General features: G+C 41.9%; 2 protein-coding genes and 2 long non-coding RNA genes across 13 annotated transcripts; 2 read left to right on the plus strand and 2 right to left on the minus strand.

The window, feature by feature from the left end:
- Nucleotides 1–1,610: 1,610 nt before the first annotated feature.
- Nucleotides 1,611–10,427, minus strand: RNF6 (ring finger protein 6). 7 transcript variants are annotated; one of them, XM_065830574.2, is made up of 4 exons: nucleotides 10,312–10,427; nucleotides 6,401–6,613; nucleotides 5,701–5,808; nucleotides 1,611–4,474 (listed from the first exon to the last, which is right to left on the minus strand). In XM_065830574.2, the coding sequence occupies exons 2-4, from the start codon at nucleotides 6,591–6,593 to the stop codon at nucleotides 2,739–2,741; spliced, it is 2,037 nt and encodes a 678-aa protein (XP_065686646.2). In that variant the 5' UTR covers nucleotides 6,594–6,613; nucleotides 10,312–10,427; the 3' UTR covers nucleotides 1,611–2,738. The 7 variants fall into 7 exon arrangements, with proteins under 7 accessions (XP_065686646.2, XP_065686630.2, XP_071660505.1 ...); XM_065830558.2 differs by having other exon boundaries at nucleotides 10,053–10,417; XM_071804404.1 differs by having other exon boundaries at nucleotides 10,229–10,317.
- Nucleotides 10,038–15,348, plus strand: LOC139827198 (uncharacterized). The gene is made up of 2 exons (XR_011737515.1): nucleotides 10,038–10,925; nucleotides 11,218–15,348. It is a non-coding gene; the product is annotated as an uncharacterized lncRNA (long non-coding RNA).
- A 601-nt stretch (nucleotides 15,349–15,949) lies between these two features.
- Nucleotides 15,950–17,328, minus strand: LOC139827197 (uncharacterized). The gene is made up of 2 exons (XR_011737514.1): nucleotides 17,008–17,328; nucleotides 15,950–16,327 (listed from the first exon to the last, which is right to left on the minus strand). It is a non-coding gene; the product is annotated as an uncharacterized lncRNA (long non-coding RNA).
- A 277-nt stretch (nucleotides 17,329–17,605) lies between these two features.
- CDK8 (cyclin dependent kinase 8) lies at nucleotides 17,606–98,321 on the plus strand. Of its 4 annotated transcripts, none has more exons than XM_065830479.2 (13): nucleotides 17,606–18,035; nucleotides 40,920–40,995; nucleotides 52,490–52,600; nucleotides 55,568–55,708; nucleotides 75,083–75,140; nucleotides 77,895–78,026; nucleotides 80,092–80,235; nucleotides 82,243–82,312; nucleotides 83,347–83,419; nucleotides 89,754–89,851; nucleotides 91,184–91,262; nucleotides 91,385–91,540; nucleotides 97,028–98,321. In XM_065830479.2, exons 1-13 carry the CDS (start codon nucleotides 17,908–17,910, stop codon nucleotides 97,151–97,153), a joined length of 1,392 nt encoding a protein of 463 aa, XP_065686551.1. In that variant the 5' UTR covers nucleotides 17,606–17,907; the 3' UTR covers nucleotides 97,154–98,321. The 4 variants fall into 4 exon arrangements, with proteins under 4 accessions (XP_065686551.1, XP_071660544.1, XP_065686544.1 ...); XM_071804443.1 differs by lacking the exon at nucleotides 75,083–75,140 and adding an exon at nucleotides 76,648–76,678 and having other exon boundaries at nucleotides 91,382–91,540; XM_065830472.2 differs by having other exon boundaries at nucleotides 17,608–18,035; nucleotides 91,382–91,540.
- Nucleotides 98,322–121,938: the final 23,617 nt, after the last annotated feature.

Consider the following 121,938-nt stretch of genomic DNA (forward strand, 5'->3'; position numbering starts at 1 on the left):
CCTCAATTATTAAAAAAATAAAAAAAGAGATGGGCTAAGACACTAGCAAATTGAATGCAAAGGCGTTAGCTATGGTGATGTTCCTTCTTACAGTACAAGAACCAGGGATCTTAAGATACTAAAAGGCAAGTATAAAACAAGTACTGCTCACAAAATATAAACTGTCTAACTCTGCAATGGGCAGCTGCAGAGGTCCAGAACACAGACAGGTTTGATAAATTATAGGAAATGCATGGAGAATAAATTGAAGCTCTTAAACACAGATATGATTGCCAGATCATGAAACCCCCCAAGCCGCAGACAAGGTAAAATAATACTTGGGACGTGTGTGGAGAACTGAAGGAACATCACAGGAATGCAGGTAGCAGAAGCCAATGCCAAAGCGAGCCACTGAGATTTAATTGGTCCTATCAGCACAATTTGCTGGGAAAGTTGAACAAATGACATAGACTTCAAATGAGGTCAAAAGTAGACACTTGACAGCTCACATGCAGCAGGACAGGAATATAGCACATGAGACTTCATGTTTCCTCTCCAGTAGCCTAGAATTTCTATAGGAAGCTCTTACCATGCTTTTGGATATTCCCCCACAGCAGCTCAGTTCTAAGTACCTTGTCATATGGGACCTTGTACGATTTTTTCCTCTTATGGTTATACAGCAAAATCCTGTCTGAATGAATAGCAGCAAAAGGAGTCTCTCTTTACCTCTAGTACCTTAGTGTAGCAGTTGAGCACGACTCCAGTTAGACCCCTGTAATAAGGGTTTAAGTTGAAACTGACCTTGAAACAACCATTAGGCAATGGTGAGCTAAAGGCAGGTTTCTACAAATGTGGCACTTGAGTCATGCAGTTTTCAAATATAAGGAGACAGGGAAGCAGCAGAAGGCATCCATGTATTTAGGTACTCTCAACATCAAGAGCGAACAGAAAAAAGTAAAAGATAAGCTAGTTCTGGTAATCGTGTTCAGATCTCCTCCCTTTTGGACATGGCTAAGGAGGCAACAAGTGTTTGCAACAATTAGCAGTCCAGATCACATCAGAAGAGATCTTAATCATATTCTTAAACTTACCTAAATCTCATAAGAAACTACTCTTCGGGAATAAAAAGAAGCACTTCTGTGGAACTTCTGATGCAAGTTTTTCATTTGCAAAACTGAGGTAGATATCAAATGACTTAAAATGTGGTTTTATAGGTTCCCTTCATGGATACCATGAGCAAATGTTTTAACTGAAGCACCGGGCACACAAGTGTAGTTATCAAGGCCATCTGTAGGTAGAGAAAGTCAGCAGGACTTCTTCACTTCAAGTATTCTTTCTACCACTCAGAATTACTCAGGTAAGAGTATTTTGCCTTCCTCTAAGGACTGAGATACACACTGCTCAGATGATGAGCCTTCTAACATTCAGCTTGCTCGCAGAAGCCCCAGGAGTGCTTTGCCTTGCATTTTCACCTACCACAACAGCTCACACACATATTGTGGAAACACACGTACACGCTGGGGAAAACCACGGAAAGAATAAAGTGAAAACTGAGACTGAATATCAAGAATGATAAATCTTAATACCAATCTATACAATATATCTCAACAGTAATTCACACAAAGCCTCAATTATTTACTTTGCAATTTTATTTCTTTATAAGTTATTGGTATAAAGTTTAATAACTAATTATACAGTAATCTGGGGACTTCAAAGGAAGCTTATTTTGCCCTTTTTAGTGTCTTTTGCCATTTGGTCCTCAGACATGTTTTAAGAGGACTAATATGTGTACCTTAAATTTCCGTACAAAAGCACTTCAAGGCTCTGGTTTGTTTTTCTAAGTAGGATGCACAAATCATGCATATTGTAGACAATATAATGGCCAAGGAAATATTTCCCCCTTTAAACTAAGGCAGTTAAAAACCCATGAATATCAATTGAGTAATTTGGAAGAGTAAAAAGGCTTCCTCAGTGCTCATTTATTCTTTGAGCAAATACCATGTTCAGTAAGACACGCCCTCTTGGAATTAGAATTGATGTGATTGCTGCCTGCATTGAAAAGACAGCGATTGTCAAAGACAGCATTTAATTATGTACATTTTATAATGTCACTAACCCAGCCACTTTTGAATATGAACTCATCAGCCTTAAGCATTGTGTGAAACCACATGCAAAAACTGCCATACATTTTTTTAAAATAGAACCAAATTGGCAAGTTCTTGGAAAGGATATTTCAATGTTAAAAAAAATATACTGTCTATTAAATGAGCACTTCAAGTAACTTAAATATCTTCAGCAAATATGTCCAGCAAGAAATTCTTTGTAAAAGAAATTGTTCTTAGAACAAAAACCTAATGAATGGCTATTTAGACACTAATTTTTCAACACAGTGGTGGGTCTGTGTGAAACAATTAGTAATCTAAATAAAGTGAGTCCATTACACCATTAAAAAAACCATACATTAAGCAGGACTGGTTAACTATTGCATTTCTGTATTTACAAAAGTGCTTAGCATAACAAAATTACCTAAAAAAATATAAACTTTACCAGTATCATTTGGTTCTATGTGTACTCCTAGATCTGCACTTGGAGAAAAATAGTATTTACATTGCTAGATTTAGACAAGTTTCCTTTTATTTTTAAAGAAATTTAACAAAACTGCCCCACAAACAGACCCCTATGTAAGTAAATTAATTCCATCTGGCTTATCATAAATAGAGCAGAAGCAAATCCTTGAGGACTGAAGAGCCGAAATAATTCTAGCCATTGTCTGTGGCATTAGACCCCAATACAGGCTGCCGACAAATTGGGCAAGTGGAGTTTTCAGAAAGCCAGCGATCAATACAATGGATATGAAACTCATGCATACAAGGTAACTGCCTTAGCTTATTCCCTGTTACGTACTCGTTAATGCAAACACTACAGGTTTTACTTATTTCATTTTCAGTGTGAATATCCCCATAGTTCCGGGTAGAAAGATTGTCAATCTGCTCTTTGGTTAAACCTCTTAAACGATCATCATCATCATCTTCACTCAGCAAGAAGAAGTGGGCAAGTCGAAGTATGGGCAGTGTTCCATTCTCCACTAGGTTGTTAGCGTCTTGAGACTGCCTGTTATCTTGGTTGTCATTACTGCGACTGTAGTGTTGAATATCATCACTCTGCCCACGTGTTTCCCTGCTGCCTTCTGCCACATGCACATTTCTAGATGCAACCTCACTTGGATCAGTGCTGTTGTGTGCTGAACTTGAGCTGTTCTGCTCTGACTGTACATCTGTTAAGTGATGACCGCCTCTTTGCACTTCTGAGTTAGATTCCGTTTCCATTAAAGAATTCAGTTCTCCAAAGCCTGTCATAATCTGTCTAAGGATTGATCGAAGAGCCACTGATGAAGGTTCACCAAGCCCAGTTTCTGAAATCCGACGAAGAGGTATCCGTATAGTGCTAACATAGGTTCGAATACCTGCACGTTCCGATCGTGATATTGTACGCCGAAATCCTCCGCTGTCACTTTCGAAGGTAACTGTGTTTTCTGCCATTCCTACTCTAGAACGAGTTCTACTGGCAATACTGTCCCGATCTCTGTTTTCTCCAGGACGAATTCTTCTCACCTGAAGATCTAATGTAATTGTTGGATGCCTTCTAACAGCAGCTACTGGCCTACTAGATTCCTCCTCTTCCAAAGTTATTCCCAAGGATGGAGCTACACTGGAAAGCTGGGGTGTCTGAGGGTTAACTCTTGCTTGTTCTTCAGCAGGCTGGGGAGAAGGCTGAGCTGTTTGTCTCCTACTTCTGTTGACTTGCTGTGCATTTCTATCCTGTCTCTGCCCACGTTCCTCAGAATGAGCAGTGCCACCTTGCCTTTGCAGCGGAGAGCGGCTTCGACTACTTAAAGTAGACCTCAGCCGCAGAATTTCTAGTCTTTGGTTTGTATTCATCTGAGCATTAGTTCTAGCTCTACCTCTTGTGACTCCTGTTGAAATACCTCTTTCTGGCATTTCTCTTTGTTCACGAGAAGATGCTGAATTATTACGTGTAGTATTTGTTTGGGAACGGCCTGTCAACTCCCTTGTTCTACTCCTGAGCCTCCCTGAGACTGGATGAGTGGCTGCTTCAGAGCTTTGTGCCACGGTACTTCTTAAAGACCTGGTCCTTGCAGTGCTTGAAGCCTCATTGTTTGCCTCTCTTGCGGTCCTGCTTCTTGTTCTTGGGGGTACCGGACTGACAGCTCTTTGATGTCTCCTTTCTAAACGTGTTCTGTTACTATCTATACCCACATACTCCTCACCAGCAGTTTCAAAACTGTTATGCTCATGGTTTATGTTGATTTCAAGACTAAATCGGAACTCCCCACTGTTCGGATTTGTTCGACTCACAGCTCTCCAGGTTTGGTTCCCACTCTGTCCACTGCGAGTGGTATTTCCTGTGCGACGAAATGTGTTCAGCATTTCAAGCAGAGAGTCACCATTTGAGTTTTCTCCAAGAACATCAGAATCTGAGAGAAACAAAGAATGGCAAACATTCATCCAACTGCACGCTCAGCGTACTACAATGCACTCCAAATCTTCTATGTGGCTGGGCCACTTCAGAAACGTTACAGTAGCAGGACAGCTACCTTGCTGTGCAAAAGTAATTCTGCTGAAAATATCCTTTATGTAAAAACATCTGCAAAACTCATCAGTTCTGCCTAGAATTTTTGCCTCACCAGCAGATACACCAAGAAACTAATATGGCCAGATGGCCTCTTCTGAGAAAGTGTTCAGATTTAGGCAGTCCGAAGTTAGTTGTATTTGTCCAATATCTGTCCCTCACTTAAGCTATCAATTTGAGGGTATCCTAAATCAACTAATTTTGACAAAGCAAGGAAAAATAAGAGAGATTTTGACTTCTTTTGGAAAACATCTTAAAAATTTGTTTTCTATATGCAGACGAATAAATGATGCATGGTTTAAACAGATTTGCTCCTTTTGTGAAAGTATACTCTTTTCCTACTACAATACCTACAATTCCATTCCCAAATCTCCTCCAAGTCCAAGCTCAAGACAACTGTTGAGGTTAGTGCTAACTATGTGTATAAAGAAAGCCAGTGGCCATGATCACAGTGAAGGTCTTCCCTTGAAGGGATCAGGTTAAGCTCTCTGTACTCCATCACCTCCCTACTTTCATGAAACCTGCAAGAACTTGAGTATCTCTGTTTCCAAGTTGTCTATTCTGCTTCTAAATCTGACTAGAATTGGCCAAATGATTAAGCCAATATTGCTGAGGAAGCGAAGGCAGATTGTACACATAATGGAAGCCTCACTCCATTGAAATAAATGGAAATGAAAAAACAAAACCAAACAACAGTGGAGCAGTTAACTGTTTCTCAATTAACTTATTTCCCGCTCCAATTTCCCTAAAACATGATAAAACATTTTAAGAATTACAGGAATATAATTTTTTTCTGTGCTACCAAGCATAATAGCAAAGGGAAACCAGGAAAAAAGGAGAAATTAATTTATGGATTACATAAATCAGTTTTCATTAAGTACTTCAAGTTTATTTTCATATCATTAGGAAACTTCTCTTACTTTGAAAACATTCCACAGGGGCACAATGGAAGAACAGGACTCGAAATGGCTGGTACTGAAATCCAACAGCATTTCTCTCAAGTATCTGTACAGAACATATTTATGCACCACGTACTATGTGTATATATACATATGAATGAAAAATGTTTACCTCCAACAGTTCTGCCTTCACCTTCTCTGTTATCCAGATCAGTCTGTGATGCCAGACGCTCCTTAGCCCCCTCCAAGCGTTGCTGCAACTCTTCTGCTGTTATTTCCCCTGAAATAATTTATGTTTTGATAATACTGTTAAATAAGACGTTATTATTGCCTCAATACAGACATGCAGAAATAACACTATTTCCTATCTTGAAGCAAAATCTCCAGAAATAAGGTACAATCAATTAAACTGAAAAGAAAACAGCACTACTGTGAGATTCTAATGCAGGTACACAGATAACAGAGGAAGTAGGTACTAGCACAGGGGCTAAAAAGATGCCGAATGTGCGTCAAGAGCATGCCAGCTTCCAGCAAAGACTCAGAGCTACGTGCACCAACAACTCAGAGGCCCCTAAAATTGCCACATACCAAGAGATATACTTTAGTGTACCAGATGTGAAATACCTGGGTTTGGATATCACCTGTACATGAAAACGTTACATTTGAAGGAGTTATATTTTTAGTCTAGCTTTAGTACCTATTTAAGTTGTTAATTTTTACTGAATATCATTGACAGGAAATGGAGGTTTTGCTCCTTTCTACAAAGCCACAGACACCATCAGGCTACCTGAGTCAGACAACCACATGTGATGTCTGACAGCGGGAGTGTTACTTCACATTACATCTTTTCTACTGAAGGTACTACATCTTACCAGGGGTGCCAAGCAGGTTGCGGTCTCTCATTAACCTGTAGTCTTCTTCATTGAGTTCATTAATGAACTGGTAATAGGCCTCCTCCCTACTGAGGCGCTCCATCTGTCGTTGTCTCTCATTTTCACCACGACTATGCTCTCGTGAAGATGCCTGCTCATTGCCATTCCCTGCACGGTGCCGAGAGCGATCCATAATGATAATGCCAGGATGTCCTGAACAAAAGCAGAAGGTTAGACTGCACACCAATTACATTAAGAATTTACCTCATTTACAGTAACAAGTTCCCAGCATTTTCAATGAAATTAGTTTAGTAGTAGCTAAAGATGATTAAGATGAACCAAGCTCCACGTTCCTTGCCAAATCAACACTGTAGTTTATTATGCAAGTATTTTGCTTCTAGCTTGCTCAAAAATAGCCAGAAGTCCTTCTTGCTCACTGAAAGGACAAACCAGTTGGTAGAGCAGCTTTAAAATAAAAGACCAATGACAGATTTTAATTTTTTTAGCTAAATAAGGGTATTCTAGAAATTTAAAAGAACAATATAAAATCTATTTCCCTTCTCCCAAGTAAAACACAGCAGCAGCATGAAGCATTTTAAAAGTTAAAATGTCACTGAACACGTTGTTCTCTAATTATTGGACTGTAATTACCTAGTGTAGACTTCTGGCAACCATAGCTACTGCTTTAGAGAAGACAATCTTCCACTTGAAACTTCTAGTGATAAGCAGGTAAGACTACATTAGCATATCCATCGGTACCATCCCTGACATAACAAAAAAACTACAGACACATTTTTGCCAGAACTGACTTCTGATGTTCTGACATTACTGGTATATTTTCCTTGTGATCTCTAAACCAATGATTAGCTAACAAAAGGATATTCCTCTCCAGGAAACTCGTGTAAAAGAGAAAGGGCTATACTTTACCCACAGTTCTTCAATACTTCCCAAATATTTAACCAGTGTGACCACACTACCAGAAGGCATGAATAACCTTACAGTATCAGAAAGAGGCATCACCTCCTGTGTTGATTCCTGTGTCATTATCAGCTCGCTCTGGTTAGGACTCAGTCCTGGACCAATCAGTTCTTGAACCACACCCCAACTTTTCTATTTCCTAAAGAAAACCTGTTCTTCAACATTAAATTTGAAAGAAGAGAAAATGAAGTGTCACCCTTTCAATGGGGCTTCCCATTCAGCAAAAGCCGTCTGCAACACCTGCTGAGGCAGACACTTGACAGAAGGGATCACTTCTCTACAGGAGATCATCAGGCCAAAAAAACCCAACCATACAGCACCGTTCTGTTTACATGTGAAAATAAAGGGGTTTTTTTTGTCAATTCACCAACATATCAAAGTCACTTCAAGTATTAATTATAGGGAAAATATAAAACACCATTCTCAGCACACTCCCAATCAATAATTAGTCTTAACAGGAAAGGCGATGAGACAACAAATAGACCAAATCAAATATTAGACATACATTCAATAAAGAGTAAATATTTATCAATGCTGCCACGAGATATGAAGAATCAGAAAATGTATTTGCCAACAGCAGAAGCTGGCATACATTTAATATACCTTTCTTATGTTCTTTGTGGGATCCATTCTGATGCATCTTTGGTCTCCTCATTTTCCACCCCATATCCTACTTCTCCCCTCCATATGGAACTGCACTTCTAAACAGCCCTTCCCAATCTTTCCACTCATTTACCTCCTGTGGCCAATATTGCATTTCAATGCTCTTTTAACTCACTTGACTGAAAATAAATTGAACCTGAATATCTCCTCTTCAACACATATTATTTGAGGGGCTTTTAAATTTACTATCGCCCTCTTGGCTCAGCCTGGCAAGCTGTAGGGAATCACCAACTTCCAGGTCGCACAGAGACTATGTTTAAATCAGGTCACTTCTCATATCACATTTCTAAACACAAGTTTTTCAGCCAGCTCTTTGTTTTACTGTCCTGGTTTCCTCAAAACAAATGCAATTCCTGACCCTACCTCGTTTCAGTTAGCACTACTATTAACCTGATGACACCCATCACTTGACTGTTACAATAAAAATGGACAATATTAAGAGTGCTTCTGTCCCAGGTGGCTTACAACTTGACACAGGTAAAGCAGGGAGGAGAAAAAGGCCAGTTAAAATTCATTTAGTTTCAGGTAAGGTTGCTATTTAGATGCAAGCCTTAAGACAATTAACATATTACTTTTTGCCTGACAATGACCACAGTAAGTTCACCAGCTTTCTGGTTATCTCACCATATTGCTGCACATAAAAAAAAAACCTATAAATTCTTAAGATGAAAAGTCGATCACATGTAGTCCCCCTCAATCTAAATTTAAACCGTTGTTAGAAAGTGAGATTCTTTACTTTCCTCATCCACAGAAAAATATCAAAATCTCCTCTTCAGATTTTGTGGGTGGTAGAAAAGAATTACTGTTTTGTTGACAACTGTATGGTAGGATGATTAGTCACACTCTTTAAATGACTCATTTAAAAACCGTAAGAAGTGTGAAGTGTTCGGCTGTCCCATCTGTTTAACATAACTGCACAGATGACAACTACTATCTGTATTTATCAAACCCCATCAAAACTAAGTACTTTTGCACTTAAAATGTTTTAGGGTAGTAAAAGTTGAAGGGTATTAACTGCATCAAAATGAAGTACTTTGGCATGTAAAATATGTCAGAGTATTGAAAATTGGAAGGGTATTAACTACAAAGATGTAAAAAACTGAAACTAAAATCCAGTTATGACTCAGAATTACTCTCTTTGTGAAGAAACAGGTGCCACATGCCAACAATTTATCTAAATTTTCTAGAATTTTCAGCCTAACTCCTTTAGTTCTTAATTGATAGCTACTCTGGTCCATTGTCAGAGATTCATATTCTTTTTTTCTAAGCAATATATACCTTGTGCTTTTAAGTTTTGGCCTCTTTCCAGGTATTACTACCCCCAATTCCATTAGGTATTCATCTTCTGAAAGACTATCACCTGATTGCAAGTGAGACGACTATGGAGTTTAGATGAGGAAGCCTCCCCGAGCAACAGGGCTATTTAGTATTACTGTCACATTGCAGCCTCCAGGCAAGATGATCTCACCGAGTTTAAAAAAAAAAAAAAAATAAAACAAGCAAAAAAACCCACAACGAAACTCAGGAAACCCCACAGAGCCTGGGGAAGGCGAAGGGAGGATAGGAAAGACAAAGGAAGAATCAGAAGGTAATGAAACAGGCCGTAGGACACCCAAAGCGATCCAAGCCCCGGGACCGGGGCCACCCGCCTTCCCCCAGCCCCAGGCCGGCAGCAGGGCCTGGGATCCAGCCCCACGCCGGGCTCACGCTCTCCAGCCCTTCCCTAAGGAAGGCCACTGGCCAGGTTCCGCGCCCACGGGGCGGGGGGACACCCGACGGGAGCGCGGAGCCGGCGGGAGCGTGAAGCCCCCGGCCCAGCCGACCCTGCCGCCCTAGACAGCGCCTGTTGCCAGATGCCTGGGGGAGGGGAAGACGAGGAGAGTGAGTGACACGGCTCGCACCCAATCAACTGGCCAGCTCTCGGCCACCAACCAACCACAACAGGGCAGAGCAGCCCGTGTCCTCCCGCTTCTCTCCTCCCCAGACTCCCCGCTCGGGCCCCGCCACTAACCGCCACCGCTCCCATCGGCTCCCGCCGCCGCCGTTGCTGCGCGCGACCCCGTTTCCCCTGCCCGCCGGGAGGCGGCATCACCCGCCGCGACAAACCGGGGAGGCGTCCATGCCGCCGCCTGCCCCGGGGGAGCCTGCCGAGAGAGCAGCCGGGGAGACCCAAGATCCCGTCCCTGCCTGCTGGCCGCGGCGCCGACCGGGGAGGCCTGGCTCAGCCCCGCTCCGCGTCCCTCCCGGCGGCAGGAGCAACAGCCACCTACTCCGGAACGACACCGGCCCCTGGGTGTTCGAGCGCGGCGCTCCAGCCCCGATTGCAGTCCGGGCGGCTGCCGGCAGCCGCCAGCGCAGGTTCCGAGCGCGTGAGGGTGGCCCCCGCGGCAAGCACCGCCCCTCCTGCGCATGCGCGCGACTGCCGCGCGGGCGGCCGTTGGGAAGTGCGCGTGCCGCGGGGTAAACGGCGGTGGCGCCCGGGGCACGTTCTCGCCGCTCCGCGCTGAGGCGGCCTTCGGCTTCCGGGATCTGTCACCGGCCCGGCCTGCGGGCCTCAGTCCCTGCTCGGCACACGCTGCTCTCCTGCCTAGCGGCCCCGGGCACTCGCGGGTTGCTGTCCACGCCTCTGAGGCGGTTGTACGTTTACGAGCGCCAACAACGTGAGGAAAACAGCTCCGGCTTTTACCCGGGCCGTCCGCGCCTCGAGCTGCCTGTCAGGCTGACCCTGCCCGGCGGACGGCCCGGTCTGCGGCTGGTCCTGCCGCCGTCTCTCGGCATCTCGCAGGGTCCCCGCCCGGAGCTGCACGGATTCTCCTTCTTTTCTCAGCAACTCACCAGTCTCTACACTTGTTTCCCTTTAAGCACGTAAAGGAAGTCGCTTCAGGTACGGTATTTCATGAGCAAACACACTGTTGGTCAAAACTCGCAGGGTTTATCTCCGCCCTGGTGGGTGTGAACTTGAACTGTAAAGACAAATAAACTTACTCAGAGGATTTCACAATACATTGCTTCTCAACTGTAGAACAACCTCAACATCTTTAACCTCATAATATCAGTGACCGTTATTCTGTTTTACCAAATCAGCATAAGACTGCCACTTCAGTTACTTGTTTGGTACTTCATATTAAGTTACATAAGGAATAAGATTATTATAACTTTTTTCCTTCCTTTCTCAGGCCCGCATTTTTAGATGGGACGCTTCTTTCATTTTCCATGACTCTCTACTTCCTACTTACCCTTCCTTCTGCAGTAACCTCCCTTCGCCTCAGTTCTCTAAAAGGAAATGATCAGTTGCTCAGTGCCCTCACAGAAACTTGTGTCTCAAGCTGTGATTTTCAGTAATTTTGATCTGCGGAGCCTCAGAAGTTTTTCACATAAGATGCGAACCGTTTTACAGATTTCACATATGCTAATTGCTCATATAGCATCCACAAACTTTCTTTTCCAAGTTGGTTCTGCAGATTGTTTCAACATACGGTGGAAGCTGGCAGGCTGTGACAGAGGAGCACCTTTCACATCTTACATAAACTATTTGAATCAGCAAAATGAGATTTCACAAGAAGGATGCTTTAACTATGTAAAAGCACTTCATCCCTAGAATATCCAAACTGCTCATACTTCTGTTCAAACTTGCTTGCAGAAATAAAGTTTGAGTATTTTTTTATGCAACTGGTCTCAATGCAAAGGCAAACCCTTGCTAATGAGTGAGGTGATAAGAAAGGCCTGGGCTGGTGGCCAGGAAGATACCTCCACTCCCCACTTCATCTTACGGACCCCAGAATGTCTTTATTCTATCTGGGAAAAATAATTTACACAAGCATTTTGTGTTTTACACATTTAGGTTTTGTGTTAGTTTATGCTCCTTTTGTGCCAGTACGTGGTTTCCACGAGACAAATTGACAGTGGGGATGCAGCACTGAGGCCATGCTGGGGGCTACTCCTTCCTGCTTGCTCTATGTTATTAGTACAGTATTATTAGTACTGTATTATTATTTCCTTTGTCTGGAGCAATTACAGTATGTCCTTCCTGAAGATCAATTTTACTTTCTTTATGTAAGTCAGAGTATCTGCCATATATATAAAGTAGTGTCTGTATCCCTTGAAAAGTCAGTTTCTTCCTTCAATTGTTTTTTTGTCCTATTTTTGGAATATTTTTCTTTCATAGTCTGTTTTTAGTAATCACTATTCCATCATCAAACACAACATCTTCTCTGGTACCAAGCCCATGTATGGGCTGCTCATCCAGAAAGCAGTTATGTTTTAGAGAGATAACTAAACGTGTGTCTGTACTGAAACCTTATACTGAATTAATTTTGCACTGACTTGTCCTCCAATGCAGAATTTTGTATTCATGTCCTGTTGATACTGATGTTTCATAGCAGCACACTATAACTAAGTACAGTATTTATTTACAGTATTTTATGCTGTGTTGTAAACACAAAATAACAACAGTAGATCTTTCCTGCAATATTATTATTGCAGTGAAGCAATGCTTTCCAGAGTAAAACATCATCTTTGGAACTATAATAACAATAACCTATGGAGGGCAGCAAACCTCAGGCAATTACTAAGTTTTCTAATAACAGAAAATCTGTAACCCTGTTTTTTATTTGATTGTTCAGCTGTTTAAGTTCTTTAGAAAGTAACTTTATTGTATTTTGTTACTCAGATAAGTAAGGCTCATGGAGTTAAATGGGGACAAATGCAAAGTCCTCCACCTAGGAGTGACCAGCCCTCTGGAACAATACTGAATGGGAGGGGGGAAGCTTACTGACTGTCCCTGCTGGACTGGATTGGGGGACGCGGTGGTCAATAGCGGAACAGGAGCCAAGGGAACACCTGTCAGCGGTGAGGGCTCATGGCATCCCAGGGGGTATCAAGAAGAACACAGAGTGGATTATTGGGAAGGGATTGGGTATGTGGCTCTTGTTTGCCTGCATATGGAATATGATGCCTGGTTTGGGACTCTCCAGTAGCACAATCTTGATATGGAAAATTATCGACAAACTGCAGTGAGTTCAGCTGAGAACACCAAGATGGTCACAGGCTGGAGCACTTGCTATGTGAGAGGGGCTGTGGGCACCACTTCAGCTGCGAGAAGGGGCAGCCTGCTGGTATTGACAAGGAGCTTACTGAGAAGACAGAACCAGGAGTTTTCCCAATAGAAAAAAATTCGCCTTAAGGACAGTCATGCTGAGGGAAGCTGTGGAATCTCCCTCTGTAGAGGTTTTTGAGACCTGGTGGACAAAGCCTCAAGCAACCTGAATTTAATAGCCTTGCTTTGCGCAGGATATTAAACTAGATAACCCCCAGAGGCCCCTTCCAACCTAGATATTTCTATGATTCTGTTGACTGAAATAATATAAAATACTAAAATAATGTTCACTCTTAGGATTTATTTCCCCTCAAGAAGGGCTCTTTTCAATAACAAAAGTAACCAGGAGTTCATAGGCTGAATTTTCAGGGTCTGTAGAGATTCTTGAGAACTAATTCTCTGGCTTATTTGGGAGCATAAAACAATTGGGCTGACAGTTACTGTAGGTGGTCCTGCGTCTGGAAAACAGATGTTTCACTGAATGCAGGCATGACTCCTACACAGCACCCAGATCCAAAGAACTGATTTATGTTTGTTAATAAATCGCACTCCTGCTAGAATCTAGGAGGCCTTGTTAGATCAAGCACATCAGTAGTCTTATCAACTTTATAGGAGTTCATCAACTTTACTATAAAGTGTAGTTAAGTGCAAAATAAAATAATGATTTTAAAAAAATCAAGCACATTGCTTTACATACAAAGCTACGTGTAGAACAAGCACTTTACTCACCTGCTTTAAGTAAATTGCATTCTTAAACATCAGAAATGACACAAACTGGGAAGAGCAGGATATTATAAAGCGAGCCATAAATGTTAGAGGAAAAAAAAAAGAGAAAGAAGAAGGCTCCAAAGGGCCAAATTCAGCAGGACATGTGTCGCAAGGGAGTAATTTAGGGTTCTGCTTACTGCAGAACAATGTTTGGATTTCTCTAAGAGAAGTGCGACTTAAAAGAGTTCGGGGGCAGGTTCACACTATTATTTACTGCATGGGGGAAATATGCCAAACCGAATGCTGCTTACCTTCTCTCGAGGTGCCTGTACCTGTTCGTGAATGCAAACTTTCAGGCGTTCCCTCCCTGACAACCATTCGCTCTGGAGTCTATATTTAGAACTCCAGAGGCAAACGTCCAGGCAAGTCCTGATAACTGTATGCAGAGCAGACTTTCAGGAAACAAAATTCTCAGGAAAAAAAAAATAATGGAGTAGAATAGCAGGAGGGTTGGCTCAAGCTGGGCACCTGTGCAGAGGTACAACCTGACCACAGACAACCAAAGACTTTATCTCTACAAACCATTCATACCATGATGCAGTCCAACAGCAATATTTCACTTTGGGGTCTTCTTGCTTCTCATTGGATCCTTTTTACTGATCTCACATGTGCCTTTGTTTTGTTTAGCTGTAGACAGTGTTTATAGTCTATAGCCTTGTGGGTGCTGTTTTGTCTGAATAAATTTTTTTTTCTCAGCGAAGTGCAAAACAGGCTAATCTTGCAAGTGTCCAGTGTAGTTTGTAGTTGCTTTTGGTAAATATGAGCAGAACTTTACAGCTTAAGATTTCAGCAAATGCAGCTTACTAAGTAACATGAAGCAGAGAGTACATTAAAAATCATACAACCTTATACTTCTAGATGATTCATTATATTTAGTATGCATTTACTTAAGCTAAATGATTGACATGAAACTTAAATTGAGCTCATCCACTGACCTGTGAGTAGTAAAACTGTCACCATGCAGCCAGCTTATTTGGCAGAGAGAGCTCAAAGTGGGCTCACTCAGGCTGTCACATTTATAGAATGAAGTGGTTGACTCTTAGTCAAACTGCATACAGTAAGAAAGGTCTGCACGAGACTCCCAGTGCCCACAATGTTTCAGTGCTCAATGCGCCACTCTGCTTCCTTGTGACTTTCCCAAAAGGAGTTCTTGGCCTGGCTACAGCTTAAGCCTTTACCTGCTCTGAAGCCTGAACCAAACTACTGCTGTTTTGGCTCGTGGGAGGGTTGGATGCATCTGCCACAACACGTTAAACATCAATTTTGAAATTGAATTCTGAGACAGCATGGAAGGAAGAATACAAAACAAGCAGTAAGAGATAAGAAATCCTGTCAGTTAAAAGGGCCACTGTGGAGACCGGAGAGTCAAGAATAGCAGATCAAGACTTGGTTGTGTATTTCTTTTTAAGAATGAACCCCAAATTAAAACTTTTTATTGAAATTACATTATAGTGTGACAGATTCTTAAAATAAAGCACAAAAGTATGCAGCTTTCCATGAAACAGTATTAAAAGTTGACCTTGCAATGTCAATATTCATTTCTCATCATTAAAAGAATCAAGATGTGCTTTCTCTTTCAAATCTCTCATGATTTGGGGACCATCCATCTGGATTGATGAAACTGAATGTTGCCCACAATACAAGTATGTGAAGTGAGAACAGAGTGAAGAAGCAGGCAATGTACAGCTATGCTCAATCTGGAAGGCATATAATCCAAATGTTATGAGAAACTAATGAAAGAAACGTGCAGAAAAGCAGACTTCTAAACATTCTTACGAAAGGACCAAAATCTGAAAGAGAAGACAAGTTATTTCTATTGTGTTTTTGACTTCAGAGTTTACTTGTCAAAGTATGGAATTCTTTCCAAGAGGTTTATGCAAACGTAAAACACAGCAGAGGTCCTCACAAAGCTAGTCTGCATTCTGTGTTCTTGTCTTTATTCATGCTCTCTTTTCTTGCTAAGCAGACCTTGTTCTTCCTCCACACCCTGCCTTGTAGGTCAGGACAGACTAAACTCACCCATTAGTTACCATGCAACAATTGGATCTGTGTAGACGACTTCTGATATTTATTGCCTCCATGGAAGAGTGATTAATAAATAGAAAGAAAAGTACAAAGTTACAGAAGAGTGATTATTTCTACTTCCCCCCTCCTGGCTAACAGGACTGAGGGTTGTGGGCTGGGAGGAGGTGCTGAACATGGTGGGTTTGGCTGTGAAAGCTTGGTCCCTGCTGTCCCTAGAAGCCAGGTGTCCAAGGGCAGGGCTGCGCTGCTCTGCTCTGGGCTGAGGTGGAGGAACGTCACAAGGTGGACGACATCTTCCAGACCGTTTGATCTTTACGGGCTGCTGGGCTGCCCTCAGCTGTTTCTGGTTGACTGGAGTAGCAAGTCACTGGGCAATATTCTTGTACAGTTTAGTTGGCCTGTTGGGTAAATAAAATCTAGTTTTGCTGCTTCTGCCGATTGCATGTATTTTCCATAATACCTGCCTAATTGCTTCATCTAATATACATTATATCTCACAACTGCATAGCAACATACCATAGCAAGGTCAAACTGTGGGCAGCTGACATCAGTCTGAGTGATGCCAGTTCAGGAGGCTAACACACCCCTGTCCCAAATTTTTAGGACTCAACCTTGATGTGTAAATGAAAATGGAGAAGTGTAAATTGAGAGGATTTCAGAATGTTTCAGAAAATGCTGTTTCTTCTTCCAGAGGTCCTCACACCGTATTTTGTCTCCAAGTTAGGGATTTGAGTGCCCTCTTATGTACCCACATTGCATTATAGAGATGAAATGTGAAGTATATGTGCACAATTATTGAAAATGCCAAAAGCTGGGCCGTAATTAGGAATATTGCTGTAGCTTTAGTTTTGTAAAATGACCAGCTGGCTTTGTGTTGTGTTGGTAACTACGGCTCTGTCAGCCAAGGAGAGGAACTGGAAAGTGCCTGGTACCGGTCACATTCAAGGGTCTCGGTAAACTAACATTTTTGGATTAAATACCAGACACTGCAATCCCGATTTTTTTCTGCAGCTACACAGAGAAGGTTTGTCAGTGCTGTAGGATCTGTCCGGGTCTATGCCCAAAGCTGCGGAATTACCTTAATTACGATGATGTTAACAGGTGGCCTGGCAGGAAGAGCAGGCAAGGACCAGCTGTGTCTGCCCTCACCACTCTGGAGCAAGCTGTGGACCTCAATATTCACGGTCACCAGCCTCTGTAACAACACAGCCATTGCTGGTGGTGACTGCCGACCATGTCCCAGCTCCACCTGCTCAGCTCGGGGGGCTGATCCGGGGCAGCCCGCGGGTTGCATCCTGTGCTACACCAGTTCCGGCAGCCCAGCAAAGGGAGCCTGGTCCCGGGAATAGCCACACGCACGGCCCCTGCCAGCCCCGCAGCGCCAGGCCTGGCCCTCAGCCCTGCCGCGCTGCGCAGCGCAGGAACTACAGCTCCCGGCGGGCAGCGCGCCACTCGCAAGCTGAACCGCGCCTCTAGCGCGCCTCCCGCGGGCAGGACTACAGCTCCCGGCATGCACCGCGGGCGCCGCGCACCAGGTCCCGTCCCGCCCGTACCACAGCTCCCGGCGTGCCGCGGCGCCCGCAAGGCTCGCCGGGACGGGCGGGGCGGGGCTCCGGCGGGGGTCGCAGCTGCCGCCTTCCACGTGGTGCGCTGCCCGCCACGCCGGGGGCCGGGGAGGTGCCCGCGGTTTGCGACGTTTCTTTGCGGCAGTGCGGCCAGGCGCGGCCGCCGTATTCCGCCCGGGAGACCGGCTGTTGTGCCGCTATCTGGCGGGGCGGGGAGGCGGCAGCCGCGGGACGGGGCTCGGGAGGGAAGGGAGCAGCCCCGCCGCCGCCCGCCCGCCCCTGGATGGTCCGCGGGGCGGCTCGGGGGTCTCCTCCTCCTGCTGCTGCTGCCGCCGCCGGGTCGCGTTGGGGCGGGGCGCGGCGGGGTGCGCGGCGGGCGGGGGCGGCTCGGGGCGGCGCGGCGGGCGCCCAAGATGGACTATGACTTCAAGGTGAAGCTGACCGGGGAGCGCGAGCGGGTGGAGGACCTGTTCGAGTACGAGGGCTGCAAGGTGGGCAGGGGCACCTACGGGCACGTCTACAAAGCCAAGCGCAAGGACGGGTGAGTGAGGAGTGGGGCTGCGCCGGCCCCGCCGCCGCCTCCGCGCCCCCGGCCCCGCCGCGCCCTCCTGCCCCCGGCCCCTCCCGGCCCGCCGGCCACCCCGTGTGCCCCCCTGGCCCCCGCGCTGTTGCCGCCCGGCCCCGGTCCTGCCGGGTCCCCTCCCGGGGATACCCGCGCTTCGCTGCCCGGACCGCGCCCGCCGGTCACTCAGCGGAGCGTTCCTGTCCCTTCGCCCGACGCCGGGTCCTGTGTCGATACCGGGAGGTGTGGGAGAAAAACGATGTAGTTGAGGAAAATTCTTAACTGAAGGGATTTTATTGTGAATAAACGAGTCGCCCATTAAGACATTCAGCCTCAGCCTCGTAGAACGGGGTGGTTTTGTTGGTTTTTTTTTAATAATGCTTTTTTGTCTGATTTATTACTTGTAGTCACCATTTTGGGTGTTCTTGCTGGCTGCTTCAGGAACCGAAGAGTCCTGGTCCTTTCGGGGCTTCAGAATGCCCTAAAAGAACTTTACGTGCAACCAGCTCTCGGTACAGACCTGAGCAAACTATTTTGTTTTGCATAAATGTTTTAAAGAAAGATCTAGCAAACTGTCATTTAGATTTCCCTCATCCATGACATGGCACCACTGGCAGAACAGCAGAACAATAGGAAGTGGGAGCACAAGAAGCAGGAGAGGTGCAGACTGTTCTTGTAACACGTCCTAAATTTTAAATTGTGTCCCTTCTTTCTGTTGCAGTCTCATCACTCTGGTGCTCTGTATGCTGTCATTCAAATAAGGTGTATTTTACAAGTCTGGTTATTATCTTTGCGTTTGATGAATAACTTTTAAAGCAGGCTGTGGTCAGTTATGGCTGAAAACACCAACCCATTCTGTTTGCATAAGCTTTAATTCTAGAAATGCTTTAGATATTACCTACTGAATGGTTGTAACGGGACTGGTTGCACCGTATCTTGTCTGTGTCTTAAGCGTGCCGATATTAATTGCGGCGCGGTTACTTCAGCTTGAATTATGTTTGCTGATATGAGTTAACTGACTACTTTTTTCTCAAATTTCCCATTTGGATCCTTCAATCTGTTTATAGGAGAAATTCTTAACTTGCCTGAATTCTATTTTTTTTTTTTTTTTTTTTAAATTTTCTGGGAGGGTAAGGGGAATAAACTGTGTGATAAGCTGTTGCCTCAAGTCTCCTTACATGCAACTACTAACTTTGCTGGTACAGCCAGCCCTGGTTTCAATGCTGATAAAGAGACCTGTAATACGAATCATAGATTGAGCTACTGAACGATATGGCTGTGTTTCTGATGTTCGTGTCAGGCTCTTTGCGGCTGTTCGGCATGTTGGACTGCAGCAGCCTGCAGGGAATTCAGCGTGTGATACTGCTGAAGCACATATTCAAACGTATTTTTGGTGAAATCATCAGTCTGCTTGATGTTTTTTGGGAGGGTGCATTTAGAGTTGCTGGTGGTAATGTAATTTTGAGAAATTTCAGAAAAATGGAATTGTGTGTTTTAAACGTGGTTAGTTACTCAAAGGTGACATTACAGTAGAATTTCTTCTTGGTTCTTGAGCATGTATGATTTTAAATCTGTTATTTTCTTGAAAAGGGGGGAAATCAAAAGCACGGTATTAGTTTGAAAAGAAAAAAAGGGTGAACAATGTGTGTGTGTATATATATATATGTTTAGTTACCTTATTGTTCGTTTAGTGCCTCCTTTCTTTTCCTTTTCCCTAGTACTTCCCATTTCCCCTCCAGGTTTCTGAAAACTTTCTCTTTTCAATATGCTGCCTAATTGCCCTCGGACAGTCACTAAAACGTGTAAAATAGGAACATCCGTAGATGCTTTTGTAGCTTATACTTACATACATGTGATTTTACATTATATGGATGGAATTAAGATTGAAGTTCAAGGTTCTGTTTACATCCCTTTATTCAAAGGATCTGATTAAATTGCAAAAACAAATGTGTAACAACATTTTGTTTTCATGAAGCTACGGTAATGTATGGATGGATGTTATATCTTGCAGTAGGGAGTGTATGAAACAGATTTCAGTGTTTGTATATTGTTATATGCAAATATTGAAAAAATATTCTTGCATTGTTTCACTATTCCCCAAATGGTACAATGCTGATGGATGAGTAACCTGCTTTTTGAATTGTTTTGTAGCATTTGTACAGCTCAAACATTCTTTACATATGAAGTTGGTTGCTATCTTAGTTAATTTTAATAATTTTTTCCCTTGAAATTTAAAGCAAACTTTGTTACATGATTCTAATTCTTGTCTTAAATAGCACAAATCATTCAAGTCTAATAGACATCGTGATTTTTAGAGTAATTTGAAGAATGGGCTGCAGGACTGCAAATATTTTGTTAAGAATATTGGGGCAGCTTTTTCTTAAATGACATCTTCTACATACAGATTTCTAATGAATAGAAGAAACACAGAATAGAACTTAAATAATTCAGTGTGTGCAAATGTATGTTCAAAAGCCCTCGGTGATGATAATCCAGTTTAAGAGTAGCTCGTGTCTTTAGTACGGCTGCAGTCTTCACGTTTTTTTTTTTTTGATTGCTCTTACAGCTGTCTCTCAGGTGCAGTATGGCAATCCAAAACTAGATAGCAGCTGCGTGTCCTAATTGTAGGAATTTAATTGTATGCCATTAAAACTACGTGGGAGCGCTTTGGAGGACAGTCTTACAGGACTCTTGATAGAGTGAGAATCCTTGTAGTACACAAAAGAGATGTTGGGTGGTACATGCTTTAGTCACCTGGATTTCATGTCCTGCACCAACAACAAAGCCAGCCCAGCCCTGCAGTCCCTTTGCCGCAGGGTGAGCCCTGGGGTCTCCGCTGCTCTGTCTCAGAGGATCACCAGGTATAGCTCCATGCAGGGTTTTTTGCATATTCACTGCCAGACTCAGCACAGCTGAACATCAAATCAGCTGAGTAACAGTGTCAAGCCTTAAAGCTGAGCTCTACCTGCTGCATTGCCTGCAGCAAAATTGCGTTCTGTTTTCAAATATTTATTTTTATCACTCTTATTTTGAGTTTGTGGTCTCTGTGGTTGAAAAGAATCTTCCTGGCTTTTTATTGACTGGTGCTGTCTCTTTTTTCATCAGTGTAGTACCTGCAGTGGGCTCTAACTCTAACCTGGTTAGAACAAAGTCTGTGTGAATTGACAGGGTTTATTTTTATAGCAGAAAGGTGTACAAGAAGGCAAGTGGCTCTAACGGTGGACACCAGCAAGAGAGTGCAGGCATGGTGTGTTGAACATCAGTCTTCAGATAAGGAAACTGTTGCCCATCTCTGGTGGTAGTGGGATAGTTTGCTTCTCTCTCGTTTTTATTTTTATTTTTTTTCTTTTTTCCTTTCTTCCCCAGAAAATGTCAGTTATTTCCTGCATAAAAGCCTCTTGACATGCTATTTGGGTGCTCCCTCAGGAACTTTGCTCAACCTAGACATTAAACCTACCTATTTGACTTATGCCAGACTTGGAAAATATGCTGGCAGTTTTTCAGTTGTTGAATTTACATACAGATTTGATTTTTTTTTTTAATTTAAATTGAGTGGATCAGACTTCTTCAAAGCTCATTAGGAGCCGAGTGCCCGGGACAGACAGAGCGAGGTGGCAGGATGGGGGTGCTGCCTGTGCAAGCCCGACTGGTGCAGCACTGCAGGTGCCTGCTCTCCTGGAGCTGGCAGTGTGTACTGGTTCTGTGCTAATGCCTGAGGGGCACCCAGTTCTAACCGGATCAATCTCTCACTGCTTTTTTGTTCACTTTTCTTTCCTTCTGTTTTTATCATACAGCTACAGTGGGAAATTTGAGAGAAGCCTATTTTGTGGAGCAAGGCTGCCTGTTTCAGTGGCAGTTTGGAGTGTTTCCAAATACTCATTTTTCCTTTTTATTGGATATGGTTTGGATGAGAATAAGAAGCTACTGAATGTCACTGTTAGGCAGTATCTAACTTTTTAATTACAACAGCAAAGGATAATAGCATTGGAGATCTCAAACCGTGGTAACATCCCCTAGTGTTTTCTTGGAAGCTTTTAATCTCTTGGAAAGAGACTTGTGTGGTGAGAGACTGTTGATGGGGAAATAACAGTGAGCAAGCTGGTGCTCTTCTAGTCATTAGCAGAAACTGTGAGAAGAGACATAGGTCCCAAACCCAAATGCTGCTGGAGAGCTTTTAAATTCAGTTTCAGCTATTACGGTTCTATGTTGGAAGTATTGCTATAGGTGGAGGGACAGATTATTTCATTTGCACATACATGTTTAAATTGAAACTATGAGACTACATTTATGTGCTCAAATTTTCCTTGTACCCTGCGAACAATCAAATCTATATCTGCTTTAGCTCTGTGACAGTATGAGTTGTGTAAGAAGCAGAATGGTAGAAAACTAGTAGACTGTTTTGCTTGATGTCTAATACAGTATGTTGTAGTTTCTACTTACTGGTAAAAGGATATTGCAAGAATGACGATGAATCTATCTCAAAAACTTTTGTATAAAGAGAAACTGAGATATTGGGAGTATTTCCCTTGGAAAAAAGAGAAGACAGAACATGTTTAAGTTAAATAAAATAATGAATGGCTTGGGTGATGTAAAAGATGCTTGTGCTATTCTTGTTTCACAGTATTTGAAGTGGGGGACATGGAATTTTTTTTATCAACAATATGGAAATATTTTAATGCAATGTAGATAAAGTGCACAACCTGTTGTCAAAGAAAAAAAGTAAGTCAAGAGCTTAGTGCCTGGTCTGTAATGTTATCAAAACCAGTCACTTCTGACTAACTGTTGTAACAAGTCAAATGCTCTCTTGCTCTTGAAGTTAGGCTGCTCTGTTAGAGATCAGACCAAGCTCTGCAGTGCCTGCAGAAGAACCCATCTTTTTTTACTTTAGAAATTTTGGGGTTTGCTTTTTTATTTTTATTTTTTTTTTTTATTTTTTTTTAGACACTTGGCTCTTAGTTAAGGTTGATACCAGGTAAGTACCAGTTTGTGCTTTTGGCTGTGTATTTATTTAGGTGAGATCACTTATTTTGTGAGTGTTTATATCAGATTGATTTTTAGTGAGAAGTAGATTGAGTTTGGGAGTGCCACAAATAGAGGGAATGAGTCCAGAGACAAATTTTACTTGGCAAGAAGTTCAACAACGAATCAGGGCTTGCAGCTTCTTGGTTTATTCTGTACTGAGCCTTTACAGGACTTGCACCATGAAGTTCATGCTGTTTTTGCTGTAAACTTCCAAAGGACTCTTGTCTTCTCTCAGTCTTACAGACATGAGGCGTGATTTTTGTATTTTTTTCTTCTTTTTGGCTGAATGTTCATGTGTGTTGATTTTAACTCTTTTGAACTGAAGCGGGTGGTGCAGATGACAGGCAGGCAGTGAGAGCTGTGGAGTCGTGCAAGCCTTTGACTTGTGACTCTGCTGAACAATAGCGTTGAATTTCTAAATGCCATAGACTTTATGTGTACAATATGTGATACTATCTTCTTAAAATATATGCCTCAAGTCTCTTTTGGATCCATTAACATAGTAGTTAGAAAGTTCCCAATTAAACTATATCTACATAATGAGGTATGCATGAAGTATTGTACTCTTTAATTTTTCTGGTAAACCACTCATGTAATTGCTCTTCCCATCTGCTTCCTTCCCTTCTCACCTGGTTAGGTGGCTCCAAGCTTTGTAGGTTTTCAAGGTTATGCAGTTTGGTGAGTCTTTCTGTGGCCCTTGGACTTTATTTGGTGTGATCTTTTGTGTTGATTTATTTTCATAGCCAGCAGCAAAGGTGGAGCTGGCACAGCCATGTGTTAGTGTTTTTGTTCCTACCTGGAGCCTTTGACAAGTGCATAGAGGAGGGTGTGAGAATAGTGTTGCAAAACACCAAAGATCTGTATCTGCTTTTATTCTTCATTTATAAATTTGCATAATATATGTAAATAATGGAGGCATGTACTGCTGTGCTCAGTTTTCATGAGGGAAAAGGGGATCTTTTTGAGGGTGCTGAATACAGAGAAGGTGCACATCATAAGAGAATGCTGCTTTCAGCCAAATGACAGTGAAGCAGTGTGTTCACTGTAGCTCTTGGGTATTCTTTGATTCTTCTGTTTTAAAATCTTTTAGAAGTTTTTTCTTTTTTTAAACCACAAAACAACAGAGATGGTCTTTATTACCATTGCGATCTGAAGAGCTGTAATTTGCAGACTGCTTTAGCATGAACTGTGAAAAATCTCTTGTTTCTTAAGAAGAGATTCTTTTAGTTATGCTGAAATTTGGAAACTACAGGTGAAACATAATGAAGGTACAGTGGATGGGGTTTATGTCTGAGGTTGTACTCCAGCCCTGTGCAGCAACAGCCAACACATGATGTGCACCTCAGAAGACCAAGTTACACCTTGGAAGAGTATTAAAAGGTGATTGCTGTGCTGACAAAATGAGAGCTCTCTTCAGCCTTTAATTTTTGTCTGGTATGCTGTTTTTTCATCTTAAAATAAAATGTTCGCCTTGTCTATATTTTTGCTGTACAGCCTGTCTTTCAAGCTTGGCTCTAGTTCTTAATTCCGGAGATAATTCTTCATCTCAAAGTATGTTGTTAATCTGAATTTTCCTGAAGAGTCTGTAACATGAGTGATAGGAGGACTTCTCTGGCTTCCTTTCGTGGCTGCCTTGGAAGCAGCGGAAGTGTCAGAGTTACTTGTCACAGTGGGGCTCGTACAGAGCCTGCTGGTCTGTGATGGGCAGAGGGAAGGTCACAAATAACTGAATGGTCTGATGGGGTCTTCTGGTTGGAGAGTGAAAAAATGGTTCAGATTTTTAAAACACAAGCGACATTGGGTACAGACAGAATTGAAGTTTCCCAAATAGTCCTTTTCCCTCTAGACTCCTACATACATAAGAAAACTGCTAATTTCCAGTGTTAAGCCTAATGCTATCCTAGTTTTTACACACATTAAGGTAATAAGTAACTGAACAAATAAAATGGAAGTGGCTTGTAAACATGAGTGACTGCAGGATGTCAAGACTGAAAGGAAACTGTAGGGGAGAGAGCTGGTACTTGTGGTTGTTTTGATTTAATTGTCCTCTCTTCTATGTACTAAAGCTGAGCTCTCATGCATGTACTTTTCAGTAAGCCAGAGCTTTTTTGATGGATGACTGCAATATGCTGGGAACTATTGTGCTGAATTTTTCAGTGACCTTGGAGAATGATTCTTGTGGGGTTTTGTGTCCTGTTTATGTCCACAAACTTCTGAAAAATTCAGAGGGAATTTCAGAGCAGAAGGGACTGTGCCATTTTCTTGCTCACCACCATGAAGGCTGCATGTGGGGCACATCTGCAGTGACCAAAAGAGTGGCCTTGGGGATGGTGTTCTGCACTAGAAGTGAGTTATGGAGGTGAAAAACAAACATGAACCATTCATAGATACCAAGGTGTCTTGTGGTGTGCTAGAAACAATGTATTGTGCTGTGTGTTTCTGGGATGGCACTGTGGAATATGTGTGGTGAAAAAACGGTGGATGCTATGGGTCTTGTGTTGGTAACAATGAGGAGATGAACCTGGACCTAAATTGTTCTTCAGGGGAAGGTGAGAGACGGGGTAGAGGTGGCTGGAAGGGTCTGCAGGATTCAGGAGCTCAGAGCTCGGGCACAGCATCTGTATGGGAAAGCACTTGTTGGTACAGCTAGGCCAGCTGGGAACTGTGATGGTGGATTCTTTTGTGTTGACAGTCAGGAGACAGGGAGGAAAATGACAGAGTTGGAAACTTTCCTGGGGCTGAAATCACTGATGGGTGTAGAGTAGCATCAGGTTTGTATCTCAGGGGAGGAGCAGGGAGGGAGAGGTGAGTCACAATCTGGGTCCTGGGAGTCTCCTGGACCAGGAGGACAGATCTTGGAGCTCTTGTTGAGTTTTGAGAATCCTGACAGGAACTCTGGAAAAAAATAAACAAACAAAAAAACAACCACCAAAGCCAGGCCTTGAAGGAGCCCCTCACATCTGAGAGCAGGAATAAAACATTAATAATAGCATTCAAGGATGAATCTAATTTTCAATAAAAGTACTTGGAGAACGAAAGTTCAGGTAGGTAAGCAAATAAATGTTAAGTACACACAGTGCAGATAATTTGCACTGCAGTAACAGTTCTTCAGTGAACAGATAGAAAGCAAATTTTGAGAAAGTGTTTCCTTATGCCTGATAAAGTGTGTGGTGGTTTGTTTTTGTTTTTTCTTTTTTGGGGGGGGGTTGGTGGTTTGTTTTTTACAAAGAAGTGGTGGTGGTGTCTCCCTTCCTTTGAAGGGTGAGTGTGACGAGGCTCTAACAACTTCCATGCTTCTGCAGAACCTGTGCTAGGAAGTGTGGATTCTAAAAGCATAACCTGTAGTGAATGAATATCTGGATGTATTACTTAACATTTGTGCTGATATTAAACAATATTGTTTGTGGTCTCTGCATGTGATAACTGTTCTGTGGAAAATACCGCTTTCAAATATTTCTGCAAAAACATTGGAAATGTCTTAACCGTAAGAAAAAAGAAAAGAAAATATTAATTTTATAGCCACACATACTGATATCCTCTCTATTTCTGCAACGGTTACAATCCAAAGAATTTTGTGGCCATACAGAGTCCTTGTGTAAAGAGATCTGAGGTTCTAGCTGCTTTAGAGATACTGGAATCTTGAAGATGGACTTGCAGCCTTGGTCTCTTGAAGTCACAAAGACTGCGCTGGTTCTGTTTGCAAGTTTTTGTAGCTTGCACAGTAGTCGTGTGAGTAATAGCATTTATGAACCTGATTTTTTTTTTTTTCCTCACCCCAAGGCTCTTTGCTTTATTGCGGAATTATCCACTGTCTAAATGCAAATTCAAACTGAAAGTATACTTGCAGCTAGGACTGTCTTCTAGGATGACGTAAATAACGTGTCGTGCAAAAGATATAATCTGCATGTCTTCTGCCAGTCTGCTGCCATGAAGAGACTTAGATTTGATCAGCTGAAATGATTTGAGGTAAAGATGTGCTTTCTGAACATGTGTTGGGGCCAGACAAACTGCCAGATCTTAAACATTTGAAACATGATTAAAGGGCCAATGCGAAAGGGAAGTCCAATCTCATTCAAAAGTCTCATTTTAAAACTGAGTAAGCCTACGAAGGTTATGTTTAATTAATGTGTAATTGGCTCTCTCTTTGCTTGTTTAAAGTATCAACAAAGTAAGTGAGTAGTTTTTGTGATATTATAAAATACTCGGAGTTGTGGATTCTGACTTTAGGTAGGTGATGGTAATCAGTTCACCCATGTCTGTTAATTTAAGTCTTGGAAATGTTCTTTTAGGTTCAATACAGCCAAAATTTATCTAAGTCTGTTCAAGTAAGGTAAACTGAGGCAGGAGCATCAAGATGATACTTCCCTTTGCTGCTAATAGAAGGCTTGCTTGCTTTCTGGTATCCTTCCACTGCAAAGCAGTCTTGACTTTAGAGTAGAGAAGCCCATCTTGGGTGAGTGGATGGGAATAAGGTTTCAGTTTCAGGCTTCATCCCACCAATGCTTGAGCTCTCGTGCTCCTCTCCCCCCGCCGTCCCCTGTCTTGTGTCTCCGAGCTTGGCGAGCGATGCTGCGCGTTAGGGCTACGTGCGGCTGGTAACAACCGTGCCGGAGGGTTTTGTGTCCCAGCCGCCTGCCCTGCTGTTCCTCCTTGTCTCCTCCAAGGCTCGACAAATGGTTTCTGAGACCTTGTCAAGTCCCCATAATAGCACATTTGGGATTACAGCACAGCTTTATTCATAGCTACAGTTTTTTTGTTAAGTACAAGGCCGCTTGTTAACTAGTTGGCAACTTTTGTGTATTGTATGCTTCCTGTCTGAGAAATAGCTATTTTAATAAATATATTAGGTTTTGTACAGAAGCGTATGAGGTCTTTAGTAGCTTGTATAGGAAAGATACTAGACAGACAATTTGATATTCTGCTTTTTTACAGACAATTCCACTGATGTTACCCTATTGCCTATGTTTTGCATATCCTGTTGAGAAATTGACTTAAACATAGTCAGGATGCCAGGGAGTCCCTGTAAAATTATGTACAATACTTGTGCAAAAATATACTGCTGTTTACACAACAGTTTCTATCCAACTGTGTTTTAACTATCTTGAGTGTTAAGTGGTAGTTCAGCAAAACTTATTGTACAGTCAGTTTAGAATTTGCAGGAAGAGAGCCAGAGCTGCAAATATTTTATTTAAAGGACAAAGTGTTCAAGAGAACATAGTGATTTTTCTCAACTACAGATAATAACCTAAACTTCTGAAATTAAAATTAGTCTTGAAAAAAAGCACGTTTTGTGAACAGGGTACAGCACAACTAAAGGTCACTGAAACAATCCGCCTGTTTTTCTGGGAATGCTCCATGCTGTGTGCTTGTAACACCTTGCATACAAGATGTTGACATTTGAATAAAGGACACTTGAGAGTTGCACCGAAAAAGAAGAATCAATTCATTACTGTCTCTGTGAATAATATGTGTGGCTGAGAACTTAGAATACAAAAGGATCTGAATTGCAGCAAACCCCTGGTTCCTTCTTGTGTTTCTGGCCAATATGTGTTTTCTGGGAGCAGAATAGCATTACCCTGTGAGGGGGAGATGAGCTGCAGGTGGACTTTCAATTACAGTTTGCATTCAGACACTGGATAATCCCACAACGAGGCCTTGGAAAGTCAGGTTTCATCTACTCTGCTGTTCTCACGGAACTGCTGTGCAAGGGATGGAGCAGAACAAAAGCATGGGGAGCAAGCTCTGCCTGGGTGGACTTCAAGGCAGCAAATTTGTCCTCCAGTGTAATTGGAATCTTATCTAACTTTTTGTACTTGAACTGCTTGGTGTTCCAACTCTCCCTTTTCTTTTTGGGTGAACGTGGATTCTGTTTAAGCAGGGTTGAACAAAATAACCCCTCTCAAGTAAATGTGCTAACAGTGCCATTCACTGTTATGCTAATTCAATTTTATAAAGGCTCAACTGGAAGCTTGTATGACTCTGCCAGATGAGTGTCAGATACCAAAAGATTCAAAAAAGAGTAGCTATTGCCACACTGAAAGCTCTATGGGTAGAATTCCAGGCATATATAAGGGAGGAAAATAGCATTAGGGCTGCGTTTCCATCTGCCTGCCTAGTTTGCCTGTGCTGTGTGAGATCAGAGAGGCTACAAAGTAGAAAATACAGCAATGAACGGCTCGTTAGCCCCATTTCATTTAGGTGGATGCTCTGTCAGAGAGAGGTGCCAGGACAAACTTGAGGACAATGAGCAGCTACTCACTGAAGCAGCTGGTCAGGGCACCCATCACAGGAGAATCCACTCAGAACTTGGCCTGTAGGATGAAAGAGTAGATTCAAGCTGTTACTGCTGAGGGGTGTCTGTGACCAACACTGTTTGTTCTTTGCTCCTGGAGGGATGCTGAATCTATGCTTCTGCTTGAAGTACAATGTCAATTTTTAGAGCAGGGGGAGGTGGAGATGATAGCAGGAGATGACTTCTTAAAAGCTAAAAGAAAGCCTAAAGGTGAAATGTTGCAAGTTGCTTGGAAACCATTTTGGAAGCTTTGCTGGTCTCTCAGTGAGTGTGTATCACTCAAGACATACTGTAAGCCATCAGTTCAAAAATGTAACATGGCGAAATAGTAGAATAAAGGAAGCCCTTGAGAGTGAGACTATGTTTTTTTAAAAATTCAGTATTCTGTGTGTCATGAATATGGAAATAGAAGGTAAGTAATGGTGGGCTAAGTTGAAAACATGCACCATGAGAGCCCCTCCTGGCAACCTCCCTCTATATAAGCCCTCAAAAGCACACACAAGCCATGTGTCCTACCCTTCCCTTGAGAAACTACTTGAGAAGGGCATGAAATTAATCTTTCCCCCACCTCCTCTTTCTGACGCATCAGTAGCACAATGCTGTGTGTAGGACCAGGGCACCACTGGCCTATGAAAGCAGTGTTTAGAGAAGATGAATGATGGCGAGAGAAAAACTTTGGTTTTGTCTGTGTGTTGTGAAAGAATGTAAAGAATTGCAGGCGAAGGAATGTACTGGGGGGTCCTGTCTCAAATTGCAATGTTTGGGGAAGGGGCTGTTGGAACAAGCTGAGGCGAAGAGCAGTCAGTTGTCAAGATGACACGTGGCTGTACATGCGAAGGAGTTCGAGAATGAAATAAGCTAATTACTAACCAGAAAGTATAACCCAGTGCTTTAAATTCATAGTCATAGAAGACTGGAAAGGGGCAGTGGTGAAATCAGTTTTTTAGAAGGACTTTTTGAAAGGTTGAAACTACTAACTAGTAAGCTGAATCAAGAGTAAAGATAGCAGACACATGGTGCTGAGGTAAAGAGACAACAGCCCTATAAAACACAGTCAGCACCTCCCAAGACTAGTAAAATCCTTTGACAGAGTCAACATATAGGTTAAGGCAGCATAGTTCATGTAATCTGTCTAGATCTCCAAAAAGCATTGTGTGAATTCTACCAAAGATGTAAGCTGAAGGTAGAAATGATCCATCTCTGGTTAGAGAAGCTATTTAGAGATGTGAATTACAGTGAGAGGTCATTAGTGGTGTCTCTTGAGAAACTGTGCTGCTCAAAAGGATTGTTTGGAAATCACTTGTCATAAAGTAGTTGGGAAACAGCTTTGCTGATGGGTGAGTGTTACTTGGGATGGTGAAGGCAATGACTGATTGTGAAGGCTTGGCCTGCAACATCACAGAGCCCTTCTCCAATAATATATCATCCTCATTGATGTGAAGTGGTGCGTATAGGAGAATGGTCCTTTCTTTACTCACACAATGGTAGCCTCTGAATTTAGTATTATTTAAGAAAAAGATTTTGGAGTTTATAATGACAGTTTTGTGAGAGTGCCAGCTCAGTGCAAGTAATTGTTAAAAAGCAGAGAGAATCACAGGACTTACTAGCAATGGAGTGGAGCATAAAACACAGTGTCATTGTTGCTGTAAATCCTATTTTCAGTACTGTAGCACTTCTAATCCCTTCATCCTTGGCAGGGTATAATAGACCAAAGGAGGACTAACAAGGATGCTCAGAAATGTGGAGCGATGTCTGTATGAAAACTTCAGTCGTTCCATAGACAAGGACTCTTCTGTATCTGCGAGGGCCAGGGAGAGGCTCTAAAATCCTGAGTGTCATCAAGAAGGCAGGAGACATTTGTTCAGTGACTGGGTAAATTTATGGAAGCTAAATCTGTTAAGGATTGTTAAATAAAATATCATCTGTGAACCTGTAGCTGCTACAGTAGTATGTTTGTAACTGCTAGAACATTTATGACATGAAAAAAGGCTTCTGATCATAGACCTTTTTTGAAGTGGCAAATGTGTTATTTCTTCCATGTAAACTGAAGAGTTTCATAGATTTGTCTACTGAAGAAAAATATACCAAAAATACATGTTATTGGAATTATGGCTTCCTGAAATTTAGACCAATACTTTAATCCTGCTTTTTGTTTGCTTTTGAGAACAGATTCTTTGAAACCTTGTGCTGTCTTTATGCAAATCCAAGTTTCTGAAGTGAGGTGGCTTAGGAGCAACCTGAGGGAAGAAGGAAAGTGCAAATGAAACATAACAATATATTCCTTTGTAGAGAATTTGTATAGGTAGCTTGTGTATTGCTTTACATAGAATACTGGTAAGACTTCTGTGTGCCTTAATAAAGTAGCACAGAGCTTTGAGTCTGGTGAGGTACTGCTGCCCATCAGTGTAGAATTTCTTAAAGCACTGCTGTTGGTAACTGCTCATCTCATAGCAATGAGCTTCATAATTTACGGTTTTCAAATTTTGTTTCTAGGCTGGCTGTCAAATGATCATTTTGTGGGAGAAGAGAGGGGAACAAACTTAACCAAATCCCAGGGATTCTCTTGCTCTGTGGAATTTCTCTGCTGGAGCTCATTGCAGGGCTAGCTGGGTGAGGAGTTGTGGTTGTGTGGTTGTTTTTGCTTTTGTTTTGGTTTTTCATAGCCAACTCTACTCCCTGTGGTTTCATCCCCACCAGAAGGTGGGGAGTGAAGTGAGGGGCATCTTGCTTTTCTTCTACGTCCATTCCTTGTCGTTTGCTCTTACCACATGCTTTGGTGCTGGTTTTGATATTCATTCGTCCTCGCTGTAGACCAACAGAATTTTTAAACCCAGGAATCAAGAAGTGGATAGGTTTTTGCGGAACATTGGATGCGAGTCATGTCGTGAGGAGCGTGGCACAAAGCAGAGCTGGTGTAAGGGGAGGGATTTTCTGGCTTGGAACAGCAAGGCAGAGATGTCAAGAAAAGGCTTTTCTTTTGACAGCAGCATAGTCTTAGATCAGAATAACCACATGTACAGTGTATCATTGAACTCAGTTGCTTACTTTGAACTTCTTGCCAAACTACATGTTGTGGCGAAAAGTGTTAATTAAAAAAAAAAATCAAAGAACAATAGGAATAAAGTGAATCAGTAATTGGCATTCACCACCTAGTATCAGCTGTCTCAGAAGCCCTAGTGTTTATTGGCTTGCTGTTGATGGTTTTTCCTCCAGCTGTGGGAAATGACCTTTTCTTTACCCGTGAAAAGGTCTATTACTGAAGGATTTGTTTTGAAGTGTAAAATATTCTCAGCATAAGCCTTGCTATCTGATAAGAATAATGATGCTGTTCTGGCACAACAGTCTTGCCATGTCCTATAAGTATGTTGGGGATGGAAAAGGTATGAATGTCTGAGTTAGACCCTCAATAAATTCAGTTCTGCTAATGTATCTTCCTCTGAAATAATTTCCTTGTGTTAGCATTTTGGTGAGTAATATGGCTTTTTATTTTCATGTGGTGTCTTGTGAATTCAGATCTGAGTCCATGAAACGTGCCGTTACTTGTATTCTTCCATCCTCTTGTCATTTTGTCAAGGTTTTTGTGTTTTTTTTTTTTAAAGTCCTAAAGCACACTGTATCTAAAAGTTGCATCAATGTTTATAAATATCTCAAAGGTGGATGTCAAGAGGATGGGACCAGACTCCTTTCAGTGGTGCCCAACAATAGCATGAGAGGCAATGGGCACAGACTGAAGCACAGGAGGTTCCATCTGAACATGAGGAAAAACCTCTTTACTTTGAGGGTGCCAGAGCACTGGAACAGACTGCCCAGAGAGGTTGTGGAGTCTTTCTCTGGAGACATTCAGAACAGGCCTGGACACATTCCTGTGCAATCTACTGTAGGTGTTCCTGCTTTAGCAGGTGGGTTGGACTAGATGATCTCCTTTGGACTAGATGAAGTCTCTTCCAACCCCAGCCATACAGTGATTCTGTCATAATTACATATGGGTATCATTTGAGAGCTTCTGCACATCAGCATCACCAAGGGATGTGAAGATGTGCCTGGAAATGCACCTATTAGAGAAGACAGTGGATCCTCAGGGGTTGCTCAGCTCTCGTATGGGTCTGGGCCAGCACAGATCTCTGGTGGTGGCAGAGGGCTGCTGGCTGCTCCCTCTTCCCGGCCGCTGTCTCGGGTCACTGGGCAGCCTTGGGGCCAGGGCAGCTCTGCTCCCGGTCCTGTGCTGGGTCTGGTACCACAGCCCGGCCCCATCGTCTGCAGGCAGGTGACCCAGCACTGATAATAGACAGTCGTGCACACGTGCTTTTTTAAACATGCTTCCACGCGTTTTTTGATTCGTGCTTTTTCTTATGTATCTCATGTTTGAAGGTGGAGAAGTAGACTAGAAATATGGAAACAATCTGAAATTTCCCCTTTGGCAGCAAGCGCTGTCACGGAAGTGCGTGAAACTGTAAAACGTACTGATGCCAGCAGCTGCGTTAGAACGGGTGCAAGGCTCTGGTTGTGGTGGCAAATAGATAAGAAGTCACACTACTTCATGAACTATATTTATCTCTGTCTGCGGATTAAGTAGTACCAAATACTCTTTATTCTCTTTATCTGTTCCTGGAAAGTCTTCACGGGAAACTTTGTGGCGGAGAGAACAGTTGTGAGCTATTCCTTTGAGCTGAAATCCTCAACAAAGCAGCTCAGACTTCCAGCTTTTCTGAGTGGGCTGCACTGTTCATGACCCTTTCTCATTTATTAATAAATAAGAGGCTTTCATGATAGAATCTGGGGTTTTATCTGATTTTTGGCAGATTTCTTCTATGGAAGGAACAAGCTAGAATCTATGATGGGATAAACTCTAAGCTGGTTGTAAATACATTTAAATACTCTGGGCTTGGGTAAAGCTGAGATTTTAAAAATAGTCATGCTTTGGTTGCGTAGCAGACAGTTTATAATATAGAAGATCATGTTAACCTATCTTCTGTAGGTTTCATGCATGCTATAGATTACCACATTTTTCAAAACTATTTTAAATTCAGTCAAATGAAGAAGCAGTAATTTGAATTAATGTTTATCATCTGGTCCTGGTTCATCCAAGTTGTTTTAGCTAATATAACGGAAAAGCGTTTTTTGTTTGCTCTCAACCGAACAAAAAGCGTCCAATATCAAGTGGCCCTTGGAAAGTTATTTTTAGCATAGTCTCATTTTGGAAATGGTTTACTGATGCTCTGTGCATTATGTATATATAAATTATCCTCAAACAGCTATAAGTGAACGACATAATTCTAGTTTATGTTGTTTCTATATTTTGAAAAAGTCTACTGTTTCAGCAATGGTGAGCTTTTTTAGTGAACAGGATTATTTTTGCAGTGGTTGTAGCACATGTCTGCAGCTTTCTGGCAAAGGTGGGTGTACAGCTTCAAGATGACGTGGGAAGTACTAGTTATAAAATTAACTTCATCCTGAACGTGGGCAGGAACCAGCATGTCCCTGCGGTGTCTGCTCTCTGCCTTTAGACAGCTCCAGTGCTCGTCCGAGCATTCAGCAGGCCGCTTCTACTCGCTCATGTGGCAGCGTACCAAACAGAAAATGGAAAATACTACTTCTGTTCTCTGAATAAGCTCATCGCCATCTGAAAACAAGTGCCTGGGCTCTAGCACAAAGGGACAGGAGGTGTAGGGGTGAAGATGGAGTTCTTTCAGCAGAACACCATGGACTTAAAACAAGCTTCTCTGCAAAACTTCACTGTTAGTTTTCATTTCTTTTTATTAACATCCTTGTAAAACATTTAAATGTATGAAACCCATCAGATTTTGAGAAAAAGTTGAAGTGGTTATCACCGCATCATAGTTAGCTCAGAATGTTTTTAGAGATGATATGTAAGATTTTGCTCTTTATTTTAGGTTTATCTGAGAGTACCGGGTCAGTGATCAGATTGTGTGTACTAATCAGTCTGACAAAAGTTTTGACCTAAAATGTGCTTTCTGGGAAGCTGAGTGCTTATAATGCAATTTCTCAGCCTTTGTATCAAGTTGTCTGTACTAATTTTTTTCCTATACCATTTATTTTCTGCTGATGTGTATACTCTTTGCTGTTTGGCTGTTAACCTCTGTCCTTGCAGAACTGTTATATACCACCCTGCACAGATACACCTGTCTGGCTTTATGTTTAAAGGTATGCAGTGATAAGCACGGGATTTCATACATTTAAATGTTTTACAATGGAAACCTTTTTCAGTCTCTGCCAGTTGGACTGTGACTGTAAGCCTGAGTAAAAGCCATATTTTGGTGCATTCCGTGCTTATCAAGGCTGTGTATTTTGGATCTCCAGACCAGCAGGGCTCCACAGGGTGGTTATTGGGAAGACAAACGCCATCACTCTGAATGCCCACCCTTCTTCCTTTTACCTGCAGCTTTTATTGCTGAGTGTGACTTCATATGGTGTGGAATATCCCTCTGGTCAATTGGGGTCAGCTGTCCCAGCTGTGTCCCCTCCCAGCTGCTTGTGCATCCCCAGCCCACTCACTGATGCAGTGGTGTGAGGAACAGAAAAGACCTTCACACTGTGTAAGCACCGCTCAGCAGTGACTGGAACATCTTTGTGTTATCAACAGTGTTTTCAGCCCAAATCCTAAGCAGAGCCCCACAGGAGCTACTGTGAAGACAGTTAACTCCATCCCAGGCAAAACCAGTACTGTGCTGTACTAAGTCCACTTCTGGAATATTCTGATCTTGTCAGGGTGCGGTGGTCTGTGGGCATGAAAGGGTTTTGTTACCTCTCTGTGTGTAAGCTCAGAGCACATGGGTAAGTTTGTGGAATCTGTGTGAAAGCTGTTGAAATTCAGTGGGTAGAAATTCTTGATTAGGGTGGTATTCATGCAAATCATTTGCAGGCTATTTCAAGATTTGGAGATTCACATACTACTATTTATACTAATAAGTACAAATGTCATTCTAAAGGATTATTCTGTTTCACAAAACAAATCAACCTTTGGGTTCCTTCTTTAGCATGTTTACAAGTAACGACATATTTGCATTGCTTTAGTTTCACACAAGCCATAGAATGACTTCCCTTTTTAAGAGGGAATTGCCATTGCCCATGTTGTAAACACTAGAACAAACTCTAAATATTGAATAAAGATAGATTACTGTTCCACAAAGCGGTCAAATTCAAAGCTGTGTCCTCACAATAGTATTAATTATATTAAAAAGGTGAAAAGTTTTAAATCTCTCTATAGTAAAACACAAAGCTATTCTTAAATTGTGACCAGTTAATTTTGAATTTGAGTTCTTTTTAACAGTAATGTAAATTATGACAACTGATTTTAAGGTTTATTCTGCCATTTTTATTACTCAATTGAATTTTAAACTGATCTAGTGATCTGAATAAAGGTTATATTGTAATGTTGTGCCAATACATTTCTACGAAACAAATACACGAGACGAAATATCAGTAGAATATATATATATATATTTTAATTGCTTGTTATGTAATAAGCCAGGTTTTTCTTATTATGCAGGATATTTTCTCCCACTTGCTAAACATATTTATGGTTAAAGTATCCTTCTAAATAAAGGGTAGAAATACCAGGCATTTAAATACTTAAAGCTTTGCAATGTGCTCACATTCAGCAGGCATCTGTTCCTTTTTTTATAGATAGACTAAATGTTTGTGATGGTGCTGTTGCACTTCCGAATTCAGTAGAACTTAAAAAAAAATTTGGAAACAGCATTATAATAATAGCTTAATTCTCTTAAAGACGGCATTTTTGGGTTTAGTTTATTCAAGCTGTAAGAAGAAAACTATATAGTTATGCTCTTTTATGGTAATTTTGTAGGTCTATTTATTCTTGTCATCAAAGTCCATGGAAACTGATGTTGTAGCTAGCTGCATATTTTTTTTCAGGTTTATACCTCTGATGTTAGTGTTGTCCCTCTGAGGAAATGACATTTTTACACAAGGTTGTGTAGTTTGTGTGGGACTATATATAATCACAGCTATTTCCAGCAGCTGTGTACGAAGTGAGTTTTCTTATTGTTACTGCTCTCACACCTGCCTATTACTAGCAGAGAGTATTACTCTGTTGAAGATGCCAGCCTGCAAGTGCAGGAAAGAATCGGTACAGTAGTGTAAAAGTAAGTTTGCAGATTAACCAGTTTTTCGAAGCCTGCTGGTGGGTGGGGGATCTGCCGCAGTTACTTAACATCCAGTTCTCAGGCAGCAGAGATAGGGCAGGTTTTCCCAACAGAACCTCTCTGTTGGAAGGATAAATTTAATTGAATTATGCTGTGAGTCTCACTGTACCTTGAAAATGCAAGCTGCTGAGTGGCCAATGCTGTTGCTTAATTAGCTGTGGAAGATGTTTATAGGCATATTTCTGTTTCATTTTGGTTTGTTGTGAGTGTGTATGTGTGGTGTGTGTTTATTTTTTTTTCTTATTTTTTCGCTTCTCCTGTCTTTACTTTTGAAGAAGGAAATTTCCCATATTGAAACCACACAAAGGCCCTTTGGCATGTGTTATGATATAAACAGACTATGGAGTAAATCTTTTTGGAAGTTGTGTAAAAATAAGCTCGGTCACTCAGTTTGGTCTTTCCTTTGGCTTCATAACACTTTTGCAAATTCTTATCACTTCATTTAAAAACTATTCCCCCAGTTCCTCTGGCTCCCATGGAACTGCAGTAAGTTGTATAAAGAAAATCTCGCTTGGCTCAAAGGTAGAGCTAGGATTTTCCAACTTCTGTTGATGGAGAAGCTGGTACTAATGGTGTGATGGGTAACCATGATGTGTTACCAACCTTGGTGCAGAACAGGTGCTAGAAAGGGTTAGGAATTGGGGTTTTTTTGTGCATCAGCTGTGCCCGCACAATTCAGAGAGTTTAAGTCTTGGAAGTCTTTGGGCTTTTTTTCAGGTTCTGGAGGAGAGTGTAGTGTGGTGCTAAAAAATGTGCTCTATCCCTAAGTTGTAATTTATTTTCCTCCTTTTTAGCATGCTTGTATTTCTTGTACGCTGCTTGGGCAGGTTGAGGGCCGGGTGGCAGAGGCTACTTGCTCTTGGTTCCTGTAAGCGAGTGGTTGATTCACCACAGCCCTGGGCTGCTGTGGGGGCAGAGAAAGGTTGGGTTGTGTCTTGGGATCTGCCCTTTAGCTGCCTTTGGGTGGGAGAAGATTAATTTTCAGAGACTTCTTATTTCATCTGTTGTTTCGAGTAGACCAAATGGTATGTTCTTAAGCTCAGCTGTTGAATTGCAGTATTAAAGCAACGGTTGTAAAAGTTAAAATGCACAACTGAAAGTGTGTTCTTCCAGTTTCATTCTAGGAAACAGCTTAAGTATTTTTTCTAAAATTTTCCAGATAATGTCTGCCATCTGGTATGGAAGACTTTAATCCAGACTTAATTTGGCAAAAGTTTGATCAATTAAAAATAGTTGTGCAATCTTAAGTGTTCGGCAGGCTACAGTGTAGACAGCGTTACCAGAAATGCTTGTAATAATAGTAGTTCTGTGGTAGCACTTCTTATTGTGCAGAGTTCTTCAAACACTTTGAATTCTAAGCAGATAGGCAACAGGGCAATGAGAACAACCTGTAGTCTGACCTATTTAGCTCTATATTCTGTCCATGGTAATGCTTGTAATGGTAGCAGTTGTGTGGTAGGACTTCTCATGAAAAAAAGCATCACTTCAAGCACCTTGAAAACTAAGTAGGTGAGCACATACGGCAATGAGAGTGACCTCTGGTCCAATCCATTTTGCTTTCTATTTGTGTCCAGTAGCATCCACGAGCCGTTGCTAGCTAATGTAGATAGAGGGTAAAATGATTTTTAGCTGAGAAGATTTCCCTGTATGTTTTTCTATCAGCAGGATAAGAAATCTCTGTGCTGGAAAGTAGATTGGGGTTATGTTCAGTACCTGCCCATGGAGTGGTCCGTAACTCCCCTGTCCACTATAAATTTGTATAATTTGATTTGAAATCCATTTATACTGTAGATCCCTATAATATTCTGTCATCATGAGTTGCACAGTTTAATGATGTGCTTAATACTATAATAGTTTCTTGGTTTTGGGCTTCATGTACCTTGTTTTCCTCTAAGGTGAGACAGAGGAGATTGTTGTTCCCTATTTCCACCTTGTTTTTTCTGTGTATTAATTTGTGCTCAGCACTGGCTCTTTGTCTTCCAGACAAGGAGGTTTTAGGTTTTTATAATACAGAAGCTTTTTAATCCCTTCTGTCACTGTCCTACCTACTCTTTTTTTTCTGTTTGTGTCAGATCATGTATCTCTTCCCCTCTTTTCTCTTGCTGAATCCGCGTATTTGCCTTCTTACTGAAATCTGCTCTCGCCCACTTGCTGTTTCATTCTTCCTCCTCATTAACTGTGTTCAGATTTTGTCCATTAATCTCCCACTTTTCCTCTCTTCTCTGTTTTGAAAGGTTATTGCTAACAGTGGGTTGTCTTTGAACCCCATGAAAAATCTCTTGGACAGGAGGGATTAAATAGGTAATGATGAATAGGAGAAATTGTGTTTCAGGTAGGAATACAGCAATTCAAAGCCTTGCAAATACTCAGTGAGAGCTGGAGGAACCGAGTGCATATGTTTTAAATGCTTAACTCCAGTTCTGTTTTATCTGCCTTCAGGATGTTTGCGTTGCATTTTTTCAGGGTGGCTCTTCACAGCTGTGAAAACTGGATTCATTAAAAATGAATACGAATTCTTACGTAACCTGGGGATTTGGGGCTGTATGAATGCTCGAGATGTTGCTGGCAATACTGTTAAGTGCTGTGTCTCCCAGGAGCGCAGTGGGTGCCAGGCCGTGGGTGGGAAGGACAAGTTCTCTATATCTTAGTAGTCTGAGCAATTTGAGGCTGAGGATGGACAAGAGTTCAGTGTCTTCTTTGCTGCGGTGTATCTCTTCAATTAGCTTTTGGTAGCTGGGACTACTAATGAGATTGCATTTTAAATAAATTATTATAAGGTTGGTGTAAGTACAGGGTGGCAGTGGTGTTTTTAAGTGTTATACATTTTTAAAGTTGAACAAATATTTCTCTGGGTTCTTCAGGTTGCACAGATACCTTGTGTGTGTTTGGGTTTTTTTTCAATTAATCTTGGTAATCTTTGTTAATTCGGTAGGAACAAAATTTTAGGGCACTTTTTGTCACCTGAAGGAAAGAAAATATGTTGCTGTCATCCAGAGTAATATATTTATGGGAGATGTAGCCCTGGCTAGTCTTATTTATAGTATGTACTAAATGTTTGCTTTGTTTCCTTCTTAATAAAAGAGGAAGGAATGCAAGAGATTTTGATCATTGCATTTAAAAAAAAAGTTTTCTTTTTAAAAATCTCTGTTTATGTAGTAAGAAAAAATTTATATCTCAGCTTTATCAAGATGGTGTGGTTGGTTTATGGCTTAGCTGGGTATCCAGACATTAAACGAGTAAAGAATCAAAAGCAAATAAGATGGAGAATTTGTATGAATGAGAAACTGTCCTCTGAATGGTGGTAAAGAGCTCACTTTGAATTCATGGTGCAATTTTTTTAAAAAAACTTCTTCTCTTCTTTCACAGGAAAGATGATAAAGATTATGCTTTAAAGCAAATAGAAGGTACTGGAATTTCTATGTCTGCATGCAGAGAAATAGCAGTAAGTAACATTAGTTCTTTCTACTAGCAAAAAGACTTATTAAAAGTATTGATTTGAGTGTATGCTGGTTTTTGTTTGCTGAATCGTGTTATTCAACTTTGGGTGCTGTATTTTTTATTGTAGAGGTATAAAATAAGTACAAATGTCATGGACGATTTTTGTGTACCTGTTATGTTTGCTGTCCAAAAATGGCAGTGTTTTTAAGTCACAGTTTACTGCTTGCCTCAGGATAGATTAACTTGAAATGCAGCAGTTTAAAAACATTATTAGATTCAGTGGATTAAGTTACATATTTGATTTGACTTTTTCATTAGTGCTTCAGTTATTTTCCAGAAGAGATTAATTCTTATTGACTCATAATGATTAAAACATGTTAGTTTCTGCTTAAGTGAAAACTAAACTGGTGTTGGTGTTGCCTTGGAGGCTGTCATACACCTGTGAATATTATTCAAACATTTTCTTACATTATTCAGGTTCATATTTGTGTATTCCATGTTGTTAGAAACTGGTGAATAATGTGGTCTAGTTATGGTTGGTGATAAACTTGAAAAGAAATCCTGGTAAAACCAGTATTTTGAAGTTTAACTGTTGTATGTTCTTATGTTATACTGCTGCTTAAGTTGATTTTTCTTGAAATGTTTCAACTGAGATTACTTATTGAAAGGAAATGCACGTAACTTATGTGTGTGGGGGGGAAACAAATAGTTTCTTTTCAGTCCATATTTCTTAAGAGTGTAAATCTATACCTACCCTAATTTCATTTTTATTGATTGAAGTGAGTATCAGGCTTTCCTGTTATGTTTAATTCCAGTTGGCTTTGGGATTTTGAACATGTTAGTCCTTGAACTCAGTGAAAAAATGAAGTGCAAAGAATATTCTTCAGGAGAAGCTCTTCTGTCCATTGATGAAAGCTGAGCCTCCTGCTGTTGTAGACATCCACACTGAACTAAAGGAGTTGAAGACAGGGTCTTAAATTTTGCTTATGTCAACAATTTTGACAGAAATTTTCCAAATACGGTGACTCCTTCAAGCTGAATGCTTTTGAGAAGTGTCAGCTACCCTTTCAATGGAATTTGAGAGTATCTTTTGTTTCTCTTTTTGCAATGCTTTACCTAAGGAGTTTTGAAGAGTTTGTTCAGCTTGCATTTGGCAGGAGCAACTTGGCTGGTGTTAGGGAGGTGCCTCTGCTCTGGAGATGACCCTGACTCAATTTCTGTCTATTAAAGGAGAATCACTAACTTGGTTGGCAGCCGGAAGGGTTTGGCCTCATTGTGTGGCTTGAGGAGCGTTGTGTGGTCGTTCCTCTCGGCAGCAGGAGCATCAAGAACCAGGGAAGTTGTTTTCTTGCTGGGAGGTGCTCCAGCATGTGCCCTTGGAGAGGACAGCAGTACAAAGCGGGACCCACGTGGGAGAGGGTTGGTGGGGGAAGGAGGGGAATGTGCTAAAGCCACCAAAGATGCCAAGAAAGTAGGTGTCGAGCAGAGCGGGGAGTGGAGCCCAAAAGCAGGTTTAGAAAGGGTAGAAAGAGTAACCTCAAACAGTATTTTGTGAGCTGTTGATGACTTTGCTTCGAGTTGTGCTTCCAGGCTTGCAACTGCTGATACTGTAGTTGAATTTTCCTGCAGTGGAATTAATAATTCACTGTGGACTTAGAGGGTTTAAATCCTTTTCCTCACTGTTCTTTTGACCTTGCTTTTTGGAGTTAACAGGATATTTTTTTCCCTCAAAATGTGTTGTTATTTATTAAAAAAAAAAAAAAAGTTAGAATGGGAGAGGAGCTTCCATTTATCAATTAATATTATAAAAGGAAAAAAGGAACCTCATATGCAGGTGGATCAGATTGAGGATAATAGCCATACTGTTTATATTGGCCATGTGAATGTGGAATGTATATATGAAAATGCTACTGATTTAATCAGCACTGTTGTATCCTAAAATGTCAGCTGTACATCTAATGAATGATTTGTTGTCATATTTAAAAGTCAAGGCTGAATGCCAGACTTTGTAACACTGTGTTCTGGACTACCCCAATTAATGCATTTTACGAGCACAGTGGTATTAAGAGGAACTAGGATGACTTGGTTTGCATATGAGCTGTATTCATTACAAGCTTCACCTCTCCAGAGAAGCTGAATATTATATTCTGTGATACTGGGAAGAGCGCAGTTTAATATAAATGGCAGTGAAACTCTCTTGTTTTTACAGCTCAACAATGGCTTTTTTGACAGCTAGCTTCAGTTTGGGACTATTGAGTAAGTTATGTGTTTAAAAATGCCTGTAGCCTACTCTTCTAAGGCATCTATTTGATGTGGACACCTGAGCTGAAGAACAGTGTTAGATCTTCAGAAAAATAAAATAATTATTGAATAACATCAGTTACAGCAACAGGATTGAACTAGATCAGAGACAATTGACTCAGTTATTGGGAGCTCATCCTATATATATATATACACATATATATATATGTATACAAAAGACTTTCTGCATTTCAGTACTTATTGCAGCGTGAAAACTTAGACCTAATGTTCAAGAACCTAGCTAGTCTCTTACTCTGAAACAAAAGGTATTTTTTCAATGATTTTATGTAAACCATTTGCTTAACTAGTAGAATTAACAGTTACTGTGGTAATTAGGCTAATTGAATGAATATCTTTAATATCAAGACATTTGTAGTATTTTATTCTTCCTTATCTTTCTTCCATTCATCTACCATGGTGAGCATTTGTGAATCCTGCTTCTTCCAGACCCTTAACTGAATTTTGGCTGCTCATTTCTGCAGATGTCTGTACTGCAGAGATGGGTTTCCAGGTATCTCTCTTTTGTGATCTGCACTTTCACTCGTGAGGATTTCAGCAGGCACTACAAACTGCACACTCATCACACCGAGAGGTGGATTTGTATTAGATGGGAGAGCAGGGGGACGGAATGGTGATACGATTTGTATAAAAATATAGAAAACATACAAGCCCAAACACTTAATTCCTTGTCCTCTGATTTAATCACAAGGAAGAAAGTCATAAAAGCCTGTTTGCCTGCGCTAGTGTGGCAAGTGCTGTTTCACAGCTCACAAAGTAGGATAGATAATTCTTTGAGACTGGAGGAAGCTGAAGTAGTTCACCAGGCTTCAATAAAACTTCAGGTTTTTGGGTTGGGCAGTTTCTTATACGGGAGTCTCAGGTTTTAAAGTAGTCAAATTACATTCTGATGTTTTTATTATGGAGGTTGGTGCACACTGGGATAAAAAAATCATTACTAAGATATTCAGTGGACTCTGTGCTCTCCAGGTCCATGACTGTTCTCAGTGCAGTGCATTCCAGCCTTTCATATTTGCTTTTTATTCCCTGTTGATGAGCATTATTTAATTGTTGTAGCAGGTTTGCAAGTATTTCAGTTGCATGTGCTTCTTTTGGCTAGTGAGAGGGTGGTTTGTGCACGACTTCCACATAGTTTTGCTTTTTGGTGCCTGATTTGGTTGTCAGAAAAATTCCTGAAAAGTTTGCATGTGTGTAAACCCAGCATATAGTATTTTTATATGATAGTATTAGTTTGTGAATCAGCTCTGGAGAGGATCTGCTAGATATGGTGGCAGATGCTCTCAGCGATGGAAATGCTGAATGGGACAAGGCAGAGCTGAGGTGCCAGACAATTCTGTACTCTTGTTTCCTGTCTGTCTGGTGTCCTTCAAGCACCATAGCCAGTTTTTAAAAGTTAGAACAGCCTTGAGTCTGCTGAGCTGGGACAGAAAGCTACGGAACGATAACTAGCTGGCTTTTCTGATCGTTTCTGCTCTTTAGGTTTGTCTTGGAGGCATTTGGGCATTCCTAGGGTTTTGTGGTTTCTTATGGTAACTAATGCAGGCTGTTGTCACCAAAGGTGATGTCCTCTGTGGTGGATCTAGCAATAGCATGACCATAGGATGAGAAAGTTCATCTTCACTGAAGGCACAATGAGCAGTTCAGTCAGTTTTCTGTTGTGGGAACAAGCTGGTTTGAACCATGCTTTGGTTGCACTGTTACTTGACATGGCTCATTGGAAGTGGCAGGAACCTGCAGGGGTCGTTTGGGTGAAATGCAGACTTGTACTCTGATGTTCACATGCCTGTGTGTTGACAAAAGGGAGTACTAATTTTTTGTCTCCCAGGCAGAAGGCTACGGGCCTGGTACAGCTCTCCCAGCCAGGCTCCTGATGGAAGGTCTGCAGGGAGGAGGCATGTGGCACCCAGGCAGCGTGAGAATAAGCAGTGATAGCTGGCTGATGACTGCTGCTCTTACCCAAAGGGAAAATAGTGGTTAGTAGGTCGACAGAGGTTCTTCTTTCCCTCTACTCTGCCCTGGTGAGGCCACACCTGGAATATTGTGTCCAATTCTGAACCCCTCAGTTCAAGACAGGGAACTGCTGGAGAGAGTCCAGCACAGGGCAACAAAGATGATTAAGAGAGTGGAGCATCTCCCTTAGGAGGAAAGGCTGAGGGAGCTGGGTCTCTTTAGCTTGGAGAAGAGGAGACTGAGGGGTGACCTTATTAATGTTTACACATATATAAAAGGTGAGTGTCACAAGAATGGAGCCAGGCTCTTCTCAGTGACAACCAATGATAGGACAAGGGGCAATGGATACAAACTGGAACACAGGAGGTTCCACTTAAATATGAAAAGAAACTTCTTCTCAGTGAGAGTAACAGAGCACTGGAACAGGCTGCCCAGGGGGGTTGTGGAGTCTCCTGTTCTGGAGACATTCAAAACCCACCTGGACACATTCCTGTGTAACCTCATCTGGGCGTTCCTGCTCCAGCAGGGGGATTGGACTAGATGACCTTTTGAGGTCCCTTCCAATCCCTAACATGCAGTGATTCTGTGAAAGCCTCTGCAGCAGTCCTGCTCACCTCTGCAATAGCTCCTTCACCCCAGCTGTCGGCGTCTGGGCTGGAAGGTGGCAGAGCTGGAGCTGCCAGCCCTGTGCCCCTGGGTGGCCAAGAAGGGAGGTGCCGTGAACTAGTGGTCTTCGCCAGGTTGACCTTGGTGGAGGAGGCTGCTGCAGAGGTGAACTGGTCTTCAGAGGCTGGGGCCCTTTCAGAGCCAGTCTGAGGGTCACCAAGGACTCTGAGGCAGCATGCAACAGCTGGAGGGACCCCAGGAGGCAGAATCATAGAATGTCCTGAGTTGGAAGGGACCCACAAGGATCATTGAGTCCAACCCCACAGTTCGCACCATATGTCTGAGGGTGTTGTCCAGTCTCTTCTTGAACACTGTCAGGCCTGGGGAACCTGTTCCAGTGCTCCACCACCCGCTGGGGGAAGAACCTCTTCCTAATGTCCAACCTAAACCTCCCCTGGCACATCTTCCTGCCAGAAGCTGAAACCAGCTGACTCCAGGATTCACGCTCTTCTATATCTTCCTCTGGTAAGGAACAAATGACTGTCCCAGTGAGCTTGCTGAAGAGATCCTGTACCAGCTATGCGATCAGGAACAATATTTGGGTGCAGGTCACTCAGGTTATGAGAGCTGTCGTGTCCCTGCCACACGAACAGCGAAAGCAGTTTCCTGTAAGACCAAACACAGAAATCATTTAGATGAGTACAGTCCTTATGTCAGAAGGCAAGTCATGGTTTCTTAGCAGTCCTTCCATGTAGTGAAAGGTGGCAAGGTGTTGCAGAAGGCTAATGTTTGCTTTGACCCTCTTTGGCAAGTCTAATGACTCTCAAATGCTTTAATTTAATACTAGTAAGGTATGTAAAATGCAAGTTGTGACTGATGAGTATCTTATTGAGCTGTGTCACAGGGCTACAAGCAGTATTCTTGAGAGATTTTGTATAAAGGGAGGGTAGTATTATTTTTAGTTCTGTGAAAGTGGGACAAAGATACTGATTAAATGTTAGAAATTGGAATCCTTAGGAATCATTGTTTTCAGTGAACAGAAGAATTTGACCAAGTCTGACATCCAGTGTCTGTCTCATCTGGATTCTTCATCCACCGCTTACTTCGAGAGAGTGTTTAATAACACATCTTCTAATACTTTAAAGTAGTTTGAACATAGGAGGTGCTAATAACTATTGACTAGTATGTGTGATCACGTAAGACTCATTTGTTTTGGAAACCACACAAGTTATAACTGGAAATGTGCATTTTTTTTTCTCTTGATGTTTTGTGTTGTCAGGCTTCTTTTTTTGCACATTTAGAACTTTTGAATAAAAACAAAAGAATTAAATAAAGCAGCAGTTACTGTCTGAAGAACTGTAGCTTCAAAAATGTATTGTCAGCTTCATAATAAATTCATAGAGTGAGCAGTATTAAAACTTTTTTCTGCTACATTGCCTTTAAGCTTTCATTTGAACACTTTTGAAAGGAAGACAGCATGTACTTTCAGCAGGTATTTTGTTCTTTTTTAATTCTGTGGAATATCTGACTCATGAAAATATAAAACTGTATTTACATTGAAACAAACATCTTTAGTCTAGTGGATAGCAGCTAAGTCAACTTGGGATTTAAGTATTTGTGTGATAATTTGGGTTTTGGTTTAATTAACAAGTTTAAAGTACTTGAGTAGAGCTCAAATTTTTGATAGGAAACTAAGACTAGGGATTTGAATTTTTATTTTTTAGGGATGTGTGTTATGAATATGGAATTGGATGTCACCTCTGGAGTCATAATATTCTGCTCCTACTCTTGCAGCCAAAGTGCACCTTCACAAATTTAGTGAACTGCAAGTTAAACTTGTAAGGAAAAGAAAAATCTCTGAAGGCAGTTCCTGAGTCTCATTCTAGTAATGACTCTATAAACATTATTCCTGCTTTAAGCCAAAATTCATCATGAGTAGTTCATACGCATTTCTACTTAAGATAATATTGTCAGTTGGAATAGCTCTTCTCTCCTGCTTTTGTTTTGAAGAGAGACTTCCTTTCCCTGGCTCTGGTTGACAGGCTGTAAGGGTTTGGTCTTGGCTTGCGGGTTTCTCATTGTGCACTGGGCTCTACCCCTGGGTGCAGGCCTGGCCTTTCTTTGCCCTATTGTGGTTGGAATTAATCATTCCTGAATTGGCCAGAGTTGTGTATAGCATTCCAGGTAGTGTCTCACTGCTGCCTTTACTCATCTGCTGCAGCAGTAGTTCCACTGGTATCTTATCTGTTGCAGGATGACTAAATCTTTGTCAGTCATCTTCTGGTCTGAAAATCACCTTTTTCTCCGTCAACCACAATGTGCTTTCTGTTCAAAGATCATATTTGTCCATTTTCCATCTTAAGGCTGTGGCGTGACTATTAATATGTGATCTGTTTGTAGCCAGATCACTGGGTGTAACTGATGTGAGCCTTTTTGAAACATGAGAGGATGATTAGAATTTCAATTTACACCATCAAACTAGCAAGATGACACAATTTTGCGAATTCTTCCCCCGCGGCCCTTCCCCAGTGAATGTTTTGCTTGGTGTTGCCTGTGGCTTTGTGTGTAGCCAGCTTTCTGACTGTCCCAGGCTTTGGGAGAACCATGTTGCATAGCTCTCATAGGAAGGTGGTGAGAGCAAGGAGTAGCTCATGTCCTGAGAGAGGACATAGGAGAAACTCCTCCTGGGCCACCTGGCCAATTGCTCTAGCAAGTGAGTCAGCATGGTAGTATTGCAATGCTTAGCAGGTTCCGTTCCCTACCAACCATGGGTAGTAGCAGGTATTGAGAGCAGGGGTAGAATGACATTTGCAGTAAAGCTGGAAATCCTCACTTAGGCGAAAAGTGCAGAATATTGAATGTGCTTGTTCAGTGCGGTGTCTTGGCTCCTGAGAAGTGCCTGTAGTGATGGAGAGCTGTACGGGAAATGTGGGAATATCACCGGAGGAAGGAGATCATGTTCATGGAAACTTGTGCTGAGTTCAGCTCATATTTGATGTGAAAGCTAATTATTGTTAGTGTCCCTCTGCAAGAAAAGATTTGCTTTAGTCATGTGGTGCTTTGCCAGGCTGCCTTAATGCTGCTGTTGATTACTTAATAATGTCCTGCCTTACCCCACTTCGGCTTTGTTTGTGAAGCAATTTAACAATTTTATACACCATTAGGACACTTTCAGAAATGTACTGTCCCTCAGTAGCCCTGTGGCTGTGGAATGAGTATTTCTGCATTTGAAGAGAGAGACAGAGGAACCTTAGTGTGAGCCCAGGACTTGCACACAGGAATGCTGTTTGCAAGGGCAAGAACAGACTGGGGCAACACTCAAGTCAAACTAGATGTATCAGCATCTTCATCAGTTGCTGATTTGTATTTCTTTGAAGGTGAATTGGGTCTCCCTTCCTTTTAAGGGGCATCGAGACAAGCTAATTTAAGGGAAACCTTTCTGGCTGTGGAAATGCTCTTGAATCGTCGTGCAATGTGCAGATGAAAAGGGCAGTAACTTACTGAGAGCCAAATGCATGGGTTTTGTCTACTTTCTCTTTGTGTTCTATAGAGCTGAACTACAGTGGAGGAAAAAAAATATCAGAGTCACTGGGGCAAAAAGTCATCTTTATCGAGCAGTCATCGAACTAGTGGTTGTGCTGTGTTTCTTGTGATCTGCTTTGTCTCCAGTGAGCTCTGTCAGCTGCTGGACACGAGGCGAGTTGTCTGGCAGGAAAGGCATGTGGCATATGGGCTGCAGAGGCCTGGTTCGTGGAGAGTGAGGTTGCTGAAAGTGCTGTTCACAGCCGTGTGATGCGTTATCATCTACAGGAGCTCTTTCTGTCCTTCAGACAGTGCGTTTGTTGTTCTGCATTATTGGTGTTCTGGAGCATTTCAGCCATTCCAAGGCAGTGATTCAGGGATCATGTCACCACTGCAGCAATCATTTCCTTATTCTGATGGTTTTGCTGATGTATAATAGCCATCCTTCTCACTGGAGTGCTCGTGGCTGTCTAGGTTTGACCAAACATAATTTTGTTTAGGCAGACTGAAAGAATATGTAGTTAATGGCTATTCAGCGTATAAGGCAAAAACAAAAGACATCAAGAATGATAAACTGAGCACACAGATGCACAAACTGTAACAGCTGCTATCAGTGACAGTAACAAAGGCTAAAACTCTTGAAACCTTGGTGATGGGCCACAAAAAGAAGCTCTCGGGTGTGTCCTTGAAGACAGTCAACCAGGGCTTTGTAACAGATGAGAAGGAAAGCTGTGGATCTTGGAGGAGGATGCACGTTTTATTGGGTGTTTGAGAGAGCTGCTGAGACTCTAACATTTCCGTGGGGTGTTTAGAGGAAGGATAAAAGGCAGAAAAGGGAGTGATCAAAGTGGACTAGGGAGGAAAAAGCACGGGAGGATGAAGAGGCAATAAGGGGCAGGTTTCACACGAGCAGGCTACTGGGCAGCTTGTCTGGCTAAGCCCTGTACATGGTCACCACGGTCCATCCTGTGTCTGTCCCTGACTGTTCTCTGTGTGAGTGGGCTCTGTGTCCAGCCTGGCCATCTGTGACCTGCCACCAACTTCCAGTTGGGCTGGGTGGTGTCTTCTCAGTCCTCTGGCTCCCTGCTCTGTCTCAGACTTGAGGTAAAAGCTCTGTGGGCTCCGTCTTCTTGCTCGAGAGGTGCCACACTGAAGACTCCGGTCAGTGAGCAGGGGTGGGAGTCTGTTTCAAATGAAATACAAAAGTAGGAAACAAACACATGCAGATAGCCACTCCTGTTTTACTGTCTCAGTAGCAGCTAGATTGTTACCACATGTGATAAAGGTATTAGTAGAAAGGAATTGTTTCCTTATTATGTAGTAGGAAAATTACATTTTATTGAACATAGATTCAATCTATATATTCAAATAGTAGTCTAAATTGTCCCTGGCTTAAAAAACCCGCAAGCCCCTAGCCATTCCTTTTATTAAAAATGTCATCATTTTTGGCAGAATGAGCTGGCAAGGTTTAATCTGGTCTTGGTAGCCATGCTTGACAATAATTTGCTTAGATGAAGGTTTTTTTTTTCCTTTCTTCGCTATTGTGTGGGTACCATATAATTGTAACATGACCAGCAGAGCTCAAATAGACTGATACTGCCTGCATTGAGGTTTTGTGCTGTATCTCAGCAATGTTTTCCTTTTGGTGGTGTTTAAAGCTATAGTTACTAAAGCGGCTGAGCTGGTTTAATGGCTTGCTGCGGCAGAAAGAAGTTCTTGTCCGTAGCTGTGTCCCTTTGCTAGTGCTGGGTTTGCTGTTAGTGCTGTGAGTCAGCTCAGGAGCTCAGCAGAAAATTAATGCTTTTTTGTGTCTGGGTTAGTTTTCTCTTGACCTGGGAGCTGTTTCGTGGGTGGCTTCTGTGAGTGCGGTAACTGGTGTAATACATGTTGTGGGAGGGAGCTGGACCTTCTGTAGGTGGTGGTGACCTTGCAGATCAGCTGACTCCGTCTTACAAACCACATCTTCGTTTAGCCTTTAAATGAGTCATCCCATTCAGCCTTGGATGGCCGCAACCAAAATGCAGGGTTTTCAGATAATTGGGGGTGTCTTGGTTTTGTTAAAAAACAAGTTTTTCTTTTAGTGAATTTTTGCCTGTCAGCTAAAGCCTTCATGTTAGCTGCATTTTCCTGGAGAACCCGACACATGTTTTGGTTAAACCTAGCAATGGAATGCAAACTTATTGATAAGCACGGATGGACATCTCACGAGAGGGGCAACGAGAAACTGGTGATCGAGAGACTGACCAACGGTGTATAACATTCCATTCACGTGAATACTTCATATAAAAGTGGGAGATCACGAGGATCTCGTCCCTTTGCACTTTTTCCCTTTTTTTTTCCTCATGGCTGACATCAGGAGAGGACCTTGCTGGTCGTCCCTGCGAACTGAGGCCTAGTGAGAGACTGAATCCAGCTCCGGTTGGCTACAGAGTCTAATCCAGGACTTTGGGTGCTGGCTCTGCAGTTGCTGAGACTTACAAGATTGGTTTTGTATATTTTGTAGTATTTTCTCTATTCTTATTAGTAGCATTAGTAAAACTTCTTTAGCTTTTCCAACTCCCTTCTCTCTGTCCTTCTTTCCCTCCCGATCGCCTGTCCTGAGTGGGAAGGGGGGAGAGGGAGGGGCAAAAGGGGGAAGTGGGGAGGAGAGGAGGTTAACAATACATCTGCCAGGGTTTGGTTGTCACCCCGCAAACTTAACCCTCGACAGGGGGTCAGGAGAAAATTGGATGTCCCAAATGGCTGTATCAAAGATTACAGCCTATGGGAAAAGGCAGATGCCACAGCTGGCTGTTCATGGAATCTTCTTGATCCTGGATAATAGTGAGGTTTACATAAACTTCAGCTTGTAGGAAATGAATAGGGAGTGAATGCCTGAAGAGCGTTATGACCTGCTTTCAGCTTGGGTTTCAAACTAATGATTGGGGGTTTTTTATTAAAAAAAAAAAAAAATGTGCTGTTTTCTGTGACTTGCAGATTTCAACTTTTCTTGTTTGTGTTAAAGAATATGTAGCAAAAACTATTGAAGTATTCATCTTTCCAGCCCTCTCACAGCCTTGGATGTGCGGATATAACCGTTGTGGACTTTCTTTTTTTTGCAGTTACTGCGGGAGCTCAAGCATCCAAATGTCATTTCTCTGCAAAAGGTGTTTCTTTCTCATGCTGACAGGAAAGTGTGGCTTCTGTTTGACTACGCCGAGCATGACCTCTGGGTAAGGTGAATTGCTTGTAGGTACCAGGCTTCAAGTTTTAGTTGCAGGAAAGGGACAAGGTCAGGGAAGATGCCTCTGTTTAAAAACAGAATAGCCTTTTGCCCCATGCTTGTTGGAAACATTTTCAGTACTAAAGGAAGAGCAATGGAAAATGTTGGGTAAGCGTGATACACAGTTAATCCGTGACCTCTTTAAGAAGATAAAAATCTGCATTCAGTTCTCAGTAGCTAGAAATCTAGTTAAATAAATGCAGATATAACCCTCCATTACGGCTAAAGTAGGGTGCAAGAAAATGGAATAGATTATGCAGATGGATTCCCTTTGAAAAATGACAAACATTTTAGAGTTTTAGTTACTGTGTATGTCATCCGTGAATACACAAACTGAGACCGCTGCATATAACTGAAATTTAATTCATATGTTTCAGTGGGAAGAGCTTTTTACACAGCTCATCTGCTGAAATTTCATGTATTTGAGAGGAAAGCTGTTTATTCCTAATTACAAGATCAGCTTTAAAATATAAACATGTTGAAGGCAAAATAAATCTGATACACATTTTGAATGGTGCTCTCAATGGAACAAGTATTGTAATACTAACCTGAAAAGATATGAAGAAAATTTGTGTCAAGGGGTACAACAGAGACAATTTGGAATGAGATGGAAGTTTTGATAAATGTGCTCATGTAAGACTTGTGTAAAATGAATCATTAGTTGATTTTTCCTCTGCATGTAGTTTAGATGAACAGCTAAGCTGTACAAACCAAATGAAAATTAATTTCTTTTGAAAATGGTGTTCCTTGTAGTTGTGAATAATCCAGTAGTATTTGCCTCAGAACTCATTCAGCTAAGCTGAATTGACGATATTTTCTCCTAGTTCAATGTCTTGAAAGTTCTGATAGTTGGTCTTGAGATTTCGTTGACAAAATAAAATCAAGGCAAAAAGATTACCAAACAACTGAACTGTTGAGATATTTTTAAGGCTTATATACAAAACAAACAAAACATTGAGGAAATGAAGTAAAGCCTTTTTTCTCACGTGGAAAAAAAAAAGGACATGGTTTTTTTTTGCTGCTCCTCATATTTATGATATGCTAAGCTGCAGAAGTTTCGGAATGTGTGAGGTTTTTTTGTTTCAAAATGTGCTGTAAAGCTTTTTATTTGTTTGGAGGACTGTGAGTAATAGTGACCTGTCCTTGTTTGTGTTTATACATTTCTGCATTGCCTCATACTTAACCAAAATCACTGCAGAACCACCTCTGTTAACAAAAAGCTGTTTTGAATTTCAATAACTTAGGAGTGACCCTCAGCTTTGACCTTGATGTTTAGGTGCACATAGCTGTATAAACTCCAGAACTCCCCAGCTGTACCAGCTCCTGGTTGTTTGCTGTATTTGGACAGCAGAGCTGCAGGGACTGGGCTGGTCTGTGGCCCCGGGAGCAGCTGTGGGCTGAGTCCTCCAGTGCTGAGCGTATCTAGCACAACAACTCTCAAACAAGGCTGGGAAAAGGGCACAGAGTCTATTAGAGCAGGAGCAAAAAGGTCCAGGAGAGCCTAGACAGTCTTTTTGGCTGTCTCTGAAGATTCGCTTCTCTCTGGCCACTGCCTGAAAAATAACATTTGCTTTGTGGAAGTGGGAGGTGAGAGGAGGCAAAACCTGTGTCACACACAGACTGAGGGACGCTTGTGTGTGCAGTGCTTGGCTGAGAGGGCAGGGACTGTCACCTTGTCATCAATGTTTCTCTCTTCTGTGCAGCCCCATTTTTTACCTTTGGCAGAGCAGGGATTGCCTTTTCCTCCTAGGAAAGCCAAGTTCGATGCCTAAAGCAAAGGAGGGCAACCTGTATGGAGCTGCGTTGCAGGAAGAGAGAAAAGGCAATTTCCCAAAGGGGTTTGATTAGCTGAGTACCTAATTGGCACCTGGAGTATGAAAGCTCAGGAGCGTAAGAACAACACATGATAGAAGTTTGGTGCCAGGTTTTAGATAGGCAAGATCAGGGCTGTTTTGATGATTGCACAGGTGTGAGCCATTACAGAAAAAAAGTATGAATGCATGAGAAAGTTTGTTCTAGAAGCTGCCTCTCTCAAAAGGAAACACAGAAATGGTTGCCATGACTGTGGCACACCTTATGCTATTGAAGTTAGTGGCACCTGGCACTCAGGTGCTAAGACAAAATGTCCTTTTGGACTCCTCATTGTTTCTAGACTTCATTGCCTGTGTGTGTACTCACTTAAAATTGTTGAAGGTTTTTTCTGTGTCTGGCTTGGTAGCTGGCTTTCAGATGGATAGACTTGTAGCTTTGCTCTGTCAACAGCTTCTGTTTTGAGTGTACTGTGCTTTAAGGAAATAATAAATAAAGAAGGAATAAATTGGGGCTTCTAATTTAAATGTTTAAAACTCCCAATACAATTTGCAAGAATTTCTGTTTGGCATTAGGTGTTGAGTATTACAGTGTCATTGCTACTGTAGGAAAAAACCTAAAAGTAAAATAATACAGGAGATAAGTGATGGACCTTTAATTCTGTACTGTGATATACAAGATGTCAGCCTATCTTATCAAAAAGAACCCCCAAGCAAAAATGCCCCTAAAACCTCCAAACTTTTACAGATATGCAAGGGAACTTTCTCTGACAGTTGTATTGGTTTTGTATTCCTCATCCCACTGTGAGAGAATGAGTGAGCGGCTGTGTGGGCCTTAGCTGCCTGCCAGGGTAAAACCACAGCAACAACTGGTTCCATTTTTGAGATAATTCCTTGGGACAGTGATCACTTTGCCCTGTATAGTATTAATTTTCTAGTACTTAAGGTACATGTTTCTAGTTTTGAAAATGAATGTTGAAAGCTCAAAAAAAAAAAACAACCAACAAAACCCTAAGAAGTATGCATAAGGAATTGCTAGCAGTTTTTGTGTAATGCTGTAGATTAAAACATTACACTTTTTAATTTTTATTTCTTTTTCCCCTTTACAGCATATAATCAAGTTTCACAGGGCTTCTAAAGCAAACAAGAAACCAGTTCAGTTACCTCGGGGAATGGTGAAGTCTCTATTATATCAGATCCTAGATGGTATTCACTACCTGCATGCTAACTGGGTGTTACACAGGGATTTGGTAAGTGAATCCGCAATGGGTTTTAGCACTGGGATGATGATTGAGGGCAAGGACTGTTTTTTATACAAATTGCTGGGAAACAAAAACCTTTGTGCTAAGGGCATGTGCTAATAAATATTTTTATGCTGCAGTCAGACAACCTTGATTAGTAGAATGAGTTTTAAAGGCCATCTATGATCTGATATGCTTATGACAGCAAAGTATATCAGATGGCTGTTTTCCTTTTTTGATTTTTTTAAATAAACTATTTTGAAAAGTGTTCATTTAAACAACAGGCATGTTGAGGTACAGAAAATGCCTCTGGTAGTATTACTGCAGGCGAGATAAATAACTAAATATGGCATGTGTGTAGGTGGGGGAGAGGATGATTGGCTGTAAGCACTGCTGAAAAAATAAGAACTCCCAAAAATTATCCGTTTTACTTGTGAAGGTAACTTTTGAAGGCCATGATCTTCTCCTAATATTTATAATCTATCAGCCATGCCAGCTTTTGAAGATTTCTGCAAATAAACTGTTTATCCAAACTACAGTATTAGCAAAACATTTTGAACTTCAGTTAATGTTTCTTAACCACCAAATTATTTTAAATGTTTTACATTGGTGAATCTCAGCAATTCTTATATATTTGCCTTTGAAATACGCCCATAGCTGGCTCGACTGGTTCTGTCTGTTGTCTTAAAATTGGGTAGTTTTCCTGACCCAGCTGTCTGTAGCTCTTATTCTTAGAAATAAATTGAAACAAATGCTATCGAAGTATAATACTGTCTATATATGATCCTTCTAATTGCTGAAGTTTCATTAGTGCATGAGAGTATTGTTAGTTTGACGTTTCATTCCCATGAGTCAGGATTACCAGTGCTATTCTATACTTGGTGCAGTAAGTCTGGCTTCCTTATTATTCTTCCAGAGTCACTTTTTGTCTTTGAAATAGCTTTAATGGTGTTTCTGGAAATGTAGGCAGTGACTAGTTATTTGTCTTCTATTTTCATGCCAGATAAATGCTTTTACAGAGTGCCAGTCTCTGTTTAAACTGATGGGAAAAGATTTGTCTTTGATAAATAACGTTTTCATAAATAAAAGGAAGCTTTGGTTTATTAAAATAATTGTATGGATATTGTTTCTGATTTGCTCTTAGTTTTAGAAATGGAACAAAAGCCACAGCACTAAGGGAAGAAGTCAAAAGATTGTGTTGGCTTTGTCATGACTCATAAAATAGTGGAGCATAACACAGTGTAGAAATATATAGTGCATGTTACTACTTAGACACACTGTTTTAAACAAAAATGTAATGTCTTACTCTAATGTTCTGCCTGCAGTAGTAGTCTTCAGTGTACTTTTAAGAGGCATACAGAAAACAAATGGCCTGTCATCAAGAATCTAAATTTTTCTGGAGTTTTGGTTTCTACGGTTTCAGAAAACTTATGAACTTAAGTGTAATTGAGTTTAAAAAGAAAAGTGTGCGTGTTGTTAACTGGATGGCTCAGGAGATTGGTAACTTACTACAGAGCCTTTCACATTTAGGTCTGTAGCTGAAATACAGTTGAGGTTGGCAACTGTGAAAAACTATTACCATCTCATTTTCTGACCTATGTGAAATGAGTTGGTGGTCTCAGTCCAGCATGAAGTTTTCTTCCAGCAGAAAAACCACCATCACAATTGGCTATCTTTTGGTAGTCTGAGGAAGAGACACAGTCTGAGAGGTCTTCCCCCTGGAACCTTGTCGAGCAAGCCGTGTTGGTGAGAATCCTATAAAAGCTGTTACCCTAGCTTTAGATGTGTACACGTAGAGTTGTTTAAGTAACATGCTTGCTTTCATTTCATATACTAGCTACTACAAGAGTTGATGGTGCCTGGGAGTGCTAGGAAGCTAAAGAGTATAGAACTTAGGCAGAAGAATCTGTTCTTTGTTATGTTTTTCTCATAGGATAAGGATTTTTTCAAGGGTAAGAAAGCTCATTTATTGGGAAAGTAATTATACTGCATATAAGTGCACTTTTCTGGGTTTGGGATTTTCTTAACATGTCTTAATGAAGTTGGCTTTTAGGTAGGTAATGTTTTGGCGTTTTTTGACATCTTGACTTTTGTAATCAGAAACAAAATATGACATACAGTAACTCCTTTCTTGCTGGCATCCACAAACCAGGCAGTAAAACTTAATGGCTGTTAAAACCCCATAAATTTAGACTGAAATTTGTCTCCATAACGGTGGAACTGAGGAATCTTAATTCATGTAAGGTTTGTATAAAGGGAGTATATTCTATATGAAACAGTAAAAACTGTAGGAAGATACTGATTGTCTTGTACAGTGTTTTTTCTAGTCCTAGTTTGCCTTTTACAAAGGAAATGCGTACAAATCTTAGCAATAATTTATCTATTTAAATAGTTAACTCTCTTTGCTGTTCTTTTTCTTTCACTGGTTACATGAAAGCCAATTCACCATTTCCATCAGAGCAAGAGAGGTGTTGATTACGTTTTTTTTATCTCTGAGTAGTGCTGTGCTTGAGTAGTTAGCTTTTCCATAAGTCTTTGAAACATACCAGTGAAAATTTTCAACAAATAAATGTCAGTCCTTTGAGAATTTCATTTTTGACTTGCATATTCTTCAGCTTTTTGTAATTTAATGACTGAGAGCAATTGAAGGCAGATTGTTTATTCATGCGCTGACTGCAGCAGGAAGGAAATAACACTTCATGTAATTACCACAAAGTACATCAATTACAATTTTAATAATATTTTGAATTTAGTTATCAAGTGTGCTTGAAACATACTGCATTTTGCTGACTTCTTTTCCTCATATTTTTTCCACTTTATGATATCCAGCTCTTGGGCTTCTTCCTGTACTCAAAGTACTTATTCCACACTAAAAATAAGCATAAGCAGAAGACTGGCCGTATAGCTCTTTTCATCTCTCTGCTTCCTCAGTAGCTTAGCTGTGTGCTTGGAAGATTTCAAGTAATGGGCTCCAAATAGAGATCCCTTTGCATGGTATGGTAATTTATATGCCATACCTGTTAACATTTAAAAGTCCATCGCTACTTGATATTAGTGTATAGTAGGCTTGTCCACGCAGTCAGAATCCAGTCCCAGGTAGGAGATGAGTACCCCTTCACTCGTTTTGTGTGGTGAGAGTAAGATTGGTCTGCAGTTTAAATTACTAATATATTAACAAATTATTAAATCAATAATAGATTATGCACCAAACCTACCATTTGAAGTGCTCAGGTGGTGCAGCAACACCTAAAAACATACCACCACCTCCCAAACCCACTCCCAAACAAAAAAGAACCCAGAGAGCTCACAGCTCTTGTAGTACTGCAGCTGAGACACTATGGTGAAGCATTTTTTTTGTTCCCAAATTTTCAGACTAAATTCCCTGGCCTGTTTCTTTGTGCATGGTGCGAGTGGGTGCTGAGCAGATGAATTACTGCTGGGCAAGCCAGGTCTGGCAGGGGTGACACAGCACTGGGCTCCTGCTTCCCATTCCCCTCCTGCCAAAGCCATGACAGGCTCTTAGCCTTTCTCAATAACATCTGTGAATTAGTTAGTTGTTCTGGGGTTGTGTTGCTGTGGACGTGACCATTTGCAACTAGCACAGGATACTGCGGCCTATTTAGTGTGTTCGTAGTGTGCATCTCAGCTAAACTGCTGCTGTGGGATGAACACTGTTTTTTGTTTTAATAAGCTTTGAGGCAGACAAGCTTTAATGCAGTTGGGATGTAGCTTCCTGGGGCCTGGACTCTTCCCAAGGGTACCTGCTGCCAGGTTTGGGATTAGTGGGAACATTAAAGATGTTCTTTTGACAATAAATGAGGAGAAGCCACTGCCAGGGCGTTGGAGTTTTTTGTAGACAACATCTTAGTCACTGCCCAGGCTCTGGCTTTGAATCACTGAAGTATGTGCTTTAGGCAGGGTTAAATATATGGAACTTTTACTCAGCCTATTTACCGTTTTCCACATTAGAGCTTTTGAATCCAAGAATGTCTCCCTCATCAGTATTCAAGGATTACTTCAGAAGTACAGGAATGCCCTTTGGTCCTGATCTAGTGCTTACAAAACTGTGGTCATTTGAAAGAATGAACCTCAGTGCTTAAGAACGAACCGTAGGAAAAGCTGTGCACGTGACTCAAAATAAGTTAGTGGCTTTTAAATGCAGGGTGGTCTTCTACCCTGCTGAAGTATATAAACAGATAATAGGCAATATGCCCCAAAAGGCATTGTAATGACTTATTGGTGATTTACTTTCAAAGAAGAAGAAAAAACAAACAAAAAACAGCAAAAAAGCCCCAAACAACCAAAAACCCAAGCAGACAACCCGAACCCCATCACTGTTGGCTGTCAGCTGTTGCATTTCCCAAGATTTTTGTTTCTAAGGTGTTTTTCATTATGTGTGTGCTTTCATGAGATCAGAAAAGGAAGACGTCTGGCATAACCTTGTTTTCTTGCATAGGCTGTAATAACATGCTTTTAAGTGAGTTGTGATTTACTGTAATTTTAAATATTCTACAGTTAAAATAGCATTCTTTAGGGTTTCTTAATGCTGCTATTTGCAGGGAACATGACTATTCCCTTGCCTGCCTTTTTTGAGCATGTTTTGGATTAAACTTTCAAACCTGTAACTAATCGAAGTGTAGAAATGATCAGAAGAGCCTACAAAACTAAGTATTTGATTCTCATACCAGTGACTTAAAAAAACTAAAAGGCAAAAAAACCCAGACACACACACAACCCCACAAAAATACAGAGTATATTGCTACAGTACCGTGAGCCTTCCAGTCAGAAGTGGAAGGCATACTGCATAGAGCTCTTTGAATTCACCATGCAGAAGGCAGTAGAGCTATATAAAATCATTTGCTTCATATAAGCTAATCATGATGAGGCCACTGCTCTCTCTGAAAGGTCATAGCCATCAGGGGAGGTTCCTGAGGGGAAAAAAACAAATGTCACTCCAATCTTCAAGAAGGGCAAGAAGGAAGATCTGGGAAATTACATGCCAGTCACTCTCTCCTTGATCACTGGGAAGGTGATGGAGAGCAGTCAGCATGGATTTATGAAGGGGAAATCATGCTTAGCCAGCCTGAAACCTTCAGTGCCTGCCTCCATGGATGTGGGAAGACCTTTAGTAAGGCTTTCAGCGTTGCATCCCGTAAGATCTTTGTGGACAAACTAACGACGTACAGACTAGGTAAGTGCACAGCTAAGTGAAGTGGATTCAAAACTGGCTGAGCTGATGGGCTTAGAGGGTTGTGATCAGTGACACAAATTTGAGCTGGACACCAGTCCCTGGTGGAATGTCCCGAGGGCTGATACTGGGTTCAGTGCTGGTCAGTATTGTCATTAATGACCTGGACAATGGGACAGAGTACACCCTGCACAAGTTGTCACATGATTTCCAGAGATAACTTCCAACCTCAGACTTCCGTGAATGTGTTATATCTTCACTGTTTGATCTTTCTTGAAAAATTCAGTTACTGCTTTTTCAAAATCTAAAATCTAACTGATGACAAATCAATAGAAGAGAAGCTGTGGTGAGGGAATGGGAGCAGGTGTGAGTAAGAAGAGTATCAAAGATCAAATAGCTCTTGTAGAAAAGGAACAACATGAAGAAAACAGTGAAATACAAAACCTTTTCGGTGAAAGAGGGTGTTTTTGTGATGTACCTTGACTGCGTCATGATGAGAAGGAGAATGTAGTGCCATTTGCTTTTCTTGAAGAAAAAAAGATGCTGTATCTTTACAAGGTTTTTGGAAGCTGTGTGGTCATAAAATGAAAGATACATTACTACTGGATCATCAAATTGTAACCAACATTGGGTATGAAACTCATCTGGAACCACAATGTTGTAGAAAGAGATACTCAAGTCTTGAGCGATTAAAAAATTCATCCATTCTGTAGGATTCAAGTGTTACAGAGATTAGTATTTTTAGACCTGTCTTGGATTTGCCCTACGTCTTTTATTCTTAGCTGAAGTAATATTCCTGTTGTGCTAAAGGCACGCTGAAATCACATGGAAAAGGTAAATGAAAATACAATATTCAGTCTACTTCTCCAGTTGTATTTGGGTCTTCATTCCAAGACTTCCTGGTGATTCCATAAATTGACCATCTTTACAGATAGTAAGCAGGTTTTTAAAATTTGTATGCCATGTCCAATCGAGTAATTATTGAATATGAATGTAATCTTTCATAGCTTTTTATAGGTTGATCATCTTTAACTTCAGATCTCATAAGAAAGTGCAGGGTGATTTAACAAGTTTTAAGGAAGAATCGTGAAAGGATAGAGTAAAACTCCAAGGTTTTTGAAAATGTGTGATATGAACAGATAGACCTGAAAATATTTTTTTTATCCATGCAACCAGTGTTTAGCAAAAAAAGGAAACCAGTGCTTTAAGTTCTTGATAATCTTTGGCCACATGATGCTGTTAAATTCCTGTTTATAGTAAGATGAAGTGCTGAATAGAGGAACTTTTGGTAGATGCTTTTCTAATTGCAAGTATAAAGATGGTTTATAAATTTGATTCATATGAAAGCAGGGGTTCAAGGAGAGGTCAGAAAGCTCGCAGTTTCAAGAACATTTTCCTTATCCACCTATTAGACAGCTGGTTTTATTCTAAGCCCCATTTGCTTGATGGTCAAGTCCAACCTTATTAGAGTATAATAAAGATGAGTAATTTTTTCGCCTTTTGTTATCTTCTGCAGGTGTTTCCAAAGGGTCTGACTATATTGGTTTGTGTACTGAATTCTGTTTTGTTTGTTGAAACCTACATGTAGTTTATAAAAAACTTTTGTGCTTCTTAGCTCAGCATTTGTTTTCCATAACTACTTCTCAAAATAATGAATCCTTTGCAAAGATAAAAGCTAAGTCCCTCTACAACTGATGGTGATACTGGCAACACTTTTGGTGCCCTATTTATTAACACACCTTGTTTGAAACTGCAGTAAATACAGTCTTTGTCTGAACTGTGAATGGAAGGTCATCGTGGAGCAATGTATACATTGTTGGAAGAGCTTTGCTAATTTAGCTTGCCAGTAATGTGAGCAAACCTAGGCAGACTTAGTCTCAGACTGTTAGTGGCTAGAGGAGATGCAGCTGAAGTTTCTGAACTTGGAGTTCTGTTGTCCGTGAAAATTTCTACATCAAAGAAGCACAAAGTCTAAAAAAGAAACGGAAAAAGACCACTTATTTATCCACCAGGTATTTTGGGGACAAACGAGTACAACACAGTATTTGGAGACATTAAGGTACATTACACGTTTATTGATGTTTTAGTGAGATGTTTTTCACTTACCTGCTGCAGAACTATCAGACACAAGAAGCAGTGGAAGCAGAGTACCTTTTTTCCTGATGTTTCAACATCATCGTGAATAAAATAATTTTTAATCTGTAATCTTGGACCAGTTAACAGGTAGTGAAGAACTGTTGCAAAACGGCAACTGCAAATTGAGGCTGAAAGTAGCTTGTAGTTTTTTCTTCATATGGCTGTAAATGCCGTTGTGAAAAGTACTGCTTTTGTTTCCTCTTTCCTCCTTCCCCTAGAGCCCTTCAGTGCTAGGTGGAATGTTTCAGGACTGGTCTTTATAACCATTTACATCTTTACAGGGTATCAAATCAAGGCAGGGCTTTTCAGTGCCTTTCATCATAACTGATGTCACTGTAGTGGCTTTTGAGAAGTTTGTCCTTGTTTGGTGGAACATACATATAATAACAGCACCAGAAACATGTCTGTCCGCATATTGCATGCTGACTTCTAAACTGGAAACAAGGTGGTGCTTTGGAGTTTTAGGTAGGGGAAATGATAGCCTTGCTGCTACAGTCTCTAGGAAAAATAGCTGAAAAAAATGCAAATGGTGTTGCATGTTCCACAGTAAAAAACCTTTATGTTGGTCTGCTGATTCTGTGTGGTTACTCAAGGAGACAAGGCTTACCCGGGCATGCCTTTTTTTGCTGGTTCCCCCAAGTGACTTTTGTGTCTGTTAGCAAATTTTTTAATCTGTTAACAAATTTCAGATCCATTTGATAAAATGATATGGTATCCAAATGTTCAGATTCTTTCAAATTTAATGACAAGCAGATGTAAAATAGGGGAGGATGTGGGAGAAATACATGGAGAGTTGCACCAGGGCTGTTTCAGGTTGGCTGGACTGCGCTCTGAGGGTCACTGGTGACTCTGCACACTTGGCCATGGCCACCAATGGCAGGTGGCAAAGGAGCTCAAGGGTTCTGTCTGGGGGAGCAGCAGGTGTAGGAACAGCTGGAAGGTGCGCAGTGGGAAATGCAGGAGGAACATCTAGGGCTGAGGTGCTGAGGACCTGGGCTTCAGGATCTGCACCTATCAGAGAACACCTTGTCTTGTTCAGAAGCTCCAGACTGAAAGATTTCATGGTGAAAAAGAGAACAGGTGAATTAATAATACATAAAGTACATAAAAGATTATTTTTTAAAAATACTCTTTTTTTTGTGTTAAATCTTTTAACAAACATTTAATATCTTTGTTTTTTATTGGAGTTATTGAAACCTCACAAGTGTCCTTTACCCCTTCCCCAAGAGAATAAGGGCTGATCAGACTGAAACATTGTAATGCCTATAAAATTAACTCAGCCAAACTTACAACTCCTGTTAGTTACGAAGAATGTTCAAAAAGGCACTGCGAATTTAAAATTATATATAATGTATCTGTTCTGCAGGGTGTCTGAATGAAAGTATGGAGAATCCTATAGCAGACTGATTTAATGGAGGGCGGGGGGGAACATGTAGCAAAGCAGCAAGTCGAATAATTGAAAAATTTTTGGTAGGAAAATTACACAGGTAAGATAAAGCATTTTGAGAAAATAGTAGGTGTTACCCAAGCAGTATTAAATTTAACCTGAGAATGTCAAGGATTTTTTTGAATATTGTTTTAATATAGAATTGAGGAAAGGTGTGGGTTTTATTTTTTTAAGATGGAAAAGTGTTGGGGGGGGGATATTTTTGTTCCTCATATTGCTCATAAAAGCAATACCACTTATATTTCATGATAGCATATATGGCACTTTGTTTTTTCTGACTATGTGAGGAAGATTGGACTATTAAGAGATTTTGAAAGGTTTATTATATTACTTGTGAAGTTATAGCAGCTCCTTGTGACAATTGCCTTCATTGTTTAGCTGTCCAAAAGGCTTGAGATTTCTATTACTGGTTGTTTATTAAGCAGCTTTCACAAGGAAGTGTTTAAAAATGTGGTGTTATGAAAATCTTTAAGCTACCCAAAATTGTCTGACAGCTGAGGGATCACATCACTTCACATGTGCCAAACTTGGCATTTTCAGTCATAGATTCATTTAGTAGTTGTTACTGCAACACTCTCGGAGTCCATTTATATTGCCCTCGCAAAGGCTTCGGAAGGGAAAACAAGTTGTTTGCCAAAGGAATATGCATTAAAACCTGTGTGAACTTTGTGGTACAGAATGGGCGAGGAGGGGGAGATGCAGCAGCGGGATGCAGCTGTGTGGATGTACTGAAGGATGGTCAGATCACTGCAGTCATCTTTTTGCATCTCCAGTTCATTTTCCCAAGCACTTAAGCACAACAAAGATTTGGAATTTTTCTGTATTTCACAACTGTTTTTTATTGCCATATTAGGAAATATTCTGCTTGCTTCTAATTTCAGTAGCAGAGGATTTTTCAATACTGCAAAGCGAGTTTTCTTCCTACTAAGTGTAGTTACTCTATTGTTCTGTCTTGCATTTCTGCCCTTTTCAGAAAACAAGATGCCCACATACAGAACCCAGGATTCTTTATTTAAGGAGGCCTCATTACTTGATATGCTGTTTTATCAAATTTGGATTTGTTAAAATGCTTTTGCTGTTGTTTTGTCTCAGACTTTAAAATATTTTCACTTTTCTAAATTCTGGGGCATTTAAGTAGGTTGATAACTGAAATATAATGATGGAATGAGAACTGTATGTGTGTAATATAAGTTATATCTTGAGTATCAGACATATGGATATGTGATATATAGAAAGTGTTTAGATCTATCTGTGTGTGTATATATATATATGATAATTCTTTTAAAGTCCTTTGAATGTGTTTTTTGTATTTTTAATAACAAAAGTCATGCCCTAGTTAGGTGAAAATTTGGGGATGCAAATACATTAACTGATGGGCAGACTATACTAGATTTTTTTCTTTCTCTGTAGCTTTTAACTTATTCTTTTGTTATTAGCCTATTTTTTAATGTGCTAGATTTCCAGGATGGCCAGATATGTGATTATGGTGCTGGGAAGAGAGTCATGTAAGTAATCCTTCACTGTTTGAAGGCTCTGTCAGTCATGTCAGTGTGTTGCCATGCAGTAGTGGTAGGTAAACTGGCTGAAATAACTCTCATATCCAGATATATAAATACAAATAGAGATAAGACTTTTACAGAGGAAAGACATTCTCGAAACCTCAGATCTAATTCCTCTTGTAAAGGTAACGAGCTGTACTAGCCAGGCGGAAAAAGCAGAGAGCTATGGAGGACCAGAAGCTCTTTGATCACAAATTTACCTTTGAAGTAAGCTTAGTCAATAAAAGCCCTGCAGTAGGATTTAGTAAAAACCCTAGAGTATGATTTTAGAAACACCTAGATGCAGTTTGCAGTTTAGATTTGTTGTTTTTTAGTACTGAATACCTTGCTAAGGTTGTGGCAAAGTTATAGCACTACGTAAAATGCTGTGGAAAATAGAAATATAAATTGTTCAAAGTACAGGAAATACCCATAATAATGGTTTTTTTTGCATTCTGCTGTAGAAAGAAAATGCAGTCATCTATATGAAAGATCCATACTCGTAGAAGAAAAGTTGAAAAGATGATAAGAAAACAGCCCTTTGATTAGATCTGAGCAGTTTCAAACTAGCCTGTTAAAAAATCACCTTGTAAATAGGGCACACTTATCCCATCTAAAAGCTTGCCCTGCATGAACTCCCAGCTTTATCCGACTTGCTCTCAACATGAGTGACTCAAAACTTAATCTTTGGGGCATTGTTTCAAATATTCTGTTTGTTCTGCACGCAAAGGTGCTTTAACAAGTAAGCATCAAAAAGCCCAGACAGCCACTAGAAAGTGTGCAATAATAAATTATGTAGGCTTTTACCTTTTTAATTTTTTCTTTAGCCAGAACAGGAGTTCTGTATTGGCCAATGCAGGTAGGGTGATACGAAAGTGATGAGGGTACTATTTAAATGAAAACCAAAAATAAAATAGGACTTTTAAGGAAAATGGCATGGGCTACCACAGCTGCATGCAAACCAGGGAGTAAATAAGGCAGTTTTCTTCCTTTGTGTGAAAGTATTAGAAAGTATGAGATTACAATAACACTGAAGGCCTGTCAACCTACAGAAGCCCCTCCAATAAAATGAGTGAGTAAAAATGGTCCTCGGGCATTTTATTACCCATTGTAAACCCTCACTTGTGAAGCAGAACTGTAAATTGAAAAAAGAGGCGGAATTGTCTCCAGAATAATATAGTACCTAAAAACCAGTTTTGGTGCCTGCTCTCTTCTGGTGTTTGATCCTGCTGTGAGGTGTCCACAGCATCCAGGGTCACCCTGATCTTTGGAGATGGTAGTAGCACGTGTAGCAAAACTCGCAGAAATATATTTCTGCAAGACTCTTTTAATTTATTGTTATTACACTTCTGAGTTAATGATATTTGACATGATAGCAGCGTTTTACTCTGAAGTTGCAATAATGATGTTTTTGCCTATGATATCCACCTTTGCCTCCTTGAATTTCGTACAGGAAGTCAGGCCCCACAGCCTGTCCTGATGTACTGATGTACATTTTTAGGGAGCAGGAGAGTTGGCCTAAACAGCATAACTAGATTTTTTCCTTTCAACTCTAATTCAGTTCCAATGAAAGTGATAGAAAGGCCTATGTATTAGCCTGCACACAGGCTTCAGTAAGTCATGTTGCCCCGAGCTGGTAGTACCTAAGTGATAGCAACTGAAAGACATTCTTGGAATGTGTTCAGAGCATCAAATGTAGTAGTGAGGCCAAGAGCTTTCATCAGGCTGAAATAGAGATAAAATGTGCTGGTGGTAACTAGCAGAAGGCTTCCTGGCATGGATACGGCATCCCTCTATCCTCTATCCTATCCAAATACTTTCTGTACTTTGAAAAATTGTGAGCATGTGTGCTTTGATAGTTTAGGGTTTTGTTTTTGTTTGGCTGTTATTGGTAATTTTAACGGTTCCTGATTTTAATGAGAACTTATTTAGATGCTTGATTTATTTTTTTAAACAGCTCCGAGATGGTTGTTATAAGAAGATAATTAACAGGAAGTATTAAGAGATTACTTTTAAAATTTTTCCAGTGCTTTTCACAATTGATGTATTTTAATATTAATTAAAATTTTAATGAATTACAGAATTAATTTTAAAAGAAGACTTTAATGTTTAGGTTTTATAAATGTTGGATTCTATGGAGCCATTGTTTTCACCAGTGTTTGTGGTTGTCTTTTGATGATAATTTATTTTCAAATCTGTTAATAGATGTGACTGAAATTAATTATTTTAATTGTGATTGCACATTGTTGAAATCAAGGAAATAAATCAACTGCAGAAAGGTGCTGATACTATCATTTCAGTAGGGTTGTATTGGCATTTAAATTGTGCTAAAGTACTATTTAGTATTGAAGTGGTCAGTTAAAGTGGAAAGAGAATTGAATATTTTCTTTAACTATAAAATGATTAAAACAAACAAAACCCAGTTCCAATCCCTAAGAATGCACCTTGATAATAAGAAAATGTTTTGATGAATGTATATACAATTACCTGAAGATCAACAGGTTGTTTAGACAAATTTACCTTAGAAGCACAAGTGTTCTGTGGGTCACAGACCCTGAGTTCGGGTGTGAGTTTTGCAAGGCTGGCTGAACCCTAGGAGGTTTTTGCTGCAGTTTTACTCGCCCTAGGACCTAACTGGCAAGTGATAAACCGCATACAGATTTTTAGATTTAAATGACACCGAAGTGTTCTTTCAAGTAAGCTACAACTTAGTTACCCCTGGCAACTGTCCTTTTAAACCTTGGAGTGTTTTTCCTGGTGTGGTGTGGTGTGTGTGTGTTTGTGGTTTTTTTCTTCAATATAACTGAATTGCAAACATCACAGCAAGACATAGTAAACTTATTTGTGTTTCATGCCTGTCAGGCTCACATACAGCTGAAGAAGTTGGATTTTTTTTTTGTATGATTGTGGGGTTGTTCATTTGAATCTCTTCCTGTATTCTATAAGACTTGAAAGTTTAAAATTTTGAAAAATCATTAATTATAAATCTTAATAGTATCGTTGTTGAGGCCATGATTGCAAAAGCAAAAATTTAGGAAAAAAGTACCTGCCTTAGTATTGTTCTTCTTAAGTTAAACTACTTTGTAAAAATGAAAGCTAATTTTATCCTTTTTTCAGTTACCTTGGCTTATCACATGTAGAAATGGGTGGAGGCTGGTCAGTTCTGAAAACTGGTCGCACAGCCATTAATGGTGACAGATATTAGTGGTTAACGGAAGTCGTCGTGACTCACCCCATCAATGTGAACCCGCTAATGAGTAATGTTTTAGTAGCCATACTCTTAAGTATGGGATTGTCCAAATCCAAGTTGATTAGCATGATGCTAAAACCTTATAAAAAGGTGCATTAAAATGGAGATATAAAGAGAGTGAGCCTTTTCATAAATATACATGGAACTGCTGCAAACGGTTAATAAGTGGAGGGGAAAAAGGTAGCATCTACATTATACTACCATAGATAATTCAAAGGAATTTTGACTACTCATTGATAGGTATGCTTAAAATCAACCTTTGAAAACTAATGAGTTCAGAAACAGCCTAGTAGCAAAAAATATGTAGAGTAATACTTCTTACAGACTGTCAAGGTTTAAGGCAAGGTGGCAATAAACCGTGGCAGATGCTCCCTGTTATCCCCTCATTTCCTGCCACCCCTTCCTTTAGATTGGAAAGATGATAAGAAAGGTAAGGGGGAAGGAAGAGAGACTTAGACTTCAAGTTGGAGAGTTTTAAAGGGTTTTACTAATACTACTCATAAATAGAGAATATATACAGAATATACAAAACCAATCTTGAGTGCTCGATGTGGAGCTGGCGTCACTCCAGCAGCAGAGCTGGGTGTGCGGAGCTGGCGGCTCCAGCAGGTGCAGCTCAGGTCCCCGGAAGTCATGGGCGGGACTTCACCGCAAACCGGAACCTGGTGGCAGGGATGCGGAGCCTGGTGCCTGTAGATCACAGGCAGACAGACAGGGTCCTCTCTGGATGCCGGCCATGGTCGAAGAGAGAGTGACCCTCGTGATCACCCTCTTATATAGGGGGTATGATGATTATGGGCTGGAATACTTCTCTTGGTCAGTTCTAGTCACCTGTTCCATCCAACCCTCTAACAATGGAACGTGAGAAAACTTATCAGTCTTTCTTAGCTACCATAATCATAAATCTAAACACAAGCTTCTTCAGCATTCCATTGGTCTCTTATCAGCACTGAGTACAGCATCCTAGGAAAAATATGCAGACTAAAACTCAGAAAAGTACAGACACCTAGAAGAACTTAGCTGAAAGAAAAATCACTACAAGAGAACCGGTCTTGTTTTTAACAAAACCAGGACACAGACCTGGTTTGATGCTAAAAGTACTGAGTATGAAAGATCGCAATGGCTAAGCTGTCTAAAAACGCCAGGTTTTTTCTTCACTGCTTCGATGAGTACAACTTGGTGGAAGAAGCACTCAAGAGCAGAAGGCCTTTCCTGGAGTGTGAGAAAACATCCTGTGATTTCCAGACATCTAGCATGCCAATATAGAATAAATAATCATCTCCTGCTTGTAGTAACTTGCTGTGAGCAACAGAAATGCTGTCTTTTCTTTTTTTTTTTTTTTTATGATCACATCTTATAAATTCATAGATTTGGATAATTTTCATGTTTGCATTCTTTGTCTTCAAGATAGAAACCAAATAACTCTGAAGTCTGAGTTTCCCCTTGGAATGAATACAAACATTTTCAGTGTATGTTAAGAGGCAGCATGTGACTGCAGTGTTTGTTCAAATGGAACAATAGTTTAAAAGAAAGTAAAAAGAAAAAAAATAAGTAGCAGTCCTGTAAAAAAGATGTGAAGAAAATGCATGGCTCATAACCTTTGAGTGAGTCAATAGTGAGGCAAAACCACGTAGCATCCTGGGATTGTATAAAGTGGCAGGTGCTGTGCAAGGCATGTAGAATGGTCTCTCTGCTGTATTTGGTGTTAGCGAAGCCTCAGCAGCAGCAGGGTGTAATTTGGAGCACTCAAGTTCAAGCACGTAGGTGGCCCCAGGCAGAACAGCCAGGGGGAAGCAACAAGAAGAATCATGTATCTAGGAAAAATAACCCCCTGGGAGGCACTGAGCAGCAGGGAGTTCTTCTAATCCAGGTGACAGAACTGCAGAGAGATGCACATCTTCAGAAGTTTAAGATGAGGTGCTTAGGGACATGCTTTAGTGATGGATGTGGCAGTGTTAGGTTAGTGGTTGGACTTAATGATCAGAAAGGTCTTTTCCAACCAAAATGATCCTATGATTCTACATTTGGTAGTTTCCATCCTTTGGTATAAATGAGTCTAATAAGTCCTTGCAGGAGAGGAATGGTTGTTTGCTCTTTCTGCTGATGCGTAAGAGAAGAGGCAGTAGAAGCAACCTTATTTGTTGTGTTAGAAGCAAAGAACGAACTCTGCCATAGAGAAGGGAGGAAGGGGAAGGATTGCTTGGGAATTGTGCAGCCATCATCATCAGACTCTAGGATCAGGGTGAAAAGAGAGCAATATCATCTGTCACATCAGGCAGGTGAAAGAGGGTGATAGCCTGAAGTTCTTCATAGGTCTACGAACCTTTTGGTATAACCTGTGATTTTTTTAGCTCCTTTGTTTGAAACTAGCCTGCTGCTTAGGATTTCTGTTTGTGCTTTGCAAATAATGATTAAATTAGAAGAGCTTAAAAATACTTCAGCAAGGATCTTCAGTTTCTCTTCAGTAGCAATAGTGATTAAATGCGCAAGATTAGGTTTTGCATAGAAATCACACAAGGAGTCCTACAAAGCCAGATCTAGGACAAGATAAGATTTGGTGCTGTGTCATGGTCATAAGGCCATTGTTCCATGAGGATGAATTATTCCCCTTCTGGCTGAGGTGGGGTGTTGTGGGGAGAAGGGTGATTTTTCTTAACTTTTGTTCTGTGGGATTGTCAGAAACTTGTTTTGTTGGTCTCTGAAGTACTCGCTGCATGGCTCTTCACATTTGGTTTAGGATCATAACAGCTTTCTCATTTGCATTTGTCTGGTGTGAGCAGATTGTTTTACTTGGAGCAAATGTGCCTCTATTAGAACAGAAATGGGTGACTTTAAAGAGTTGGTACTTTTCAGTTATAAAAAAATAACTGTTTTGAAGTAATGTGTTTTCAGAACACAATATAAAAATTGCTGAAAGATTTTTTCTTCACTTGCTCAGCCCAAGTGATTGGAATAAGCACTTTTATCTTCTCTGTATAACTAAAAATAAACTGAAATTTAACAAATTTAACTGAAGTTTGTCCAGATTTCTCCATTCTGTTTCTAGTGACTTCTTATTTTTTCTTTGCTAATAAATTTCTGATACATAATAAGTTACCCAAAGAGACAAATCTGGGAAATCTTTTTTTTCTGCACATGGTGAACTTCAGTCAAAGGTATCCGACAAGAATCTCTGACCCACTGTTTAACTTTCGTTAGTGGACTCAAATGTTTTTCACGGAGTCCTCAAAATGCTTATGTTTTAGGAACACCAATACTGTCCCTTAACTGCTTTCTGGTAGATATTCCTCTGTTGAATTTAAATACAGATCAATGGTCTCGTTTGGAAAATTCTTTAACAATGTTGTTCCAGGATACTAATGCAATGATTTTAGAATACGAATCTTCAGAATAAGACCTCTGTTTTTAAATTTAATTTTATAATCTTTAACTGTGATTTGTATCTCTTTACAGTGCTGTGACTATATCAGTGTTTTTGTCTGTAGTAAGAATCTTCTGTTTCAGTGAAGGGCCTTTGACACTAGAAAGAGGTGAACTGCTGTCAATGGTTATTCTGGAGCTACTTGAGGTTTTGCCGTTGTGTTGTATTTTGTGGCTTTAGAAGACTCCTACATGGATTTCTAAATTGTCTGCATTTTAAAATGTTTTCTGTAAATCCTGAGAGAAAAAAAAAATCTGAGTGTGAATTGAATTGTAGCTGTGTATTTTGCTAACCAGTACTGCGTCTTCTCTTTGTGTTTCTCTTATCTGTATCTATCTTGAACTTGGAGTAGAAGATCTTTGGAACAGGAATTGTTTCCCAGTGCTGTGCTGATTAATCGAGTGACATAATAGAGTCTTCATGTGAATATGGTTCTATGGCTCTTTCTCCCTATAAAAACCCAAATAGTAAAATATTTTAAGGTAAAAACATCAAGAGGATGTTACAAGCATTATTGTAGGGTATTATCAACCTGTGAAAATGCAGCATCAGAAATTGCACTTTCAGTCGATTTATTTTTTATCTGAAAAATTTTAGTGCCTGAGTAATATGTTGTTAACTCTAAAAATCTTAGGCATGTAGCTCATTAACATTACAGATATATTGAAGCAGCTTTTGTAAAAGATGTGCATATACTCTTTGAGTCACAGTGTAGCGTGTTTTCTTACTTAGCAGTCTGAATTGCTTTAAATTTCGACATTAACTCTGAATTTGAAGATTTATGCTGCTTGTTTATTTCTAGGACTTTTCTAGAAGCAATCAAAATTGAATGCTGCGTGCCCATATACCGCATTTTTTATGTTGAAGCAATACTTACCTGGAGTGTATACCTTGGTTAAAGAAAACAAAAAGGGGTAGTGGTGTGGGGTACAAGTTTTTCTGCATCTCACTGAGCTAATGCAGCACAAGTTGCATCTACTATTAGTATTATTGGTGTAGGAAAGATAAAGGGATATATTTTGCATATTTCATCACAGTCAAGCTATGACGTTTTCTTCTGCCTTTAACCTGATCAACATGCAACACCTCAAATTCCTTTTATGTATTTTGTACGTGGATTGTACAGTTTCAGAAATCCAAGTTGAAGCCTTTCATAAGCAGTAGTAATTAAGTTTATCAAGGAATTTTCTTGCTGTATTATTTTTTGCACCTTATTTTACACAGTGTGAATTGCTACTAGATCGATAGCAAATTGTGGCCTTTTGTCTCTTTGAATGTATTTACACCAGAGCCTTATAGATTCAGGAAGACCTGACAGTTTCCCAGCATATGTGTTTACTGAATTACAGTAAGATATTAGGATTTATTATATCAAATTTTAGGTAGCCTAAACTGTCTTTTTGGGGTATATTTTTCTCCAGATCAATGTAAACTGAGAAATCAGAGCAAGAGCTCAGCCTTATTGTAATTCTTACAGTTCACAATTATTTAGGAGCCCCTGTTTTGTCCAGGATGTACAGTATGAGTGGGTATCTATATCACTCCATTTCAAAACAATTCTAGAATAAGTTTTCAGCTTTAGTTGTGAATTTCCTGATTATTTTCCCTCAAAATAAGCACTGCAGGTTTGATTTATATAAACATGTTAGCATTTGAGCAATCTTCTGACTGCAGATACCAGGACTGGATTGTGAGAAGCAGGACAGCAGAAAATGTAGGATTTAAGAAGTGAGTGGTTATGTTTCTAACCGGTTGAATTCTAGCTCAATTACTTAACTTGCCTCCATAGTAAAAGAAAGAAAGGGAAGATGGAGAGAAAAAGAATGTGAAGACAATGCTTTCCGGTTTTGCAGCTGTCTGAACTGATACACACTTTTAAATAAAAGTAATTTAGATGATTTTGCTCTCCAATGTGAAGTGATATGGTAATGTTTAATCTGCATCTCATTCAGGTTTGGGGTTTTTTTAATGTCAAATATATCTGCAAACGTGCCTGATGACCCTGTGCCAAGCATGTTGCAGAGCTGGCTCCCTGTCCCCGTGCTGGGGCGCGGGGTGGGGGCAGCAAGGGGCCTGCCTCCCGCCGGAAGCATCTAGGGCAATTTTGGTAGAAATCTTGGTGGCTCGGCGACTGCCAGCTCAGGCGGGTTGAGGACAGAGCCCAGGGTGTCCATGAAGGAGCGTGGATGGTGCCGGAGCACCGAAAAGAACATGAGGAAGATGCAGTCAGGGAAAGCCTGTGTCTGGGTCCTTGCACAGTTTTACTGTGGCAGAGAAACTTGTCATTTTTCTCAAAACAAATTTGGTTTAAAACTGGCAAAACAAAGCTTAACTAACTTTTCAGAGACTAATGTTTAGGTTTGTCGTGGTATATGTATTGTATATTTATTTTTTTTTCCACAGAAACCTGCTAATATTTTAGTTATGGGTGAAGGTCCTGAGCGAGGAAGAGTAAAAATTGGTATGTTTATATCTTTGATAAGTCCCAGTGTAGCATTTAAGTTAGAATGTTCTGAAGGTGCAGCTGTACCGCCTGAAGTAGTCACTAGTATGTGCCTGGGCACTTTGCCTAAATGCTGTTTTCTGAGTGACTCGCTTCTTGATGTTAGCCCCATGCACCAGTTCTGATGAAATGCTGTAGCCTCATCAATGAAAAGTGGAAAATGTCATATTTTGTTTAAGTGGGTGTTTGTGTGGGCTGGGGGATTTTGATATGGGGCTTAAAGATGAGAGCTAGCTGGGGGAAAGAAGGAGACAGAAATGGGATTTTAAAATTTCCTCCATTTACCCCTGTAATGCCATGACATTATCTTGCTGCTGTTTATAAAATCTAAATAGGGAACTACTCATTACTACAAACATTACATTTTATAATGGATTCAGAGGTGGCATTTAGCCTACAAAATTTTCTTGAAAGGATAGCCAGGTCCCTTGGAGATAAACACAAGGGATCCTAAAATCCGGAAAACACAGTAATTCAGCCAAAATGCTTAGTGAGAACTACTGCTAAATGCACAAACTGGGGCATACCAGGGTAGGAAGGACCCAACACTTTCCCCACTATTGTAATGTTTTCTGGTGGGAGTGTTTACAGTGGGAGGATAATTAGTAGAACTTGAGTTGTTTTAAATTAAATAAATAAATATAAAATAACTGTAGTCTAACAGTAATAAGCTCTACAGGCTGTGCATTAGGGTGGCAGTGCTTTGATAGCAGACTGCTGATGGCACAGCACACTTACGTTTGTTACAGTAATGCAGCCCTGTTTGGAAGGGTTTTCTTAAAGCTAGTTCATCTCTTTCACTTCCCTCTGGCTTTCTTTATGAGACTATTCTTCTGCATTGTTGCTCTGTACTCTTATTGTTTTGTTTATCTCAACTATATTGTTAATCACTAGTATAATGATTCAGGGTAGGATTTTCTTGGAGCATTCAGTGCTGCTCTAGTCTTCCCTTGCCCTTTGAAATCCAAGGAGCCAATGGACCAGGGCTGAATGCTGCTAAAGACCCTACCCTGAAAGTTTTTAATGCCCTTCCGAGGTTTGAGATTGACAGTAGAGACTGAGGTCTTCTTCATACAAAACTGGTACAGCACGGACAGCGGAAGGAAAATTTCTTTTTATTACCTTATTCTTCACAGAGCAGTTGCTTCCAAAATTGAGAATGTAGGTCATCCTCTGGGCATGTTCATGTTCAACTGTGGTGGTGATATTTGCTGTACACAACTACTTGCTTGTAATTGCACATAGACCACCCATTTATTTCTTAATTGACAGTGTTGAATCCATTTAGGAATACATTAGAGCACAACTAAATTTAGTCAGACTCTGCTAATGGACAGGTGAAAGATTCTGTATTGGACCACCAGTCCTCTGAGCCATCCATTCCCAGTGGGGGAAGAGGGAGGGGGACCCTGGATTTCTAAGTGTGTTATCAAAATGTAGATTTTTTCTTTCTTATTTTCTTAAGATATTACGACAACAGGAAAAGAATGCAGAAGGTATACCCATACCAAGGGCTTCCACTTTTCCAGTGTAACTAATTTTTTCTAAAAAATACATAACTGGTATTTAACTTAAAATCATTTTTATAGGCTTTTTGTGTCATTTTGAGTCATAAATTCTCTTTCTGCCAACAATTCTCCTTATTTTTCATAGTTACTAGTGACTTGAGTAACCAATATTTTAATGTAGAAAACTGTAAAATGTTTGTATTTTTAAATGCATTTAAACAATCATAAATAGGAATGCCTATGAAAAAAAAATTGAGGATTGTGTAGTCAAGTTAGCAACCCATATTTACACTGCAGTTTTGCCTCAACCAGTGAGCTGTAGTGTGTAGGTCCTTTTCCTTCCGAATGGCTCCTCATTTCATTTCATTCGAGTCTTTCTCAGCATGTGTACATCCCTGCACCACACGGTCCCTCCTTCTCGGGATTTGGGGAGTGGTAGATCAGGAAAGACATTTGGTGGGAGAAAGGTGTGTTTTGTGGTCTCTGCCCATTTTTCCCCAGATCACTTATACTTGGTAGTTCAGGCAGCTTTTGAGGCAGTTGTATACCAGCAGTTCTAAAAAGCAGTTTTTAATTATATAATGCCCCCAAACAGAATTTTGAAATCATAGCCTAAATGGTATTTAGTACTGATCTCTTGAGACTGAAAATACATCTTGACCGAAAATGAGCAGGGAGGCAGGTGCTGTAGGCTTAGTTGCTTTGTTGTGTGAAGGAAATCTTGCTACAGCTAACTTCATGAGGAGGAAGCTTTTGTGATGTGCATGTATGTATTATAAATCATTCTAACCTTTGCAGAACTTGCATTTTGCTCAGATTTAAAAAGCTGCTTCTTGAAAGACCATCCTGTAATAAAGGAATATTTTACTGGAGAATATCAGGTAAAATGAGTCAGGATTTACCAGTGTCCTGAGAGAAGTGAGTTGAAGCACCTTTTCAGAACAATGGTTAATTCTTTGTTCTAAATGGCTCGTGTTAGTAATGATTTATAATTATATACTTTAGAGGTGATGACATCCAGTAACTTCTACAAAAGCTGTAATAAAATTTACTCACAGAATTCTTATCTGCTACAGTGTGCGTTTGTGTCTTTATTTAGCACAGTGATGGTAGCGCTAACAAGTAAACTCAATCAGTTCGTTTAAAAAAAATACAATCGGTAGTTTTCTGAAAATTTTAAAGCATCTCTCTTTGAATTTTGCAGCTGACATGGGCTTTGCCCGGTTATTTAATTCACCTCTGAAGCCTTTAGCAGACTTGGATCCAGTAGTTGTAACGTTCTGGTATCGAGCTCCAGAGTTGCTTCTTGGAGCAAGGCATTATACCAAAGCTATTGGTAAGTAAATTGGATAAAAATGTACTGGTTTGTTTTTTATGCAAAATGTACCCAAATATCAAACCATTAATAAATAGTACAAAGGACAGTGGCTGAGTTAAAGGTACGTTACTGATTCTTGAGGAAATACTGAACTTTGGCAAACTGTTTAGTTTGCTATTGTCCGTGGCTAGAGAAAGGAACAGACTATTTCTGGGCTCCGTATGACCTACGATGCAATCTAACTTTAATTGGCTTTCACACAAGATTTTCATAAATGCTGTTAGAGGTTATACAAAATATGGATGCACCTTCAGACTGTTAGTGGAAATCGTATGATGCTGAGGTACAGTGCGTTAATTTAATTGCAGAGGTTTTTATCTTGTGTAATAAATACATGAAATAAGGAATGCACAGAATGGAGCATATATTGACTGCACTGAAATGAAACTGTAAGAACAAGCTGCGTTTTAGCCTTTCTCTGTGTCTTCTTTCAAAGCGTGAGTGTGAACAGGAATTTGCCTGAAGTAGCAAGATGTGATCAGGGTCACGCACCAGGCATATCCAGCAAACTCGCAACCTCACAGAATGCAGACTCTGTGAGGTTGGTGTTGGTTACATCAGCTTAATGCTCCATCCTCCTCACTGCTTAATTCTTTCTTATCGGCCTGAATTTTAGCAGCTTTGGTTGACTTGGCTCTGCCGGTCTCTGCTGTTGCTGCTGGGTGCGGTGGCTGTGGGATGGGAGCAGCCCAGCAGCAGCCTGGGGACAGGGGCACCTCCAGTGGGACGGAACAGCTTCCTGTGGAAGGGAGAGAGACTGTAGGAAAGATGACTGGGAAGTTTTTATCTTGCTGGTTTAAAAGATAACGTTAAAACCTGGCAAGCGTTTTGGGGGAAATAACTTCCCTTGCAATGCTCCACTTACTTTGCACAAACGTGGAGGTTGTATGTCAGCATGTATGGTGTTGCTGTAACCCGAGATTCTTTCCTCAGACCTTCACCAGTAGATTTTTGATATTATGTCGGTGTTTTTGTCAGAAATTCTAACATTTATTACTTAAATGTATTTTCGTTTAGTTTCCTGTTAATGCTGTATTTCTTTTATAGATTAAATACATTTCCTTATGTTTCTTTCAAGTGCTTTGTTTGCTCAATTTTTGTTGTGTGTTCCTTCACTTTATTGGCATTTTCTTCTGCTTGCAGCATGTGAAACTGCATGGATAGCCACAGCCTTTAGTACATGAGTTTTTTCAGCATAGATAAAAACTGACTGCATACAAACACTGAGGAATGGGGTTATGCTCTCTGCATCATTTGCTTTTGTCCTTGTTCCTGACCTTTTCTTGTTCATTCAAGGTTCAGTGTAGCATTACTTCATGTAACTTAAAAATCGTGTTTGTATGTACTGGGAAAAAATCGGGCAAAAATAACTGGGAAAATTCAAGCTGTCTGCTTTTGCAAATTGGGACACAACAGTTAAAACAGGTTGGGATTTTTTTAAAATGAATGTTATTCAAAAAAGGGGTGAGGTACAGGGCACAGAGCGATTTTGCTGCTTATTCTCTTTCCACGAGGTTTTATAGATAAACCTTTGGCTTATTCTAATATCATTGCTTTTTGACTTGTGTTTTTGGGTCATTTAACACTTATTAAACCCGATGGCTGATCAGAGAGGGTACGTTTTTTGGCAGGGACAGTATGGTAGTGAATGGGCAAATTGTTGGTTGGTTTTTCTTCATTTCCGTTATGATGTGTGGAGAGTTACCCGAATAATTTAGTCAGGTGTTTTTCGTAATCAAATTAATTTTTTTACAGCAGTAAATGGTAACTACACTTAAACAAGCAAACAAAACCCGAAGAAAATCCGAAGTTGTCTGATACTCTTAGCTCCTGTGTAGTGGTTGAATTGTGTCCCTCTGTCTGTAGCTTGAAGTCGAGGAAGTGTTGCACTTTTGCAACAGAAACTTGAAATTTTCAGTGTAGGTCCCTTATCTCTGATAAGCTAAAAACTAACATTCTACCTCAGCAAGATGCTTTTGGAAGGATTAATTTGATTTTTTTTTTCTGTTTTCCTTTTTTAAAGATATTTGGGCCATAGGGTGTATATTTGCAGAGCTGCTAACATCAGAGCCAATATTCCATTGTCGACAAGAAGATATCAAAACTAGTAATCCTTATCACCATGACCAGCTGGACAGAATATTCAATGTAATGGGATTTCCTGCAGGTACATGCTGTATGTTTGTTTTCACTGCTGTTCAAAGAAAGATCTCTGTGTTGCTTTCTTTGCATATGAAGGTGGCAGCTGATCAAAGCAACAAAGCTGTTCAAACACAGTTTTTATTTCATGAGTTATAAATCTAGAATCTAATGGTCATATTAGAGATTTTTCCTATTATTAGTGATAATATTATCTTTGCATATACGTGTGTCGGAGTTTTATAATTTTAAAAGATCATGCTTCATGATAGGTGATTAAAAATCAGAAGGAGTATTTCTGTGTTTTTTCAGTGCTGATTATAGATTTGGGAAGTGACTGATTGTATGAGACCAGACAAAAATCTATACATTTAGTGAATGTTATGCAGGTATTTAACTTACGCTAAATTAAACACAGCATTTGATAGCAGGGGAAGGGATTTCATTTTTTGCCCTGGTAGAAAGCTTGTGATATGGAGGAGATTTATTTCTTTCCAAACTGGAACAAAAAACTGGTTGCGTGCACCAAAACAAATACATGTGGCTCTCAGTTGTTGCATTCTCCCCTCAGTTTTTCTACAGGCTGTCTTGCATCTTTTCAGTTAATGCTTTGTCTTCTGGTGTTCACATGATTGCAGATGGCAGAATAACAGGGGCCTTGTTTTTCTTTTTGTTTGTATTTCTCCTCACTGATCGTGTTCTCTGCTTTTGTCCATTTACTATTAATAATCTTTTTCTTTACTGTTCTGGTGGACTTTCTTCATCCTATCACATCCTTATGTTTGTGTGGTTCTAGAATTTTGATATTCAATTTCCTCTTGTTTTCCCCTTTGACTTTTTTTGGTGTTGTATGTACTTCATTGCTTCTATACCGCTATGAGATACCTGCCAGTGTTGCCTTTGCATATTAAATACTTTTATTTTCTTGAAAATCCCCCATGATTTTCCTTCTTTAAGCAATACTGTCCTTTTCTGCTTTTCACCTAGGAAATTTTATCCTTTTCTTATGCTTTTGAGTTTTATGTTGGCTTTGTGTAGCTTGCAGAAGTAGACCACACTCTCATTATTGTTTTCTGGCTGGTTCAAATAATCCTGTCTAGTGGTCTGAACTTGCTTTTCTAAGGTCTTTGGTTCATACCAAGAAATATTATTTCTCGTGGAATTGCAGCAAACTTCTACTTTTTAATTGACACTTGCTATATTTGAAACAGTTTTACATGTCTTTGGGATAGGGAAGAGGATAATATTTTATTTAAACAAATAATTAAATAATTCATGTCTGATTTATTTATTCACTTGATATTTTTAAGCTCCTAGTGTTTTGCAATAAGAGTTAGTAAAGATTTGATTTGAATCAAACTACTTGCCCCATAGAGCCGTTTCAGGAGTTAGGGAGTGTAATACATGTGAGGCTAGGGGCTGGGAGTAATTGTCTTGTTTTATTTTTAAATCCGTTTCAAGCTTTGTCTACTCAGAGAAGCTGAGATGAAATATTCTTTGAGTGTGCAAATGTAACTTTTTCTTAACCTTTTGTTGGCTAACAGTGCTTCTTTTAGGTTGAGACAACAGAAATTTGCACAGTACCCCCAGGCATTTTCCTGTCACTAAACACAGTGCTGTCAGAATGGAAAATCTCGTAGAAGGAGACAGCGTGTGTGAGAGTCTCATGTGCTTCCATCCTGAGATCGCAACTGTCCCTCAATAAATCAAATAACAGTCCTGAAGAGTGCAGGCACAGTGCCTGACATGTTTTTCCTCTGTGTTGTCTTTTGGGCATCTTCACTGTAGCTGGCAGCTGTGGTTTGTTTTTAAAATTCTTGAGTTAATCAGCACACAACTGGATCTTTTTACATATTGGTATTGTGAAGATTTATTGTGAAGAGGTGATGAAGGAATCTAAGCCAAAGAGTAGAAAGAAATAAGTTACTGTGAGGTTAAGAAGCAGACAAAAAAAATATCTCAGGGCTATGGCCATACTTGGAAAGCCTTGGGGGGAGAAAGAAAAAAGAATTATTAATATATTTTGATTTTGCAGATAAAGATTGGGAAGATATAAAAAAGATGCCCGAACATTCAACTTTAATGAAAGATTTCCGGAGAAACACGTAAGTCTGCTTCGATTTGAGCTTTCTTAGGAAAGCATATTTTATTCTCCCTCCTACCCTAAATTTCTTGTAACTCAGGCTGTTTTCTGTGTAGACGCCAAACAAGGACTATGAAATGGTTATAAGTTAGACTGAAAAAAATGAAAAATAAACTTGTTTTGTAGTGGTGAACTTGGCCCGTTGAGGTGGTGTGAATCGGGAGAGCAGCCAGAGCCAGTGTGTGGGTGGGCAGGTGTCGGGTGTGCAACCAGCGCTGCCCGGGATGCCCCACACAGCTGGGACCATGGCTGAGCACAGCTGGCCACAGCTGCTTCCACACCGGTTGCACTGGGAGCAATTTGTCTGTGAGAGCTGCATAAGTGACCTTATGCTGTTTCCAGCAAACAGTGGGTGTAATTGTCAGGTTTGGTGTCCAGGGGAGCTCACGAAGGCTGGAGAAAATAACACCTTTGAGTTTGGCGGTCATGTTACCAGTCTAATACCTGTGCTTAGACCCTGCCCTGTTGCTTGTTTCCAGGCTGAGCGATTTGGGGCTGTTCTCTTATATATGTGTCTTGTATCTGCCATACTATCGCAACCAGTTAGAAATCTTGTTTCTGAGCTCCTCTTCAAATAAGTGAATTCATGGATGTTCTTGTAGCAACCTGTACATTGCAAGAGAGAGTATTAAACTGGGCTTAGCATTTATCCCCATGTTTACTGGCATTAGAAATACACAGAATGAAACCGTAAGAGTAGTAAAATTGCTAAATGGCAGTTTAATTCCAAGCGATAGTTTGATGCCTGCATGTGGGTTGGAAATGTGTTTTTATGTGGATGTGATGTGTTTTTACAAGTATATGAGTGAAACAGATGCATTTCTGTAGTGTCTGAATGATTTTTAATCTCTCTGGTGTTGGTAGTTGTGACACTTTTGCTGTTTAGTGGATTAGCAATGGAGACTAAAATATTCTTACCAATGTTTCATGGCTATTGGTGAGTTTTGCTGTATCAAATTTGCATATTAGAAGTGTCACATTTTTTTCCTTCTCTAGGTATACCAACTGCAGTCTTATCAAATATATGGAAAAACATAAAGTTAAACCAGATAGTAAGGCATTTCACTTGGTAAGTTCTTGCATGCTTAAGCATAATCAAAACCCTCATATAAGTTACAGGTGTTCAAGTTGAGAGTTGAACTGGTGTCAAGTATTCTGTGACTAACTTTATTTTATAAAATATTGTATTATATTGTTTTATAAATGACGTTAGGGATAACTGGTACCCTGCAATCTGAAAATTGCAAACCTTCAACTTCTCACATGGATAAAATGAATCTGTGAGTCATTAATTGGTTTAGTTTCTGTATCAAGTAATCAGAAATTTTCAGGTTTTAAGTCATGTTAAACTTGTAGTTAAATTTGTAATGTTGTCGCAACTCTTACCCATTTTGCTGTTTTGCAAACTTGTAACAGCCTATTTTTTATGAAAAAAAAATCCTCAGTGCATGTTTTTTTACATATTCGTTATTAAGTCTTATCCTGGTGCGTTAATCCTTTGTAGCTTCCTTATGAAAACTTGCTACTGCTCTTACAGCAATTGGTTTCTCTTTGGAACATCTAACTTTTTTTAAAATTAAGATTCCAGTTAGAATGGTACACTTGGTACACCTGCTTAGCCCTAGAAGTGCCTGTGGTACATTGTTTCAGATGTTGCCCTTTTCTTCTGTGTTTTAAAGAGCACTCAAGTTTTTAAAAATAAACTTCATATATGGATGAGAGAGAATTTAAGTCTTTAAATGGACAATCCCCTTATCTTGAAGTTTCCAACTTGGATTAAATGTTTTAGGCTAGAATAGAATGCATATTCAAAGTTCAATTTAAAAACATAAGTATTACCAGCTGAATCAAGTACCCGTGGCAGGAAATTACCTGGTGGCTGTACCATTATGCATCATTTACTGTGAAGTGTCTCTGCTTTCTGAAGTGAAAAACCGGTGAAATATTAGAGAAGTTTCCATAAGCAAGGAAACTAGTCCTCTCTGATACAGATTTTCTTTTTTTGATGGTTCCTTATATCAAAGTCTGTCTATTTGTGTGTAATGCATAAAGAGTTTATGTTGGTATGTGAAGAACTGGAGTGCCTGTTATGCACAGGCAAAACTGTCCATCCCATTTTGCACGTAATTAATGCAGCTTTTAGTATGTAGCTATTTATAACAGAGCTGTGTAAATGCATTTTTAGTATTTACTAGATGTTATGTTTCAGTATGGGAATACAGACTCTAAAAAAAATACACTTGACACAGCAAGTAGATAATATTTCGTATTCTTATCAAAGCCTAAATACTATTTCTGAAAATTAAGTCATTCAAAAAGCAAAAATGTGAACTATCTGTTGAATATGATGTTTAGCATAGAATGGGTTTTGGAAATAATAATGAATCCTTCGACTCATAAGTTATGCAAATTGAGTGAACTTGCTGATCTGTCTCATCAGCCACTCTAGGCTGATGTTCTATAAAATTATTCAACTGCATGCATCAGTACTTACCTTTCAAACTCCACCTTCCTTGAGAACCATCATGCTGCTTGTCACCTACAAATTTGACTTGTTATGCATTGGAGTCTAAGGCTCTCAAAATTAAGCTAATATTGCTGTACCAAAATCTGAAAGTGGCTAATTATCACTGGTGGTGAATAGCTGAGCAAACTCAGTCAATTCTGCTTATTAAAATCAGACTCACTAGATTTTCATATAATATGAAGGAAGTCTCAGATAAAAAGCTCTTCTGTGCAACAACCTGTATAACATGACCAGTGACTTCATCAAGTAATGCAAGTGCTTTTCCCCTTCCTCGATTCCTCAACTATTTCTTTCTCAGCATTCTCTGGTCTGCTGGTCTAACACAAAGCTCAGGTACAAGCGAGTAGTTCAGGCTTTGTTGTACAACTTCATGGTCCATAAAAAGACTTTCTCTGAATGAACTGGCTTCTCTTGGGAACTGTGAGTGCTCTGGCCAAACCGACCTGAAATTTCTCACCTGCTCTCCCAGTCTCGCAATTGTTTTCAGTAGAACAACAAAACTAGACATGAGATAATTATACAAGAATAGCTTAAAATACTTATTACAGCGTTTTCTCTTCTCCCTGCGGTATTACAACAGGATGATAACTGTTTGAATGCGTTCAGCGTTTTTGTTAAGCACATTTGTGTTTTATACCAAAAAGCAGTGGTAAGTTAAAATGCAAAATCAAGGAATGGTGTCCTTCACCAGGCTGCTGCCACCCTTCCCTCCCTGGTCAGAGCTGTTAGCACTGAGCAGGAGGACCAGGAGGGCAGCTGGAGCAGACCCCTGGCTGAACACACTGTCAAACTGCTGTCTGACCCCCTTGTTCTGCTTTGGTTCTCTACCCGCCTTCGCTCCACAAACCGATAGCAAGAGAGCAAGCTTCGTGCGACTTGAGTGGTGTCTGCTAGGGTCACGCAAGCTGAAAGGCAGGGAATTAAGTAGGGTGGAGGTAGCCTCCTTCTGTTCCTCCCATAGAAACAGATTGTGAGAGAAGTACTGTGAAGTTCATAGTTAATTAGCTCTAATAGAGCCTTCTCAGTTTTCTGCTAACTGCTGTCTGTCAGAGCAGCTCACTGAAAATCAGACCCCTTTTAAATACCCTGATCTTTCCAAAGTAACATCTTAAAACACTGTTCAGGCGCTGTCAAGATCAGAAAGTGCCATAGGTTTCCACTCTTCTTTAGACTTGGCTAATGGGCCTCTCCACCAGAGCCTGAACAAGTTCAGCCAGCCTCTTGGTACCAGTTCTTCCAGAGGTAGCCCAAGATCTTACTGTTCCGCAAGCTGTCTCACAGCCCTTCGTACTGTCTGCTTCAGAACAGATTTTTAAAAACTTGTTTACATCTACTATTGTAAAGTATGCCAGAACTAATAATTTCAGGACTAGTAAATCCAGAGATGGTTGTCATTGCCAAAAATAAACTGTTTTGGTTTCCCAACTTGAGTTAACCAGATTTTTTTCCTCTTTACTGGCATTCGTACACATAGTCGCCTTTCACATGCAGAACTGATGTGTTAATGTGAGACAACTTTGGCTCCTTCCTGCTTTTGCAGCTTACATATTTTGCCACTTTCACTTTCCTGATTTTTTTTCTTCTACTTATTCGTTTACGCCTTAGAAAATAGATACACTGGAGCTGTTACCACTGCTTAATTGAGTGATGCTTCATCTTCTATTTAGCTTCTTTGGTCCATTGTCCCATTCATTGCTGACATGTAAAGTTCACTGCATTTTTATTATGTTATTCAGCCAGGTGATCTTTTCATTGAACAGTTTTTAAAACCGCAAATATTTGTAATAATAAGTGGAAGATTCACTTCTATGTTAGCATGTGAACAAAGGGGCACAGTAGGAGTTTTGTTCCCCTGTGTGATAATGGTTGCGCAATCATTTAACTTTTCTTGTGGTTTCTGTCTTCTGTTGCTGATTATGACAGTTTGCTCACATCTTGTCAGCATATGATGGACAGCCTAATAACCTAATTGCCAGAAATGATGCCAGAATTTTGCAATATTTTTTTGATTGTGATGTTTTTCAGCATGTTGGCAATTCTTTCTCATTTTTTGCCTTCCCCTTTTCTGGCTCCTGGGATTGCTTTTTGAGCTGTTTGAGAGAACAAGAATTTTTCTATTCAAACTGATATTCTACAAAGACTACATGCAGACTCAGACAGCTGAAATAGCTTATTGTGAATCCTTATTGATGTGAAAAACAAAACTGGATTGATGGTGGTAATACATATTTATTATATTCTTAACCATGCTGTTAAAACCGAAGGCTGAGGAGAGAAAATGTACTTTTCCTAACCTTAGCTACCTGCAGTGTGGAGGTCAGCACTGTGGTTGTGTGTGCTCCTTTAATAGCTGGTGAAAGGAGGTGGCCAGTTCAGACATAGATCATGACACTGCATCTTTATTAAAAGGTGAATTTAGTCTCATGACAAGTATTAATAGCAAGTGTAAAGTGAATATTATTTGCGTGTGTCATTTCTGCGTATTTTGTTAGATCCATGATAAAAACAAACAAAACAACCACCTGCTATAGGTTGACAGTGTAGCGTCTTTTTTTTCGGAAGATCTGTGGTCATTGTCTTTGACAAGCATCGTGGTGTAGTTTTGTCTTGGACACTGTATTTATTCTATGGTGAAACATGAAGACGCACTGTTTTCCTTTTTCTGCGTAGTATCTGAAGGTTATCTCGTTCTGCCTGTATATGTTGCTTGTTGAACACAGCCATGTTCCACAAAACTGCTGGGTGGATGGGGAAAATATATGTACATACACCATACCTTTTGAATAAGGGGCACTTACTTTTGGAATGCATCACTGCAATTCAGTGCTAGACTTAAAATCACTCCTAAAATGGGGAAAAATCTTCACACCCATGGAGACAGCATGATGTTTCTAATGTGTTTTTTATTGAAAATCACTGTTGAGATGCTGCAGTGCCAAGTCTATAAATTCCAGACAGCGTCTGAAATGTTTACATAGGTAGAAAATGAAAGTGGAGGAGGAAAAACAGTACAAACAGTGAAAATGTTTTTCAGAATTACCTTTCAGTCTTTAACATTGTGCTGAATTTAGACTGTTATTGTGTGTTACTGGCATTTGAAGTTACTCAAGAGGAGTTCCTGACTACGTATCCTAAGCATTTCTCATAGCATATCCATCCAATTAGCAATGTTTATAGCTCTTTTTATAAAAATCTTTCACTTTGCTTTGGTTAGCTCAGTTTTATTTTATTAAATTTTCATTTGTTTATTACCTCAGGATTTTTGCCCTCCTACCTGTTACTGAAACATCTTGTATGCCCTTTTTTAAAGCTGGGCATCAGACAGCAAATACCTAGTGCACTACTTAGCCCTCTGTTAATGCTTGCCAATGGTGGTTTGGGTTTTGTTGTTGTTTTTCTCTGGGGGTGGGGGGAAGTATTTTGAAGTCTTACGCTGATATTGCAACAGCAATGGAGGAGGCAGCTTATTATACTTCTCTAGAGTATTTTACATCATGTCATGCAAAAAAAACCCCAAACAACTAAAATTCAAGATTTTGCACAATTGCTCTTCTGAGCAGCATGGATCACTCAGATATGTCTGAGAGTCCATGTTTATCAGAATAAACAAGCACACACTGGAGTGGGTGACAAACAGTTATCTGGCCAGGTGGATTTTTTGAACATGTTGATTACTACTTTCTTTTACAACATGAAGATTTTCGAAGGAGTGGCTTAATGTAACATCTTTAAAATACTGTGGATGACAACGGAGTTGTTACTAATATAACAATACTAAACAATGATCAATCATGCACATGGAATCACTTTTGTTTAATTGCTAAGAATTATTTGAATTTAGACAGGTGTGATGTTGCTTCCTGTTAACTGCAGTCTAGTTGAAGAAATCAGGCTAAATATGTGCATGTTACATATTCTTGTGGGAAGTTAACAGACCATTAAAGAGAGCAGGACTTGGGGGAACTGGTGGATGAAAGACTGGACATGAGCTGGCGATGTGCCCTTGCAGCCCAGATGGCCAGTTGTACTTTGGGCTGCATCAAAAGGAGTGCGGCCAGCAGGTGAGGGGAGGTGATTCTGCCCCTCTGGTGAGACCCCACCTGGAGTCCTGTGTCCAGCTCTGGAGCCTCAGTACAGGACAGACGTGGACCTGTTGGAGAGGGACCAGAGGAACCACAGAAATTATCAGAGGGCTGGAACAGTTCTACTGGGAGGACAGGCTGAGAGAGTTGGGGTTGTTCAGCCTGGAGGAGAGAAGGCTCCAGGGAGACCTTATTGTGGCCTTTTGGTACTTGAAAGGAGCCTATAAGAAAGATGGGGACAGACTTTTTAGAAGGTCCTGTTATGACAGGGCAAGGGGTAATGGTTTTAAACTAAAGGAGGGGAGATCCAGGCGAGACGTAAGAGTTTTTTTGACAATGAGGGTGGTGAAGCACTGGCACAGGCTGCCCGAGAGGTGGTAGATGCCCCATCCCTGGAGACATTCAAGGCCAGGCTGGACGGGGCTCTGAGCAACCTGATCTAGTTGATGATGTCCCTGCTCATGGCAGGGGGGTTGGACTGGATGAACTTTGAAGGTCCCTTCCAACCCAAAGTAGTCTATGATTAAAGCTGCTGGTACACCATGGAAGCTCTTTCAATGTTTCTGTTAAAACGTTTGTGACTGGAACTGCGTGTCCTGGGCTTTGGAAGTAGAATAGTGTTCTTTAGAAAACAAAGTTACTATTTTAATGAGAGAGGAGAGTGTGGTTATGCCATTTATGGTTAGAGTTTTGAGTTCAGACACATTCGTAGCAGCTCATCTTTCAGGAATAATACAGTGAAGTTTCTCCAAACAGTTTTGGTATTGCAGATCTTTTTGTTTTGTTTTTGACAGCTTCAGAAATTGCTCACTATGGATCCAATAAAGAGAATTACCTCAGAACAGGCTATGCAGGATCCCTATTTCTTAGAAGATCCTCTTCCCACATCTGAGTAAGTGGTCAGTTTATTAATCTATCAGTCAGCCCAGAGATGCTTTAGAAATGTGTGCTTTCTCCCTGCTATAAATATGTTTGTGGTTATTGAGCTAAATACTTACTGTCTAACAATGGAAGAAAGCTATAACCACTAAAATGCCATTTGCGGTTTTTAAAATTAAGTAGCGTTCCTATTAATCTCTTGCTTTATGGAACTTTGATCCTATTAGTCGCAGCGCTAATCTTGTTATTCGCTGGCAGGTTGATTATGCATGCTGCAGATCTTTGTAGACAACTGCTAAGTGCCTGCAGGTCCACTTCTCTGCTCCAGAATGCCAGATGACACTCTCTAATTAGTTTACATTTTTCTGTCTTAGCCTTTGTTGTAAATTCAGTGGGTGGGGGAAGTCAACTGTGCATCTCTGTGCTGTCATCCTTAACAACTTAAATCCATTTTCTGGAGACGCTCCTCTCCTTTGTTTGCGCAGGGAGATTTACCGAAGGAAGAAAATTTAGGGACAATGAATGATTTCATTAAAAATTGAGCTCCCCTCCCAAAAGACTAGCCAGAGAGCATGATTGTACACCTTTTTAGGAAAGCTATTAGTACGTCCTGTGTATGATTCTCTACCATTATCTAGGGAAGAATTTATCAAATATGGTATGTATATTTATAAGCAATTAATTAAAAATTAAATTATTTCACGAAAGCCTACTGGATTATTTATAACAGCTCCTGACCTGTCTCTGTGATTTAATGTTGTGATATGAATGATTCACTTTTGCAGAAACCGCTTTTAGGACAGTGTTTGGTTTTTTTCTTAACTTTAGAGCTTTAAATTGGCATTTTAATGTGAATACACATACGTTCTACTGATTAAGGGCAGGTAAATATTAGTTTATGCTTGCGGTAGCGAATTAATGTAGACCATGAGATATGAATTGACAGATGAAATGTCTAGTTATTTTAAAACTTTTTTTCCAGGTTGTTTTATTAATAGTCAGTGGAGTTTCCAGGGGTATTTTTAGTTGGTCCTGAGATGGTGAATTACATGATAGCTGGATAAAGGTAGCTCTTTATGCCCTTGCAGATATCTGACAGGTGGTCTGCCTTTTCAGCCACCAGTTTGGTCACCAGTTACCAGAAACCGTGAAAACTATTAGGAGTTTAAATGAGTATGTAAGAGCCAACTGAAGATCAATGAGTTTAGAATATGATGGAAGTTAGACAGGGCAAACTTCTCCATTAGTTACAGGCAACTTGAAACTAGCATAGGTGAAGTATAAATCTTACAGGTCTAACCCTTCTGTTCTAATACAGTGATAAATAGACTTTTTTGGGGGGCAGTGTTTTTGCAGGTTGTCAAATCCCTTACCCAAAACGAGAATTTTTAACAGAAGAAGAACCAGATGATAAAGGAGACAAAGTAAGTACTGGAAGAACAGTATCATGATGCTTCACTGGCTTTCACACTATTTCCTGTTTTCATGTTATTTCTTGTACTGCTTTTGAGTTGAAATTTTTCTTTGTGTTTAAACAATTGAGAAGAACCAGCAGCAGCAGCAGGGCAATAACCACACTAATGGAACTGGTCATCCAGGGAACCAAGACAACAGTCACACACAGGGACCCCCACTGAAAAAAGTGAGAGTTGTTCCTCCTACCACTACCTCAGGTGGACTCATCATGACCTCAGACTATCAGGTAATTGTTTTATTCATATATTGTGTGTTTGGTGCTCATGTTTACAGCACTGTTTTTTTAAGCTAAAAAAGTAATTTTGTAAACATCAGTGTATTAACTGTTATTTTTTAGCATCTTTCAGATGTATTTAGTTGATGGTTTGCCTGTAAATTGATATGCTCTTTAGGTTAGGGGTAAGGAAATTAAGACCAGAGATTATTACAGTTACTAATTCATTACCTTTATATTAGGGAATGCTGATTTTGGACCAGGAGCCTGTTGTGCTGCGTTCTGTATCACCTAATACCATTCTTTATTTGAAAAAACCCGCAATGGTAGGAGGTGAAGGATACTGCAGTAAACAAGCTATCAAATAAGAATCGGAGCAGGAGTTTTAGTTGGGCAAATAGGTGGGAAAGCTGCATTTTGGATAATGAAACAGAGAGACTTGATATGATGCTGTCTTAATCTCTGAAGACCAAGGGAAGTTCCAGGTTAAGTAAGCCCAGACAGGTGAGGTGGTGGCAATCAATGAGTGAGGAAGATGAGGAGTGTAGGAAAAAAGCTTTAGGAAATCTTGAAAATGGTGTTCTAGCCTTCCTGCATTTGAGCTTGTGCTCAGACGTTAGGAAATGGAGGAGTCTGGAGCAGAAGACTGAGAGTCATGCCAGGGCATGATGCCTGATTTTGTAGGTCTGGATGAGGTTATGCCTGGAGACTGGGGAGAAGAGAGTTAAGGACAGAACCTTTAGGTAGTGCAAGCTGAGAAACTACAAAAGAGGAGCAAGGAAGACTTCAAATGATGTGCACAGGAGCAGGTAGAGAGGTGGCAGATTTTGAAAGCCTAGGGAAGAGCAGATTTCAAGAGGAGGCATGCTGGTGGCAGTGTTTGCCTACAGGAACTATTACATTCTGGTTCACGTGGAGTGCATAGTACACAAGGACAACTGGAGCAAAGTCTGGGGTGAAATCAAAAGATGGGGAAGTCAGAAATTACTGGTGGTGTTTTCAGTTAATTTAAAGCTTAATATATAAATCTGAGACCCTAATATTGGAACCTCACTTAGCTTATGCTTATATTCTGTAGCAGAACTTAGAGACAGTTGAAGAATGGTGTCAGTAAAACTGCTGCTGTCAACTTACTTTTTCAGTTTGATTCTGTTTCTCCATAAACATCAATTGGCTTTGAAATCTTGCATTTCAGAGTTTGTTCCTGAGAGTATCACATATCCTCCAAGGCTGCCTGGGGGCATTATCCTCATGTTTACATAAATCTGTATATTTCCAGCATTGACCAAAACTTGAAAGTACTACAGAATGTAAAATGAGGTCATTTTCAGGAGCTTTATTGTGAAACCCTTCATATAGTTCCCAAGTGGCTTTGTTTCCAGGACATCAATAGCAGATCAGTTTTCAGATCATTCTCCTTGAACAATGTAAATTTTTAGTCATTTGAAACAGTGGTCAACCTTAACTACAGTGCTGCAGTGTGGGGTGCCTCGAAGTATAAACATAATCTTTTTTTAGTTGGATTAGATACCACAGAGCAGCCTCTTACAGGAGCCTCATCCCTCTCAATTTGGCAAGCTGCAGTCGAACGCTGCTTTGGCCTTTTAGCTGCCTCTTCCACCACTTCTGTGTGTGAATTTTTAAGAAGGCAAATGCAGCTGCAGCTCTTCACCTTCCCCTCAAGTTGAATCATATCTGAGGGGATTGATGGTGGGTTTGCTTGTGTTGTGTCAGGGAGCCCCCATTTACATGCCCTGTTTACCTGCGGCCAGTCACTAGCGGGTTCCACAGGGATCGATCTTAGGGCCAGCGCTCTTCCACGTCTTTATAAATGACTTAGACTCAGGATGTCAGGGATTGCTTAGTAAGTTTGCCGATGACACAAACTGGGGGGAGCTGTCAACACTTTTGAGAGCAGAGAGGCCCCGCAGAGAGAACTGGACAAATTGGAGAACTGGGCAATCACCAACCACATGAAGTTCAACAAGGGCAAGTGCTGGATTTTGTTCCTGGGACCTGGCAACCCTGGCTGTACGTACAGACTGGGGGACGAGATGCTGGAAAGCAGCGCTGGTTCTGGTCGACGGCAAGTTGAACATGAGCCAACAGTGCACTGTGGCAACCAAGAGGGCAACTGTGTCTTGGGTGCATCCAGCACAGCATTGCCATCCGGGCTCTGCTCTGCACTGGTGCGACCTCACCTGGAGCACTGTGTGCAGGTCTGGGTGACACAGAATAAAAAGGATATAAAGCTACTGGAGAGTGTCCAGAAGAGGGACATGAACTTGGTGAAGGGTTTGGAGAGGAAGCTGTATGAGGAGCAGCTGAAGCCACTTGATTTGTTCAGCCTGGAGGAGACTGAGGGGAGACCTCATGATGGCTAGAGCTTCCTCATGAGGGGAGGAGGATGGGCAGGCACCGAACTCTTCCCCCTGATGACCAATGATGGAACCGGAGGGAATGGCAGGAAGATGTGCCAGGGGATGATTAGGTTGGACATTAGGAAAAGGTTCTTCACCCAGAGGGTGCTGGAGCATTGAAAGAGGCTCTCCAGGGAGGTGTCACAGCCCCAAGCCTGACAGTGTTCAAGAGGAGACTGGACAACACCCTCAGACACATGGTGTGAACTGTGGGGTTGTCATGTGCAGGAACAGGAGTTGGACTCAATGATCCTTTGGGTCCCTTCCACCTCAGGATGTTCTATGATTCTACCTGCCCTTCACCCTGTTTTGCTGCTGCAGCATTTTGAACAGATTTCAGCTTCCACTTCTGTGAGCAAGAGCTGAGGTTTGCTAGTTGAGAAGTCAGAAGACTCAAATTGCCTTGGCAGGAGTTGACGTTGCTTTGTTTTCAACTCATGCTCATCAAAACTTTTATACTCTCAGATAATCCATCTCAGGATGATAGCTGGGGGCAGCCCTTGTCAACAAACATAATATCAGAATACTTTTGCCTTGAGATAGTGACAGCTGCTACCTTGCTGTCCCAGGAGCTCTTACTGGTAGTTTGGCTGCTCACGACTAATCTTTTTGCTGTCTCTCTAGGAGGCAAAACACCTGCTTTTCGAAAAAATACATCTCCCCCCAAGCCTTGCAAGAAGGCGATGGGTAGAATTATTCTGATTAAGGTATCTGGAAAACATGGTCATTAAAGGGAGGAGATCTGAACTTGCTGGCAGTAGAACAAAAGCAGTTAAATGCTGCCTATTGGTGATTTCAGGTCTCCCTGAAAGAACTTCCTCACGTTTTTTTTTTTCCTTCTGATCCTGTGACTTGAGGATACAGCAGACAAATATTACAATACAGCCCTCTGCTTTAATCAAGCACCTGTTCCTTTGTTCTTCATTTAATTTGCTCAAGTTCCCTATATAAAGCTTGTGAAGAAGGATTGCCATCTCCTGGGCAAGGCAAACTAAGACAGTTTCTCCATCCATTCAGAAGTGGAATTGCTCTCTGCAGAGCAAATTGACCCTATATCCTTTTCTACCATGCATAAAAATAGTAGACACATGGCACGCAGGCTTCCTTGCCCTCTCATTTAAATCTGCAACGTGACACTTCGAAAGGCAACGTGACTAAACAGGCTGGAGCAATTCCACTACTCTGAGCTTCTGCTTGTGATAACCCTCTGGGTGCCTAATGGTATTTAGGAAGGATTGGTTATTTACATTTGTTCTTAAACAAAAGCCATTTGTTGGTGTAATGAAAGAATCTAATTTTTAATTGCTTCTGTCTTAAAATCTGTTTTAGGAGTCAGGATGTGGAAAGTGTTTACAACTGACGTGAGTGGTCAGTTTTTCAATGGTTAAACTTGTGATAGTTTCCTACATACAGGAGCTGCACTGAAAGAATATTCAGGGATTTTTGCTCTCTGGAGTGCATCGTGTATTTGTTACATGGAGAAGGGTGACCCAGAGCTGTGACACTTCTGTTGAGGAGTGACTTAGTCCCTCTCCTAAGACTGAAAGCAAGTATCACAGAAGTGCAGTCTCTGTGCAGCTCAGCAGTGCTGGTTTGTTCCTGCTGACATTAGTGCTGGTCCAGCCATTACTTCCCCTTTACACTACACATCCTCAGAGAATCCCCTCAGTCCTGTGAGCACATGTTAACAGGTAGAGTTTGCCTTTTCATTTCTGCCATCATCTCAGCATCCTGATTTATAGGTTCTGTTCTAAATGCTGAATGGCAAGAAAAAAATGGAGTAGTTGTTCAGTGTTGTATGTCGCAGCTTGTAAAATCTGCAAAGCTATTTCAATATTTTACTTTTTCAAGATGGTGGTTGACGGTAGTTTTGCATATTCAGGTCTAAGTAGCAATATCCTAGTCCTGGAATAGTCACCTCTGAAAGTTTTCAGACCTTTCCTAGAAACAGCTTTCTCTAAGAATCCTAATACATCTTGCGATATTGAGGGTTCAGAAGTTACCCAGCAGTTTCTGAATGCTGCAAAATTTGTGTGTGTAAACCTTAACATAAATGTAAAACAGCACAGTAATGTACTGAAATTGTGTTAATGTTACTAAGTGGTAATACACTTAGATTGAAAATCTCACACGCGGTCCTTCTTTTCCTTGACACCTCATGATGTGGAAATAGAATTGAAGCAGGCAGTTGCTGGTTTACGCAGAGCGTCTTGCAGTGATGACTGCTCTACTCAATAAATAATTGCAGAAATGCTGCTTGAAAGGAGCCTCGAGTGACTGTGTGGCCCAGTCTCTCCCTTGCAGCAGGACTGTGGCTAATGCTCCATCAGGTCAGACATGGCTTTGTCTAGATGAGTTGTAAAAACCTGCCTAGATGGAGACTTTGCAGCCTCCAGTACTATACTGGTCTCTTAGAGATTTCTTTCTCCCCCCACTCCCCCTAATGTCCAACCTGAGTGTCCCAAGCCACAACCTATGGCCATTTCCCCCTGAAATATCTGGTTCCATTGAGAAGCCTGTGGCTGTGGTCTTTAACTCTCCTTCAAGTATTGGTAAGGCTGCTGCTAGGTGATACCTTAGCCTAAATTATCACAGCGCTCTCAGCCTTTACTCCGGGGTTACACAAGAGTGGCAGACTTATCCTTTGTGTAGGAAAGTCTCTGGAGTAATGCAGAGTGGCTCATCAGCAGTAAGATGCATTGTTTGGACCTCACCCCAGCACCTTCTTGTCAGGGGAAGGGAGCAAGCGGCAAAGACCCCTGCCAGGAGCAGTGGTGGCCTGGTGCCACGTTCAAGGGTACCCGAGCCAGCTGGATGGCTGGCTGGAGGTTTGACTGTGGGGGGTGGACGTTCGCAGGAGGTGATTTGGGTGGATAACTGAAGGGTGGTAACTGTCACTTTCTAATCTGGTATTCCTGATGTTCATACCTGCACCTGCTGTAATCAGACTAAGTGCAGTGGAGCCTGGAGGTGCAGCTGCTTTGAGACTGTGTGTGAATAAATAAATGAATAAGCGAAGGTGTTTTGTGCTGTCGCTGTTCTGAAGAATTGTGTTTCCTCTGCTTGTACCCCCCTGCAGCGTTCCAACCCCCATGCTGCCTACCCCAACCCCGGACCAAGCACATCGCAGCCACAGAGCAGCATGGGGTATTCAGCTACCTCCCAGCAGCCACCCCAGTACTCCCATCAGACGCACCGGTACTGAGCTGCATCCCAGGAACGCCCGTGCACTGTCGCTGATGCTGCGGGACCGGCCGCGCAGCTGCCCGCCTGGAGCCCGGCGTGGGCCACGAGAATGTACTGTACAACCACACCTCCCACCTGTCCGGCCGCCACCACACACCCCCTTCCACAGCGCCGGGTGGCGGCTCCCGAATCGTACCTGGTTTTTGGGGTTAGACTTGAAGAGAAAGTGCTAGCACAGTTTGTGTTGTGGATATGCTACTTCCATAATTTACTTGACATGGTTCAGACTGACCGATGCTTTTTTCTTTTAATTTTTTTCAGTGACAGTCTGTAGCAGTTGAAGCTGTGAAATGTGCTAGGGGCAAGCATTTCTGTTGTCGTATGTGGTGAATTCTCTTGATGTAACAACCTTATCTGACCAATAGTACGCAACATCTTTGGTACTTGAAGCATACAGTTTATGTTACCATGGCAAAAAAGCAAACTAACCATGACTCCGATTGAGACGATTTTGATAGACGTTTATTTTTAGTGACTTTTGTGGGTTGGTTCGTTTTCCACCTAGATCAGTGTTTTATGACCGACACAATTGCTATGATGAGATTTTTTTTTAAGAACATGAAAACATTTGCATTTTTTCCAGCAATTATGAATGTCCCAAAGATTAATTTCCGACATAAGTTTTTGGTTTTGTTTTTAACTCTATGACTTGACTGGTATTAAAGCTGCTATTTGATAGTAAAATAAGTATGTTGTCATTGATATAAACATGTTTGGTTCAGCAAACAAACTAAAATGATTGTCATAGACAGTGTTTTATTTTTTTTCCTGTTGGTGTTAATGGTTTGTGAGCATGCTTTGAGATTAAAGAAGCATGAATGATATTTCTTAAAAAGGTGCGGCATCCATTCAGATATTTTGTCATGATTTTTGAGAACCAGCTTGGTGTAGTGCATTTTAAATTTTGTTCACTTTATTATTTTTTTTAAAACGTTCGCACGTTGTTTAGGGGTGCCATTGCTACAGCGAAGGATCAAGGTGTTAGGAGAGCCTTAGAATTTATGAGGAAAAACTTACAATGTACTGTATCAAACTATTTTACATGAATGACACAAGTATTCTGAATTAAAAAATCAAACATTGTTAAAACAAGGTGTTATGTAATAAATTTATTTTTCATAAATCTGCATATGACCTTTGCCTGTATTCCTTTTTATCAGCGACAAGACCCTGCTCCCCCATCGTACATCGGTGTCGGGTTGTGTCCTAAGAAACAGTATTGGACAAGAATTTTTCTTGCAGCAGGCAGGCTCCCGTTAACTGCTGAGAAGGATTCTTTATTTTAAATAGCAGAAAAAAAATACAGTGCCTTCATAACATGTCATTAACCCCGTTGCGTACACGTAGCTGATCAACTGGAGATACACTGAACATGGGTTTATTACCAGCTACATTTCACAGATCAGACGGTGCCTTTTCATCTACAAAATCTAGAGATGTTCCTGTCTGAATCATTCTTGTAAGGTTTCTGTAGCTCATTGTGGTATCTAATACCACTCCATGATTTTATGACATAAATATATGCAATATATGCAGGGTTTTTTTTTTTTCTGCAAGTGCTTCGTGTAATGTGAGTATCAACTACTATCATCTGTTCAAATGCACTGAGCTGCTGATGGGGGCAAAAGAAAAACAAATCAGTAGCCAGCCTGAAATGCAAACCATGTTTGAGGCGAAGATGAAATTATCTGAGTAGAGGTTTAAGTATTCGGGAGACTTAAAACTGAAGAACAAAATCTGAGTGCAGTTTATGCTGCTTTAGTGATAGTGTGCGATACACTCTGCATTTTGCCATAAGTGTTGTAAAAATCTGCTTTTCTTCAGTTTCTAGAATAAAAATAAATATACAGGTCAGAGTGCCTTAAACTTCTTTTTCATTTGTTTTTAAATTGAAGCCTTTTTTCATCCTTAATTTATATATAAGCTTTGAACTTGATTGTTCACTGTCTCTGCCCTCTTACCAGGTACTAATATGGTGTCAAGAGTAACTTTTCTTTGGCCTAGAATTTTTGCTGTCTTGTTGAAGCATACTCATATCACTGCATAACAGTTAATATTATTCATATTACTTGATACCAGTGCTTTGTTTAAAAGTAGCAGGTTGGCATTAATTTCAGTTTTGCAAAGGGAAATGCATCCAACTGACAAAAAGGACTCCTGCCATTAGTTTGCACTTGAATTTAATTTTCCTATTAAGAAGGTATTTGAGATGAAGACACAGCTTATCAACTAATTATAATAAAACTAAATTATACTCTACATTTAGTTCTAAATAGTCTGCTACTCTTGGTAATTTTGTTCATTTTTACTGTGTTATTTGTAGACATATTGCAGATTACATCAACAAACTGAGATCCTATGGGGGAATAAAACTTTAATGTTTGATTTTTTCCGATGTCTCTGCTGGTCATTTTGGAGGAGGAATTTGAGGTTTCTTTCTCTAGAACTGCAGAAAGAAAAGGTTTTTCTGTGCTTGGTGTAACCTCTAACACCTTCAGGATGTGGTGTATTTCTGTTGCAGATAAGGTTAATCCTATAATATTTGTGACAAATAAGTTTGGTATTTGTTTTGGTTTTTAAATACTGGTTTTAGGAACACTGAGAGCAAGGCTCTACACTATTTTCCTGAACTGTAAAATAAAAATCTGTCCCTGTTTTGCTCTGGCCAGGGGCTTTACGTGAGAGTTCCAGAAACGGGGAAGAAGGCAGCACCTTTGAGAACATTTAATAGAGGAACTGCAAGTCCGCGGGCGGGAGCCGGCAGCCGGGGGTGCAGCAGCCGCCTGTGGGCTGCGTCTCCTCGCTGAGCTCAGCATTTCTGACCAGATTCGAGAACTTCCAGGCTTTTCATTTTTCACCACCAGTGTATTTCAAGAAGCTGCAGTCCAGGAGCCTGTCTTCCTTGCTCTGACCTTTTTCTAGAGTAGGCTTATGTTAACTTGATTGCGAGGGTAAATATGCTGTTGTGCTTTTGCCTTGGCACCCATGGCGAGCCCAGCTCTTGGCGGCTCTGAATTTATCCTGTCTGGTAAGGACCCAGCTTCTTTAGGAAGAAATAAGTAACTTTTGCAATGATCCCTTTTAAAGAGGGTTTCAGTGATGGGAGGAGCAGTCTGAGGGAGGGAACAGGAGTCTGGTTCTATCCTGTCCTTTCCTGTGTGTGCATCAATAGGGAAGTACTCGCTGAACTCACTGAGTTGCCGATGGCAATGCCCCAGCAATGTGCAGTGAGGGGCCAGCCAGCATTAGCTCAGGTCTTCTTTCGGCTTCCTCTTCCCTTCATTCTGAAGGCACCCCAGGGCAGAGTCTCTTCTGGGTCTGGGGTGATCCCTCAGGTAGCTGCGTTGGGAGAGGAGCGAGTAAACGTGTCTCTACAAGTTCCATTTTACTTTCTGTGTGCAGTACTTATTTTTTATGGGATTTATGTTTCCGTGCTTTGCTTTCTCAGGGGAGATGCTTGGTGCAGGTGTGTGCCATTGCCTGTTCAAACAGTGTCACAGTCCTTGGTGTCTCGTTTGTGCTGGATGGGCTTCTCCAGAAGAAAAGAGCAAGTTCCTCTGTGTTTCTCCGCTGAGGGCCATCCACAGCTCAAGTGTGGCCGTTGTAGCTTTGCTCTCTCTACAACATGGAACGGCACGTTTCTGTGAGACTGACCATTAGCATGTTCTCGTTTCTGATCATTAGGATGTTGTGGTGTCAACTCAACCTTCCTTTACTAACTGCAACAAGAAGATGACAGCAAGGCATGAGTGAAGCGTGCAGGTGTTGGCTGCGTCATGTGAAATGGCCTTAAACCCTGTCAAAAAGGATACTGGAAGCTGTTCCCATCATTGTCACCTTCTTGTATGTCTCTTGCCCATTCAGACCTCAGCAGAGGTGGCAGTGAGAGCAAGGGTTAAAGTCAGTTGCGAGTGAAGGTTTTATGTGAAGAAATTACTTGTGCTGCTCCCCAGTGTCCATCAATTTCTTTCTGAAAGTGCTCTTTGAACAATAAGCAGCTCCTGTTGTATCTCCCCCAAGCCCATTCTGGCGTCACTGAAAGGCAAGCTGTGATCTCTGCCTTTCGTGTGTGGTGGCTGTTGATTTTATGGGTGCGGTCAGGCCTTTGGCTGCCATGGAGTGGGACAGTGGTGGTGGGATGGAGCCTGCAGGTTCTTGTGTTGGTTGGTGTCTGTCAGAAAGGAAAGACATAGATTATATCTTGGAGCCAGTGGTGAAGTTGAGACCTGCCATTTGAACTAAATGTTGTTGCCTATTTTCTGCAAAAGGACTGAGGGACGTGGTGCTCCCTACACGCTCTTTTGTTTACAGCACTGAACAGAGCAGCCTGTTTTTGTTGGGTAGCGCCATGTCTCAGCATCTTCCTCTAGGCTGACAGTGCTTCAGTATGCCAGTTCTGAGACAGTTTAATAGCCAGCATCCCTTGAGAACAAGGTAGATGAGCTTAATTCAGTGTGATTTGCTTGTCACAGCTATGAATAAAGAACACTCTGTGAAATCATGTCAGACATATGAAGGATGTGATGTACAAACTGTGCTCTAGCAGTAGGAGAGGTAGAGAAAAAGGTGTTTACCCTCTGACAGCAAAACAGAAACAAAGCTGTTTCTTCCACCAGGACTTTTGCCCTAAATTCCTCTCTTCGAGGATTTTAAGCAGCCTTGTCTCGATGGTTGGTTTCGGTGATGGCAGAAGGCAGCTATCTCCAGAGGAATGTCTTCTGTTAAAGGGATCCTGTGCCATAGAGCTTGGCACTAGCACCGATGTTAATGAAGCCATTGTCCTGGGGTGACATACACCAGCTCCAGCTCAGGATGGGAATCTGGACAAGCTCCATCGCTGCTCTGAAAGCTCCTGTGTCATAAGATACTGAAAAGCACTTTTCAGCCTGCCAGGTTTAGTTTGTCTTTCCTTGGCCCTCACATGCAGCTTTACTACCCCTTTGCGTTTCTGGTCCTCCTTAGGTGCGCTGGGTTCTCCACCTGAGCCAGGGGAGGTGCAGAAGAGGTGAGTGCAAGAAGCACCTGTTATTTAAGCAGTGCAGTGCATCTTGGCACATAACCCCATGTCCACAGAAGCTCCAAGGACAGCCTTTACAGCATCTGCTTTCAGGAAATGTTTCCTTTTCCTCAGCCTGGGATGTGGGAAAGTTGCAGTGTGCTTGGAGCAAGCCCCAGGTTCATATTCGTGGGAGCTTTGGACTTGTATGGTGCTTTACCCACAGTATCTGAGGAGCAGCAGCTTCTCTGCCACCCCACCAGTTACATAAGGAATGCTGCAAGTGGACTGATGAAGGGAGGATGATGAGGGAGGGATGTGTGTAAGGAGGGTGCCTATGGGAGTGCTGAGATGAGACCTGGAAAGCCCAGAGCAGACACTTATGGAAGGCACCATTACACCTTTCCCATAGGTGCTATGTGGGAAGGTGAAGAGGTATCGTCCTACCTTGTGAGGTAGGACATCTTTAGTGGGAGCTCATTCTTTCTCTGCGTCACTGGGCCAAAATCTGACAGTGTCCGACATTTGTGTCTCCAGTTTATGTGGCGTTGCCTAAAGGCAAGGTATCCAGCAGCTGGTCTTCCCACAAGATGCTGGCAGGGTGTGCACAGAGCTATTCTTATCAATCAACTTTTTAAATTAAAATTCTTTTGCTGTTTATAGTATTTTTACGTATGGACTGGTAGGGCTTCCTACACCAGCCAAGCTCGTCCTTAGTGAGTTCTTCCTGTTAATGGGTATGGAAGTCTAAAGAATAAGTAGTTTAGCATGCTTTGTATCTGCTTCGGCCACGTAGATCAGAATATGGAGATACCCAGCAAGTTGTGGAGAAGGATTATTTGGGGATAAATTCTCCATTTGGGTCCTGGGAATGATCGCTGTGGTGGCTGTGTGCTTTGAGGTGTGCTCACCTCAGTGCGGATGGTTCATACACAGCTCAAGCCCTCTTGAAGTCTTCTGTGCACAGGCTTCAGGCTTTGCCCTGGCTCTCTGCCCCATCTTACCTTCAGAAGATCAGGAGAAGGTGGGAGAAGTGTGATGTCCCAGCCCAGGAACTTGGAAATCTCTATATAAGCTCCTAATATGTTCCACTACCACCAGCCAAGTGAGTATGTAAGAAATCCCTGCAATTTATTTACATGCCAGACAAAATCAGCTGGTTTGAAAATCCCACCCTGGTTGCCTTGGAGGCTCTGCTGTGAGAGCCCCACCGGGACTTGTCCGCAGAGCAGCCTGTGGCTCCCGAGTGACGGGCAGCTGCCTGGGGACGAAGAGCAGCTGCCTGATCAGATCTCACCCAGCTCTCGCTCCGTGCGCCAAGAGGTGAGGCTGTCATTTGCAATCACACGCTTCTCCGGCTCCCTGGGAGGCACCAGCGCTGCTGGTCGGGTCTGAGTGCAGGAAGAGGTGGCAGCTGCAGTGCTGCTGAGTCCTGCTGGCTGATCCGTACCCTGGGGCTCTGCGGGACAGTGGTGGCTCGAAATGCTGTGGGGACCTGCTGTCAGAAGATGGGAAACCTCCTTTTCCCTGCTTGCAAAATTGAAGAGCATGTGGATGCTCAAAGGCAGATCAACTTGCCCAAAGAGGGACTAAAGGAGGAGAACACCTGAGAGTGCACAGCTGCTTTACACAGCACCTGGTTGCTGGTGTTGCTTGAAGTGTTTGCCAGGAGCTGCAATCCTGTTCTCAGACCCCGCAGGGATTTATTGCCATGCGCTTGCCTGGCAAACTCGGAGAAGTGTAGCACCCCAAATGTGTGTACAGTGGGATGCAGTCACTGGGAAAACTGGTGACGCAGGCACAGAACCACTGCTCCGACAAACTGCAAGCTGGGTCACGTTTACATTAAATGGACTGTTTTTGTGAAAATATTACAGAGTGGGAGGTGTCTCTAAGAGTGATTTTATCTTCCATCAGGAGGGAAGACAGCGAAACTGGATCAACATAAAACACAAGAGTGAAAGTTTAGTAAAATAGGATATTTGCAGAGATTTTGGCTATTTTTCAGCAGGTTGAACAGCAACCTAAAAGCATCACCCCCCTTCTCTAACTGCAAGAGTGATGCCAGCGACCGCTGATGGTTCCTGTTGAGTTCTGTACCTGGACAGAAATACACAAAAGGGAAGGTGGTTTTACGTTGCTTTCCCTGCAGAAGACCAGCGCCTGCGGGAGAGATTGTGCACACCCCCAGCAACATCACAGGGAGAGATTTTGTGCCTTCATCTCATGGACTTGAGGCTGAAGCTCCACCAGCGACCTTACAGCAAGGATGGTTTAGAGTCGGCAGATGTGGTTTGGGATCAGGATCCCCCGAATAAACCATCACCAAACCCACTCAGGCTTCCGACTCAGGGTGATTGCAAGAGGGAAAAAAATCCACCAAAATAACAACACCTGTCAAACTACAAATCATGGAAGGAAATATGTGGATATGATGTCGACAGTGAAAATACCAAAAATGAGGTAAGAGAAGTTGAAAGAAGTGCCAGAATTAAAACTAACTAGAGAAAAAGGCAAACCAGGGGTCCAGAGGTGCTCTGGAGGTGCCTGAATCTGAGGGTGCCACAGGGTGGATGAGGAGGTGGTGGGGTTTGGGGCTGGACAGCACCAGGGCCAATGGCTCCCCACCGTCCAGCCACAGCCCCTTCGCATCCCCAAATAGCATCAGGGTTTCCCAGTGCTGATTCGCCCAAAATCAAGCCCAAATATCTCATGAGTTAAAAACACATCTCTCTCACAGGTGGTGATCTGGGGGCCATGTTGGTGAGTGACCCCGGGGAGGGCATTGCCCATCCCGTGCCAGGGGCAGGTGCAGGGACCGGTGGTGATGCTCTGCAGTGCGGCACCTGCGATGGCTGGTGCACGTCATTGTTTAATACCACACTGCATGAAAGAGAATCTAATGGGAGCAAATGTAGCTAAAACTCCATCTCAAGCTCTTACTGTTCAAGCCTCACACAGAGGATGTTATTTCTAATAAATATTTTAGGCAGTAAAGCTTCCTTCAGAGAGGGCTGCTGCATTCCCGTTGTGTGCCTTCTCATGCGGAGAAGCCCACGTTAGCTACTTCCAGTATTCAAACACTTGATATATAGTATCTGTTCTATGGAAAAATGCCTCAGGGTGAAATGTGTTTAATAGAGAGAGGCTAACATGTCCATGATTTATCTCATTTTGCTAAGTTCATGCCTTTAATTCAGTAACCCCATGAGCTACACTTAACTGTATTCAATAAATATGATCTAAAGGAGATGTTCGTGCAGGTGAAAGATTCAAGAACTGGCAGAAAGGATGTTATAAATAAGTGGGCTTGAAGTAAACAGGGAGCTCAGGCAGAACCCTTCCCCAGGATAAATGTCTTGAGCATCATTAAACCAGTACTAATGGCTCTGTGTGCTGCAGAAATCTCTTCCTCTGAAAGGAAAAAGCTGTGAGAGAGACTTTCATTAGGGAGAAAATGCCACCTTACGCTCTGGCTGTGACCCAAATCCTGCAGCAATCCGTTGCGAGCTGTCGTCTTGGGGAGCAGCCCTGGCAGAGCACGCCGGAACGTCTTGAAATAAGGTGGCGTTCTGAAGGGCACAGGAAGATGGATTTGCAAGCAGCCAGAGGAAAGAGGTGTGACAGCCCATGGCTTTATTCTCCACCTGCTTTGGAAAACCTTTAGACACGTACCAGGGCGCGCAAAACACTTCTTTACAGAAAATGGTGCATGCAAACTATGCAACAGCAAGACAAGGAAATATGGTCACTGAAGAGCCATTTGGGGCTGTAATTGCCCAGTTTAAATGTAAAACTAAAGTAAATAGCACTGATAGCTGAGTCACCCAATTGCAGACCTGAAGCACTTCAAACTTAGGTCTAAACATATCTTCTGTGCTTCAGAGTTACTGGCTGTATGGAGAAAAAAAGGGCACTGAAAAAGAAAAAAAGGCACTGCAGCATTGACCATGACTGTGAAAAGGGCTTAGGGATGCAGTGCAGGCGTTGCCCCAGCCCTGTGCTGGCGGCCAGCAGAGCTGTGCAGGAGCCAGCACCAACGGGTCAATGCGGGCAGCCAGGTCGGCCAGCCTGGGCCAGGTCTGGGCTCTCAGCCTCTGCACTAATGGGCCAGTGCTCCAACCTGCCCTGTAAAGCCAGAAAGCTTTATGGAATTACATTATTTTAAACCCATGGTGTCCTACTTCAGGCCATGTATGGGCCAAGTACTGTGTGGCTTTGCTTTACTGACACGAGCATCCAGCAGCTCAGAGGCATCACCTTGAAACACTTCCATGGTCGTCTCCTGCCCAGCACCCGGACAAGCAGCACCTGGTGCCCACCGGCTCGCTCAGTGCCGGGGTCTGCAGTGCTCTGCCGTACCTGCGGGGAAGCCCTTCGGGGACCATTTTCCTCCCCGATGCTCATTGTAGCACTATGGAGAGCCACGGCCTGTTTGCAGCTGGGCTGCCGTGATGCTCTGCTCCTTCACCCTCAGCAAGGAGGAGAGGCAGGGGTGGGTGCAGGGGTGGTCGAAGGTATAGAGCAGTTGCAGTCTCGGGAAAAAGGATAAGAGTTTTTCAGTCCAGCCAAAGGAAGAGGTGATAGAGGGGGCCTGAGGATGGCCAACAGGCCATCTTCCAGCCTCATCCAGGTCAGTGCCTTGGAGATGCCAAGTGAAAGCAGGAGGCAGTGGCTTCAAACCGGAGAGGTGCTTTCACACAGCGTGTTGTTACACGATGGAGCTCTGCCATGAGAGGCTGCCAGTGCTGGCCACAGCTTCAAAACATGGCAGGAAAAAATCATGAAAAGAAATTCATCCAAAGGCTGTTGCCTACAGAGACATAAACTCTGGCCTGGGAAGACCCTGGGGTCCCCAGAGGTGGGGAGGAGAGCTTGAGGTGGCACTGCAACGGCTTCACCCTGTCCTTACTCTCCTCCTGTGGCATCTGCTGCTGATAGGGACAAGCCATGGGGTTGGATGGACATTTGATCTGATCGAGAGTGACCAGTCCTCTACAACATGAAGTCTCACGTGGCTGGGGCAGCTGTCACCGCCCTAACGGTCAAAGCCCAAAATCTTCAAAAGTTGAAAAATCAGCACTGGAGCAAAGTGAGTGAGAAGAGACACTGAGCTGACAGTGTTAGAAGAGGGGACAAGAGAGGCAAAGGTGTCACAGTCCTCGTGGCAGGGGCTGCTGCTACCACAGCTCCTGCTGCTGGCATCACCATGAGCTTGGGCATCACTGGAGGGAGCGGGAAGGGGCCAGGGAGCTGTAGCAGGAGTTAGCAGGGGCAGAAAGAAGAGCAGATGGAGGAGAGGACAAACGTGAGCAGTGTGAGCACCCCAACCCGTGCAACCCATGGTGGTACGCATAGTACCAGGTCCTGTTACATCCTTCTCCCCCAGCACTTATGTTACTGGAATAAACAAACCAGGTCTTCTCAGCCCCCAAGGAGGCCTCAGTACTTCTGGTGCCCACAGTCCTCTCAAAGACGCAGCAACCAGTGCCGGGGGTTGTACCGAGGAAGCTGTAAGTCTTGTTTCTATTCCAATGCCACGGGGGGGGCTGGCATCAGAATCCTGGGCTGGGGCACAGACAGATGCTCAGCTTGTCTGGGATGGAGCTGTTGTGATGACTGGAGAATGGGAAGGGATTTTCCAAAGCATGTGGCACAAAGCTGACACTTTTTGTTTTTCCTGGTACTTTCAGAAGGGAATTCTGTGGCAATGAGCTCATCTGTTTGTAAGGTTCAGCAAGGGCAGCCAAACCACTCGCCCTGTGTGGGCTGCACGCAACCTCCCTGCACCTCACTTGGTCCTCTCCATGGCTAAAAGAGGAGATGCCTGGCCCTGGCATCCCACACCTCCCTGACAGCCAGGCCAAGGAGCTGAGCAGCTCAGCAATAACTCCAAACAGCCTCAAGTCACTGGGGTGAAAAGTGTACAATTTGGAGGCACATTTTAAATCACTACAGCTAAAACCAAAGGAACAAGTCTGTCTGAGCCCTGTGCCCAGGACAACCTCCAAGGGTTTCTTGAGGTCATTTTTGCTCCTTTCCAAATGTTTTAGAAAGTACATTTTTCTCAGCTGATACAAACAAAGACTAGCACTGATGTTTTTCCAAAAGCTTTCCAAATAGATTGTTGAGCAAGGCTGTACAGGCCAGGAGGGGGAATAACAAGGGTGCGCAAAGGCCCTGGAGGGCAGAAAACATCTGGCTGCATTTGTTCCTCAGTCTTTCCAGAAGGTAACTCAATGAGCATTTTTTTTTCCCTTTTGTTGTTTAAATGTTTGTAGCTGCCATTTATGTAACAAACCCTCTTTATGTTTGTTACAGCTGCCTTTTCGCTCAAAATCCACAGAAATATTATGTATCAAGCACGGATCCTCCTTCTGATACTTTGCACTTGTCTCTTTAGCATCTCTGCTATTTTGCTTGTACATGCTGTGACTATTTTGCACCCCATTTGCTCTCAGCAGCCGTACCCCAGTCACCTGCACCAGCACAGCACAAAGCAAAGGAGAAATCTGGGGTAATATGAAAGACACAGTAAAAATGGCAAATCTCTATCTCTCTCTCAGCGGATCTGAATAAACCAACCCTTACAAATATGAACAGTAATAAAACCCTTAATGCAGCATGATTAAAAAGTTATGGTTCCCCCAGCAACCCGAACTCGGCTGCATTACACGTGCCGAGGCTCGGAGATGATTGACTTTCCTATTAAATTTATGCCTTCATCTGCCTGGGAGTGAGGCAGCTGGATTAGGGTTGCCATGGGAATGGGAGGTCAGGTTTTGTGCTGGTGTGGATGTGGAGAAACCACCCGGTCCCTGCCCAGCCAGACGCGGTGCCGCGGTGGCTGGCAGCTGCCTGCTCCCAGCATCACCCTGGCTGGCAGTCCAGCCCCGCGCCCCGCACACGTTGCAAACCCCTTTTCTTCATCTTTCCTGAAGCTAGTGCTCTAGTGCTGGTGTTTTTGTAGCACTTGCACTTCTTAAAATGTACCTTTTTTTTTTTTTTTTGGCTTTTTTCAGTTCTCAGCTCCCAGTGAGGCTTGGCATGCTGCCTCCAGTTTGCGATGTAATCAGCTCTGGGTCAATCATCTCACTTATCTCACCCTCACCTTCTTGCTTTTCCCTGCCCACCCTTACTGGAAGCACAAGCACCCACTGACCCCTTTTAGATGAGAGCTCAGTGAATCATTTTTATAAAATATATTTGAATAATGTCCTGAATATTTTGTCATTTCCAAAACCTGCAGGTGATCCCACGCCCCTGCTCATTTGCTCACGATGATTTGTGAATCTGGTCCCCAATCAGCAATGGTCCCTAAGGCAATCAAACACCAGTGGGTACAAAGAAATACCCAGTTCATTTTTTACAGGGGAGCTTTGTGAGTAATGTAGGTAAGGAACCATGTGGTGAGGAGCAAACCCAAAGCAAGAATAAGGTATGAATTCTGCAAAGGTAATTAGCCTTTAGGCGATCTCAACCAGGATATATGAGCTCTCTGTCACATTAGGATATTAATCAAGACAGATCATCTTTCTCACAGATTCACTCCCTGGGCACAAATTACCCGTCTGGATGCGGGAGTTCCCGGCTGCGGTTTTATGGCCGATGTTATACAGGGGGTCAGGGTGGCTTGTGGTAATAGCACCCCTGGCCTTCCAATTTACGACTCTATGAATTTCAAAGTGTTCATTCACTTGTGACACTGGTAATTTATGCCAAGTGAAATGTCACCCAGTCAGAGAGCAGAAGCAATGCCACGTGGGTGCTGGGAGAAGCAGCTTGGCGCCGGTGGGTCCCGGTGTGCCGCGAGCGGCTCCTGTCGCTACAGCCCATTAAAAGTACACTTTGGAGGGGTCGGTCACACAAAGAAATCTTAAGGGTCCAAATGTTCCTTCCAGGTGGGGCAGGGACCTCCTGTGACAGCTGTGCACTGCCAGCTTGGGTAGGACATTGAACGTGAACAAAATAGTGAGTGATTTTCACTAATGTCTTTGCAGGTGTTTTTCCTCCCTCTCCATCACCACCTTCCCTTAGCAACCAATATCCTTCTTGCCCTTCCCTTAAGCCTTTTTTTCCCTGTACTTTCCATGTTAAATTACAACTTTGGTAGGACATGTCTGCCTTTGACTGCTGTACTATGACTATCCATTAAATTACATAATCTCTTTTATTTTCAACCATCACACGTCTCACAGAATCACAGGATGTTAGGGGTTGGAAGGGACCTCAAAAGATCATCCAGTCCAATCCCCCTGCCAGAGCAGGAACACCTAGATGAGGTTACACAGGAAGGTGTCCAGGTGGGTTTTGAATGTCTCCAGAATAGGAGACTCCACAACCCCCCTGGGCAGCCTGTTCCAGTGCTCTGTCACCCTCACTGAGAAGAAGTTTCTTCTCAAATTTAAATGAAACCTCTTGTGTTCCAGTTTGTATCCATTGCCCCTTGTCCTATCATTGGTTGTCACCGAGAAGAGCCTGGCTCCATCCTCGTGACACTCACCCTTTATATATTTGTAAACATTAATGAGGTCACCCCTCAGTCTCCTCCAAGCTAAAGAGACCCAGCTCCCTCAGCCTTTCCTCATAAGGGAGATGCTCCACTCCCTTAATCACCTTTGTTGCCCTACGCTGGACCCTCTCCAGCAGTTCCCTGTCCTTCTTGAACTGAGGGGCCCAGAACTGGACACAATATTCCAGGTGTGGTCTCACCAGGGCAGAGTAGAGGGGGAGGAGAACCTCTCTCAACCTACTAACCACCCCTCTTCTAAAACACCCCAGGAATGCTGATAACATTACCCAGGGATTGTTACTCCAGAATAGCAAATAAATTATCACTTTTTTTTTTGACCCATTTTTCCTGTAATTTGAATGTGTTTAGAGATGTGTCCTGTTAAACCAAATAGGTGAAAGGCTAAGTGAGAGGTCCTGTATGACCTTCACCCAGAGGTCATGGAAGCAATGGTATGTGGCAAGTGGCCTTTTGTCTGTGGGACACAAGTTGTGTTAAACACTGGTGTTTTACGGAGCAGGACTGGAAGCCTGGAGAATTCCTCACAAATGAGGACTGGCATTTACCCATCTCCTGTTTACTGCCCTGGTTTCATGGTGATTAATGTGTCTCTGGGTCCAAGGATTTCATCTAGAGAGTGGCACGGCTGGTGCAGGAGGGCTGACCATGTGCTATTTCCCCTGGCAGCACTAGAGGGGATGTACCTGAGCAGTTTGGAAGCAAATTTCTCCCAACCTGTTCCCTGTGTCCACGGGAAACAGGAACTAGGGTGTTTTTCCTAGCCCATACATTCAGGCCATTACAACAGAACTGCAGCTTTCATTTTTGCAAAAATGGAAATATTTAGGGAAAACTTGTAAATAGATGACCTTACATATATTGAGATTCATTAGCTTTATTGCTGATTTGTTGAGCAGAAGCCTTCACATTGTAAGGATTTAACCCAAAAAAATGAACAGCATCAGAGCACTCAGCCACTCTTCAGGTTGGGATTGCGAAGGGATGAGTACAGCCGAAAGATAAACCCATCTTCAGCTATGTTTGGCTCTTCCTCTTCACTGCTGCTGTGCACCAAGGTGATTTAATCTGGGAGCAAAATCTGCAGATGAGGACTGGGCATGGGAGCAGCCCATGAAGCCTGGCTCCAGCCAGCTGGGTAACTCCCAGGTCCATCTCAAAGGATGGGCACCTGACCATTAGTTATTTATTTAGCTGAGTTTATTTATTTATTTAGTTTATTTTACTAGCTGAGCTGCAGGTGTTGTGGAGGAGAAGAAGGAGCTCTGTGGAGGGGCAGAACCACTGCCACGAGCTGTGGCGGGGATGTGCCTTGTGTGTGTGAGGCCCCAGCACCCATGTGCTTCTCGGGCTGCTGCTGAGCACTGCTCTCCCACCGCCTTTTTGGATGCTGTGGGTACTAACGGGACACAAATAGTCCAGCTTAAAAGTGATCACTCAAGTGCTTGTGAGGTTTATGGAAGTCACGGAGTTTGAAGAGGAAACAAGGGTCATTTAAATTAATGTAGCCAGTTTTGCTGGGAATTCTTTTTAATCTAGGTTGGCTTTTCTCTCTGAATATTTATAATGAAGTGAGTTCTCCCTAGTTGTCCTGAGCTCTGCAAACAACACAGTCACCTGAACACAGAGAAGCTCTTTTAAGACTGATGCACAGACACAGCAAAAATTGCTCCATGAAGGTTTCCCATTTATCAGATTGATGATGAAATCCAGGATCAGCCTCTGTGTAAGACTGGTCTGGGACTGCCACGCTGGAGGCTCTGGCCATGCACCATCAGAGCATGTCAGCAGCCCTGTCTTATGGGCAGGGGGCCCTGGGCAGGACCCTTGTCCATGCCATCTTCCCTCCTGGCTGGGAGAAGAGCTGCTTCTCTGGCCAGCTGGGAGCTGCAGTGCTTCCCAGTCGGCAGCTGCGTTTCCAAGTGGTGACATGGGCATGGCCCAGCAGGCCAGTGTTGATCTGGCCTCCTGTACGTTTCCTGCAGGTCTAAGGATTGTTTTGACAAGTTTGGTTGACAACTTCTTCCCTGAGCAGACATCATATGGAGATCTACAAGCTCTATTCTGGTGATCACAAGGGGGTCGAGCTGGGCTACAAGCTAGGACTGTGGCACATCAGCCTGCCCAGCTCTTGCCTTCCCCGCTCCCCTTGCTGTAAGAGCAAGCTCTACCAGACAGAGCATCTCTGCCAAGAAGAGGTGTATGGAATTTGTCAGAGTGTAAACAAAGTCATGCAGGCGATCCCTCCAGCCTTAGCACTGAGTCCTGCCAGGTTAGTTCTCACTGGTCTGATGGCCAAAGAGACCTGTGCCGCTCTCACCCCAAAAATCTTTCTCCCGGAGGAGGGACCACATGGTCCAGCACAGCCACAGCCAGCACAGCATCAGAGCAAAGGAATATTTGGGGGTTTGACATGTAAAGAACCATCTGGGAGCCCTGCCTCACTGGTTCCAGTCCTCAGCAGTCACAGGTGATCAACTTCTCCAGTTTCACTCCTAAACTGAACAACCTTGTGATCACCTTCCTGCCCTCATTTTCCTCCCCTAGCAGTTATACCCTCTTCTAATTTCCAGCCCATCCCCATTTTAGACCCCCTCATCCTTGTGATGGTTTAGTTGTCATGTTTTCTGCCTGCCCCCTGCCTGCTCCTGCAGGCAGGCGAGCTGCCACCTCTTTGCTCAGCATTTCCAAGCACCTGTTGAGCAGCAAATGCTGAGGAGCTGGGAGAGGAGCACCCAAGTGTAGTACGGGATCGCACCATAAGAGGGAGATGATTCCCTGTGGATTTCCTGGGGGACCTGTAGCCCTGTCCTCAGCAGTGGGTGCCAATGGAAAAGATGGGCCATGGTGGGTGCAGAGATCTGGCAGAGGACACCTCAGAAGGGGACACCTCAGGATCCCTCATCTCAGGAATGTGATGTCTTTTCCATGGCCTTATCCCAGGAGGTTGTCTGTGGGTCTAGGAAAGGCTGTTATATCAAAAGGAGAATTTCAGGTTTTCCAGCGTGTTGCAGTAAAAAAGGGGCTGCAATCACTTCCAACCAAACAGTTTTAAATATTATTCTCTGTAAAGCCAGTTTATAATAGCCCCACAGAAGAAAAAATTAATTTTGTTACAAAAACAGCCTTCCTCCTCCAAGGGAAGGAACATTTTACTGGAATGCATACTTATACCTTTTGAACCATGTTTCTTGAACTTCAACAACAGAAGGGGAAAAACAGATCAACCAAAATATATATGTACCATTGTGGCTATCTTGCATTGTCACTCTGGCTGTCTCCAACAATGGCACCATGCTCCTTAGTGTTAATTTCTGGAATAGACTGGAATTAATGGACAAGGTGTGAGACATTTTGAAAAGTCTTCATTAAGTGCTGAGCTATTTCCAACCTCCTCTTATTCCCCTCACACCTTTTTTTTTTTTTTTATTCTCTCCAAGTCTTGTCGCAGGAGGTTAAGGAGCAGAATTACATCAACTGCCTTTTTATTCCAGTCCACATCAATCTCCAGAGCTGCAGACATTGTTTTTGCCAAGACTGTTTGAGTCTGTGAAGTGTCTGAACTTGGCTAAGTTCAGAAGTCTCTGCAACAGCCTGAGAACAGATTGACGTTTCCAACACGGGGCAGTCACCTCTGCTCCCCTTACGCCCTGGTGCTTGCAGTAAGTTCTTACAGTCACAAAAAAGCTTGCTTGAGTTTGCTGTTGCCTGCTGGGCTCATTGCACTGTATGTGGCCACTCATGCCATGAGGGAGATGACAGAGGGAAAGCGAGCAGTCCGCTATGAGAGGCTGCAGTGGAAATATTTCAGCACCTCTGCTGGGCAAGGGTTTGGGGATGCCAGGCCTTTGTGGGGAGGAAGAAGGGTAATGAGGACTCAAGAGATGCTAGAGAAAGTCAATGGGCAGGTACCAAGCAAGAAAGTCTCTTACCAGGGTAAAGCCTGTGGGCTGGTCTCCAGCAAGGGGATAGGAGCAGAGAAGCACTTGAGGGTGGGATTGAGAGGAGAAAGTGGCGCAGGTGTCTGGTGAGTTTGGTCTCCCCCATGTTCCATGCTGCAGTGTGCAGCAGATCTTGGACAGGGAGAGATGAGGCAGTGCTAATGTTGCAGCTCTTCAGTTTAACACCGAGCGCTGGTGGGAGAGGGAAGGATCCCTTCTCCCAGTTCTCAGAGCGTCATGTTGAAACACAAAGTGGACATTGGTGCACCATAGCAGGTAGCAAGCTTGCTCAGGGTGGTGAAGACAAACTCAGAGATTTCTTCCAGGGGCTTCACACGACACTGCAGCTCCTACATGATGTAATGGAAGTGGCAGCAGGCCAGAGACAGCAGGATGTCACCCACGGCACTTCACAACTCGTCTGTTACACCTTAGAAAAGAAAATGAAGGAAAGCAGCAAATGAGGCTGAATGGGGCAGCAGGACAGATGGAAATAACCAGCAGTGAGAGTGTGATCTCAGCTTTCTCTTTCCCTGATGGAAGAGTGAGACAAGTCTAATCTCTCCTGAGAACAAATCAGAAAAGGAAAGGCCTGGACGTGTCCTCCCTTCATGGCCAGGAAGTCCGAGCTGTGAGCACTTGTTCTGTAGAGCTAAAAGCCATCATCATGAAGGCAGCTTCATTTTTAGCATCTTGCTAGAGAAAGTGGCTGTGTGAGCAGCCTACTGGAAAGTTTCTCAAAGGTAGCACCACTAGTTTCTCTAGCAAACACTTGCTTAGGTCAGAACTCCTTTCTGTTAGACACTTTACAAAAGCACAACTGCTTTTCCAAAGAGCTTGTGGTTCCTCTAGGTAAGACAAGGTGACGGAATGAAAAATCCCAGCATTGCAAACAGCGTTTCCAGACTTCCGCAGAGGCTCTCAAGTACAGCTGTAGCCAGGGCACTGGTTTCCCTTGCCTCCTCCAGGGAGCTGCTGGGGCAGATCCTAAGTCCTGCCCCTCCCAGATTATCTCAGGAACCAGTGATGAAATGGTCCCAAGTGGCTGCAGTGAATTTCCTTCCTTTCTGGCAGGAAAAACTAACGACTGCCCCCTTATTAGACAGTAGAGACTTATGCAGAAGAAGGACACAAGACATCAGGATTTATGGGTCCCATGGCTCACACAATTCCTTGATTTAGATGACTAGAAAAATCTTCTCGGCACTCAATGACCTGGCTGCATCACGTTACAAATGTTTAGTTCATACTGACTTCACATTTGTGTTCCGTTTCTGTGACCAGCTGAGAAAATCCACTTTTTAATTTTAATTCAGCAAAACTTTCATCATGATACAATGGAATAAGAGCTTGTATCAGATGGCATGTATTTCTTTTTGTATTTCTTTCTAGCATCCCCTCTGAAAAAACAAAAACAAAAAACCCACACACAAAAATAAGAAGAAACAAAACCACACCACCCTAAGCTTTGTCGTGCTAAGTCTTGTATGGATATCAAATAAAGAGCTGCTCCCTGTGCTGAGGGGCTTGCACACAAGACGTGACACCACACAGATGTGTTGATGGGGCCCACTGAAGAGCCAGGAGGATGCAGGCCATGGCAAGGGCTGTTTCTCTCTCAGAACATATCATTTTCCAAGGCACCTGGCCAAAATGGAATTTGCTGGTCCAAACACCAGAGAGGACAGGCCCAGAGCAGCACGCTGCAGTGAGAGGCGGCAGAGCCCGCTTCGGTCAAGCACTGCTTTGTCTTTCTGCAGAAGGTTGAATCATTTTGATGAAGGAAATGAAGGGGACTGACCCGTTGGTGCAGGCAGACAGGGCACTCATGTAGACACCCAGCACCATCTCCCCCTGGCAAAGAGGGAGAAGGACCTCCCCAATGGATAAAAAACAATACAAAACAACAACAAAATTCACCATCTGTTGCCTTTTGACACTGAACTTCTTATTAGTTGTAGATTAATTTCCAGTGATATTTTGAGCCCAAATAAATTTATTTTATTTTCATGAAAATATTTTCATTTTAACTTCCAGAGAAATATCCATTGAAACTATCTCTTTTCCAACAAAAAATAGGCTGGAGTGACAAATTTCTACCCAGAAATAAAACGGAAAGAGAAGTCAATACTTCCTCACCAAGCTGTAGTGTTCAAATCGAATTCTCCTTCCCAGCTGTGCCCTTGGCCCAGTTAAGGACTGATGGGAGCTGCTCAATAGTCTATCAGCTGGACTGGGGCTCTGGTGACCCTGGCCTTCATCTCACCTCCGTGATGACAGTTCTGCACTTGCCCGAGAGCCATGGGGTGCACGGGGGTTTAAATCCATCCTCACCTCATCCGCCACTGCCACCCTGGTCCAGGTTCTCCTGTTTTGTCATGACGGAACTTCATTCAGCAGACTTCAGAGCTGTTGCTCAGGAAAAGCAAAGTGTGCCTCCTTCTGGGAGTGAAGCAGCTGCTTTGAAACTTGACAATTGTTTGACTGCCTGAAGCTCCCCCTAAAATAGGAAGGAGGATGCCGGCAGGAGTATTTAGACTGTTCTCATTATTCATGGAAAGCTCCACAGAGCTGATGAGAAGAATCAGTTCTAAAGCTCACTTGTGATCCAAATCAAAACAATAGTGGAGACACGTCCTTTACAACTGCCAAGCCTCCAATTTAGCTAAGCTAATGTCTTCTTTAAGTGGAATAATATTGTCCTCAAGAGCCAGCGACTGCCCTAACTATAAAGTGATAGCGGGCACTGTGCTAATAGGTGGATCCTTGCAGGAGAAGACCCAGGTGCCACGGTTCTCCACTCTCCTGCACACACCAGCACACTCTGTGTCCCTGCACACACCGGGACTCAGCTGTGGCTCCACCTCATCCTTTTGTGCACCCACAGCCTTCACGCAGCACTCACCGGAGCTGTGTGTCTGCAGGGGTGCAAGATCAGAGCCAAACACACTCTTTAACCCTCTGAAGACTCCATGCTGTGCCTATGCAAGGCCACTGGAGTCCTTCCAGGTGAGCTGAGGTCTCCAGGATGGTTTTCCTTGCCTCCATTTCCCATGGGAGAGGACATTCTGCTAAATTAAGCTGTTGGAGCGGTTCGCAGCCCCAAACTGCGGCTGTGATCTGGACAATAGCCAGATCTGTATCTCCTGTGGGCAATGTCTGCTTCTCTTGTTTTTGTCTCTTTGGAGAGAGTCAGAATACAAATTGCTGTATGTCCCCAGGCTGTTCACCACCTCTGATGGCCATGTAGCCCAATAAGCAGAGTAGCCCAATGCTGAGGAGCAGGTCACAGGCTTTGTAGTAACTGAACAATGGCCATGTCTAGAGGAGCCATAATCTGCCTGGAGCTTGTGTTTGCTCGTTAAGCTGTAGCAGCAGTTGTCTAACAACCAAGTGACTGTTGCCATCGTTGTCTGACCTTCAGCTTCGCTTTGTGCAAATGTGTGTAACATGCAGTGTTGTCTGACGTGTCCTGTATTTCCATCGCTAGCAGACAGGAACATCAAGTTGTTACTCTCGTGCAGAGTGAATTCCGTATGACCCTGTTTTGCCACACAGCTGTTTCACTCTATGCATGTGCAGGATGTTTGTCTCCGTAGCAAACACAATGCCAATTCGGTCCCTAAAAGAGAGTTCAGGTCAGTGACAGAAAAGTTTTCATTTAAATGTGTTTGTAGACAAACTAAGAAGATTCTCAAACTAAGAAGACTCTCTGGAGTTCATTAATTAACAGCATTGTGTCATCTACAAGACTGCAGCAGATAGGTGCTGTCCAAGTTTCTCAGCATTTCAGCCTCGGAGCACTGCATTTTTGCTTTGGTTAAGAAAAAGCCATCTTTCTAGGGTTGCTGACTGTTAATCAGGCTCCTGCTACTGCACAGAACTGCGTGATCTAATTATGCAAGCCTTTTGTTTAAAAGTCTATGTAACTAGCAAGTCAGAGGTTTTTTTTCAGAGTGTCTGAATGGTATCGCTTAAAGTGGTCAAGGGAGGAAACTTGAGGTAATAGAGCAAAAATCAAATCAGTGTCAGCTGCCTTCAAGTGCATCCAGGGGTTACAGTAGCTAGAGCATGATTTGGGAACTGAGGAATTTCTCAGTAGCCTGAAACTGATGTAATAAAAGAGGCAAAGATACAAGAGGGAGCTTATGAATAGAAACAATAGGTGCTGCCGTGGCTGCTGATAATATCTTTGCAGAATTAGGACTTCATTCTTCTTGGTGCTCAAAGCTGTTTTTTTGCCGGAGAAGCTATTCTGTGTATTTATTCACTTAAGGTGACTGCTGAAGAACCTATTCTGTGGTTTTATTCACTTAAGGTTATAGCCTTGCTGATGGACTGGGCTTTCTGGTACCCCTCCAGCTGCATCAAGGAGTATAACACACAACATAGCACATGTAGCCTCCTTCTTTGTCTAACATAGGGGTAAAACAAGTGAGTGCTTTTAAATCATGGATGCAGTGTTCAAACTAAGAGCTGGGAGGGCATTTAACAGCCATTAGCCAGCCTATGGAAACTAAAGCTGAAAATCTTACCCAGGCACTAAGAGCCTGCAGTTCTCTGGGTGCCATGTTGTCCAAGGGAGTTTATATACATCTACCAGGGAGGTGCCTGTCAGGAAATTTAGTGTCCTTTAAAACCAGCCTTTTCAAAACACAATTATTCCTCTTTATTAACTGTGCAGAAGCTGGGGCACAGTTGGATGGTGCTGCAGGAATCACTGTAATGTTGTGGTTGTGCCCCCTTTCTGCCTCCTCTCCACAGCCCCATCCTGCCCAAGGATGGTTGTCTCCATCTTTTTCTCCTGCAGGCTCCAATGCTTCCCTGCCCTCCTAGAACCCATTAAGCCCACTGGGTCAGCAGGAAAACATTCCCTGCTTGCTTTGCCTGCAAAGACTGGCTTTAGAGCCTGGAAAACAGGAGGAACCAAGGCCTGGATATCTGACCCATTTCATACCATCATTGTCAGCCAAAGTGACGTAGAGATTTCACCCTGAGGTGTTAGCCAAAGCTGATCCATGTTTATTCAACTGGGTTAATTCTCCTCCCTAGTGAAGCTTTCTCGCCACAGTCCGTTGATAGTATTTGGGCTGCTACATGCTATCAGAGGAAAACAAGACCTTCAGAAGCTTCGCTGTGCTGATTGTGACATTTGCCAGAGGGAGAAGGACAGAAATCAGGCAATATTTAAATGGGCATCTGAGCTGCAAGTATGCAGCAAACTGTACGAGCTTCACAAATTTTTTTCTGTGATCAATTACCGGAAAAGTATATAACAGCAATGTGTTACGTTATCTTGTCCAGAGACCCAAGGAAAAATGGTCTGTAGATATTTAAGGTGATTCTCATTTCCAGTCTGACTCCTAAATACCCTCCTCAGCATTTGCTTTTTTACCCTTGACCCCAGCCCTATAAACCAGCTCCATGCTGGGGAAGAGGTCTCTGCTTCTGGACAGCAGAGGATGACACCCTGATTGTGGGAGGATGCCTTCAGCCCTTTCTTCTGAGAGCAGAGATGCATCTGGGTAAAAGAACCTAAGCAAACAGACACATTGTGCAACAGAGCTGAGATCAAAACTGTATTTATGCTTTGCTGACAATTTAGTTTGCAATCTTCTAACAGAAACCTGACCTTATCTCTTGATGGGTAAATGGAGCTTTGTCTTACCAGCAGTGTCTGTGTTTACTCTTGAGGTGGTCTCAACCCAGCCTGACAACGTGAAGATGTGGTGCTAATCTGCAGGTATCACAAACACTCCACAAAGAGAGGAGAGATGTGAGGGAACCTTCATCCTGTGTGTCCCTAAAGACTCATAAAATATCTGGAAAAGGCTCTTCTTAGTGCTGATGCCTCTTAATGATGAGTTCTGGCCGAGACCTGCCCTCAGCAAGCAGAAGCAACATCTTCCCCAGCCTCTCTTCTTTAGGGACTAGTAGCTGAAATTATCTCCCCTGTTAACAGCAAACCTGAAGTATCCCTCCATCTACTCACATCATGCCAGGTTCTCAGTCATGCTCCCACAAGTCAGCAGCCCCAAGAAGCGAGGTCTTCCAAAAACTCTCCCGCAGGCAGCCTGATCTCAGAAGAGTGCATGGTGCCATTCTGGGGGTGGTCAGTCTGTTCCACTGAGGGCTCATGTCTCATCCTGGGCCTTTAGTCTGCATTCACACAGAAGTCCCATCTTGCTGGTCACCAGGAGGATACTGCATGTGGCCAGTCATGCCAGCATGAAAGACAGTAACTAGTTATTCTGCAACCAGTGTTTAGAGCGTTGTTCATCCAGGTTCCATGATGTCTGGGGTTCCTGCTGCTACGGAGCTCCTTGCTAACCGTGGAAAGCTGGGCAACAGCTAGAACCAAAGGGAGTGGAGCATCTCCCTTATGAGGAAAGGTTGAGGGAGCTGGGTCACTTTAGGTTAGAGAAGAGAATACTGAGGGGTGACCTCATTAATGTTTACAGATATATAAAGGGTGAGTGTCACGAGGATGGAGCCAGGCTCTTCTCGGTGACAACCTCTATATTTAGCGTCATTAGGGTCACATTAGCTTTACAAAACCTTACCACAATTGTTCTTGAAAAATCAATCCAAATTCACAATTGCCATATCAACTTGGCTGCCCAGTCTAAGTTAATTCCACTAGAAGAAATTATCATATCACAAGCCTTTATTGCTTATTGTTCAAGTAAATAAAGCTAAGTAAATAATTTGTATTTCTGTTTCTGTTTCACTGGCTGAAACAGAGTTTGCCATGGTGGCCTCCCAGGAGCCCTGTTCCTTTTGAGATATACATATATATATGTATATATATATATATATCACCAGAGTTAGCAAAACTTTTATCATCGTCTGCTGAACAGAGGCCATGTTTAAGAGTACAAACCATTAGCTACCTGTCTGTGTCAGTTCTTCATGAAGCATGGCTCCTTCTTTCTCATCATACTAAGGTGAGAAGAAAGACATGGGATGTCGGGCTGTGGAGTTTGAGCCATAGTTTATAAACCCAGAGGGTAAAATAATATTTTAGGATAAAACAGAGACTCTTCAGAAAGGAAGCATTGTATTTCCACAGCACAAGACATTTTTGGGGTACCAAATATTATTTCTGTAGAGGAAAGGTGTATCCCAGTTGGGGGAAAGAAACAAGTATACTAGAGCAGATAAGAGGAAAAGTTTAACCATTTAAATATAACACTCCAGAGGACACATTGGGTACTGATACAATCCAGAACTACAGGAAAAATCTGGGAGCCAAGTATGGTATTCTGGATCCTGAG

The sequence above is a fragment of the Patagioenas fasciata genome, chromosome 1 (assembly GCF_037038585.1).
Source record: "Patagioenas fasciata isolate bPatFas1 chromosome 1, bPatFas1.hap1, whole genome shotgun sequence".
In the NCBI taxonomy this organism is placed as follows: Eukaryota; Metazoa; Chordata; class Aves; order Columbiformes; family Columbidae; genus Patagioenas; species Patagioenas fasciata.

Coding starts and splice junctions, on each gene's coding strand:
- RNF6 (XM_065830567.2), bottom strand. CDS start 8,045: ATGGGGTGGAAAATGAGGAGACCAAAGATGCATCAGAATGGATCCCAC. Junction 6,614..7,981: donor CCACAAAGAACATAAGAAAG/GTATATTAAATG, acceptor GCTTTTGTTCAG/GACATCCTGGCATTATCATT. Junction 4,475..5,700: donor TGAAGGCAGAACTGTTGGAG/GTAAACATTTTT, acceptor TGTTTCTCTCAG/ATTCTGATGTTCTTGGAGAA.
- CDK8 (XM_065830472.2), top strand. CDS start 17,908: ATGGACTATGACTTCAAGGTGAAGCTGACCGGGGAGCGCGAGCGGGTG. Junction 55,709..75,082: donor GGGTGTTACACAGGGATTTG/GTAAGTGAATCC, acceptor TTTTTTCCACAG/AAACCTGCTAATATTTTAGT. Junction 83,420..89,753: donor ATAGTAAGGCATTTCACTTG/GTAAGTTCTTGC, acceptor TGTTTTTGACAG/CTTCAGAAATTGCTCACTAT.